Here is a 143,563-nt window from a genome sequence, read left to right as displayed (position 1 = left end):
CAACTAATATATATATAGAAAAAATTAGCTGGGCATGGTGGCGCATGCCTGTAGTCCCAGCTACTCGGGAGGCTGAGGCAGGAGGATCACTTGAGCCCAGGAGATTGAGGTTGCTGTGAATGAGGCTGACGCCACGGCACTGACTCTAGCTTGGGCAACAAAGCGAGACTCTGTCTCAAAAAAAATAAACAAATAAAAAAATAAAACAGAAGGTCCTTTTTCTTCTCGTCTGAGGGCTTTGAATGAATCTAAGGCAGGTGTGCTCAAACTGCGGCCACACATGGGCCACCTAGCACATGTATCCGGGCACCCGGGTGTGTTTGCAGCCGCTGCCTGTCCTGCTTAGCAGCCGACGCGCCCCGGGCCCGCAGTGCGCACTCTCCAAGGATCCAAGGGACAGTGAGCTGGCCCCCTGTTTAACAAGTCTGAGGACCCCTGGTCTAAGGTCTGATCGAACCGAAGCATCACTAATTGTGTAGGGACATCATTTATATCACAGAATTGGAAATGACATACGTGTCCAAGCACAGCGTCATGGTTAAATAAACTATGACATGATCAATTGATGGTCTCTTCCTCAGCCTCTGACAAGGGTTCCTAGGACATAATTTGAATTTAAGGGCGAGACATAAAATCCCATATGCATTGTGACAGCCATCATGCACAATACATCAAATAACTCGTAAAAATAGGAGGCACTGCAGAATATTAATAGTGTTTATGCATTAGGGGTGTGGATTTTTTTTTTCTTCTCTGAATTTTTCAGTGTTTTCTCTGGTGACCTGCAATATTTTACTCTCACAGTAAAAATCAACAGGAATAAATTGTTGAATTGTCGGCCGGGTGTGGTGGCTCTCGCCTGTCATCCTAGCACTCTGGGAGGCCGAGGTGGGAGGATCGTTTGAGGTCAGGAGTTTCAAACCAGCCTGAGCAAGAGTGAGACCCCATCTCTACTAAAAAAAAAAATAGAAAGAAATTAGCTGGACAACTAAAAATATATATATATATATAGAAAAAATTAGCCGGGCGTGGTGGTGCGTGCTTGTAGTCCCAGCTACTTGGGAGGCTGAAGCGGGAGGATCACTTGAGCCCAGGAGTTGGAGGTTGCTGTGAGCGAGGCTGACGCCACGGCACTCACTCTAGCCCGGGCAACAGAGTGAGACTCTGTCTCAAAATAAATAACTAAAAATAAGCAGAGATAAATCCTAAAGATTAGATCAGATTATGAGGGCAAAAGGGTAAGGAGGGGCCGGACGTGGTGGCTGACGCCTGTCATCCCAGCACTCTGTGAGGCCGAGGCAGGAGGATCGCTCGAGGTCAGGAGTTCGAAAACCAGCCTGAGCAAGAGCGAGACCCCGTCTCCACTAAAAATGGAAATAAATTAATTGGCCAACTAAAAACATATAGAAGAAAATGAGCCGGGCATGGTGGCATGTGACTGTAGTCCAGGTAGTCGGGAGGCTGAGGCAGGAGGATCGCTGGAGGTCAGGAGTTTGAAACCAGGGGTCTGAGCAAGAGCGAGACCCCTGTCTCTACTAAATACAATAGAAAGAAATTAATTGGAAAACTAAAAATATATATAGAAAAAAATGAGCAGGGCATGGTGGCGCATGCCTGTAGTCCCAAATACTCGGGAGGCCGAGGCGGGAGGATCGCTCAAGGTCAGGAGTTCCAGACCAGCCTGAGCAAGAGCGAGACCCCGTCTCTACTATAAATAGAAAGAAATTAATTGACCAAAATAAAAGAAATATAGCAAAACTTAGCCGGGCATGGTGGCGCATGCCTGTAGTCCCAGCTACTCGGGAGGCTGAGGCAGGAGGATCGCTTGAGGCCAGGAGTCGGAGGTTGCTGTGAGCAAGGCTGACACCATGGCACTCACTCTAGCCTGGGCGACAAAGCGAGACTCTTGTGTCAAAAAAAAAAAATGAACAAAAATAATTATTAAAACCATAAATTAAATTAAATTAATAAAAATGAACACGGATGAACCCTAAAGAGCAGGTGACGAGGGCAGAAGGGAAAGGAGGCTTCTTGGAGGTTTAATTGCACCTGCTGTGGCCTCAGCCTCGTCAGCCTCCATCCCCGGCCTCCCCACCCCCCCAGGGACGTCCCCTTGTCCCCTTGTCCCCTTGTCCCCGCGTCCCCGCCCCGCGCGCACTCACTTCCGCTGGAAGCGCACCACGGGGTCGGCGAGCAGGTCGGCGACGTCCAGCTTCCGGCCCTTCTCGATGACGTCACGGTGCTTGCGCACGCACAGCCAGCCCACGTGCGCGAAGAAGAAGCCGCGGCGCGCGTCGTGCGGGTCGGCGTCCGTCTCCGAGTACTTGTGGTGCACGCGGTGGTCGCGGCACCACTCGAAGATGTCGTTCTGCGGGGCGGGACGGTGAGCGCCCGGGTTCGAGCCCGGCCGCGGCTCGCCACGGTCTTAGTTTATCTGTCTGTCTGTGGATCTGTCTATCTATCTATCTATCATCTGTCTATCTATCTATCTATCATCTATCTGTCATCTGTCTATCTATCAATCTATCTATCAATCTATCATCTATCATCTGTCTATCATCTGTCTGTCTCTATCTATCATCTGTCTATCTATCATCTGTCTATCATCTGTCTATCATCTATCATCTGTCTGTCTCTATCTATCATCTGTCTATCATCTGTCTGTCTCTATCATCTGTCTATCCATCTATCATCTGTCTGTCTCTATCATCTGTCTATCCATCTATCATCTGTCTGTCTCTATCATCTGTCTATCATCTGTCTGTCTCTATCATCTGTCTATCCGTCTATCATCTGTCTGTCTCTATCTATCATCTATCTATCATCTGTCTATCCATCTATCATCTGTCTGTCTCTATCATCTGTCTATCATCTATCATCTGTCTGTCTCTATCATCTGTCTATCATCTGTCTGTCTCTATCATCTGTCTATCCGTCTATCATCTGTCTGTCTCTATCATCTGTCTGTCTCTATCTATCATCTGTCTATCTATCATCTGTCTATCATCTATCATCTGTCTGTCTCTATCTATCATCTGTCTATCATCTGTCTGTCTCTATCATCTGTCTATCCATCTATCATCTGTCTGTCTCTATCATCTGTCTATCATCTGTCTGTCTCTTTTTTTTTTTTTTTTTTTTTTTTTTTTTTTTTTTTTTTTTTTTTTTTTTTTTGAGACAGAGTCTCACTTTGTTGCCCGGGCTAGAGTGAGTGCCGTGGCGTCAGCCTAGCTCACAGCAACCTCAATCTCCTGGGCTCGAGTGATCCTTCTGCCTCAGCCTCCCGAGTAGCTGGGACTACAGGCATGCGCCACCATGCCCGGCTAATTTTTTATATATATATCAGTTGGCCAATTAATTCCTTTCTATTTATAGTAGAGACGGGGTCTCGCTCAGGCTGGTTTTGAACTCCTGACCTTGAGCAATCCGCCCGCCTCGGCCTCCCAAGAGCTAGGATTACAGGCGTGAGCCACAGCGCCCGGCCCATCTGTCTGTCTCTATCATCTGTCTATCCGTCTATCATCTGTCTGTCTCTATCTATCATCTATCTATCATCTGTCTATCCATCTATCATCTGTCTCTATCATCTGTCTATCATCTATCATCTGTCTGTCTCTATCATCTGTCTATCATCTGTCTGTCTCTATCATCTGTCTATCATCTATCATCTGTCTGTCTCTATCATCTGTCTATCCGTCTATCATCTGTCTGTCTCTATCATCTGTCTGTCTCTATCTATCATCTGTCTATCTATCATCTGTCTATCATCTATCATCTGTCTGTCTCTATCTATCTATCATCTATCTATCATCTGTCTATCCATCTATCATCTGTCTGTCTCTATCTATCATCTATCTATCATCTGTCTATCTATCTATATCTGTCTATCTATCATCTATCTATCATCTGTCTATCTATCTATATCTGTCTATCTATATCTGTCTATCTATCATCTGTCTATCAATCTATCATCTATCAATGTATCATCTATCAATCTATCTATCATCTATCTATCAATCTATCAATCTATCATCTATCAATCTATGTATCATCTATCTATTTTTATTTATTTATTTATTTTCTGAGGCAGAGTCTCACTCTGTCGCCGAGGCTAGAGTGAGTGCCGTGGCGTCAGCTTCGCTCACAGCAACCTCAATCTCCTGGGCTCAAGCGATCCTCCTGCCTCAGCCTCCCGAGTAGCTGGGGCTACAGGCATGCGCCACCATGCCTGGCTAATTTTTTCTATATATATTAGTTGGCCAATTAATTTCTTTCTATTTATAGTAGAGATGGAGGTCTCACTCTTGCTCAGGCTGGTTTCAAACTCCTGACCTTGAGCAATCCTCCCGCCTCGGCCTCCCAGAGTGCTGGGATTACAGGCGTGAGCCACCGCGCCTGGCCTCTATATATTTTTTGTTGGCCAGTTAGTTTCTTTCTATTTTGAGTAGAGACGGGGTCTCGCTCTTTCTCAGGCTGGTCTCAAACTCCTGACCTCGAGCGATCCTCCCGCCTCGGCCTCCCAGAGTGCTGGGATGCGACAGGCGTGAGCCACCCCGCTCGGTCTAAATGGACTCTTTAAGTCAATATAAGCCATACAATTTTTACGTCAACCCTTAAGTGGAGTTTTCCAGAGAGCTAGACACATTATTCTCAGGAAATTAAAGCACAATACGATTAGCAACCAAAAGGCATGACGATGAAGACAAGTTGGAACAGAGGTTATTTATTTTCATTCCTTGTACCTGAATACCTTCCTGGCAGAAGCCAAATTTGATGCAATCGAGGCATGAAGTAAGGCTTGGGCTACCTCCCAAATGATCATGCACACAATGAAGCCAAAAATACTTTTAAGATATATATATATATATTTTTTAATCCTTTGTCATTGTTCTTTTTTAACTGTGAAGCTGAGTGCAGTGGAAAAGGGGACTCAAAGCAGAAGTTGGGAGTCAGAAGAAGAAGGAGGTTTGCAAACTCGCTCAAGGGTCTTTTTTCCTACTTATCTGCATTTGGCTTCTACCCTGGAGCGATGGGAAGTGAGGGGTGGCTGGGTAGGGGAAACCTACCTGTTGACAGTCATTTGAGTTTGAGGAAAAGGTGTGTGTACCTACGGTGTGCTTCGATCCCATCCAGGCGTGGCTTAGCGACAAGCACAAGGGAAAGCTGAGAATGAGTGAGGGGGGAGAGACGTTTGAAGCCCCCCATGATACCCTGGTCATCTCTCTTCCCCGCCGTGTTTCCATAGCCCGGATTGTTCTCGTCTAAAACTGCATGTGCCTGGGACTGCAAACTGGTGCAACCTCTGTGGAAAGCAACGTGGAGATACCTCAAAGCGATGCAAGTGGATCTACCGTTGGATCCAGCAATCCCACGACTGGGGGTCTTCCCCAAAAGATCAAATGGCACTCTATGAAAAAAACACCTGCACTTGAATGTTTATAGCAGCACAGTTCGCAATTGCAAAGCAGTGGAAACAACCCAAGTGCCCATCCATGCACGAGTGGATTAATAAAACGTGGTCTGTGTACACCACGGAGCACTACTCAGCTCTGAGAAACACGGTGACCCAGCACCTCTTGTGTGTTCCTGGCTGGAGCTGGAGCCCATCCTACTAAGGGAAGCGTCCCGAGAATGGAAACACAAGCACCACGTGCGCTCACCAGCAAACTGGTGTTGACGGATCAGCACCTAAGTGGACACACAGGAGTGACATCTGTCGGGTGTCGGGCAGGTGGGAGGGGAGGAGGGGACCGGTGTAGACAGACACGACGAGTGAGACGTGCACCGTCTGGGGGATGGGCACGCTTGAGGCTCTGACTCGAGGGGGGAGGGGGGCAAGGGCAATATACGTGACCTTGACATTTGTACCCCCATAAGATGCTGAAATAAAAAGAAAAAGCCAGAGAACAAAAAAATAAAAATAAAAAAAAAACTACATGTCCCACCCATCATCCTTGCTTCATAGGAAAAAAAAGAAAAGTGGAGACAGAGACAATGAACGCTCTGGAGCGTGGGTTTTCTGTGTGCACAGAGGGAGTCTTGTGTGCATGTTTCGATGTGCACGTGATGTTGGCCTCACCAGCAACTCCCGAAGCCCAAGCACTCACACATGGTAACAATTCCATTAACAAATTCCTGGCCGGGCTCACGCCTGTCATCCTAGCACTCTGGGAGGCCGAGGCGGGAGGATCGCTCCAGGTAAGGAGTTCGAGGCCAGCCTGAGCAAGAGTGAGACCCCGTCTCTACTATAAATAGAAAGAAACTCCTGGGCTCAAGCGATCCTCCTGCCTCAGCCTCCCGAGTAGCTGGGACTACAGGCATGAGCCACCATGCCCGGCTAATTTTTTCTATATATATTTTCATTGGCCAATTAATTTCTTTCTGTTTTTTTTTCTTTTTTTTAGTAGAGACGGGGTCTCGCTCTTGCTCAGGCTGGCCTCAAACTCCTAACCTTGAGTGATCTTCCCATGTCGGCCTCCCAGCCCAGCCTTGACCTCTTAAAGTGCCAGGATGACAGATGTGAGCCACTGCGCCCAGCCTAATGTTAAAAGTTTTTAGGAATTCAATGCTGTCGCCCGGTGAGAATGGGAAACTGGTATAAACTCTGTGAAGGGTAAATGGGCAACACATACCAAAAGCCTTAAAACTGTCCGTATGTTTTAATCTAGCAATTCATTTCCTGGAATTTATCTTAAGGAAATGATCACAGTTGTGTGCAAAGATTTAACCACAAGGATCCTTAGTGCAAATTTGGAAAAACCCTAAATTTCCATATGACAGGATATGATTAAATATGTTGTTATATATTAAGTGATTAAATGCCATTTGTGTGTGTGCATACATACATACAAAGTTTAGACATCCATACACAGAAAGCATATGTATCCATACACAGAAAGTTTCTGGAAAGAAATAGCAAGAAAAAACGTCTTAGAGTTATCTCAGGAGAATGAAACTAGGAGGTTGGGATAAGAAGAAATACTTTGTACCTTTTACCTTAGACTGTGAAATTATTAAAAAAAGAGATCTAGCCTGGGCAATGTAGCAAAACCCCATCTCTACAAAAAATACAAAAATAAGCCAGGCGTGGTGGCGCATGCCTGTAGTCCCAGCTACTCGGGAGGAGGCTGAGGCAGGAGGATGGCTTGAGCCCAGCAGTTTGATATTACTGTGAGCTGTGATCATGCCACTGCAATCCAGACTGGGTGACAGAAAAAAGAAAAAAAAGAGTTGTAATTAACAAAAATGGGTATTGTCGTATTGACATGACAAGATGAGGGGAAAGGAGTTAAGAAAAAAGTAGTTTTCAAAATGATATGTACCAGCCAGGCACGGTGGCTCACGCCTGTCATCCCAGCACTCTGGGAGGCCGAGGCGGGAGGATCGCTCGAGGTCAGGAGTTCGAGACCAGCCTGAGCAAGAGCGCGACCCCCGTCTCTACTATAAATAGAAAGAAATTAATTGGCCAACTAAAAATATATAAAAAAAAAAATTAGCGGGGAATGGTGGTGCATGCCTGTAGTCCCAGCTACTCGGGAGGCTGAGGCAGGAGGATCGCTTGAGGCCAGGAATTGGAGGTTGCTGTGAGCGAGGCTGACGCCACGGCACTCACTCTAGCCTGGGCAACAAAATGAGACTCTGTCTCAAAAAAAAAAAAAAATGATATGTACTGTATCAACTCATTTTTAATAAAAATGTGTGTTTAAGCATAGGAAAAATAAAAAAATATATAGGAGCCAACCTGTTTATAGTGGTTCTTTCTCAAACAGTGAGCCTATGGGTGACTTTTAATTTTTTCTTTTAGTTTGTATTTTTAAAATTTTATTTTATTTATTTTTAATTTTTTTAAATTTAATTTCTTCCTTTTTTTTTATGGACTTACAAAGCCTAGTTTCAGACAGTTTAAAATTTTATAATAGCAGGTTTTTTTCTTTCGTAATACAGTGGAAACAAGTTATTTGGTGAAAAACCCTGTGTGTTCCTGAATCAAAACAACCAAGCTTCTTCTATCAGCCCTAAATTAGGAAGAAAAAAAAACTCTATGAAGCAGTAAGATTCATGCACCAATACAGGCAGTTAATGTATTTTAAATCACCTTTCTTCTCCCTGTGTTCTCATTAGCACTAATCAACCAATCACGCTTTAACTGGTGGGGCAAAGCCCTCGTTTGAACCCACCCTGCATCTTGCACTTTTATTTATTTATTTTTTTTGAGACAGAGTCTCACTCTGTTGCCCAGGCTAGAGTGAGTGCCGTGGCATCAGCCTCGCTCACAGCAACCTCCAACTCCTGGGCTCAAGCGATCCTCCTGCCTCAGCCTCCCGAGTCGCTGGGACTACAGGCATGCGCCACCATGCCCGGCTCATTTTTTTTTTCTATATATTTTTAGTTGTCCAGCTAATTTCTTTCTATTTTTTTAGTAGAGACGGGGTCTCGCTCTTGCTCGGGCTGGTCTCGAACTCCTGACCTCGAGCGATCCTCCCGCCTCGGCCTCCCAGAGTGCTGGGATGACAGGCATGCGCCACCGTGCCCGGCTCATTTGTTTTCTATATATTTTTAGTTGTCCAGCCAATTTCTTTCTATTTTTAATAGAGATGGTGTGTGTGTGGGGGGGGTCTCCCTCTTGCTCAGGCTGGTCTCGAACTCCTGACCTCGAGCCATCCTCCTGCCTCGGCCTCCCAGAGTGCTGGGATGACAGGCGTGAGCCACCTCTCCCGGCCCATCTTGCACTTTTATGACTTCCCTCTCCAGCATGGATAATGTCCCTAAACGAGGTCCCTCCTGAGACTGAAAAAGTTGAAATTGATGATGGGGTGACGTTTCTCCATAATCGAGGCCTCTGAGTGTTCTCTGGGATTATCGCAAAGGGAACTGATCTCCAAGGCTGCACCGAAGCCGGTTATTAAGCAACCCGCTCCTTCAAAACCCCTTTACCCCAACTTCCTTTTATGCTCAGGATAAATTCTTGAATCTAGTCATCTAAGTGGCAACAGGGCAAACTGTCCTTTAGGGCCCAGGTCATTGCCACCCGTTTGCAAGAGGAAACCTACGTGCAAACAAACAGCAGCTGGCTTCTCCCATCCCACAGACCCGAAACTGGAATCCCCGATCGTTTTTCCCCTCCTCTGGCCACAAACACGTGTCTGCTCCCGACCAGACACCAACACTGGCGGCCCTGTCCTCACATTCAATTTTGTGGCCGCTGAAAGTCCCAAAAGAGCTCGCTGCCACCAGCGGGTCTTGAACCCTGGCCTAAGGGGATTCCACTTGCCTTCACAACACAGCTTTGTTTCCAGACAGGAGAGAAAAAAAAAAAAAAAACTGGGACCGGTGTGTCAAAGGGTCAGCTTCAACAGGCAGGTTTTGGAGTGGAAAGTGGGTGTGTGTGCGCGTGGTGCGCGCTTGGCAGCCCTTTTGGGATAGGAGTCATTCCATGGAGGAGGTCAAACAAGGAAAGATGCTGGTGGCTCCAGTCCTTAGCAACTGCAGGGCTCGTTAGGAATAGACTTTATGTCTGTCCCTGTGGCCTGGACTTCATCTCCTCCGGTTCGGACCCCAGCACTGCCCCATTCAAAGAGTGAAGGACAGCACGTGCTTTCCCCATTGTTGACACTGTGTCCCCACTGATTTCCCTGCCAGGCAACGCTGGCAATCCCCAAGCGACAGCCCAGAAAGTCCCCGAGTGGGGTCTGGCCGCAGTCTGCACCAGTTTCCTGGCAAACCGTAGCTTTGGAAGGACAAGTTGCCACTGGCTGCTTTGCCCTCCCCTGGCACTCGGCCCACGCGGGTCTTAGAAGCCGGGACAAATGTCGCCAGGCCAGGTTTCACAGTTTCCAACGTGTTCCCTGACAAAACGAAGACTGTCCCCAGGCGTGGAGGCTCACGCCTGTCATCCCAGCACTCTGGGAGGCCGAGGAGGGAGGATCGCTCGAGGTCAGGAGGTCGAGACCAGCCTGGGCAAGCTCAAGAGCGAGGACCCTGTTTCTACTAAAAATAGAAAGAAATTAATTGGCCAACTAAAAAAATAGAGAAAAAATTGAGCCGGGCATGGTGGCGCATGCCTGTTGTCCCAGCTACTCGGGAGGCTGAGGCAGGAGGATGGCTTGAGGCCAGGAGTTGGAGGCTGCTGTGAGCGAGGCTGACACCACGGCACTCACTCTAGCCCGGGTGACAGAGTGAGACTCTGCCTCAATAAAACTAAAAACTTGGGACAGATTAGGAGCTCGTATTGCCTGAGTGCTGAGCCTGAGACAAAGGTGGAGAGGAGTCTGTCCGTCCTCGCCTTCCCACCCCGCCCCCGGCTCTGCGTCCCCAAGGCAGGGGGGACCCGCGTGCCCACCTGGAAAGCCATGGAGTTGGCGACAGCCAGGAAGATGCGCAGCGGCAGCTTGGCCTTGTAGGAGCGGTGGCTCCACAGGCGGTGGGCGCCGGCGGTCACGCCCAGGGCGGTCAGGAGGAAGCAGAAGTAGGCTGCAAGACACAAGCGGCAGCGGCAGCCCCTGTCACCGGCTGTCACACACTGTCCCCGCGCCTCCTTCTCTCCTCAATCGCGGCCCACGCGGAAGGACGTCGGGGGAAGGATCTGCCACGCGGAGAATCCATCACTTAAAGTGGACGAGGGGCCCGGGCATGGTGGCTCACGCCTGTCATCCCGGCACTCTGGGAGGCCGAGGCGGGAGGATCGCTCGAGGTCAGGAGTTCCAGACCAGCCTGAGCAAGAGCGAGACCCCGTCTCTACTAAAAGTAGAAAGAAATTAATTGGCCAACTGAAAACATATATGGAAAAAATGAGCCGGGTGTGGTGGCGCATGCCTGGAGTCCCAGATACTCGGGAGGAGGCTGAGGCAGGAGGATCGTTTGAGCCCAGGAGTTGGAGGTTGCTGTGAGCGAGGCTGACGCCACGGCACTCACTCTAGCCCGGGCATCAGAGTGAGACTTTGAGTCAAACAAACATACAAAAAAGAATCGAAAGCAAGGACTCAAACAGATACTTGCATCCCCACGTTTATAGCATTATTACTCACAACAGCCATGAGGCCAAAACAACCCAGAAGTCCGTCACTGGGTGAGGCCCAAACTTCCTGACACAGACAGAAGGGAGTGGAGACTCACCGAAGGCCTGCTATGGGCTAGTGTCTTCACCAATGTACCTAATTCTCTTGTGTGTTTTTTTTTGTTGTTGTTGTTGTTGTTTTAATTAAAAAATAGAGATGGGGTCTTGCTATGTTGTCCAGGCTGGAGTGCAGTTGCTAGTCACAGGCACGATGCCAGTGCCGATTACCACAGGCGTTTTGGCCTGCTGCGTTCCGACCTGGGCCGGTTCACCCCTCCTTAGTCAACCTGGTGGTCCCCCACTCCCAGGAGGTCGCCGTATGGACACCAAACTTAGTGTAGACACTTAATCACACAGCACACTAGAGCCCAGAACTCCTGGCCTCAAGCGATCCTCCTGCCTCAGCCTCCTCCCGAGTAGCTGGGACTACAGGCATGCGCCGCCATGCCCGGCTAATTTTTTCCATATATTTTTAGTTGTCCAGCTAATTTCTTTCTATTTTTTAGTAGAGACGGGGTCTCGCTCTTGCTCAGGCTGGTCTCCAACTCCTGACCTCCAGCGATCCTCCTGCCTCGGCCTCCCAGAGTGCTAGGACTCCAGACACGCACCGCCTTGCCCGGCTAATTCTCTGGTTTCACTCCTACGAAGTGGATATCACGATGCCCATTTTACGGATGCGCACAACTGAGGCCCAGAGATATGGAATAGAGAAACGCCTTCGCATCTGCAAGTGACAGAGCCGGGGCCCCTCGGACACGAGACCGGCCCAGCCCCAAGCCCTTCCAGACTCCGGTAACAGTTGTTCTCCACCCTGGCTGGGCGTTGTTTGAGATCCCCCCTGGGACCCTAAACTGGGCCCGCTGGCGGGGAAGGGATGAGAGATGGGGGCTGGGGAGCCGGGGTGTCTCTCTGCCCCCCCCACAGCCAGGGCTGGGGACCCCCCTGCTCTGTGAGGCACAGCCTCCTGGGGAGGCCACCACGGGGTTGTCCCTTGTCAATCTGCAGAGACAGAAATCCAGAGAACAATGCTCGCTCGCTCTCTGCAACCCCCCGCCAGACAGGGACTCCCAGCACAGCCCCCCGGCACCCAGCGATCCGGTCTCTGAATCTCGGGATCGAGAGACACAAGGTCACCCGCCACCGCTCCCCGCCCCCTGCGGGTCACTTTGATGCTGCCAGCTGTCCCCAGGCCCCTGGCAGCCAGCACACGGGAGCCTGTGATACCCGGGCGGGGGCGTGCAGCACTGGGGAGCTGTCTTCCACCCGGGAGGACTTGGGGACGGGGAGGAGGAGGAGGAGGAGGAGGGCCACAGAGGGGAGGACGGTCACACCCCCTGGGGAGGAGCAGAGAGAGAGAGAGCAGGGGTGACAAAACAGCGCCCTTTGATGTCTGCCTTTCCTGCCAGCTGCTGCAGCGTTTGCAAAGCCATTCGACTTGCAAAGGCCAGTAAATGGCCATGTCCCCTGTCCCGTGCTTTGCAGGTGCTGCAGACAGACAGACAGACAGACAGACAGACAGAGAAAGACCAGAGACCCGCAGGTGCACGGAGAGACAGAGAGACGAGATGCTCGTGCACGTTGGCGCATGCTCAGACAGGCCCCGGGATCGAACGCCCCTGCCCGTCTACTCAGCAGCGTGACAATTCCTGTGACAATTCCTCCAACGCTGGTTCATTCCGTCCACAAAGTGGCGGAAGGAGCCCCTGTCCCCTGCCCTGGGTGGGGTGTCGTGCAGATTAAAAGAGGCAATGCGCACAGAATGCAAGCCATGCTATCGCCCCGCGTGTGGCCGCCACGCCACTGCCACCGGGAAATGTCCCCGTCCCTCATGACCACCCCGGGAATGCACCTGCACCTTCATCACTCTACGCCAGGGCTCCTCAAACTTTTTTATTTTTAATTTTTTTGAGACAGAGTCTCGCCTTGTCACCCGGGCTAGAGTGAGTGCCGTGGCGTCAGCCTTGCTCACAGCAACCTCCAACTGCTGGCCTCAAACGATCCTCCTGCCTCAGCCTCCTCCCGAGTAGCTGGGACTCCAGGCATGCGCCACCATGCCCGGCTCATTTTTTCTATATATTTTTAGTTGGGCGATTAATTTCTTTCTATATTTTTAGTAGAGACAGGGTGTCACTCTTGCTCAGGCTGGTCTCTAACTCCTGACCTCCAGCGATCCTCCTGCCTTGGCCTCCCAGAGTGCTACGATGACAGGCATGAGCCTCCACGCCCGGCCTCCTCAAACTTTTTAAACAGTGGGGGGCCAGCTCACTGTCCCTCAGACCGTTGGAGAGTGCGCACTGCGGGCCCGGGACGAGTCGGCTGCTAAGCAGGACAGGCAGCGGCGACAAAAACACCCAGAGGGCCGGACACATGTGCTAGGCGGCCCGCATGTGGCTGTAGTTTGAGGACGCCTGCTCTAAACTCTTACTTCTGGGCAGGGGAGGAGTGATTTTGCCACCCCTTCTCCATCCCCCTCCATTTGGCAATGTCTCAAGACAGTATTAGATGTGACAACCCCAAACTGGAAGGGCCCTACTGGCATCTGGCGGGCAGCGGCCAAGTCCCCTGCTAAGTGTCTGCACTGTTGGGGACATATGATTGAGAGATGGATGAGATGTGGCCCAGGAGACCATTATTCCATTGTATAAGCCAACATCACGATGCTCAAGACAGAAACGGGAGTTTGCAGGGTTTTGCCCTGAAGGAATGTGTGGCCTCAATGGTTCACTTATTAGAGGCCGCTGTCCTGAGACAGATCTCTAATCTCCGGTGGGGGTGTTTTCCAGCAAGGTTCCCCGTGTCTCAAAATCTGTGAGCTTCCCTGCGTCTTGAAAAGACAAGGCAGGCCGGGCGCGGAGGCTCACGCCTGTCATCCCGGCACTCTGGGAGGCCGAGGCGGGAGGATCGCTCAAGCTCAGGAGTTCGAAACCAGCCTGAGCAAGAGTGAGACCCCCCGTCTCTACTAAAAAAAAATAGAAAGAAATGAATTGGCCAACTAAAAATATATAGAGAAAAAAATGAGCCGGGCGTGGTGGCGCATGCCTGTAGTCCCAGCTACTGGGGAGGAGGCTGAGGCAGGAGGATCGCTGGAGCCCAGGAGTTGGAGGTTGCTGTGAGCGAGGCTGACGCCAAGGCACTCACTCTAGCCTGGGCAACAGAAAGAGACTCTGTCTCAAAAAAAAAACAACAAAAAAAGAACCTCTATTAGACCTTCCACCTTCCCTTTGAAGGTTTGAGTGTGCAAAATTCGAGGCCCGAAGGCAACCTCCTCCCAGCTACTTACTGTTCTATTTCAACAGTTCTCTCCAAATCAGAACATTTTCACAGGGTCCTGGGGACTGTGGCCTGAGACACAAAGGGTTTCTTTTCACTCCTAAAAAACCTTCCAAATTCTATGGTCCTTGCAAAAAACAGCAGCCAGGGGAGGGGGAAAAAAAAACAAAACCCAGCAGCCCGTCTACCATCTTTCTCCTTCCCCCGAGACACTAGGCTGCCCGTGAGTGGCAGAAAGGTATGTTGTCTTATCCCAAGGCATGACTCTTTTTTTTTTTTGAGACAGAGTCTCACTCTGTTGCCCGGGCTAAAGTGCCTTGGCGTCAGCCTCGCTCACAGCAACCCCAAAGTCCTGGGCTCAAGCGATCCTCCTGCCTCAGCCTCCTCCCGAGTAGCTGGGACTACAGGCATGCGCCACCATGCCCGGCTCATTTTTTTCTATATATATTAGTTGGCCAATTAATTTCTTTCTATTTTTAGTAGAGACGGGGGTCTCGCTCTTGCTCAGGCTGGTCTCGAACTCCTGACCTCGAGCGGTCCTCCCGCCTCGGCCTCCCAGAGTGCTGGGATGACAGGCGTGAGCCACCGCGCCCGGCCCCCTTCCCTCTTAAACCTGCCCCATCCGGTTGGTGTCTTTCTCCCCCTCCTCCCTGCCCCAAGTCCGGCCCCCTCTCATGCAGGTGCTTAGGGTAGGAGGGAAGGAACACAGCAGGCAGAGAGCCCGGCCAGGAAGTGACTCGGCGCAGCTGAGCAGCCTTAATCAGAAAACCCCAAATCTGGAATGTTCTGAGCACCAACACGATGCTCAAAGGAAATGCCCTTTGCAGCATCTTGGATTTCGGATTTTGGGATTCGGGTTGTTCAAGCAGTAAGTAAACTGCAAATATTCCAAAATCTGGAAGAAAAAAAAAAAAAAACCCAGACCTGAAACACTTGTGGTCCCAAGCATTTTGGATGAGGGATACTCAGCCCGTCTAGGGTGCTGGAAAGATATATTTGATCTTGAAGGATAGATAGGGAAACAGTGAAGAATTTGCTGTTCGTAGAGGCCTGTAATCCTGGCACTCTGGGAGGCCGAGGCCGGAGGATCGTGGATTTTGCTACCCCCAGGGAGTCCTGGAACCAATTCCCTATGGATAGCCAGGGAAGACTGTGTCAGATATGTAGCACATAATAATATCTCAATAAACACTACCGCAAACACCCTTCGTACCCGGCCGATCATTGCAAGGCTGAGTCTGGGGTTAATTGCCAGGAAGCAGAGGCTTCTAGAAAAAGGATGCCCCAAGTTTCCACCGAGATTCATTTTCGTCTTCAGCTGGCCCTTAGCCCGCTCAGACGCTCTGGGATGAGTTTGAGAAGAGGCTACACTCGCGTTCTGAATCAGGGTAACTCCCATCTTGCACGACTGTGGAAGTGAGAGTTAGGGCCTCATTGACTGGCATGTGAGTAATTGGCCGCACTCTGGGCACGCTGGATTTCCTTCTCGTTCATTATTCAGTTTTGATTTTCTCTTGGGAAGCAAGGGGTGTGTGCGCGTGAGAGACAGACAGAGAGAAATAGAGAGAAATGCACATGCATCGTGCAGGGCTACGGCGCATGCTCATTGCAGGTCGTGCATGCTCATTAATGTCTCTGCCTCATGCATTAGAAACTGTGACATCAAAAATGTTGGTCCCTCTAACGAAAGATGAAAATTAAAAAATAGCACCCAAACGGGTCAATCTTGGGGAAATGGTAGAAACAAAAAAGAATAATTTCTGCCCTTGTGTTCTGAGTTATCTGGGTAGTTATGGGTGAGTGTCTTCTTCTTTTTTTTTTTTTTCCCTACTAAGCAATTTCTCTAATGGAATAAAGACAGGCAGGGATCCAAGCCCGGGAAATCCAGATGGGAGGCAGGAGTTTGCAGGAATCTTAGCAGCAAGGAAGCACGAAGCCCAGGAGAACCAGATTTCAGAGGCTGAGCAGCCCAGAGCCTTGGAAAAAGGGGGGGAAAGGTCCAAGCAGAGAAGCCCCCTAGGCACCGCTGTTGCTTTTATGTCTGAGCCAGAAGGGCTGGAAATTAAAGCAAAAAGTCAGACCGGGTGCGGTGGCTCACGCCTGTCATCCTAGCACTCTGGGAGGCCGAGGCAGGAGGATCGCTCGAGGTCCGGAGTTCAAAACCAGCTCTGAGCAAGAGCGAGACCCTCATCTCTACTAAACTAATAGAAAGAAATTAGCTGGACAACTAAAAATATATATAGAAAAAATTAGCCGGGCGTGGTGGCGCATGCCTGTAGTCCCAGCTACTCGGGAGGCTGAGGCAGGAGGCCAGGAATTGGAGGTTGCTGTGAGCGAGGTTGACGCCACAGCACTCTAATGTTTATTGACTTTTTTTTTTCCTACTAATGTTTATTGAGATATTATTATGTGCAGGTCCAGGCAAGAGAGTTAGAGTCTGTCTCAAAAAAATAAATAAAGTGAAAATATCAGGGACAGCCTCCTCGGAAATGCTGCTTTCTCTCTGCCTCCATTTCTTCTCCTCGAGGAAACCTTGCATTCTCTCCCCGTCCTTTCTGACCGAGAAAGGTCCCGGCCTTGGTGCTTGATGGGCACACAGGGGACTGTGACCACACGCCCCCCTACCAGGCAACTGCAGGCCAAGGACAGAAATTAAAAAAAAAAAAATAATAATAATAACTGGCAGTGAAAGCTACTCACGGCTCCCTCCCTCCCCCACAATTACAAAAAAAAAAAACCATTCTTTTCAAGGTTGTTTTTGCCATGATCATGTTTCTGCCTTCCATAGCCAAAAAAAAAAAGATAAAATTGAACAATACAAAGTTCCTTGAGATATCCAAAAACCCTTTTCAGTTCTCTAGCTGGTGAGAAGTTCTCTAGCCTTGAGGCAGCCCGACCTAGTTCTCGGGCTCCGGTTTCCAGAAGTTTCTTCGCCCATTTTTATTCCTGCCAAGTCTCTTTAAGTTGCTGGGAATAACCAAAGACAGATTTTTTTTTTTTTCCCCTTTTCTTTGCAGTGCATTCCAAGGGCCTGGTTTTCTGACCTTCACTTGGTTCTGATGTGCAAAATTCAACCTAATTTTATTTATTTTATTTTATTTTATTTTATTTATTTATTTTTGAGTCAGAGTCTCACTCTGTTGCCCTGGCTGTGAGCGAGGCTGAGGCCACAACACCCTAGCCCGGGCGACAGAGCGAGACTCTGTCTCAAAAAAATAAAATAAAATCTCAACTTTTCCCCACTGATAATGTCACCTTTGCAAAACCTAAGGCTAGTAACAACGTTACTGTATTTTATACTAACTTTTCTATTTGTTTTCATATTTGAAAACATTTCACATATTTGTTACTCTTGATAGCAATATTCCATTGCACTTTGCACCATAGTTTTATTTTCTAATTTTTATGGATTTTTTTTTTTCTGATTTTTCTTTGTTCGAGTGATTTCTCCAGGATATATAGTCTCAAAGATACGATTACCAGGCCAAAGGATATGATGTTTTATGGCTGATTACGCCGCCCCGCTGCCTGCTAGAAATATTGTACTAACTTATGTCAGTATGAGAATACAATTTTCATAAAAGCCTTGTCAGGGCCGGGCGAGGTGGCTCACGCCTGCAATCCTAGCACTCTGGGAGGCCGAGGCGGGAGGATCGCTCGAGGTCAGGAGTTCAAGACCAGCCTGAGCAAGAGCGAGACCCCTGTCTCTACTGAAAACAGAAAGAAATTAATTGGCCAACTAAAAATATATATAGAAAAAATGAGCCGGGCATGGTGGCGCATGCCTGTAGTCCCAGCTACTCGGGAGGCTGAGGCAGGAGGATCGCTTGAGCCCAGGAGTTGGAGGTTGCTGTGAGCGAGGCTGACGCCACGGCACTCACTCTAGCCTGGGCAACAAAGTGAGACTCTGTCTCAAAAAATTTAAAAAAAGCCTTGCCAGGGTTTGATTTTATAATTATAATTTCCTTTACCAGTTTAAATAGCATTGCATGGTTTTATGCCTTAAGTTATTTCTTTTCTTTTCCGTTTTTTTTTTTTTTTGAGACAGAGTCTCACTCTGTTGCCCAGGCTAGAGTGAGTGCCGTGGCGTCAGCCTCGCTCACAGCAACCTCAGACTCCTGGGCTCAAGCGATCCTCCTGCCTCAGCCTCCTTCCGAGTAGCTGGGACTACAGGCACGCGCCACCACGCCCGGCTAATTTTTTCTATATATATTCGTTGGCCAATTAATTTCTTTATATTTATAGCAGAGCAAATTAATTTCTTCTAATTTTCTCTCTCTCTCTCTCTCTCTCTCTCTCTCTCTCTCTCTCTCTATATATATATATATATATATATATATATATATATATATATATTAGTTGGCCAATTAATTTCTCTCTATTTATAGTAGAGACGGGGTCTCGCTCTTGCTCAGGCTGGTCTCGAACTCCTGACCTCGAGCGATCCTCCCGCCTCGGCCTCCCAGAGTGCCAGGATGACAGGCGTGAGCCACCGCGCCCGGCCTCACTCCAACTTTTTCAACCATGAATGCAGCGGAAATAGCATTGCTGTCGTGGATTCGATTGCATTCCCCGGACAATCTGGGTGTTCGCTGTTTCATGCATCCTATTTGTCATAAACAATTTGCCCCCTAAGTCACTTTGACTCAAGAAACTTTCGCTCAGCGGCTGAGGGTCCCGCTTTAGGGGGAAGATCGTCAATCCCACCCAGGTTCCCCCCAGCTCACTAATGAACTGCATTCCCGATTTGTCAAATACACCCAGCAATTATTCAATGTTGTATCATGTGCTACCGGAAAAAAAAAAATCTGGGGTGCTATTTTTATGCTTTTGCCTTCCTGGCCTCCTCTGATTTATACTGTGTCTTGGATTTTACAACTACAGCATCAGACTCTGAAAAAGGGAGGAGACCAAGGTCATTATCACTAGCAGATTGGGTGCAATGGGGTGGGAGGTTTGGGAGACGTGAGGGTCATGGACGAGGCTAGACAAATTTCAACAAAACCGAAATATCTGTTGAACTAATATATTTGCAAAATCAACAAATTCAATCAACTCCAACTAGAAGGAATCCATAAACACCATCACAGAGACACATTATAATCAAATTATCAGGACTCGAAGAAAGGCCTGGCGTGGTGGCTCACGCCTGTCATCCTAGCACTCTGGGAGGCCGAGGCGGGAGGATCGCTCGAGGTCAGGAGTTCGAGACCAGTGAAACCTAAATATTTGAAACGAGTTACAGAATGGACCTAAGTTTGATGTAATTAGCTCAAAAGAACAGTCACTCTCTGGAACTATACAGACCGCTTGCAGGATCGCCAAAAATGGTAAAACAAGGCCGGGCGCGGTGGCTCACGCCTGTCATCCCAGCACTCTGGGAGGCTGAGGCGGGAGGATCGCTGGAGGTCAGGAGTTCGAAACCAGCCTGAGCAAGAGGGAGACCCCCGTCTCTACTAAAAAATTGAAAGAAATTAGCTAGACAACTAAAATATATATATATATATATATGTATATAAAATTAGCCGGGCGTGGTGGCACATGCCTGTAGTCCCAGCTACTTGGGAGGCTGAGGCAGGAGGATCGCTTGAGCCCAGGAGTTGGAGGTTGCTATGAGCGAGGCTGACGCCACGGCACTTACTCTAGCCCGGGCAACAGAGTGAGACTCTGTCTCAAAAAAATAAAATAAAATAAAATAAAATAAAATAAAATAAAATAAAATAAAATAAAATAAAATAAATTCATCCACAGGTGTGTTCTTTTTAACTATCATAATCTTATTTAAAAAAATAATCTCAGGCCGGGCGCTGTGGCTCACGCCTGTAATCCTAGCTCTTGGGAGGCCGAGGCGGGCGGATTGCTCAAGGTCAGGAGTTCAAAACCAGCCTGAGCAAGAGCGAGACCCCGTCTCTACTATAAATAGAAAGAAATTAATTGGCCAACTGATATATATATAAAAAATTAGCCGGGCATGGTGGCACATGCCTGTAGTCCCAGCTATTCGGGAGGAGGCTGAGGCAGGAGGATCGCTTGAGCCCAGGAGTCTGAGGTTGCTGTGGGCGAGGCTGACACCACGGCACTCACTCTAGCCTGGGCAACAAGCGAGACTCTGTCTCAAAAAAAAAATAATAATAATAATAATAATCTCAGCCTTACTCGTTGCCAATCGATTGACTATTAGGTTACTCGGAGGCAAAACGCCCCAAGCTGTACTTTTGCCAGCCGATTCCACTAAGCTCCGGTCCTTTGCTGATGGTGCCACCTGCACAGGTGAGGTGTCTTAGGTCCCACCTGGGGACGGGGGGAGGGGGTGTGCGGGGGGGGGGGATGGGAAAGGCGGAGGTGCCAGCCTGCAGGTGGGGAGGCCCCATTTCCGCCGGGAACCCCCTCTCTGGGAAGGTTCCTCCTGAGCAAATGGAAGCCAGCGAGCGGACCCCTCCAGGTTTGGACCCCCGACCAGGTGCCCAGCCTGCGGTGGCGTCGCAGGTGTGCGCGCAGCGCCCCCTACTGGCGGCCCCCCGCCACTGCGCCGCTCCAACCTGTGTCTTCCCACCTGTCCACTCCAAGAAGGTGGCAGGATTCCCATGGGCAGAGGCTGGGAAGAGGACAGACCGGCGACAGGACAATTTAGCAGGTACTCAGAGGGCGCAGGTGGGCATGGTTAAAAAGGCCCGTCTAGCTGGGCCACGTTGATAACGAAAAGCCTCAAGAAAGACTGATTTTTTTAAAAAAAAATTTTTTTTAGCATGAAATATTCTTTTAAAGAGAGGCATGCATCTGTTTCCCGCCAAGTGAAAAATAAATGCCTCTGCAGATTTCGTGTGCTTAAAATACAAGGCAGATTGGTTACAGTGTGTATCTTTGCCTGTTTTGAAATAAAGAAAGGAAAACTAAAAATAAATAAATACATAAATAAATAATACAAGGCAGGGCCGGGCACGGCGGTGGCTCACGCCTGTCATCCCAGCACTCTGGGAGGCCGAGGAGGGAGGATCGCTCGAGGTCAGGAGTTCGAGACCAGCCTGAGCAAGAGCGAGACCCCCGTCTCTACTAAAAAAATAGAAAGAAATTGGCTGGACAACTAAACGTATATATAGAAAAAATTAGCCGGGTGTAGTGGTGCATGCCTGTTGTCCCAGCTACTCGGGAGGCTGAGGCAGGAGGATCGCTGGAGCCCAGGAGTTGGAGGTTGCTGTGAGCGAGGCTGACGCCACGGCACTCACTCTAGCCCGGGCAATAGAGTGAGACTCTGTCTCAAAAAAAGAAAAATTTTAAAAAAATAAATAAATAAAAATAAAAAATAAAAACAATAGAAAGAAATTAATTGGCCAACCAACATATAGAAAAAAAAAAAAAGAGCCGGGCATGGTGGCGCATGCCTGTAGTCCCAGCTACTCGGGAGGAGGCTGAGGCAGGAGGATCGCTTGAGCCCAGGAGTCTGAGGCTGCTGTGAGCGAGGCTGACGCCACGGCACTCACTCTAGCCCGGGCAACAGAGCGAGACTCTGTCTCAAAAATAAATAAATAAAATAAATAAAATAAAATCTTAAGACTATACTTTCAGGGATCATTTCTATAGCCCGTTACCAGAGAAATTTCTCTGAATGTGTCAATTAAAAAAATAATAAAAAATAAAATAAAATCTTAAGGCTCACCACCCCTGCCTCCCCCCCCCAGCTGATTAAATGGACCCTCTTGTGGCCAAAGGAATATCCTAAAACAAAATTGCCTGCCAGGAGGAAGGAGGTCACACAGGCCTCATCATGCCCCCCCTCCCTTCTTGGGGACATCCTTTGTGACCCATTGACAGGCCTAAGGGGAAGACAAACCTGCAGGCCCTCAATTTACACAACAAATCTAAGTCTGGTTCCTTATCTCTGACAACAGCTCTTCATGTTAAAATGTTCCAAGCCTTTCGACAAAGCTTCATGTCTTTAACCCATTACAAGCCAAAGAATCTTAAACCCACCTGTAACCTGTAAGCCCCCGTCGAAATGTCCCACCTTTTTGGGCCAAACCAATGTGTTCCTCCCACGCATTGACTGATGGCTTTACCTGTGGCCCCCGTCTCTCCCTGAAATGTATAAAAACCAAACTGTGACCCAGCCACAGCCAGTCCACGTGCCCAGGCTGGTCTCGAACTCCTGACCTCGGGCGAGCCTCCCGCCTCGGCCTCCCAGCGTGCTAGCATGACAGGCGTGAGCCACCAGCTACACTTTCGAAAAGACAAAAAGAACAGCGGTTCTCATCCCGGTGTGTGCCCCCAGCTACCCATATTTCTGTCCGCTTCCATCATCATCCTCCCACTCACACAGAACGAGGGCGGTTGGCAGCTCTGCCTGTCACAGAAATCACGTTTACCCTGGGACAAATCGTCCCCAGCCGGTCAGCATTTAGCAAACAGCAGCCACCAAGGCCATGACGTTGGGGACAGGTGTCCCCGGGCACGTAAGGCCTTGGCCAGCTCTACCCCCACGGCCGTGGGAGGAGGTTGGCACAGGGCACGAGGCCAGCCTCGCCTGTCTGGAATGCCCGGCTCCACCCCGGCCGCCGGCCTGGGCTTTCTTTTTTCTTTTTCTTTCTTTTCTTTTCTTTTCTTTTCTTTTCTTTTCTTTTCTTTTCTTTTCTTTTCTTTCTTTCTTTCCTTTTTTTTTTTTATAAATTTTTATATTTTCTTTTCTTCTTCTTCTTTTTTTAATGCTTATGCTCCTTATTTTTATTTCTTTATTTTTTTGAGGCAGAGTCTCACTCTGTCTCCCGGGCTAGAGTGAGTGCCGTGGCGTCAGCCTTGCTCACAGCAACCTCCAACTCCTGGCCTCAAGCCATCCTCCTGCCTCAGCCTCCCCCCGAGTAGCTGGGACTACAGGCATGCGCCACCATGCCCGGCTCATTTTTTCTCTATATATATATTAGTTGGCCAATTAATTTCTTCCTAATTTTATAGTAGAGACGGGGTCTTGCTCTTGCTCAGGCTGGTCTCGAACTCCTGACCTTGAGCGATCCTCCCGCCTGGGCCTCCCAGAGAGCTGGGATGACAGGCGTGAGCCACCGCGCCCGGCCTGTGACTCCATTTCTTTTTTAATTTTATTTCTGATTACATTTTAATATTTTTTCTTTCTTTTTTTTACTAAAACCCACGCTGAGATGTGTGCCTGTGACTCCATTTCTTAAGGACCCCTTTCTTGGGGGTGGATGCACGTTTTCCAGGCTCAAACCCTAAAGCAGAGGGACGATTTCCTAACTCACGGGGGTGCTTGGAAGTCCACAGGCAAACCCCGCTGGGGGCCACGGCCCCGGCTCTGACCGGCTTGCTGGGTGAGCGTGGCAGCCACAACAAGGGGGGCCGGGCGGGAATGGAATGTGCCAGGCGCCAGGTCAAGCCAGCAGGACAGGCCCATCTCAGCCGTCGCCCACAACCCGGCGTTCTGGAACTGGCGACTGGACCGGGACGTGCTGACAGTCACGGGACAGAGATCAAGGCACGGACTGGTTTCCACTGTCATTGCATTAGAAAATTACAAATGAGCCGGGCGTGGTGGCGCGTGACTGCAGTCCCAGCTACGTGGGAGGCCGGGGCAGGAGGATCGCTTGAGGCCAGAGGTTGGAGGCTGCTGTGAGCGAGGCTGACGCCACGGCACTCACTCTAGCCCGGGCGACAGAGTGAGACTCTGTCTCAAAAAAATAAAATAAAATAAAATAAAAATTAAAGAAGCAATGCTTGATTGCAGGAGCTCAAGCAAGGACCGGAGAGAATTATCTAGAAGGACAGCCCGGACGGCGAGGCTGAGGAGTGCTTTCCAGTCGATTAAGCGCAAAGGTGCTTTCGTCGGTTCGAGATGCTGTAATGTCTCTTCCGTGGGAAGAAGGCTCATTCTCGGAGGCACACTGTGTTTTCTTTATTTTTATTTTTTGGCTTTCATCTGAGACCATCATGACATGCTTTGTTGGGTATTTTTTTTGGAGAGACTGAGTCTCGCTCTGTCGCCCAGGCTAGAGTGAGTGCCGTGGCGTCAGCCTCGCTCACAGCAACCTCCAACTCCTGGCCTCAAGCGATCCTCCTGCCTCAGCCTCCTCCCGAGTAGCTGGGACTACAGGCATGTGCCACCACGCCCGGCTCATTTTTTCTATATATATTTTTAGTTGTCCAGTTAATTTCTTTCTATTTTTAGTAGAGACAGGGGGTCTCGATCTTGCTCAGGCTGGTCTCGAACTCCTGACCTTGAACGATCCTCCCGCCTTGACCTCCCAAGTAGCTGGGACTACAGGCATGTGCCACCATGCCTGGCTAATTTTTTCTGTATATTTTTAGTTGTCTGTCTAATTTCTTTCTTTCTTTCTTTCTTTCTTTCTTTCTTTCTTTCTTTCTTTCTTTCTTTCTTTCTTTCTTTCTTTCTTTCTTTCTTTCTCTCTCTCTCCCTCCCTCTTTCCTTCCTTCCTTCCTTCCTTCCTTCCTTCCTTCCTTCCTTCCTTCCTTCCTTCCTTCCTTCCTTCCTTCCTTCCTTCCTTCTTTCTTTCTTTCTTTCTTTCTTTCTTCCTTTTTTAGTAGAGACGGGGTCTCGCTCTTGCTCAGGCTGGTCTCGGACTCCTGACCTCAAGCGATCCTCCCGCCTCGGCCTCCCAGAGTGCCGAGATGACAGGCGTGAGCCACCGCGCCCGGCCTAATGATGACATTTTCTGGTCCACTAAATTTAAGCTTGAACTTGAACTTTTCTCTCTTCAGACCAATCAGTTCTCATCTTACTTTTTAAAAGCATAACCGCTATACCAAGTGATCATTCCGTTCGTGTCACAACCCTTTCCTCCCCACGTTTTCCCCCAGTCTACAGCAGTCTGGACAAATAGAAGGTGACAGAGAAGGTAGAGGCTAGAGTCTAAAATGTTTCCAAGACATTTGAGGAAGACAGGGCGGAGTAAATGGGGGAGAGCTAAGAGTCGGGCAGAATCAATCTTATAATTAATGGCTGGGCGCGGTGGCTCACGCCTGTCATCCTAGCACTCTGGGAGGCCGAGGCAGGAGGATCGCTCAAGGTCAGGAGTTCAAAACCAGCCTGAGCAAGAGTGAGACCCCCGTCTCTAGTATATAAATAGAGAGAAATTAGCCAAACAACTAAAAAATTATATATAGAAAAAATTAGCCGGGCGTGGTGGTGCATGCCTGTGGTCCCAGCTACTCAGAAAGGAGGCTGAGGCAGGAGGATCGCTTGAGGCCAGGAGATTGAGGTTGCTGTGAGCGAGGCTGAGGCCACTCACTCTGGCCCGGGCAACAGAGGGAGACTCTGTCTGTAAAAAAATAAATAAATGAATAAAAATAAAAATATGTTATTGGATCTGCAGACGGAAAACCCACAAGGGAGGCTCCTAAACAATTCTGAGGCCCAAGAAAACGGTTCAAGGGAATGCACGGAGGTTGGGGAAGAAGAAAACAAAGTGGGAAGGAACAAAGAGAGTTCAGTTTGCTCCGTTGATCACGAGGCTGCAGGAAAGGGCTGGGCGAGGAGGCCGCCGGTCATATACCCTGCAAACAAAATTCCTCAGTGGTAGAGGCCGGAGGGAGGAGGCCGCTCCTGTTATTATCAGCACCGCCGTCAGCGAGTATGATGTGACTCAGTGGAATGTGCCTGTCACTGAGGGACATTGTTTTCTAGAAGCTTCCAGCCTGCTGTGAGGCAGGAAGAGCCAACTTCGGAGAAATCGCCAACGCAAGATGCTTTCATGGTTTTTAGACAAAGAACGAGACATCGGCTAAGAAACGACAATACAGCGCCCTGCAGCCGGGCACTCCCACCCGAGTAAAATTGGAAAATAAGATGGAATATCTTTTTTTTTTTTTTTGAGACAGAGTCTCTTCTCTGTCGCCCGGGCTAGAGTGAGTGCCGTGGCCTCAGCCTCGCTCACAGCAACCTCAAACTCCTGGGCTCAAGCGATCCTCCTGCCTCAGCCTCCTCCCGAGTAGCTGGGACTACAGGCATGCGCCACCACGCCCGGCTAATTTTTTCTATATATATTTGTAGTTGGCCAATTAATTTCTTTATAATTTTATAGTAGAGACAGGGTCTCGCTCTTGCTCAGGCTGGTCTCGAACTCCCGACCTCGAGCGATCCTCCCGCCTCGGCCTCCCAGAGTGCCGGGATGACAGGCGTGAGCCACCGTGTGCCCGGCCCCGATGTTGCCTTCTCTCTCCCGAGGTTACCCCAGTGTGTCCTGTGCTGGATCGTCCCCCTCCAAATGACAGCGACATTCTGTCCACACCAAGGGAGAGAACACACTTCGTAGCAAGTGACAGTGTCAGCTGAGCCGTTGCCATGGTGACAGTGGTGACTTCGGGGAAACCCATCTGCAAATCCAGCTAGAGATCCTGCAGCTCGGGGGCTCCTGAAGCCTCCGGTCCCACAGAACCTTCCAGTAGCCTCCTTCCTATGTCCCCTCTTGCAAATCTCAAACCTGAGCCTCTAGGGCAGGGGTGGTCCCCAAACTTTTTAAACAGGGGGCCCAGTTCATTGTCCCTCAGACTGCTGGAGGGCCGGACTATAGTTTAAAAGAAAAAAAAAAAATCTATGAACAAATTCCTATGCACACTGCACAGATCTAATTTTGAAATAAAAAAAAAAAACCAAACGGGCAAAGACACCCGTGTGTGGCCCACGGGCCGTAGTTGGAGGCTGCAATGACAAAGTAGCTCAGCCCCGTGACATTTAGCAAAGTGAAGCCACCATAGCACGGTGACATCGGCTAGACCCAGGGCTGCCCTGGCAGGCCCAGGCAGCTGGTGGTGGGTGGACAGGGCTGGGGGCTGCAGGGATTGTCAAAGTTGTCACTTGGTCCTCCTGGATCTCAGGAGAAGCAACACCGTTTATTGGGAGTTTTCCTTTCATTCATTCAAAAGGAAAAAAATATATATATATAGTGATACTTCGATGAACATAAAGAATATATCTGGCCGGGCGTGGTGGCTCACGCCTGTCATCCTGGCACCCTGGGAGGCCGAGGCGGGAGGATCGCTCGAGGTCAGGAGTTCGAGACCAGCCTGAGCAAGAGCGAGACCCCGTCTCTACTAAAAAATATAAAGAAATTCATTGGGCAACTAAAAATATATATAGAGAGGCCGGGCGCGGTGGCTCACACCTGTCATCCCGGCACCCTGGGAGGCCGAGGCGGGAGGATTGCTCGAGGTCAGGAGTTCGAGACCAGCCTGAGCAAGAGCGAGACCCCGTCTCTACTAAAAATATAGAAAGAAATCAGCCAACTAAAAATATATAGAAAAATCAGCCGGGCATGGTGGGGCATGGACAGGCTTGAAGCTCTGACTCGAGGGGGGAGGGGGGCACGGGCAATATACGTGACCTTAACATGTGCACCTCCATAATATGCTAAAATAAAAAAAATAATGTTAATACCATTTATAATCCCTAGAATGCAGGGGTGAAAGTACTTTGCTTTCCTTTGCTTGCTTGTATCTTCTAGCCCAGGGGTCCTCAAACTTTTTAAACAGGAGGGGCAGGTCACTGTCCCCAAGACCGTTGGGGAGTCCGCACTGCGGGCCCGGGACGAGCCGGCTGCTAAGCAGGACAGGCAGCGGCGGCAAACACACCCGGCACGGGCCGGATACCTGTGCCAGGCGGGTGGCATGTGGCCCTCGGGACGCAGTTTGGGGCCACCTGCTCTAGGCTGTCTACGATGAACCAGCCCTGCTTGATTCCCATGATGCAGAATGAAATTCCTCCCAAACAGAGAGCGCAGGTGCGGGCCCGAGCGCCCGCTTGGGTGCAGAGAGCCAGAGGACACTTCTGCCTGGCAGCAAAGTGACCTCCTCGTCCCCCCTCCACGCTCTGCTTCTCCCCGGACATCAGAGGGACTCGTGGCCTGAGGACAAGTGTCCCGTGGACCCGAGGGCCTCTTGTCTGCTGTTTCCCTCCCACTCGTCTGCTTGTCCCCTCCGCCCCCGCGCCCGGGCGACAGCTGCCGGCCCCCAGACTGGCGGAGTCTGCAGAGCTTTCTAGATACCCACAGGGCTGGGGAAGTCCTGTCTTTTTTTTTTTTTTTTTTTTGAGGCAGAGTCTCCCTCTGTCACCCGGGCCTAGAGTGAGTGCCGTGGCGTCAGCCTCGCTCACAGCAACCTCCAACTCCTGGGCTCAAGCGATCCTCCTGCCTCAGCCTCCCGAGTAGCTGGGACTACAGGCATGTGCCACCATGCCCGGCTAATTTTTTCTATATATTTTTAGCTGTCCAATTTTAACTTCTTTCTATTTTTAGTAGAGACGGGGGTCTCGCTCTTGCTCAGGCTGGTCTCGAACTCCTGACCTCGAGCGAGCCTCCTGCCTCAGCCTCCCAGAGTGCTAGGGTGACAGGTATGTGCCACCACGCCCGGCTCATTTTTTCTATATATGTTTAGTTGGGCAATTCATTTCTTTCTGTTTTTTTAGTAGAGACGAGGTCTCGCTCTTGCTCAGGCTGGTCTCGAACTTCTGACCTCGAGCGATCCTCCCGCCTCGGCCTCCCAGAGTGCTGGGGTGACAGGCGTGAGCCTCCACGCCCGGCCGGTGGAGAAGTCCTGAAGCTCCTTCCCTGGAACCATCCCTGCCCTGCCTGGCTGTCCTCTGAGCGGTCCAGAGTCCCCAGGCCAAGCAGTGTAGACGATCCCTCCGTCCCCCAATGCCATGTCACTCGGCGTGGCCAGGGTAGGCAGGTGCAAGAGACGCAACGCAGAGCCGTGGCTTCTGCCTCTTGCCCGCGGACCCAGAGGCCGGCCTCACCTGGTCACTCCTTATTTCGTCCAGCCCTGGCCGGTTTGGACTGTACATAGGGCGGGCACCACGGAAGCCCAGGGCTCTGCTCCCTGGCCCTGGGGACTGCCCAGGAAGTCACCTGCATGAGGTGAGGAGGGTCTGTGTGTGCCCGGGTGAGACACGGGAAAGCAGGGGGGCAGAAGAGTCTGGGAGGCCGGGAGTGGAGGCTCATGCCTGTCATCCGGGCACTCTGGAAGGCCGAGGCGGGAGGATCGTTCAAGGTTGGGAGTTCGAGACCAGCCTGAGCAAGAGCGAGACCCCCGTCTCTACTAAAAATAGAAAGAAATTAATTGGCCAACTAAAAATATATAGAAAAAAATTAGCCGGGCATGGTGGCGCATGCCTGTAGTCCCAGCTACTCGGGAGGAGGCTGAGGCAGGAGGATTGCTTGAGCCTCAAAGTTGGAGGCTGCTATGAGCGAGGCTGACGCCACGGCACTCACTGTAGCCCGGGCAACAGAGGGAGACTCTGTCTCAAAAAAATAATAATAATAAAAAAAAATAAAAAGAAAAGAAAAAAGAAAAACTCTCTGCCCCTCCCTGTCCTTATTTGCCTAAAAAGTAGAACTTAAACTCATAAAGGCAAACGCGTCCTCCTTCCCTTTCTACCAGGAAGGGCCAAGGATGATTCTGGAAGGCAAGGTGAGACCCCGATCAGCCCGGAGAGACCAGAGCCATCTAAACAACGAGGCTTACCCACCCACTGGCCTTTGTGGACTGCCCTTTGCACAGCTTGTCTTTTCTAGAGACTCAAGTTCCTTTTTTTCTTTGTCTTGTGGCTTCTCTAAAAAAAAAAAAAAATTGCACTGTTCCTTACTGAAAATGTTACATAAACTGCAAAGTTTCAATATATTGAAAATGTTCCATAAACTGCAAAGTTTCAATATATTGAAAATGTTCCATAAACTGCAAAGTTTCAATATATTGAAAATGTTACATAAACTGCAAAGTTTCAATATATTGAAAATGTTACATAAACTGCAAAGTTTCAATATATTGAAAATGTTACATAAACTGCAAAGTTTCAATATATTGAAAATGTTACATAAACTACAAAGTTTCAATATATTGAAAATGTTACATAAACTGCAAAGTTTCAATATATTGAAAATGTTCCATAAACTGCAAAGTTTCAATGTATTGAAAATGTTCTATAAACTGCAAAGCTCACTTCTTCGAGAATCACTCATTCCCCCGGGCCGTGTCCCTGAGGGCCTATAGGGACAGTGACCTGGCCTCCCTGTTTAAAAACTTTGAGGACCCCTGCTCTATAGGTTAATAAACTTTGATTTGCTTTCCTCTTGTTAATCAGGGGTCTGTCCCAGCTAAAAAAATAATAATAAAAATAAAAATGACAAAGGGTAGAGAGAAAATGATTTCTTTTTTCTTCCCCTACAATGTCAAGAGCCCGAAATAATGTGAGTTGAGCTCAAAAAATGTTAATGAGTCACCCACTCTTCAAGCTGAGCAGAGACGAACACAATGGATTTGGGGGTGGGAGGTGGAAGGGGCAGAGAAAGTGGCATTGTTCGCGCTCGCTAATAAATATCTCCTTTTGCTTACGGAGGGACCCCAGGGCAGATGAAATGAAATTTGGGGGGACAGGCTGCATACCCCAAGTGAGTCATCGGCTTTGTTGCCACCACCTGCAAAAGCTTCTCCCCAACTTATTTCTCAGAGGAGTGGATTGACAAACTACTCCACGAAACAATGGTTGAATGGGACACAGGCGACCCCATCCTATAGGTGAGACCTAAGGAGACGTCACCTGTGAAGAAGGTCAGCCATGAGGCCACCAGGGACGATTTTTTTCTCTCCGATAAAGTGAGACTTCAGAAAGGGCAGCCTCTCTCTTCTTCCTCCCTAGGACATTGTTAGAACTCCACGTGCTGGCCGGAACCCTGGCAGCCTCTTTGTGACCATGAGGAAAACTAAAACTAACAAGTCCACTAGAGCAGAATTAGAAACGTGCTCTTTGATGACATTGTTGGGCCATCCCAGAAAAGTGTCCTGCCTTAACAATTCTTATCAGTCAAATAAGAAATCTTCCTTATCCTTTAAGCCACTGGAAGCTGAATTTTGTGATATTTGCGGCCAAAAGCGTTCTCACGGGTACAATTGGCTTCACAATTGTGTAGAAGGCAGCTCACCCGCCCACAGGCCACCTCAGTGTGACCAGGCCGTCTGTCAAATAGGCAAACTGAATTCCCAAGGGCCATGCCCAGCGTCTCCTTGTTATTTTGCCCCGGGGCTGTAGTCGTGAAAATAAAATTAATTTTCTAGCCCATGAATTAAACATTGCTGCTGCTGCCGGCTGAGAGATTTGAGCAACAGGCTTTTGTTGGCAAGAGAGGCAGGATCCCTTGTCGCTCTAAAATAAGCGACAAGGAGTCAGAAGGGCAGGAGGGGGTTCGAAGGGGAAAAACTGAGTTAATCATGTTAACCTCAACCTATATTTACACTCGGTCCTGCCAGAAAAGGGCCCCAAAGCACTCGCTATTCTCCCCGGTCTAGCTGCAAATCCAGCTGCTGGTGGGGCTTTCAGTGCTTTACCCAGTTGTTAAAAATGTAAGAGATGCAGCCGTGCGCTGGGGATTACAGGGAAGAAAGGAAGATTCATTCACTTTTTTATTTTTTATTTTTTTTTAGTAGTTTAATGATTAAAGATTTTTAAAAAAAATGACTCAGCAGGACAAGGAGGGGGGAAGAAAACAGAGGAAGACAGAAGGAAGACAGAGTGCAAGGGAAGGGCGAGGGAAGAGCAAGGAGGCACGAAAGCCATTTATTTCCATGTCTCTTTGGGAACTTGCAGGAACAGGCCCCCACTTTCCAAGGCCAAAGCTAATTTTTCCACGCAAGCCAGGCGAGGAAGCCAAATTCCAGGCCAGCTAGGTGGAATTTATCCTGTGCTGTAAGAAGGGATTTTTCTTTCCCCCACCCCACGCCCCTCTGCTATTATAAACAGCCAGTATTAGGCCCACTAATAATAACAGCGGCTAATAATTACTTAACATCATCAACCGGGGGGGTCAGGCACTGTGCGCTACGTGATTTTACACCTATTATCTAATTTAATTCTCACAACTTTCATGAGCAAGTAACAGTTCTGCATCCATTTTATTTATTATTATTTTACTTTATTATTTATTTCTATTTATTATTTATTTTATTATTATTTATTTTATTATTATTTATCTTATTTTATTATTATTTATTTTATTATTATTTATTTTATTTTATTATTATTTATTTTTGAGACACAGTCTGGCTCTGTCGCCCGGGCTAGAGTGAGTGCCGTGGCGTCAGCCTCGCTCATAGCAACCTCCAACTCCTGGGCTCAAGCGATCCTCCTGCCTCAGCCTCCTCCCGAGTAGCTGGGACTACAGGCATGCACCACCGTGCCCGGCTCATTTTTTTTAAAAATATATTTTTAGTTGTCCAATTAATTTCTTTCTATTTATAGTAGAGACAAGGGGGGGATCTTGCTCTTGCTCAGGCTGGTCTCGAACTCTTGACCTCGAGTGATCCTCCCGCCTCGGCCTCCCAGGTTGCTAGGATGACAGGCAGGAGCCACCGCGCCCGGCCTACACATCCATTTTAAAGGTGAGACAACTGAGGCTCAAAGATGTTCGTTTGTCCTAAGGCCACTGAGCTGGCAAGTAGAAGGGTGGGAACTCACATTCAGCCTCTCCACCGAGCCTCGCTCACACTAGAAACCTGGAGGCAAGAATGAAGTCCATGGCCAAGTGTTCTAGGGACTCTTCAGCAACGGGGGGGCCTTGGTGGAAAAGAATCGCAACCTTAGTCCGGGCACGGTGCCTCACGCCTGTCACCCTAGCACTCTGGGAGGCTGAGGCGGGAGGATCGCTCGAGGTCAGGAGTTCGAGACCAGCCTGAGCAAGAGCGAGACCCCCGTCTCTACTGTAAATAGAAAGAAATTAATTGGCCCAACTAAAAATATATATAAAAAAAAATGAGCAGGGCATGGTGGCGCACGCCTATAATCCTAGCACTCTAGGAGGCCGAGGCGGGAGGATCACTCTAGGTCAGGAGTTCGAGACCAGCCTGAGCAAGAGCGAGACCCCGTCTCTATTAAAAACAGAAAGAAATTAATTGGCCAACTAAAAATATATAGAGTAAGGTACTGAATATCAAGAGACCTGTAAACTATTAAAAAATAGAAAAAAATTTTTTAAAAAATAGAAAGAAATTAATTGACCAACTAAAAATATATAGAAAGAATTAGCTGGGCATGGTGGCACGTGCCTGTAGTCCCAGCTATTCGGGAGGCTGAGGCAGGAGGATCACTTGAGCCCAGGAGATTGAGGTTGCTGTGAGCTAGGCTGACGCCACGGCACTCACTCTAGCCCGGGTGACAGAGTGAGACTCGGTCTCAAAAATAATAATAATAATAATAATAATAATAATAAAGTGGACCATCAGCCCATTGGGGCATGAACTTGGCTCTCATGCGAGGCAGAGCCGGTGGGGGCGGGGTGCAAAAGGGCCCCCACAGGCGAGAAGTGTGTGAGTGGAGGCTCCAGGACTTTGACCGAGAATCCCCCTTAGTTCTGGGTCCCCCTGGTCATTCCAGGGCTTCCATGGAGGCCAGCCAGCAGTGCCACTTAGCTGGCCCTCGTTCCTTCCCTCAAAGCCATCTGTCTTATAGGGTCCATTGTCTACAATGTTTCTTTTGTCTTTTTGAGACAGAGTCTCGCTCTGTCGCCCAGGCTAGAGTGAGTGCCGTGTCGTCAGCCTCGCTCACAGCAACCTCAATCTCCTGGGCTCAAGCGATCCTCCTGCCTTAGCCTCCTCCCGAGTAGCTGGGACTACAGGCACGAGCCACCACGCCCGGCTCATTTTTTTCTATATATATATTAGTTGGCCAATTAATTTCTTTCTATTTATAGTAGAGACGGGGTCTCACTCTTGCTCAGGCTGGTCTCGAACTCCTGACCTTGAGCAATCCTCCCTCCTCGGCCTCCCAGAGAGCTAGGATGACAGGAATGAGCCTGGAATGTTTCTAAGTCACAATTCTAGAACTTAAAACGACAACAGCTGCAATTTTCTTTCTTTCTTTCTTTTTTTTTTTCTTTTTTAAGAGAGGCAATGGAGGTGGACAGAGAGTAGCGAAGGCAGAGAGGCCTTTACCTTGGGGTGGGAGGTACAAGAATGAGGGTTGGTGGCATCAGCCCCAAAGAGGACACCAGACTCCCAGAGTGTGTTGATGGTTGAGGTCTCCCCGGAAGCTGGAGGGCTTTGGGGCCTCGGCGGGTGTCCCCTGGCCAAGGTCCCTCAGAGCCAAGATTCCATCTTCCCCACAGAGAACATTCTGGAAAGGGCAGAGGTGACTTGGCAGAGCTGGGGCGGGAGTGGGGCCTGCGGGCTTGCAGGCATGTAAGATAATATTTTAAGTGCTCGCTTTTCCCTGATCGCGCTCTGCACGCTGCGGCTATTAAAGATCAACCCCAACTCCCTAGAGGCCGGTGTGCTCCGGAGGCCAAGCGCCCAGCCGGGCTCTGGCAGCTTCGGGGTGGGGGGACCAGCTCCGGGCAGGCTGCGGGTGGCAGTCCAGTGAGCAGAGGCTGCACCCCGCACAGTCTAATCATCCGCAGATAAGGGGAGAAGGAGGACAGATGGGAAATTAAGCCAACACATAAAGGCCGTGGTGAGAAGCACGCAGAATGCAGGAGGAGAGGCCGGGTGAGGCCGGACATTACCCAGAACTTTGGGGTGTGGGGGGGCGGACTTTATTTTATTTTTATTTATTTTTTTGAGACAGAGTCTCGCTCTGTTGCCCAGGCTAGAGTGAGTGCCGTGGCGTCAGCCTCGCTCACGGCAACCTCAATCTCCTGAGCTTCAAGCGATCCTCCTGCCTCAGCCTCCCTCCCGAGTAGCTGGTACGACAGGCACGCGCCACCACGCCCGGCTAATTTTTTTCTATATATTTTTACTAGGCCCATTAATTTCTTTCTACTTTTTTTTAGTTGAGAGGCTGGCCTCGAACTCCTGACCTTGAGCGATCCTCCTGCCTCGGCCTCCCAGAGTGCTGGGATGACAGGTGTGAGCCACCGGGCCTGGCCTTATACAGAAGTCCTTTTTTATATTTTTATTTTTTATTTTTATGCAGAGGTCATTATCATGATATATATATATATATATATATATATATATATATATATATATATATATATATATATATATATATTTTTTTTTTTTTTTCTTTCCTCTTCCCCTCTGGAAATAAAAGTAGGCTGTGTTTCTGTCATCCCACTTCCCTTCCTTGGAGATCTGGGAAACAGGAGCCCAGAAGGGTTCCAGGGATATTCACCTCCCAGCCCACCTGCAAACCAGCAAGCCCACACCAGCCCGCATGTGCGCACCTGTGCCTTTGTCCCGGCTACTGTACCCAAAAGACAGGAGCCAAAGCCAGTTCTTGGGGACCAGGGCGGGCTTTAAGGGGGCTCAGGGACCAGTGACTGGGGCTGCGTCCCCGCGGGCCAGGACAGGCTGGAGGCGGGCAGCAGCCACAGGTGCACGGGAGGGACCGCGCTTGGGGACGCAGCTGCGTGCTGGGCGCCAAGCGCTGTCCCCACCGGCCGGCTTTGCTCCCCGGGACACTTTGGGGGCCAGAGGCCTGCAAGCGGGCAGGGAGGGTCGCGGAGGACACGGGGACAGGGGCCTCGGAGACCAGGCAGGGGGACAGGTTTCCTCCATGTCGTGCGCAAAAGCCAAGACCCCGCGCATCCCGCGCCGGGGCTCTCCTGCCTCCAGTCCCTTTTCTTGTCCTTGACCCGGGCCCCCTGATGTGTGGCTCGCGGATGTCGCCTGGGGCGCGCACGGGCGACACCTGCGTCCTGCGCGTCGCCCTTCCCGGGTGGCCGATGTCGCCGGCGCCCAGCCCGGGCCTGTCCCCTCGCGCGCCCCTGCGCACGTTGGTGGCACCTGCGGGACTCGGGTCCCCGCTCGCCACCGGGGGCCGCGGACGCGCCTACGCAGGCCGACCCAGGGGAGGGGTGGAGGCAGGGAGGCCGAAGTTGCAAATACCCAGGTGGAAACCCCTGCCAGTCCTGCGGGGCGCAGAGGAGGCCGGCGCGGGGACGGGCGCGGGGACGGGCGCGGGGACGGGGCGCGGGGACGGGCGCGGGGACTTACCCCAGAGCAGCGTGAGCGGCTGGGCCTCGGGGATGAGCGCCAGCGAGTACACGGCCGCCAGGTGCAGCAGGCTCATGAGCACCACGTTCCTCCACACGATGCGCCCGCCCGGCCTCCGCGGGCCTCCACCGCCCGCGCCCGAGGGGACCGGGCCCGCGTCGCCGGCCGCCGGGCCTGGCATGGCTGGAGCGGGGCGCGCTGGGGCCCGCGGGTCCCCGGTGGGGGCGGGGGCCTCTGCCTTTTCTTGGGGGGGGCGCGGATGCTTGCACCCCTTCTCTCTGCACCCCCTCTCTCTGCACCCCCCTCTCTCTGCACCCTCAATTGCTGAACCCTCTCTTGCTGCACCTTCTATTGCTGTACCCTCTATTGCTGCACCCCGTCTCGCTGCACCCCCTCTCTGCACCCTCAATTGCTGAACCCCTTCTTGCTGCTCCTTCTATTGCTGCACCCCCTCTCTCTGCACCCCGTCTCGCCGCACCCCCTCTCTCTGCACCCTCTATTGCTGAACCCGGTCTCGCTGCACCCCCTCTCTGCACCCCGTCTCCCTGAACCCCGTCTCGCTGCACCCCGTCTCGCTGCACCCACTCTCTCTGCACCCTCTATTGCTGCACCCCCTCTCGCTGCACCCCCTCGCTGCACCCCGTCTCCCTGAACCCCGTCTCGCTGCACCCCCTCTCTGCACCCTCTATTGCTGCACCCCCTCTCGCTCCCCCTCCCTTGCCCAGCGCTCCGCGCGGCCTAAGGCTGCGGTCCCCGCGCCCGCACCCGAGGCTGGGCTGTCGCGGCCGACGACTCCGCCGGGGACGAGGGGGCGGGCGCAGGGGCGCGGCGGGCGGGCGGGCGCAGGGGCGCGGGCAGCGGGGCGGAAAGACCTGCAGAGCCACAGCCAATCAGCGCCGCCCGTGGGGCTCTTAAAGAGAAAGGCATCCCTCCGCCTCCTCCAGGCTGCCTCGCAGTCCCCTGCCGGGTCCGCCCAGGGTAGGGGTGCGGGGATAAGGGGGACACCCCCCCCCCAGCCTGCAGAGCGCCGGTCCCCAAAGATGCCTGTCTCAGATGATCCCTTCTGAGACGCTTTTATTTTTATTTATTTTTTCTTTTTTTAAAAAAAAATTTCTCCACCCACCAGGCCGCCTGGGTTGGGGGATTTTCAGCACCTGCCCGGAGTCCCCACGCGAGGGAAGGCCAGCCCCAGGGTGACAGTCCCTGTGTCTGCCGGAGAGGAGGCGCTTTGGGCCGCAGGAGGGAGGGCTGGATGGAGGAGAGCCGCTCAACTCTTAATCAAGGCCGCTGTGCAGGAGCCAGGCATACAGCAGGTGCTCAATCAGTGCTTGTTAGCTGAGGCACAGGTGGTTTGTAGCCAGCAGTGCTCTGCCCCCCGCAGCTCTGTTTAGGAGAAATTCTCTTTTTTTTTTTTTTGAGACAGACTCTCACTGTCGCCCAGGCTAGAGTAAGTGCGGTGGCGTCAGCCTCGCTCACAGCAACCTCCAACTCCTGGGCTCAAGCGATCCTCCTGCCTCAGCCTCCTCCCGAGTAGCTGGGACCACAGGCATGCGCCACCATGCCCGGCTCATTATTTTTGTATGTGTTTTTGTTGGCCAATTAATTTCTTTCTGTTTATAGTAGAGACGGGGTCTCACTCTTGCACAGGCTGGTCTCGAACTCCTGACCTTGAGCGATCCTCCGGCCTCAGCCTCCCAGAGAACTAGGATTACAGGCGTGACCCACCACGCCTGGCCCAGCCCAGCTTTCTAGGCACGGATTTCCTTACCTGAGAAGCAGAACTACTCTCCAGCTTGCAAATTCCTCCCAGCTTGCAAATTCTCTATGAATGTGAGTTTGAAGGAATGCCATCATGTGGACCAAAAAAAGAGAAACTAATTTGGGGGATTAACCATTGTTAGGAAGCCTTTCTTGAATTCCAGGAGAGGGAATAAAAAAAAAAATCACAAAGAATTGATTGCACGAGAAAGCCATAGGTGAGCATCTCATTGTTAGCAGACCCGAGCCAGTCCAATGGGCCAGATAAAACAATGTTGAATTTAGAGCTGAAGCAAAGTACCGTATTTCCCCGAAAATAAGCCCTCCCCATCAAATAAACCCCAGCAGCATGTCTGAGCACCTGGGCAATAGAAGCCCTACCCAGAAAATCAGCCCTGGTGATGGGCGTGGCTATGAAAACCAGCCCTGGTGATGGGCGTGGCTATGAAAACCAGCCCTGATGATGGGCGTGGCTATGAAAACCAGCCCTGAATTTGGGCGTGGCTATGGAAATCAGTCCTGATGATGGGCGTGGCTATGAAAATCTGCCCTAGTGATGGGCGTGGCTATGAAAATCAGCCCTAGTGAGGGGCGTGGCTGCGCAGCGCATCTGCACAACCCATGCGTGTCGTCGCAGAGCGGGAAAGAACACGAGCAGCCCTTCTCATCCGCCCCGTGAGAGCTCTAGTGCTCGACAGGAGAGATCGGGGCTGGTGGCTCTAAAGGAAACAGAGTCGCAAGACATTCAGGATGGGATTCGGGGTCTGGAGAGTGAGGATGATGTTCCAGAAGAAGATGACTTCACTCTATTTGAATCAATGTAGATGGTTGTACCGTACTGAAAAAAAAAATAACACATCCCCTGAAAATAAGCCCTGGGGTGTCTTCTTGAGGGAAAATAAATAGAAGACCCTGCCTTGTTTTCGGGGAAACACGGTGGGTGGCTTGCGGAGCCAGGGCCCCGCTGAGCCCATGTTGCGGAGTTGACAGAGTGGAAGGAAGTTTGCCAAGGATGGGGATGAATGTCAGGAGAGGACAGACTGCGAAACTGAAGGGTGTGAATCTCATCAGCCTGCTCAACCTTGCTCTCTAATGAACCCCTTTCTTCTCGTGCTTCTAGTCCCACGCCCGCCAGACCTGCAGGCTCCCTGTGGCCCTGGAGTTGAGACTGTCCTTTCTCTCTGGGTAATGGTGAAGACTCCCTCCACCCTCACTCCAAGCCTCCAGTCATTTGTTTGGCATTTATTGTCCGCCTGCTATGTGCCGGGACTAGTGTGCATTGGGGCTAGGAGAATAAATAAGGTATGGTCCCTGCCTTAGAGAAACTTCCCGGCCGGGCGCGGTGGCTCACACCTGTCACCCTAGCACTCTGGGAGGCCGAGGCGGGAGGGTCGCTCGAGGTCAGGAGTTGGAGACCAGTCTCTCAACTAAAAAAGTAGAAAGAAATTAATTGGCCAACTAAAAAATATATATATAGAAAAAAATGAGCCGGGCATGGTGGCGCATGCCTGTAGTCCCAGCTACTCGGGAGGAGGCTGAGGCAGGAGGATCGCTTGAGCCCAGGAGTTGGAGGTTGCTGTGAGCGAGGCTGAAGCCACGGCACTCACTCTAGCCCAGGTGACAGAGTTACAGTCTGTCTCGGGAAAAAAAAAAAAAAAAGGAAGGTTGAAGAAAGAAGCTCCCCGAGGTCCAGCCCCAGAGGGAAACCTCTACGAGATGCAGATACACTCTCGCTAATCATGCCTGTTCCCTATTTCGTGTATTTTGCCACTAGGATCAATGTCTCTTCGCTCTATCGTGGTAAAGACCCGATGGTATTTCCTTGGCTTCTGAACCTCAGCTGTGGAGGAGTGCATTTCTCATTGCATGACAGAGGAAAATGGGACAGTAACCCTTATCTGGTCAAATAATTACCCACAATGTCATAAGAGCCATAATCCTGGTACATGCAAGAGAAGGGAATTGTTAATTCACCCTAGAGGCAGGAAGGATGGAGAGTGGTATCTGGGTAAGAATTATTTCAAAAATACGTATTGTGGTCCGGGCGTGGAGGCTCACACCTGTCATCCTAGCACTCTGGGAGGCCGAGGCGGGAGGATCGCTCAGGGCCAGGAGTTCGAGACCAGCCTGAACAAGAGCGAGACCCTGTCTCTACTATAAATAGAAAGAAATTAATTGGCCAACTAATAGATATAGAAAAAATTAGCCGGGCGTGGTGGCGCATGCCTGTAGTCCCAGCTACTCGGGAGGAGGCTGAGGCAGGAGGATCGCTTGGGCCCAGGAGTTGGAGGTTGCTGTGAGCGAGGCTGACGCCACGGCACTCACTCTAGTCTGGGCAACAAAGTGAGACTCTGTCTCAAAAAAAAAAAAAAAAAAAGAAGAAGAAAAAGAAAAACACATATTGTGATAAAATACATGTTGCCTAAAATTTACCATCTTAACCAGTTTTAAGTGCACAGCTAAGTATATTCACATTATTGTGCAACCTGTCTCCACAAACTTTCTCATCTTGCAAAACTGAAACTTTGTACCCACTAGACTCTGCGTTTCAACCTCCCTCTGGCCTCTGGGAATCACCTTGCTACTTTGTTTCAAGGAGTTTGACTGCTCTGAATATCTCATTTAAGTGAAATCATACAAGATTTGTCTTTTTTTGTGACTGGCTTATCACGTAGCAGAATGCTTTCAAGGCTCATCCAGGTTATAGCCTGTGTTAGAATTTCCTTCCTTTTAAAGGCTAAATAATTGACGTACATGGATTTTATTTATCTATCAATCCATTGATGGACACTTGGGTTGCTGCCACCTTTTGGCCACTGTGAATAATGCTGCTATGAACATGCGTGTACAAATATCTCTTTGAGGCCGGGCGCGGAGGCTCACGCCTGTAATCCTAGCACTCTGGGAGGCCGAGGCGAGAGGATTGCTCGAGGTCAGGAGTTCAAAACCAGCCTGAGCAAGAGCAAGACCCCATCTCTACTAAAAATAGAAAAAAATTAATTGGCCAACTACAAATATATAGAAAAAATGAGCCGGGCGTGGTGGCGCATGCCTGTAGTCCCAGCTACTCAGGAGGCTGAGGCAGGAGGATCGCTTGAGCCCAGGAGTTGGAGGTTGCTGTGAGCTAGGCTGACGCCACGGCACTCTAGCCTGAGCGACAGTGAGACTCTGTCTCAAAAAAAAAAAAACCCAACCAACCAACCAAATAATAATAACAAAAACCCAAATATCTCCTTGAGATCCTCTTGCAATTACTTTGGATATATATGCCCAGGAATGGCATTGCTGGGTCTTATGGTCCTTCTACGTTTAATCGTTTGAGGAACTACCGTACTACTCTCTATAGTGGCTGCACCGTTGTATATTTCCAGCAATACGTGGAAGGGTTCCAATGTCTCCCCATCGTCCCCAGTGCTTATTTCCTGTTTTTTTTTTTTTCTTTTTTCAGATAACAGCTATGCTGATGAGCACGGAGTGTTTTGATTGCATTTCCTTAATAATTAGCGGTCTAGAGCAGCCGTCCCCAACCTTTTTGGAACCAGGATCCAGTTTCATGGAAGACAGGTTTTGCACAGGGGGTGATGCCAGCGATGAGGAGCAGCTGGAAATGCAAATGGCGCCACTTGCTTGTCGCTCGCCCCCTGCTGCGTGCCCCGCCCCCTTCCTAGCTTTCATGGAAGACAATTTCTCCATTGACCATGGGGTGCAGGGGCAGGTGGCTGAGCTCTGCCACCCAGTCCCTAACGGGTGACAGACGGATACCAGTCTGCTGCCTGTGGGGTTGGGGACTGCAGGTAGAGAGCACTTTTTCACGAGCCTTTTGGTCACGTATGTACCCTCTTTGGAGAAATGTCTGTTCAAGTCCTTTGCCTATATGTAAATCAAGATTTTGTTGTTATTGAGTTGTAGTTCTTTTTTATTTTATTTTTTCCCAACATATTATGGGGTACAAATGTTAAGGTCACGTATATTGCCTGTGCCCCCCTTCTCCCTCGAGTCAGAGCTTCAAGCGTGCCCATCCCCCAGACGGTGCACGTCTCACTCATCGTGTCTGTCTACACCCGTCCCCTCCTCCCCTCCCACCTGCCCGACACCCGACAGATGTCACTCCTGTGTGTCCACTTAGGTGCTGATCCGTCAACACCAGTTTGCTGGTGAGCGCACGTGGTGCTTGTGTTTCCATTCTTGGGACGCTTCCCTTAGTAGGATGGGCTCCAGCTCCAGCCAGGAACACACAAGAGGCACTGGGTCACCGTGTTTCTCAGAGCTGAGTAGTGCTCCGTGGTGTACACAGACCACGTTTTATTAATCCACTCGTGCATGGATGGGCACTTGGGTTGTTTCCACAGCTTTGCAATTGTGAACTGTGCTGCTATAAACATTCGAGTGCAGGTGTCTTTTTTTGTAGAGTGTCATTTGATCTTCTGGGTAGATGCCTAGTCGTGGGATTGCTGGATCAAATGGTAGACCCACTTGTATCGCTTTAAGGTGTCTCCACATTGTTTTCCACAGAGGCTGAACTAGTTTGCAGTCCCAGAGTTGTAGTTCTTTATACATTCTGGATATTAACCTATCAGACATACAATTTGCAAATGTTTTCTTCCATTTTGTAGGCTGCGTTTTCACTCCGTTGATTGTGTTCTTTGATGCATAGAAGTTTTAAATTTTGATGTCATCCAGTTTACCTAGTTTGTTGTCCATTCTTTTGGTGTCATATCCAAGAAATCGTCGCCAAATCCAAGGTCATGAAGGTTTTCCTCTGTTTTAAGAGTTTTACAGATTCTGCTCTTACAGGTAGGGCTTTGATACATTTCGAGTCAAGTTTTGCATATTGTTTAAGGTAGACACCCAACTGCAATCTTTAGCATGTGGATACCCAGTTTTCCTACCACTATTTCCTGAAGAGATTATCCTTTCCCCACTGAATGGTTTCAGCAACCTTGTTGAAGATTGACCATTTATAGGAAGGGTTTTTTTTTTTTTTTCTGGACTATTTCATTCCATTGGTCTATATGTTTGTCTTTATGCCAGTACCGCACTGTTTTGATTACTGTAGCTTTGCAATACGTTTTGAAATCAGGAGATTTGAGAGCTCCACCTTTGCTTTCCTTTGTCCAGATTGTTTTGTCTACTCAGGGTCCATTGAGATTTCATATGAATTTTAGGGTGGATTTTCCCAGTTCTGCCGAAAATGCTGTTGGAATTTTGATAGGGATCGCAATAGGTCTGTAAACCACGTCAAGGAGTTTACTTCTGTCTTAATGATGTTAAGTCTTCTAATCTGTGAACGTGGGATGTCTTCCATTTATTTGTGTCTCCTTCAATTTCTTTTAGAGCAACACTCTGTAGCTTTCAGCATACAAGCCTTTTGCCTCTTTGGTTAAGTTTACTGGGTTAAGGATATTGAAGGATTGTTTTCTAATAAAAATATAATGAGGGGCCACAAATTCAAACGCATGTGTAATTTAAAATTGTCTAGTAGCTACATTAAAAAGGGTGCCTCCAGTCGTGGCATGTTAGCATTTATTAATAACGACACCACATCCACCTCTGACCAACATCTGGCTAGAAACAGGCTCCACAAACCGAACCAAACTCCTCCCCATCTTGTTTCTCTCCCTGCTCCCAAATCCCAGCTCTCTGAAATAAAGTCACAATCCCTGCCATCGCGACAGAGACGGGATTGACAAGAGTTTTCACCCACAAACTCTTCCAGGTCTCCAGCTCCCCTCCCCGCCCACCCCATTTTCTTTTAGGATCGTTATTTGGGTTTCCGAAGGCAGATGCATGTGGAGAAGTTCTTATTTCTCAGCATTAGCTGCTGTTACTGTTTCTGTTTCAATGACCTCCTTCTCTTCCCGCTGGGCCAATTACCGCAGGCTGCTCTTAAAAGGCAAAGGCCCCCGATGTTCTCTGGCAGGGAAGGGGAATTTGTAAATAGAGTTCAGGAATGTCAAAAAGGATGACCCAGATTTGCAGCACTAGAAGAAAAACTAGTTCATCCTTTGTCCTATGCAATCACTGAAAGGTAGATTCTCAACTCTGGAACAGGTGTGCAGAAAGCTTAATTTCAAGGAAATATATACCACTAATTGAGGAAGACTCACTACTTAAGGACCTCAAGCGCAAGCAAATATATTCACCCCAAATCCTCACATTACAATCTCTCTGAAATGCCTGCTCAATTCGTTTCCAACAAAGGAAAGTGCTGCATTGATTTTTCTCCAGATTGACAATCAAATTAACTCTGCAAGAGGAAAAAAGGTCGCCAAATATAAACAGGCCTGAGCTGTTTGTCATCTTTCTTCAGAGATCTGGTGCTCGCCAAAATTGGATTTTGATCCCTTCTGAAGATTTTTTTTTTTTTTGAGACAGAGTCTCACTGTGCTGCCCAGGCTGGAGTGCCGTGGCATCAGCCTCGCTCACAGCAACCTCCAACTCCTGGGCTCAAGCCATCCTCCTGCCTCAGCCTCCCGAGTAGCTGAGACTACAGGCATGCACCACCATGCCCAGCTAATTTTTTCTATATATTTTTAGTTGGCCAATTAATTTCTTTCTATTTATAGTAGAGACAGGGTCTCGCTCTTGCTCAGGCTGGTCTCGAACTCCTGACCTTGAGCGATCCTCCCTCCTAGGCCTCCCAGAGTGCTACGATTACAGGTGTGAGCCACCGTGCCCGGCCTGGAGTTGCTCTTAGATGAACTCAAATATGCTCAGGAGATAAGGGGCTATCAAAAAAGTGTTTACCAGCCATCCGCTCCCTTGTATATTTCACACAGCTGTTCGAGAATCAGGGTACATCTGGTTACCGGGGACCCCAGTCCATCTTCCTGTCCTTATGAGAGTTTTCTGAATCCAAGGGAATATAGACTTTTATTGGACTCTCAAAAGTCAGGTGGAGGCAGGGCGCGGTGGCTCACGCCTGTCATCCTAGCACTCTGGGAGCCCGAGGCGGGAGGATCTTTGGAGATCAGGAGTTAGAGACCAGCCTGAGCAAGAGCAAGACCCTGTCTCTACTAAAAATAGAAAGAAACTAATTGGCCAACTAAAAATATATAGAAAAAATTAACCGGGCATGCCTGTAGTCCCAGCTACTGGGGAGGCTGAGGCAGGAGGATCGCTTGAGCCCAGGAGTTGGAGGTTGCTGTGAATGAGGCTGACGCCACGGCACTCACTCTAGCCTGGGTGACAGAGTGAGACTCTGTCTCAAAAATAAGTCAGGTGTAGAGCAGTTTCATTCTCAACTTTCTCTTGCCCCACACACTATTTAAGTCAACAACTACCTCCACAAGCTATATAACCCATTACACATGATTTGAAGTACATCAGTCCCACTCAACCCAAAGAATGGTATGAAGAAGAGGCAGAGGACCTGGTGTGATATTAAAAAAAGCAGCACCCCCAGAGATTCTAGTACATCTGGCCAACACCTGGCCATACCCATCAGCTTCCCACATAGGTCTTCCCTTGTTTTAAAATTAAGTAGGTTACCTAGCACTCTGGGAGGCCGAGGCAGGAGGATTGCTCGAGGTCAGGAGTTCAAAACCAGCCTGAGGGGGACCCCGTCTCTACTAAATAGGAAAGAAATTAATTGGCCAACTAAAAAATATACATATACAAAAAATGAGCCGGGCATGGTGGCGCATGCCTGTAGTCCCAGCTACTCGGGAGGAGGCTGAGGCAGGAGGATCGCTTGAGGCCAGGAGTTGGAGGTTGCTGTGAGCGAGGCTGACGCCACGGCACTCACTCTAGCCTGGGCAACACAGTGAGACTCTGTCTCAAAATAAATAAATTAAATAAAATAAAATAAAGTAGGTTAAAAAATAAATAAATAAAAGCATTAGATGCAAAATCGAACAGACCCAGGATTCGGGAAGAAATGACTGGTCACTATATATGAAGTAATGACAAGGCATGAAACACATCTCTAACACTCCGAAAGCGAACAACCACCAGCTGCACGATCCGTGAGATCTTTACGCAAGGACGGCCTTACGCAGAAACTCCGGGAATCTGCAAGCTGCACTGTAATGGCATCTTAAGTTGAAAACGTTAAAAACGGTATTTGCAAAATCGAGTGGAAATTTTTTCCCCTATTTTAAAAAAATTTCTTAAAAGCTTTCTTGTTTTTGCTTCAGAAAAACAAAGTGGCTATCATCTATTATCTTCATGCTTCAGAGACAGAAACAATTTTGAGTTCAGCTCATCTTACCTCCACTCATTTATATGAAATTTCTCCAGGGTTATAAGCCACATAGAAAAACAGTTTCCACTGTGTACAAAAAAAAAAAAAAAAATCACAACGTCGTACCGAAAACAAGATAAGAGCTGCTCACAGATAGCAGTGACAAACGGCTTTTGACACTCATACCCTTAAAATATTTTGGGGGATTGGCCAGGGCTCCACTGCTACCTAATATTATTGCGGCTCTTCTTTTGGGAACTTGTTTTTTTGTAAAATGATGCCAATTATGTCATTGTTGCGTCAGCCAGAAAACAAATCCTAACTCTAAGGGCAATGAATAAAAAAGTGACTAGAAGCCAGTCCACTGTTCTTGAGCTGACGCGACAGTGCAGGGTCGGGTCCAGAGGTCAAGGTGTCACTTCCATGAGCAGTGGGACTGACTCACACTCCCTAGTTCACAGGAGACCAAGGAGCAGGATGACAATGTATCCGTTTATAAATCTACACACTCCATTCTTTCTTTTTTTGAGACAGAGTCTCGCTTTGTTGCCCAGGCTAGAGTGAGTGCCGTAGCGTCAGCCTCGCTCACAGCAACCTCAGACTCCTGGGCTCAAGCGATCCTCCTGCCTCAGCCTCATCCCGAGTAGCTGGGACTACAGGCACGCGCCACCACGCCCGGCTCAGTTTTTCTATATATTTTTAGTTGGCCAATTAATTTCTTTCTATTTTTAGTAGAGACGGGGTCGTGCCCTTGCTCAGGCTGGTCTCGAACTCCTGATCTCGAGCGATCCTCCCGCCTCGGCCTCCCAGAGTGCTGGGATGACAGGCGTGAGCCACCGCGCCCGGCCTTAAACCCTTTTAAGTAATATTGCATAAGCCATGAAAATTATTAGTGTCTAATTCTCCTCCAGTTTCCATTTTGTTTACCACACTGTTCTTAAGACAGAGTATAATAAAATTACTTGACAGAAAAACTGGCTGAACAATGGCCTTGATTCAGACAGCTGACTGAAATTAATGTTTTCCTTTCTGAACTTTAAACCTCAAAGTTGTAGGCAATCTTTTTTTTTTTAATGGGTGAACAATTTCTAACTACAAAATGGAGACAACTCAATCTTAAAACTCAAATAGAATACTGAACACATTTATTAATAGGAAAAGGCTCAAATGCCTTCTACCGGATGAAAATGCTCAGTTTTTGGGCCGGGTGCGGAGGCTCACGCCTGTCATCCCAGCACTCCGGGAGGCCGAGGCGGGAGGACCGCTCTAGGTCGGGAGTTCGAGACCAGCCTGAGCAAGAGCGAGAGACCCCCGTCTCTACTAAAAATAGAAAGAAATCATTCTATTATCTACTAAATAGAAGGAAATTATTCGCCAAATAAAAAAAAAGAGAATGCTCAGTTTTTGCCTATATACGTTTAAAGCAAGTAGTCCCATTTTCCATTAATGTCTGCGAAAACCTACCACGTAGCCGCTTCGAGATGTAGCTATTTGTTCAAGAGCAGAGCGAAGCCAGAGGCATAAAAAGTAGGGATTAAACTAAATTGCAGACAGCTTTTTTTTTTTTTTTTTTAAAAAAGACTGCAAACACATAAAACAGGCTTACACACTTTAATCTGATGGACGTGGAGGGAGGAGGGGGGAGACGAGAAAGAAGCTTGGTTTCAGCTCTGTGTTATGCATGACCAGAGCTCCCTTTCTGAAAAGCAGCAGGCCGAGGGGGGCTTGCAAGCCGAGTCTGGGTCGGGGCGCTGCGAGTGCGTGCAGCCCAGGGAAGGCCTGGCTACCTGCGGGGCGCGGGGACGGGAGGGGGCGCCGGTTCCGAGCGGTGCTAAGGTGAGCAGTGTACCTGCAGGGAGGGCGTGGCCGTGCAAACGCGCCAACGAGGACCGGTCCGCGTATCATCGTTTTTTTGTTGTTTTTTTTAAAAACACGTTTTCCTTGCAGAGACGGCGACGCGGAACGGGAGGGCGGCCGGGCCCTAGACGCCCAGCTTGTTGGCCTGCGTGAGGACGACCTTGAGCACGGGCATGAAGGCGGAGGTCTCGCTGAAGTTGCTGGTGCTCACCACGTGCGTGTGCACGCTCAGGCCTCCCGCGTAGTCGCGCGCCTCCACGCTGCGCGCGATGCTGTGCAGGCCGCTCGTGATCGCCGGCGAGAGCTGGGGACAGGCGGGCCGGGGAGAGTTAGCGTTAGTGAAGGGACAATCTCGTGCCTGTCATCCCGGCACTCCGGGAGGCCGAGGCTGGAGGATCGCTCGAGGTCGGGAGTTCGAGATCAGCCTGAGCAAGAGCGAGACCCCTGTCTCTACTATAAAAATAGAAAGAAATTAATTGGCCAACTAAAGATATATATAGAAAAAAATGAGCCAGGCGTGGTGGCGCGTGCCTGTAGTCCCAGCTACTCAGAAAGGAGGCTGAGGCAGGAGGATCGCTTGAGCCCAGGAGTTAGAGGTTGCTGTGAGCGAGGCTGATGCCACGGCACTCACTCTAGTCTGGGCAACAGAGTGAGACTCTGTCTCAAAAAAAAAAAAATTAAGGGAGAATTTCCCAAGAGACCCTCCATCAACACAGATACTTAAATGGGACGTGAATAAAAAAAATTATAAAATTATACAAGCCGTTTAGCATTTCTAGAAACAGTCGCTTGGACTGAGTGACAGTTATCAAGTAGAACGATGAAAAAATGATTTACATAAGGAAGTTATTGGTGAATTATACACGTATAATAAACTAGGTAGGCTGGGCACGGTGGCTCGCACCTGTCATCCTAGCACTCTGGGAGGCCAAGGCGGGAGGATTGCTCAAGGTCAGGAGTTCAAGACCGGCCTGAGCAAGAGCGAGACCCCGTCTCTACTATAAATAGAAAGAAATTAATTGGCCAACTAATATATATAGAAAAAAATGAGCCGGGCATGGTGGCGCATGCCTGTAGTCCCAGCTACTCGGGAGGAGGCTGAGGCAGGAGGATTGCTTGAGCCCAGGAGTCTGAGGTTGCTGTGAGCTAGGCTGACGCCACGGCACTCACTCTAGCCTGGGCAACAAAGTGAGACTCTGTCTCAAAAAAATAGAAAAATCAATAAACTAGGTATTTTCTCACAGCAAAGCAGCCAGATTTCCTCCCCCAAACTGAAATGCTAACGTCTGTCTCCATTTAAGAACTTTGATTCTTTAATTATTTTAGATGGAGCCTCAGATCTTTCAAAAATTTTCCTATGCACAAGATTAAAGTTTCTTAATCATATCTCAAAGTAAGGACCCAATCTACTTTAAACCTTATCTACAACAGAGACCCTGAACTTTTGTTCCACTACCATTAGTAGGGCAGCAGGCATGACCAAGTGTTCAACTTACTAATTACTGACTGCTTTGCCTTATCTCTTAAAACCATAAAACCTGTAGTTTCCCATGTGATTATCTGCCATATATGTCCCACACTAAAGAGAGAAGACTTGACTTTATTTATTTTTTATTTTTTTTGAGACAGAGTCTCACTCTGTTGCCCAGGCTAGAGTGAGTGCCGTGGCGTCAGCCTCGCTCACAGCAACCTCCAACTCCTGGGCTCAAGCGATCCTCCTGCCTCAGCCTCCCGAGTAGCTGGGACTACAGGCATGTGCCACCATGCCCGGCTAATTTTTTCTATGTATTTTTAGTTGGCAAATTAATTTCTATTTTTAGTAGAGACAGGGTCTCGGTCTTGCTCAGGCTGGTCTCGAACTCCTGACCCTGAGTGATCCTCCTGCCTCGGTGTGAGCCACCGTGCCGGGCCAAGACTTTACTTTAGATCTATCCATGGACCACACTACCTGCACTATTGTATCAACTTTCTTTAGTTTGGTTCTCATGAAATGAGAAATGATTATTTTTATCCAAAGAAACTGGGTGTGCGGAATGGGGTTGAGGAATGCTGAAATGCAAAAATATAAAAAGAGAGTCCCAGTTCTTTTTTCCCTCACCTATCCTAGTGCTTTCATTAATAAAACAAGACAATTTTGAAAGGAATGGAGAGGGGACAGGGGAAGAGACAGAGTGAATGACTCCTTGCTGCTAGCTACCTTCATAGTCACAGCACTTTCACCTGCGACACTGTCTTGTGGCTACATCTGGCTTTGTTTTTATGTAACAGGTGTTCTAGAATAAAAGGATCAGGATTCTTAGATCATGAGGAAGATTACAGATTTCATCTCTGGCAAAGAGTATCTACCTACTCTCTGATTTCCTGATACGTGGGCCATATAAAATGAACAGCAGAAGGTCAGTTACCTTAGGGCCGATACAGGCAAGCTTGTACTTCTATTCTTTGTTATGAGAAGCATTACAATTTCTTTTCTCTCTCTCTTTTTTAAAACAGGGTCTTGCTCTATTGTCCAGGCTGGAGTGCAATGGTGCGATCATTGCTTACTGTAATCTTGAACTCCTAGGTTCAAGCGATCCTCCTGTCTCAGCCTCTCCAGTAGCTGGGACTACAGGCATGCACCACCACACCTGGCTAATTTTTTAAAAAGTTTTTTGTAGAGATGAGGTATTCGCAGGCTGGTCTCAAACTCCAGGCCTCAAGTAATCCTCTCACCTTGGCCTCCCAAAGGGCTGGGACTATAGGCGTGAGCTACCATACCTGGCCTCTCTCTCTCTCTCCCTTCCTCCTTTCTGTCTCTCTCTCAGATTCACACACACACACACACACACACACACACACACACACACACACACACACACACTCTGTCTGACTCCGTCAACCCAATGAATGAAGTTTATGATTTGGACGGTTAGAGCAAAGCCCATTCAGTGACTGTCATGACAATTTTGCCCCCAGCTGTACTAAATGAGAGTGTTGATGAGACACTTATTTTACTAGCAACTAAGAATAAATGATCATCATAAATCCTCTATTTCCCCCCAAACTTACTGTCTGTTCCCTAAGTTTATCGTACAGAAACTCCAAACGCTTGCTGGCATCATCTAGCTTCCTCTTGGTTTGCTGCAAGAGAGGAAAAACAGATGTCACAGCGGAACATTCACTTTTATCCAGAGAACTCGCTCTGTCTCATTACACAGAACATCGCGCCAGGCGTCCCCGAACTACAGCCCGCGGGCCACACCCGGGTGTTTCTGCCCGTTTGTTTTTTTACTTCAGAATAAGATAGGTGCAGTGTGCATAGGAATTTGGTCACAGTTTCTTTTTGAACTATAGTCTGGCCCTCCAACGGACTGAGGGACAGTGGACTGGGCCCCTGTTTAAAAAGTTTGAGGACCCTTGCATTACACTCAAGATGTTGAACAGGTTCATTGTATAAAGAAATGGAGGCAACTATGACTAAGAATCGTGAGCAGATTATTAGAACAGGGGCCGGCAACCTACTAGGGGTGGTGTGGGACGGGGAGAGGATGCGTTGTCCCTCCAGTGGACAAAACAGAGGACTGGTTAGATTTCACGTGAACTGCAAACTCACCTGACAAGGTGTGCAACTGTGCTATGTTCACAAGCATTGGGAGGCAGGAATGGGTCAGTGAACCACAGAAAAGAGGGTCTAAGTACAGCTATTGTTGATTATGGGAGCTCAACGGCAAACATACAGAACTGTGGAATCTTGTATTAATTTTTCAAAAATAATACCTCTATACATTCAGCTTCAGGTAGAAAGAAAAAAAATAAAAAAAAACAAAAAAAAAAAACAAAAATAATACCTCTATACAGGTAGTCCCGGGGTTACAAACGAGATACATGCTAAGAACATGTTTAGGTCAGATTTGTATGCAAGTCAGATCTCTGATGAACAGCCCATATACGGTACTCCTGCTGCTAATAATAATAACGATACTCCAGTGGTGCGTATGTAGTAATAACATAGTGTAATACTGTAATAATTAATAGTAACACCCCTGTACTGTAATAATAAGTTGCAAAAACTGTTGTGCTTTCTTTTAATTTAAACAAACAGAACACAGAAACAAACTCATACAAAAAGTTTAGACAGGAGAAATTTCATAAAGGAATATTAAAGGCTAACATTCACCTAATGTTGCATCAGCAATAGGCTAACAGGAATGTTACGCTCACTGTAATCTTCTAAACAAATCAACGGTAACTCTTTCCATTTCAATAATTAATCTATGACGCTGCTTAGTAATAATGGATGCTTTCCTTGGGACACCGCCTTTCACATGTTCCGTTATCCCCACTGTATCCTTTACAATTGTTCCAACAGGCAAGTGACTGCAGCCTAATGCTTTTCCAATGAACGAAGGTGGCTGGCCTTTCCCGAACGCTTTATCGTTTCTACTTTTGTTTCCCTTGCAATCATCTGTTCTCTCTGCCGCAGGCTCACCTGGACTTGCACTGTACTTTCACTTTGGAATCATGGTCGTGGGGGCAAACACAGACTCACAAAATCAAATCAAAAAGTTAAGAAGGAAGTGATAACTGCGTAAGTGACGATATAAGCAGCGAGACCAGCTGCTGGTGTACAGAGGCTGGCCAACAAACTGCTTGCGCCATATGAAAGTTTGCACATGTGTGTGGAAGACTAGCTCCTGAATTATTAATTTAATCATTTAAATTATAAATGATCCTCATAGCGAGCCTTGGGAACCCATCTGTAAGTACAGAATGCTGTAAGTTGGGTTGTCTGTAACGTGGAGAGTGACTGTGCTTAGTTGTGTTTGGTACCTTTAATCTTGCCTGTTTCTAAGCCTTTAAAGCACCAAGAAAAAGAGAGAACATTATCTTCTGGCAATTTAAGGTTACTGAGAGTAGTAAAATAGGTTCTTAAATTAAAAAGTGTTTTTCCAAGAGAACTACAAATCACTGAGGGAAACTGCAGATGATGGAAACAAATGGAAAAACGTATCATGCCCACAGACCGGCAGAATCAACACTGTTAAAATGTCCATATTACCCAGAGTGATTTACAAATTCAATGCAATCGCCATCGAAATACCAAAATCATTTTTCACAGATCTAGAAATAATAGTTCTACACTTCACTTGGACCAAGAAAAGAGCCTGGATAGCCAAAGCAACCTTACACAAAAGGGAACTAATCAGGAGGTATCACTTTACCAGACTTTAAGCTATCCTACGAGGCTATAGCAACCAGAACAGCACGGTACTGGCACAAAAACAGAGACATAGACCAGTGGAACAGAACAGAGAACCCAGATATAAAACTATCCATTAAATTAAAACGTACTGACTCGTACGTGAAGAATCGGAGGCATGCCATGTTCTTATGAGCACTGCTCCAGTTCTGAGTGAAGTGGCCTGTCTCTCTTGAGGGTGAGCACGCGGCTGGCTGGTCACCAGTTTCACTCGCTCTCCTGCTTCTGGTCTGCTCTCTCTGTCACTCCCAGAATGCGGGCCATCTATGCTCATTGTTTTCCTGATGCTTCCAGTATAGGGAACTGCTTTCTACAAGACTAGCAGAAGGCTGCACATGCTAATACTCAATGTCTGATCAAACAACGAATTCCAGAAGCTGTTTTTTCAAAGCAGCACCGAGCAGCCAATGGTTAAATAAACATTCAATGTTTGTGGACAAAATGTGGAATTTCATTTAAAACAAGACTGGCTTTGTGGAATGTTTGTTTTTGCCAATACACAGATGTCCTCTAGCCAAACCAATTATTATAATATCAGTTGCTTTAAATACGAATATGACTCCAGTATCTAAAACACTTAACTATCTTTAAGATCTTTGCAAAATACAGAAGATGATCTGTCTACTTTGAAAAACTTAAATGTGAGCCCAGAAAGAAATCCTAAATCTGAGTTTCTTGTATACCACTGTATGTTCTATTTATGTGCCAAACACAAACAGGTTTGTTGATGAGAGGCAGTATAGCTTGGCAGTTGACAGCACAAATTTTAGAGCCAAACTGTTTGGGTTTGAATGGGGGCTCTGAGCTTAGGTGCTACTGAACTGCTCTTTGCCTTAATTTCATCATCTGTAAAATAAAAACGACAAATCTACCTCCCACGGGGTTACTGTGAGGTCTAACTACATTTACACATAAAAAGCAATTAAATGCATTTCTATATGTAATGTAGACTATGTAAGTGCTAGCTTTATGACTTTTACGTAAGCTCTTTAGAAATATACCTTGCACGACTTTTAAGTTGTGAATATAGAAGAGTTTCATAAAGGATTGCTTTAATTAAGCAAAATATGAAAAAAAAAATACGTACAGGGTCTGTGGCTGAAGAAAGGCAGCGCTGAATAAGGTCCTCGAATGTGGTCTTCAGAATGAGGTGCTCGTCTGGAATGGGTTTCTTGGTGATTTTTTCCGTTGGTAAAGACTGCACATGCTGGAAGAAATCATATCATAAAATAATCAGAAACATCCAGAAGGCACCTCAACACACAAAGCCCTGAATCTACGTGCTAAGGAGAAACCAACAACATTGTAGATAGGCCTGTTCAAAAATCACATGAAAATTTAATGTGTGACATCATCTGGGATAAGTAAAAACGAAAACCAGATATCTAGGAAAAGGTATAAACAGCCCTACAGCTTGGATCGTCACAGGCAGGACTGGAAATTTAGGGAACGTATGCTGGTCATTATTGGCTTCTAACTGCTGTAACTGACGGGGAGTAAACGTGAGCCGGCAGGAAATGAAAACAAGGCAGTGGAAAACACAGCTGGCTAGTTAGCGCGGCGGCCCGCTCTGCTTGTTGGCTCATTTTTATATATCCTGGCATTCTTTTATTCTTTGTTTTACTCTTAGAGGTTGTTAACTGGGCTGTGATCAAAACTGCAAGATTAAGCCAAAGACTAAGCTAGAAGAAACCCATGCTGTGGCTGAGCATATAGATGGAAGAACAATGAAGGAATATTCAAATTTTTAAGTTTTACTATTAATAGTTCATCATTAGTTCAATCATTCATTTGAAGGATATTGGGCATTATGCACCGGGCGCTGGCTAATGGGAAAAGCAAAGTTAAAAAACATCAGAAATGTGTGTAAAATAGCAACTGTGGGCAGTTAACACTTAGTGGAACCAAAAGACACTATGACCGGGATTCGGCGGAAAGGAGGGGAGTGCTCTCTTCAGGAAGTCACGTCGAAAGGACAAGCAGGAGTTACCCAGATACGTGAGGAGGACAGAGCCTTCCAGACAGAAGGAATGACACGTACAGACGAAGGACCATGGCATCGGGGGACTAAAAGGAGGCCAGTGTAGCTGGAGCACAGAGAGAGCAAGAACAGGAACAGGAGCTGAGGCCTCTAAGACATCGTTAAATATTCTGGCCTTTATCCTGAGAGCAACAGACAGCTGTAATGTTTTAAGCGAAGAGGAGACAAAATCAAATTAGAGATGGATCAAAGCAGATACTGGCAGGCCAATTGGGAGGCTCCTACGCTGGTGATGGTCTGAGATAAAAGGTAGCGTGGACCAGAGTAGAAATGCAGACAAAGGATTCGAGAAGCATTTTAAAGTGATATCCACAAGATTTGGGGGGGACAGATTTGAAATAGAAATTAAAGGGAAAAGAGTATATAAAGATGATTCCCAGGTGTTTGGCTGGATTCAACAGGAAGGATTATGGCGGCGTTCACTGGAAAAGGAAACATGGAAAGAAGAGTATGAATTAAGTTTGGGACGGGTTGAGGCCGCCAGGCCTCCAAGACGCCCGAGTAGGCGGGTGGCTGGATCTACGGCCTGGCTCAACACTACGCGTCTCTCCCTCTTCATGGTAACTGAGGTTTGGTCTAGGTAACTACAGCCCAAGAACCCAGGTTTAAATAAAGGTGTTTTGCTAAGTAGCCTGCCAAAATAACACAGAGTCATAATAATCATTATTAAAAAAAAAACAAAAAACCTTTATAATTTACATTTTTATTTTTAAAGAAAGAACCGAGACTTCTCACCTTCATCAAAATATTTGTTTTTATAATGTAACTTTTAGTACTTAAATTTCTTTAGGCATAACTATCTCTTAACAGTATACTCTTATAATACGGATACAAATCTTTACAAATTTGAGTTCAGTGAGTCAAAGAAAAAGCAGACAGTAAAACTAGTTTTTTACTGTCTTCTCATGTTGAACTTTGATCTGAACTTTACTTTTCAGGAACAGAGCAAAATATTTATCGTTGTATGGCTAAGCCAGTTGTTATATGGAAATGTGTTAGATTTTTCAACATCTAGGACTTTGCCAACTAGATGTTTATGTGTGAAAAGCAAGTAAAAATATATATATCTCCATCCAAAAATGAGGCTTTATTATTCACTTTTATACGTACACAGGAAAATACATTTTTATTTTACATTTTAAAGGGAAAAACCTTTGGAAGCGGCCTTTGCTTAGCAACCCATGATGCAGTGATCATTCAACAGATCTTAAACTGTGGCTACACGTGACTAGGTCAAGTGACATACCACAATGGCCAAGTGACAGCAAACAAACACCATCAAATATGTAAAGCCTCTTCTAGAGAGTTTATAGTATGTGGCTACGTAATTGAAAAATAATATATTATATATGATCAATTTTAAAAAAAAAGGGTTACCATTTTTTGTTAAGTCATCTAAATTAAAACCACATTTAGGCTGGGCGCAGTGGCTCATGCCTGTCATACTAGCACTCTGGGAGGCTGAGGCAGGAGGATTGCTCAAGGTCAGGAGTTCAAGAGCAGCCTGAGCAAGAGCGAGACCCCGTCTCTGCTATAAATAGAAATAAATTAATTGGCCAACTATATAGAAAAACTGAGCCGGGCACGGTGGCGCATGCCTGTAGTCCCAGCTACTCGGGAGGAGGCTGAGGCAGGAGGATCGCTTGAGCCCAGGAGTTGGAGTTTGCTGTGAGCGAGGCTGACACCACGGCACTCTAGCCAGGGCAACAGAGTGAGATTCTGACTCAAAAAAAAAACAAAACCAAAAAACCACATTTAGATGTTCATTAATAACAATGTCGGCCAGGCGCGGTGGCTCACGCCCATCACCCTAACACTCTGGGAGGCCGAGGCGGGAGGATCGCTCAAGGTCAGGAATTCGAAACCAGACTCAGCAAGAGCGAGACCCCGTCTCTACTATAAATAGAAAAAAATTAATTGGCCAACTAAAAACACAGAAAAAATTAGCCGGGCGTGGTGGCGCGTGCCTGTAGTCCCAGCTACCTGGGAGGCTGAGGCAGGAGGATCGCTTGAGTCCAGGAGCTGGAGGTTGCTGTGAGTGAGGTTGATGCCACGGCACTCTAGCCTGGGCAACAGAATGAGATTCTGTCTCCAAAAACAAAACAAAACAAAACAAAACACAACACAACACAACACCATATCTAGATGTTCATTAACTAACAGCGTAATCGTGAAAGTTAAGACATGAAAGCAGACGTACTGAAAAAGAGCCCTCCCTCTCCCCGCTCCATTGGAGCAGACTCACTGGTACCTGGACGGTGTTTCCGATGGGGGCCCCCGGGGCGCCCTCGATGTTGGGCTTGGAGAAAGCGGGCGGCGGCACGCCTGCCTGGCCGAGGGGCTGCTGGATGCCGCCGGGGAAGGGCTGGCCGCCGGGCAGGTGGGGCTGCGGGAAGGCAGGCTGGCTGGGCGGCGGGACCGGCGCGGCCGGCTGCTGCTGGAGCACCTGGGACGGGGCGTCGCCCACGGGGTGCATGATCGGCGACGTGATGGGGACGGGAGGCGTGTAGTTTTCAGGCATCTGTTAAGAGATGGAAATAAAAGACACCGGGAGGAGGAACAAAAGAGACAGCAACTGTCCCTCAGCTTGAAACGGGGAGCCAGGCTGTTCCAGGGTTAAACAGATTTTTTAATGGTAGCAGAGCACTTATTTCAAATGACATGTCACGCAGAATTCTAAGGGCAAGACGTAAAAGTAGAGGTCATCTGGCTGAGAGGAGTAGGGACCTCAGACCTGGACCTCTCAGGTCTGCCCTTGTCCTCCAATATTTGCCCCCAGTAAAGGGAAGCCAACACCACAGTATTTTTTTTTGGGGGGGGGGACAGAGTCTCACTCTGTTGCCGTGGCATCAGCCTCGCTCACAGCAACCTCACACTCCTGGGCGCAAGCGATCCTCCTGCCTCAGCCTCCCGAGCAGCTGGGACTACAGGCATGCGCCACCATGCCCGGCTAATTTTTTCTATATATTTTTAGTTGGTCAATTAATTTCTATTTATAGTAGAGATGGGGGTCTCGCTCTTGCTCCGGCTGGTTTCGAACTCCTGACCTTGAGCGATCCTCCCGCCTCGCCCTCCCAGAGTGCTGGGATGACAGGCGTGAGCCACCGCGCCTGGCCAAGACCACAGGCATCTTTGAAAGAAGACGGCCAGTCTGGAGAACTCTGTCCAGCAACACTGGGACCAGATGTGTCAGGTGTGTGTGTTTGACGTGATCAGGACATAACACCTTTTCCTACATCACTGAGTAGACATCACTTGGCAATTCTATCACGCCAGAAGTAGCAGATTAAGTTTCTGACTACTACTCGCCCAAAATTTATTTTGGGTTTCTCTGCTCATTTAATGTCTCCCCAGTTTTATGTCACGGCCTCTCATTACTGTATTTGGGGGAAGAGAGGTCGCAAGGAATAAAAAACAAACACACTAGGAAATGGCTTGGGCAGAGAGAAGACTCTTTCTTTGTGTTCTAACAGCTCTCAATAGTTACTGACATCTAAATAATGTTCAATTACAAGGCTATTTCTTCGCTTATATTATATGTAAATGAAAAAAGCCCAAAAGCTATTTCTTCACTTATATGCAACAGAATCGCCAAATTCATGATTACTATTGGAACTGAAAGACCAGGCGTTCTCAAACTACGGCCCGCGGACCACAAGCGGTCCGCCGGGTGTGTTTGCAGCCGCTGCCTGTCCTGCTTAGCAGCCGGCGCGTCCCGGGCCCACAGTGCGCACTCTCCAACGGTCTGAGGGACAGTGGACTGGCCCCCTGTTTAAAAAGTTTGAGGACCCCTGTGAAAGACCAAAGCAGCTCCTAAAAAAAAAAATCATCAATTCTGAAGCCTGAGATTTCATTTCTACTTTTTTTTTTTTTTTGCAAAGAGGCCTGTTGGGAATTTCTATTTTGCCTTCTAAAAGGGCTTTAATTTATAATACCATCATCAGAGCAAGGCTTTGATGATAGCGTTTTCTACTTTCTTCCCTCCCCTCCAGGGATTATTAGACGCATGTTGATATAGGCTTTAAATCCGCCAGTCGGAAAGCTCTGCTTCGGAAGGATCAGCGAAGCGGGTATGCCCCGAGAGGCCGTACGATTAGCGTGGCATCGGTAGGCCCACTGGGGGGACATCTTTTTCTAGTACCTTTTTCTTCTTGGGTACTCTGTTCAGAGCTGGAGGGTCATTCCAACCATTCTGAGGACCTGGAACAGACAGCAGAGGACATTTTCCTTTCAGAATCCCGAAAGGGAGAGAACGCAATTGAATCCATCAGCCGATACTTTGCAATTCTGCCTTAACCCTGAAACGGCTGTCACAAAGATTTCACCAGCCAAGCTGTGGGGATCACTATGGAGCCCCGAATCTCACTTCCACAACTCTCATCGTCACAGAGCTTTGGCCCAGTGGAGAAGAGACCTTGACATTATTTCCACTTAAAGCACAGGAACTACGCTATTAAGGATGGCTAACTCTTTGTCTATATTGGTATATAACCTCCAAAGATCAGATCACTATTCTCTCCTTAACAAAGAAAAATAAATCACCTATTATTCTCTCCTTAACAAATAAAAAATAAATCGCCTGAGCTTATAAGAAAAAAAAAAGGGCTTCTCATATATTCAACATACAAAAAAAGGATAAAAGTAGCAACCTCCTGTTTGTCAAGAGAGCAATTCAACATAAGCAAATCATTCACAAATGCTAAACGTAATAGAAACACTGTTAAAAAATAACAGAGCTCGACTACGTAACACCAGTAATTTTTATAACCTTCGCCTTGGAATTACTTATAAAGTTAAAAAAAGCATTCAAATATCTGCTACGATGTTTTTTAATGCTGTGAAAAAATTCCAGGCTAGCAGCAAATATAAAATTAAAATACTATAAAATGTGGTCAATTTTTTCTCAAAAAACCCAAAAAAATTCTCAAAGTGGAAAACAGACATCAGTAGCAGAACTCATTAAGTAGTTGAATCATTATCTTTAGAAAAAAGGAATACAACATGCTGGAAATATGATAGGACAATTTTTAAATCACAATATATTTATTTTACATTTCACTAAGTTTGAGGGCCTTTTTTTTTTTTTTTTTTTTTTTTTGAGACAGAGTCTCACTCTGTCGCCCTGTGCAGTGGTGTCATCATAGCTCACAGCAACCTCAAACTCCTAGGCTCAGGCAATCCTCCTGCCTCAGCCTCCTGAGTGGCTGGGACCACAGGCACATGCTACCAGCCCTGGATAATATTTCTTATTTTTTGCGGAGACTGGGTCTTGCTGTTACCCAGGCTGGTCTCAAATTCCTGGGCTAAAGTGATCCTCCTGCCTTGGCCTCCCAAAGTGCTAGGATTATAGATGTGAGCCAGTACAGCCGGCTGAATTTTGATCTTTTTTAGGGAACTAGATACTGGCTAAAGAAACTTTTATGTTATGTGTCTATGTATGTAAATACAAAAAATTACTCCCCTTCCAATAAATTCTTTCAATATTTTAACTTTACATGATGTTAAGTCACGACAAAATTATTAATACTTAGCAAACCAAAGAACTTGTGACTGACGCATAAAATCACAGAAACTTAAAAAAATACAGATCTCCTAATCACTATGTACTCATTTGCTTTGATTTTTAAAACAGAGTTTATTTCCTATGAGTTTACTAGGAAACAGAATGCCAAATATTGTTCAAAACACAAGAGTTAATCATAAAATAATAAACTATGTGCTATCTGATTAACAGATTCTTAAACTTCTGGTCATATACAGATTAATCATTCAAACCTCTCTCCTCACCTTCTAGTCTTACTCAGATCTAAGACAATCGTGGCATAGTTGTTTTCTTTATGTCTATATAAAATACATAGTTTTTACGACTTAAAGCTATTTGTGTAATCATATACATTCAATCAGTTCTGAAATTTGACTCAATTAAGCAGCTAAATAAAAAATGATATTGATCAGATTCAGGATGTCATCATCTTTGAAGTTTGCATGCATTATTAATGTCCATTCATTAATTGTATTCGATGATTCAAAGATTCCCAAAGGTGTATTTTACAACTAATTCACCTTCCAACATAGGTGCCTGGTCTTGGATAGACTGATTTTCTGCAGATAAAATGTAAAAGTTACTTAAACAGTATTGTTGAAGACATTCTAAATTCTACTTCTCATTTTATAATTGTTTCTTCTCCATCAACCCCCAGAAAGAGCAAACTAGTTTTATATGGGAACAAAACTTACTTTTTAACCAAGTCACATGAAATGTCTTCTATCTAATTAAGAAATTAATCAGTTTTAAGGTAAAGTGAATTTATTTCAGTTGTATCAGATCCACTAACATTTTATTTCATTTATTTATTTTTTGAGAAAGAGTCTCACTTTGTTGCCCAGGCTAGAGTGAGTGCCGTGGTGTCAGCCTAGCTCACAGCAACCTCCAACTCCTGGGCTCAAGCGATCCTCCTGCCTCAGCCTCCCGAGTAGCTGGGACTACAGGCATGCACCACCATGCCCGGCTAATTTTTTCTATATATTTTTAGTTGGTCAATTAATTTCTTTTTATTTTAGTAGAGACGGGGTCTCACTCTTGCTCAGACTGGTTTTGAACTCCTGACCTTGAGTGATCCTCCCTCCTCGGCCTCCTAGAGTGCTAGGATTGCAGGCGTGAGCCACCGTGGCTGGCCAGATCCACTAACTCTTAAACATCACTTTTTTCTCTTACTGTACTAGCTAACTCTTTTAAGAGAAAATTTTATCCCTTCCTAATTAAAATAACAATATCTCCCTAATTGTTTGCATGGATTGTTTTTCTAATATTTGACCAATGAAGCTCAGAAATATCACTGAGAGGTACTTAACACGTTGTACCTAGTGTGGCCACTTCGGTATTATTCGAAGCTGTGAATCCAACTCAGCTGGGGATCTTGTTAAAATGCAGGTTCTAATCCATTAGGTATAAGGAGAGGACCCGAATTTCTGTCTTTCCAGAACCGTCTCCCAGATGACACCAACGCTGCCAGTACAACACCCTCTTTAAATACAGCGTTTCCCTGAAAATAAGACCTACCCATCAAACAAGCCCTAGCAGAATGTCTAAGAATGTGCGCAATAGAAGCTCTACCCCGAAAATCAGCCCTAGTGATGGGCGTGGCTATGAAAATCAGCCCTAGTGAGGGGTGTGGCTGTGAAAATCAGCCCTAGTGAGGGGTGTGGCTATGAAAATCAGCCCTAGTGAGGGGTGTGGCTATGAAAATCAGCCCTAGTGAGGGGTGTGGCTATGAAAATCAGCCCCGGTGATGGGCATGGCTATGGAAATCAGCCTTGGTGATGGGCGTGGCTATGGAAATCAGCCCTAGTGATGGGCGTGGCTGCATAGCGCATCTGCACAACCCGTGCATCGTGGTGGAGCGGGAAAGAACACGAGCAGCCCTTCTCATCCGCCCCGTGAGAGCTCTAGTGCTCGACAGGAGAGATCGGGGCCGGTGGCTCTAAAGGAAACAGAGTCGCGAGACGTTCAGGATGGGATTCGGGGTCTGGAGAGTGAGGATGATGTTCCAGAATGAGGATGATGTTCTTCACTCTATTTGAATCAACGTAGATGGTTGTGCCGCACTTAAAAAAAACAATAACACATCCCCTGAAAACCAGCCCTGGGGTATCTTCTTGAGGAAAAATAAATATAAGAGCCTGTCTTATTTTCGGGGAAACACGGTATTAGTGCTGAAGGCACAGAGAGTTCTGGCTAGAAGATAATCCAAGATGGAGAAAATAAAGCATTCTGGTCAACCAGACAGGCCTTCTCCTTCCCTATAAGACTGGGACATCACACTTTAAAAAAAAAAAAAAGTGTCACAAAACTAAAAATTAATATTCAGAAAGACATGCATCCTTGAAGTCATTGTCCATCTACACAAGATAAAACAGAATTATCCAAAGAGAGTACAGAAGGCCATCACACTCCTTTTCTGTATCTGAATGGTACTCTAACAGGAGTAAGGAATATTTATGAAAAAATTTTTAAAAAAAAACTCAGAATAACTGGCTCGTGAAAATGTGCAAGATTATTGCCCCTTAAGACTCTTCTATGTGAAGAAGCACGAGATTACATACGTTCATTGCATTTTCTGTTGTTTAACAACAATAATGTCAATAATGTTCACCCAGGGATAGCTCCAGGCTAGCTGGCAGGTGTGCGATGCTAGGGCCTTCGTGTTTGGAAGTGCTCTCTCCCTGACAAACGAGCACACATCAAACCAGGGACCCCTCCTGCCTCTAAAAAAAGCGACAGGCAGTGTCGCTTTTATCCAAGACAGCAGAACAGGGCGAGCACCCTGCTGTCCTGCACTGCCATGTGGAAATGACACCGTGCTCTCCTAACTTGGGCTGTTTCCACTTTCTACTTAGCATTAGGCCAGGGCCCGCTTTCCCTGCCTCTGAGTGCTGTGTTGCCCACAGCCTATCCTGCAGGGCTACCTCCAGATTAATCGCCCTCAAGTAGCCCTTTGACTATATACCGCTCGGCAGTTCAAAGGAACTTCACTAGAAACTTTTTGGTCACTGTGTGCAGTATTTCACATAAATTTCTTGCCCTGGCACGTACGTCTCTCCAAAATTGGGCCCAAACACAAATTGTATGTTCTAATTTATCACAGAGTTATCTGCTGTTCGCTAGAAATACACTGTCCTTTGCTATCTCCCTACTTCTTCTGTCTGGGAGAATTCTGATTGTAGACTAAACATGTACTCATTACGAATTTAACGAAATGTTTTACTGATTGCAACATTAGTTTCTCCGAGCCCCGAGCCCATAATTTTGTGGTTCGATAAAACAGAGGGCTTGAAAACCTGTAGTGTCTGTCAGAAATTATCCACTGGACGACTATAATTTTTAAATCCTGAACGAAATCATGATCTAAAACACATTAGAACAAAGATCAACTTTTTCGGTCACGATTATGCATATAACCCAAGTAAAATTTTCAGGAAATCCAAAAGTAAAATATGGTAAAGTTGCAACTAGTGATTAAAATATAGAGCACTGTTAACATGCAACAGGGAACAAAGCAGCTAGGCATGGTACATGCTGAATACTGAAAAATGTCTGCTTGCTTCTTCTTTCTGTTAGTCATTCCGTTTCTCAGCCAGGTTAGAACAGTCTGTTATTCGGCATACAAAGGAAGAATAGTCTCATGGCACTTTGCTTAAGGAGGAAAAAAATACCCATGCAAATAATTTAACTTAGATTATGAAGTAACGAATGCCTAGCAGAGTGTTGCCAGGTGAATTCTTCAATTCCAATGCTGAGAGCTGTCTACTCCTTACACTGGGACTAGACTACCTGGTACAGCAGAATGCACCTGGGCTTTGAAGACTGAGACCTGGGTTTGCATCTCAACTTGGAGAATACCACTGAGCAATCCTGAGAACATTACAGAACTCCTAAGAAACTCAGTTTCCTCATCTGCAATTTTTAAAGGAATAATTACTACTATTTCTCAGGGTTGTAAGACTTCAGTAAGAAAATATTTGATAAGTTGAACTTGTCCAACGTTAGCAATAAACGTTAATTCCCTCCCCTACTTTTTAAGTGGGGACATACTTGAACCCACGCTACCTGTTTCACTCAGGAACTCTGATTATTATCCAACTATTCGGAATGGGTACTGTCTTTCATTCAGCCAAGTTTTAAAAAGGTAATTTCTGGAACTCTACAAACGAATTAGCACTCCTCTCCAAAATGTCAAGCTATTCAAGCATCTGCAGTGTAATACTGAAATTTTATTTGTGTAGTTAAGGGTGGTGCATATAATGTACGTGCGTGCGCGTGTGATTTAGGACGCACTAAACACAGGGCTGTGTTTATCTCTTAGGGTGCAAACCTGCACAGCATGTTAGTGTGCTGAATACTGCAGGCAACTGTGACACAATGGCAGGCATGTGTGTATTTAAGCATACCTGAGCACGGAAGAAGTGCACTCACCATGAATGGACCTTATAAGACCGGAAGTTGCTCTGGGTGAGTAGTGAGTGAATGAGAAGGCCTCGGACATTACCGCACACGACTGTAGATTTTTATAAACACCGTACACTTAGCCTACACTATATTTCACTGCATCTATTTGAAAATTTTTTCTTTCTTTAATAATAACCTTATTGTACTGTAACTTTTTTCACTTTATAAATTCTTTAATATTTTAACTTTTTGACTCTTTTGTAATAACAGCTTAAAACATACCCTGTATAGCTGTACAAAAATATTTTCCTTTTCTATTAATTTCTTTTTTTACTTTTTCAACTTTTTTTGTTAAAAACTAAGACACAAACACACACATCAGCCTAGGCCTACACAGGGTCAGGATCATCAATATCACCGTCTTCCACCTGCACAGCTTGTCCCACGGGAAGGACTTCAGGGACAGTAACACACAGGCGCTGTCATCTCCTATGGTAACAAGGCTGCCTTCTGGAATACCTCCTAAAGGACCTGCCTGAGGCTGATCAACAATTAACCTTTCTTTCCAGCGTCGGGCAGGTGGGAGGGGAGGAGGGGACGGGTGTATACAAACACGATGAGTGAGACGTGCACCGTCTGGGGGATGGGCACGCTTGAAGCTCTGACTCGAGGGGGGAGGGGGCAAGGGCAATATACGTGACCTTAACACTTGTACCCCCATAATATGCTGAAATAAAAAAATAATTAACCTTTTTTTTGTTTAAATAAAGTAGGAGTATACTCTAAAATGATTTTTAAAAGTCTAGTACAGTAAATATAAAACCAGTAATAGCTATTTATTATCAAGTGTTATGTACTATACCTAACTGTATGTGCTATACTTTTATTTATTTATTTATTTTTTATTTTTTTGAGACAGAGTCTCACTCTGTCACCGAGCTAGAGTGCCGTGGCGTCAGCCTTGCTCATAGCAACCTCAAACTCCTGGGCTCAAGCGATCCTCCTGCCTCAGCCTCTTGGGTAGCTGGGACTACAGGCATGCGCCACCATGCCCGGCTAATTTTTTCTATATATTTTTAGTTGGCCAATTAATTTCTTTCTATTTTTCATAGAGACGGGGTCTCGCTCTTGCTCAGGCTGATCTCGAACTCCAGACCTCGAGCGATCCTCCTGCCTCGGCCTCCCAGAGTGCTGGGATTACAGGCATGAGCCACTGTGCCCAGCCATATATTATAATCTTATGAGACCATTGTCACATATGCAGTCCATCACTGACTGAAACTTGGTTATGCAGCACAGGATTGTATATCAGAGTAGAGGGGAAGGAAATGTGTGTGTAATTCTGGGATCGACTATCCATGTGACTTTAAAAGTAGTAACATTTAAAAAATATTTTATATCCATATTTATGAAGTCATATTATTAGAAAAGAATACTTCCGTGATAGACCCTTTGTTTTGAGACAGGGTCTTGCTTTGTCGCCCTGGGTAGAGTGCAGTTGCATCATCATAGCTCACAGCAGCCTCCAACTCCTGGGCTCAAGTGATTCTCTTGTCTCACCCTCCTGAGTAGCTGGGACTACAGCTGTGAACAATGCCGGCTAATATTTCTATTGTTAGTAGAGACTAATATTTCTATTTTTAGTAGAGATAGGGTCTCACTCCTGCTCAGACTGGTCTTGAACTCTTGAGCTCAAGCAACCCTCCTGCCTCAGCCTCCAAGAGTGTTAGGATTATAGACATGAGCCACTGCGCCCGGCCTGACAGATCCTATTTTATTAAGTACTTTTATTAATTTAAGTTATTGCTTACACATAAAAAGAAGGAAATATATACTGGATTCCCCCAGAACAACTTCAGTATTAGCAGAACAAGTCTCTTATCTTTTTTGCCCCTCTAGTTTAAAACCATCAGTTATAAACTAGAAAGAGAACTGCTTTTAAATGCTAAAATGCAGAGTTCTAAAGAGATTTTCTATAATTCCACCTAGCTTTTTTAAACGGCAGTGATTGTCTTCCTAACGTCTTTTAATGTGTTAATGCATTCAATTCTCTGAATGAGTAGGGACTAGTGTCTTATTCTCTGAGAAAACTGACGCTTAAGAAGTTACGTAACTTACTCAAGATCACGTAGCTAGAAAGTAGTGAAGCTGAGATACAAACCTAGGCAGTCTGATTCCAAAGCCTGCATTCTTGACCTCTATGTATAAACAGTTGAACCCCAGGTGATTGATTCTTTTTTTTTACAACACAGACTTTTGAGGCCACTTTTACTATCCACGAGTGAAAATGAAACAACATAACCTACTCATAAAAATTAACGTAATACGTAATGCTCATACTGTAACATAAATGAGCGATAAAAAGAATTTATAAAATGTGTATTTCACTACCATAAAAAATGATGGGTGAGGTGATGATCTGTTAATTAGCTTTATTTAATCATTCCACATCGTATACATATATCAAAACATCACACTGCACCCCATAAATGTATACAATTATGATGCCAATCAAAAATATTAATAAAAATATATTATTTCACTATAAAGATATTTATAAAATTATGATAGTAATTAGAAATGTTCAGGCACAAATACACTAGTAGACCAAAAAAAAAAAGTCTAAAAATTTACTGAATGCCTGAGAACAGCACTGGCCTAATGGAGAATCGCTGTATTACTGTACACTCTTTCTATTGTCTTACAGGTTCTCTTTGTCAGACTTGTATTTTCTCACCCTCTTTCTTTGCCAAACATATCCAGATCACCCTGGACCCTTACAAATGAACATAATCATAGAATCTGTTCAGCTTCCTTAAGACTCTATACTGCCTAATTTGCATGAACAAATTTAGGCTATGAATAATTTTAAAAACTGAAAACTTAGTAAGAACACAGAGCATGCCTTTGCTCAAATAAAGAAACCAACGCCCACTCAATCCGATTCCAACCACGGGTTATCCTGCCAATTAATTTCTTACCGCTTAGTTTAAGTTCAATGGGCCGATTATACGCTATTACCCCTTTGAGGGTCGGAGGCTCTCCTCATTGAGCAGGTCAAGTTCACCATGGGGAAATCACACTTTTATAAACAGCCCTGGAATTTGTTATCAAAGCCCAACCGACGCCTCACGTCATGCAGTTGACAACCACAGGTAAGAGCCCTCTGTCCACCCGGCTGTGCGAGAAAGGATAAAGGAGGGAGGCAAACGGAAGCCCTTCCGGGCGCAGACCTGTTCTCTGGGACGCAGGCAGCTCGCCGGCAGCAGGCAGTGTACCTGGGGTTCCAGGCGGCGGGGCATAAGCTGAGGACGCCGGCGGAGCTCCGGGCCCGCCGTGCTGGAAGGACCCTCCGGAGGGAGGGGGAGGAGGGAAGGCGGGAGCAGGGCTGGAGGCAGGCGCGGAGGCCTGGTACAGCGGAGACGGCCCAGGGTAGGAGGCAGCAGGAGGCAGGTAAGGGGTGTTAGGGTAAGCGTTTGAAGCAGGAGGAGCAACGGGCTGCTGAGGCCGGTACGCGGCTGGCCCCCCTGCTCCGAAGGAGTACTGCTGGGCTGCTTGACAAGCTGCATCGAGGGGAAGAAACAGAAATTGTCGTGAGTTACACGGTTATCCAGATAGCAGCAGAAAACAAAAAAAAGTTATCTCATTCTACGGAAGTGACTTTAATAATTCTTCTTCTCACAGTTAAGTTACAGCCCCAAATTAACACTCATTCTATGTTACGTTTTTCAGGCTCAGATGCCCTAAATCTACTTAAAATCATTAATTAGATCCCTTACTCGAGGGGGGCAGGGGGGGGCATGGGCAATATATGTAACCTTAACACTTGGACCCCCATCATACGCTAAAAGAAAAAAATAAAAATTAAAAAAAATAAACTCACTATCATAAATCAATAAAAATAAATAAATAAATTAATTAATTAAATAAAATCATTAGGTGCAACATGTGAAAAACACCACCCCCAAACTACTGCTGGTTATGAAAGTCTTTGAATCATCAGACCCAAGAACTGCAAGAACAACCCTTTTCTGAGACTTTTCCTGTTCCTGTGAAAAGACTACAGTGGCCACCAGGGGCTGAAAGTCACCCCCCTACTTAACAGAAAGAGTCCCATGGAGTTTGGTGGCAGCTCAAGACAGCCAGCGCCCCCATAGGAACTGGAGGGCAAGCACAACTTCTACGAACCCAGTATCCTCCCCAGGTGTCCGGTGAAATCCCCAGCTACTCCAATTCTGAGCCTCAGCACAGTTCCAGATTAAGAGTCAACTCTACGATCCCCGATCTAATAATGATCACTCCACAGTATCTCACATATTACATGGAGTTGGTTAGTAATCGATCGGGCGTGTTTTTAATGCAAAGATCTAAACGGGGATTAGGGGGATTTTAATGCTGTCACAGTCACCATGGCCAGGGCTAGGTGGGAAGCCCCAGAGTGAAGCTAGTAGAAATGTATCTGCTTCAGAACAGTACTCTGAGGACGGCATTCGCAGCTTCAGCTCTGGAATGACAGGTCGTATCAAATTTGCACGTGTCCGCTTTAGCACAGCTGTAAGTGGACTAAGAACACCCACTTTGGCATAGAACACACTCAATGAAGATTAGTTTTTAACTAGGTAATGACCTTTTGTTTTAGCGGTAATCGTTCAGTCTTACAATTTTCCCCTTTGAGATTTTTGTTTTATTTTTTGCTTTTAATGTAAATTTTGAAATAGTGGTGATTTTTTTTAGTTTCTAAGTGCAACTATTTTCTTTTTTTTTTTTTTGAGACAGAGTCTCACTTTCGCTGCTCGGGCTAGAGTGAGTGCCGTGGCGTCAGCCTCGCTCACAGCAACCTCCAACTCCTGGGCTCAAGCGATCCTCCTGCCTCAGCCTCCCGAGTAGCTGGGACTATAGGCATGAGCCACCATGCCCGGGTCATTTATATATATATATATATATATATAATTAGTTGGCCAATTAATTTCTATTTTTAGTAGAGACGGGGTCTCGCTCTTGGTCAGGCTGGTTTTGAACTCGTGACCTTGAGCGATCCTCCCGCCTCGGCCTCCCAGAGTGCTAGGATTACAGGCGTGAGCCACCGTGCCTGGCCTGAGCGCAACTATTTTCTAAAACGTTTGTCAAAACCCGCAGAATGCGCAACATGGAGCGTGCACACTGGTGTAGGCTCTGGGTGGCGAAGGGGTGGCCCTGTAGCTTCGGCGACTGTGACAAATACACGGCCCTGCAGTCAAGGATGTCAACCATGGGTGAGGTCGTACGCATGTGGGCACTCTCCCTACTTTCTGCTTAATCCCGCCTTGAACCCAAGACTGCCCTAAAAAAAAAAAAAACCCCTCTCTACTAAATAAATAAATAAATGAATAAAAATAGGAAAACAACAACAAATGCCCCTTGAAACCATTTTCCCAAAAATGGTTTGTGTCACCTTGCCCTAAAGGAAGAGAGTATGTACAAAACCATTTCTAAAATTCTATTTTTTTTTTTTTTTAAATACCGAAACCATGGGACGTTGGGCTCTGTTTAACGGGTCTCGGTGACGGATCCGGGAACAGTAACCAACTGTTCCGGACACAGTGACGCAGGATCTGCTTCCTGGCGTGTTGATTCGGGGCGTCTCTGAGGCGGACCTTGTTTCTGTACGGCAGGGACTCAGAGGCCCCACCCAGGACGGCTCTCACTTTGTCCAAATCGCTGGGACCGTGACTTTGGGGCCTCAGAGTGAAGGGCTACTGTGTTGGATAGGTAAGAAACGCTGCTGGGGAAGGACCCGGGGGGAGGGGGCGCGTTGCTTACGCTGAGGCTGTGGGAAAGGAGGCCCCTGGGCGTGCATGTGACCCGGAGAGGTGGGGCGCTGGGCGGCAGCGCTGGGGTTCATGTTCCCGTGCATTATGAAACCCGGAGGTGGAGGATTTTCTCCCTAGGAAAAAACGAGAAGACGGCAAAAGGGAGGATTACATTTGGAACCCAGAATCTTACCAGATGGACTTACAATCTTTAAATGGAATTCTATGTTTACTGAAAAGACACTTTCTTGCATGAGAAACATTGATCTCGCATGTTCTCTCTTCCTCAGGACACCGTGCTTGCTTTGTCCCCCCCCCCCTTTGCACTGAGCCTGTTCGACTTGTAAGGATGCCACGTGTTCTGAGCAACGCGTTCGGAATGATTTACAGATCAGACAGATCTGAACCAATGACTGCATGAGTGGCAAAAGATGCCAACAGCCTCACAAAATAGAGTCAGTGATATTCGTAATAAGTCACCAGGATTTTCCATCGCTACTAATTTCCATCCACTACTCCACACTCTAGAAATAAAAATATAAATGCCATCAAGGGTATTTTTGTTTCTTTTCCATTTCTGCAATGCTAACAAAAAAAAAAGAAAGAAAGAAAGAAAGAAGGAAAAAAAAAATCTCCAGTGAAATCAGATTTAAACCACTGTCAGAACTTTGGCTGAAGTTTTCCTAGCTCCAGTCAATTCAGAACTGCAAAAGGAAAGGAGGGATAAGGAGATAAATTGATTCTGTTAAAGACTGTTTCTTGCATCCTAAAAGGATTAAAATGCAGCGAGCAGGTGGGAGGTAGCAATGGGGGTAGAGAATACACAACACTCTCTCCCTCTCTCTCTCTCTCTCTCTATACATGTGTGTAGGTGAGCAGAGTGTTGCTCAAAGAGGAATAAATGAAGGATATACCTTTGGGTCAGAGGGACAGGCTGCAGGTGGATGGCTGGGAAGGGCAGTAGGAGTTTTGTTACTCCAGGTAGTGACAGTAGGGGCAATTCTAACCTGAATTGAACAAAGAAATACCAATCACAGAAAATAAAAAATGAAAACATTCAAAAAACAAAAAAACAAAAACAAAAACAAATAATCCAAAGATATTAACAGCCAGATGCAAAACAAAAAGTAAGAGCAGCAACACAACATTAGTCAGGCAATTGTTTTCAACAGAGCTGGGATTCCAAAACACAGTCATAACAAAATAGGGGGAGGGAGGCGGGAGAAAAATCGATAGGAAAAGCTAAATCGAAGCACTAGAACGATGCCATTCAAGCATCAAGGAAAAGTGAGGTCTTATAAGTAGGGAAGGAAAGAAAATATTCCAGGGGAAAAAAGTAATGAAGTAAAATGATTTTTGATGCATTCATAGCATTCATGCTGCTACTAATCTGCAAACATACTGCTATAAGCTCCCTTTCCTGGATTTCATTAGAGCCACAAAAATCAGACTAGTCCCGTATGAGGCTTAAAAAAAAAAAAATCACACAATCAGAGATTATTAAAGCTGAGTTAAATTAAAGATCATGCAGCCTAATCCCCACCCTTTAACAGTGAGAAAACCAAGGCCAGAGAAGCGAAGGGGCTTGCTGAGGGTCACTGGTTGGTGAGTTCAGGCCTCCTGATTTCCAGGGCAATGTTTTCCATATTATACCACGCTGCTTACCCTGGAGGCTAATGGTTTTCAATTTTTTTTTTAAGCCATCGAAATCTTTCCAGTAAATCTTTGTAGAAACTCCAACATAACATACAGTTGACGATTGAACAGCGTGGGTTTGAACGGCACAGGCCCACATGAATAGTTTTCAACACGAGTCACACAGAGTGTGCCTGCCTCTCACGAGGTCTCCCCTCTCCCCTCTCCCAACTCTGCTACCCTGGAGACAGCAAGACCAGCCTCTCCCTTTCCTCCCCAGACTGCTCGACAGGAAGGAGGATGCGACTTTTACGATGATCCACTTGGACTTAATGAAGCATAAAATACATTTTCTCTTCCTCACGATTTTCTCAATAACATTTTCTTTTCTCCAGCTCACTTTATTGTAAGAACATAGCATATAATACATGTAGCATGCAAAATATGTGTTAACTGCCTGTTCGTGTTATCAGTAAGGCTTCCTACCAACAGTAAGCTACCAGGAGTTAAGTTTTGGGGAAGTCCAAAGTTATATGAAGATTTTCAACGGTGTAGGGGATGGGCACCTCTAACCCCCAATGTGGTTCAAGGGTCAACGGGAAAAGCAAAGCTGTGCTGGTAGGGGTGGCAGTGGAACTCCTAAATCTGTCCATCCTTCTACCCCTGCCCATCAACGCTGCTTTAAAACCACAAGCCAATGTCTTTGTTTATTCAGCGTATCGTAAGCTTTAATCAGGAAAACCACTGCTTTATTTATGATTCAATTTGTTTTTCTGTCCTTGAAATAAGTCTTTCTTAAAATACACCAGAGGTGTTTTTGCCTTTTCCCAGAAAGACAGATGAATCCAAGGAAATAAAGAGTAAATATTCTCTTCTCCCAATGTAGAGCTTACCTTGCTTCAGTACCCTGGCGAGACAGCCTAGACTAACACGAGATGCCTGGGAGTCCTAATGCCGACCCCGGCACGTACCCAGCCGTGCAGTGCTGAGAAATCCAAGCCCTGTGTCTCAAAGCTGTGGTGAGTCGCTTGACAGCTCTGCCGCCTAGCTGCCCTAGCCATCATCTGATCGTCTCACTTGTCATAGACTTTCTAGGTCGAGTATAATCCCCACGAGGGTAGAAAATTTAATCTATTTTACCCCCAACAGTTAGAACAATGCCAGGCACTCACTAAGCAGGGTCTCAATAAATATTTGTCAAATGAATGAAAAAAAAATTAAAAGAGTATTCTAGATAGTTACCAGTTTTATTCAAATACAATCTATCCTGATGAAGTACCAAAAGTACAACAGACAAAAGAGTATTGATAGTGTTTTTTAGTTTTCATGATTTTATAGCTACTTTTGCTATAATGAAATGTAAAAAGATACTTTCAATTCTATCAGCAATTTGTTCTATTTAAAAATTGGCAGAGTACCTGCTAACTTTGCTATCAATCAAGACCATTTATTACTTATGAAAAAAATACTCTTCATTTGAAGACATGAAGGTTCTCTGCCAGTCTGGAAATGTAAAAGTTTCCATAAGAAATAGTAAAAGATAATAAGAGGTCACATTTTATGATAAAAACATTTGGTGATTTAAATTAATTAATTTAATTAAATTAAAATTAATTCTTCTCACATTCAACATTACCTACAACTTCATAAACCTCTGGTCATGCAATTTTCTCTAATATCCAAGTTGTTCAAAAAAATGTCTGTATTTTGGATATTCTTTATTGTGCAGATACAGAAGACAGAGTAAACAGGCCAGGCGAGGTGGCTCATGCCTGTAATCCTAGCACTCTGGGAGGCTGAGGCGGGCAGATTGTTTGAGCTCAGGAGTTCGAGACCAGCCTGAGCAGGAGCAAGACCCTGTCTCTACTAAAAAAACAATAGAAAGGAATTAGCTGGACAACTAAAAACTAAAAATATATAGAAAAAAATTAGCCAGGCATGGTGGCCCAAGCCTGTAGTCCCAGCTACTCAGGAGGCTGAGGCAGGAGGATCGCTTGAGCCCAGGAGTTGGAGGTTGAGCTATGTTGATGCCAGGGCACTTTAGCCCGGGGAACAGAAGTGAGACTCTCTTAAAAAAAAAAAAAAAAAAAAAAAAAAGACAGAGTAAACTTATACTAATAATTCAGGAAAGAATACTCAAAAAAGACTATATTCTAAAAATATTTTTTAAATTAACCAAATCACCAACAACATTGTTCCTGCTACCTTACTTACAGCTCGTTAGATGAATCATATAGAAGTTTCGAGAACAGATGCACGTGTGTAAGGGAAGTTTAAGTGACAGAGAAATAAGAAGAAATCTCCCTAGAAAGCTTAAAACTAATTTATATCTAAAATATACTCTGTTGGACCAGATTCAAGAAAAGGATGATTTTAAAAAGTAGATCATAAATATCACTTCAAGAATCTAAAAAGTATAACTATTAAAACATTATGTTTTTCATTGTGCAATGAATTCCTAGGGTGTAAAAAAAATAAAGAAAAAACAAAACAAACAAACAAAAACCCAATAAGTTGTCTAGTTTTATCATGTCAGAGCAGGTCTCTAAACTAAAACCATCAATTCGAAACAGAAATATATGAATGCTCCTACTTCATGCGGACCGTCTCACTCACATGGGGATAATACTGTTGAGTCTGGACTCTTGGCATCTGTGGGTGGCCAGCAATCGGTCCCAGCCTGCCCTTAGGCAGCTGCTGCTTCTCGCAGGGAACTTTTGGTGACGCGTGTCCTGGCACGGGCTCTCCTTGCGCCCTACAAAGTCTGTCACGGAGCTGCACAATATTTGGCTGTAAGAAGCAATGGAGAAAAGCAAAGCAAACTGTTAGAGTTCACCCAGCTGTATGACAATATGTGGATTTTCTTAAAGTAATCAGATCACTCAAGAGACCGCTTTTTGTTCTTGATGCTATATATAATAGTAATCTACTGCGATAGATGGCAATATAATACAATAATATATATTGCATAATATATATCATACAACAGTAGCTGTAGTCCCAGCTACTTGGGACTCTGAGGTTGCCGTGAGCGAGGCTGACGCCACGGCACTCACTCTAGCCCGGGCAACAAAGCGAGACTCTGTCTCAAAAAAAAATGTTAAAAAAAAAAAAGAGAGAAATGGCTACCCCTCATCACCTGGTTGGTGTTGTCGGGCAGAAACGCCAGGGCGGCGGCGATGCTGCCCTGGGCCGCCAGCAGGCTGGCGTACTGGCTCAACTTCTCGGCCAGCAGCGCCCCGACGGCGTCCCCGTCCGCGGCCTGGGTGAGCTGCACCGCCTTCCGCAGGATGACGACTTTCTCGATCAGATCCTGAGTGGGGAAAGGGAAGGGAGAGAGTGAGGGGGAGACAGACAGAGACGCCAAGACCGTGCGTACCAGGGGAAGCAGGACGAGATAAAGAGGGACTAAGGTTTCCAGAACCAAACTGAAAGCACAGTACCTGCTGCCATGCCTCTTAGAACAGCATGGCCACCACGGCGGTAGCTAACAAACTAGGAAGGGAGGAGGGGGTCTCCTGCCTAGCGTGTCACCATCAAGCCTAAAGACACGCAGCTGGCGTGCAGCATCCGCGGAGAGCGTGCTTAAGACTTTAGGTCCATCTGAACAGCTCATTCTCAAAAATATGCTTTTTCTCCTCTACCTACTATTGGTAGTTCCGAATCGTCAGATGTTTTGTTTTCTTTTCTTTTCCATAGGGTCCAAAGGTACCTAAGCCTATGATTTGGCTGGGAAATTAGGGGACAGAAATTAGGTCCTAGGCCAGGCGCGGTGGCTCACGCCTGTCATCCTAGCACGCTAGGAAGCCGAGGCGGGCGGATTGCTCAAGGTCAGGAGTTCCAAACCAGCCTGAGCAAGAGCGAGACCCCGTCTCTACTAAAAATAGAAAGAAATGAACTGGACAACTAAAAATATATAGAAAAAAATGAGCCGGGCAGGTGGGAAATGCCTGTAGTCCCAGCTACTCGGGAGGCTGAGGGAGGAGGATCGCCTGAGCCCAGGAGTCTGAGGTCGCTGTGAGCGAGGCTGACGCCACGGCACTCTAGCCCGGGCGACAGAGTGAGACTCTGTCTAAAAAAAAAAAAAAATTATAGAAATTAGGTCCTGGCAGTTTTTCTTTTTTTCTATGTGAACTTTTAATATAAATTCAAGGGTGTAAAGTAAGAGACATTCCTGACTTTGGACTCTTATATAAGAGTCCAAATGTCTCAGGGAACAAATTTCAGCAGTTCAACTTCATAACTGCTATATATAAACCTGTTCATTTTTTTTTTCTTGGAAAATACTAGCATTTGGACTTTAACAAACCAAATAAATTTCTTATTGATGGCAACAAAAAAAAAAAAAAAAGAAGGGGGGTCTCTAAATCACGGACAGGTTCCTACCTTCCGGGCATAGGTTCCTACCTTCTCTTCAACACCCTGAAACTACCAGGCACTGGTCTAGTGAGCTGCAACAGGCAAAGGTCCAAAGGGAAAGTGACGAGCAGCTGTCTGGCGGCTGAAACTGTGTCCGGGCAGGAGGGGAGGAACGACGACCGACAATACCGTCCCATCCATCCCGTAAAAATAGCGCTGCGGTCAGGAGACCACAAGGCACGTGAGCCCCACACAGGCTTACTATCGCCACTCGAGAGTTTCTCCCGCTGCTCTTCCATGCCGACTCGCTCAACGATGGGCAGGAAAGCATAAAAAATCATCCTACCTATATGCCTTTAGTAAGTACACGAATCCCGAAGTGTGAAACAAGTGTATTTTCTCTCAGAAGGACTTAGAAGGAAAACCCTGATTTCTTACGTGATTTTTCAACAGAGGGACCTTCCTAGCAATGACCCTACTGAGAAAAACCTCTTTCCAGAGAGACAAGGGAAATACTATGCCGAAATCATATAGCTCGATCGTAAGAAGGGTAAAAGACAACACTAAAGAGCAAGCCCCCTTTGCTGCAGAGATCCCGACCTGCAGGGACAAGGGGTGGCTTCGGTCCTGGGCTTTCGCCCAGCACGCAACCAGCCTCTCCACGTTCCCGGCACAGATGTAGCAGAGGCAGGCCTGGGACTGCAGGAGGCTGTCTCCCTCTCTCTCAAGCCTGCTTCCCAGCAGATCTGCACACAAGAGGAAAACAGAATCAGATCACACCCAAGGCACTGCGTGCATGCGCGCCTCGGCAACACTTTCAGAGGTATAGCTTGCACTTCATAACCAATGAGCAGCAGGGAGAAACACAGTCCCTTTAAAGGCTCGGTAAGTGTTTGTTAAATGAATGCAAGTGGGTGACACATTGTACATAATGAAGGACTTCACAAGACTCTATATGCAGCTATTGAACTGATTTCTGTTAATTAGGAAAAAAGCAATAAATGAAACAGTATTTGAACAGAAAAACCCTAAAGACACATTTGGATGGCTCACGCCTGTCAGCCTAGCACTCTGGGAGGCCGAGGCGGGCGGACTGCTTGAGGTCAGGAGTTCGAGACCAGCCTGAGCAAGAGCGAGACCCCCGTCTCTACTATAAGTAGAAAAAAATTAATTGGCCAACTAATATAGATAAAAAAAATGAGCCGGGCATGGTGGCGCATGCCTGTAGTCCCAGCTACTAGGGAGGCTGAGGCAGAAGGATCGTTTGAGCCCAGGAGTTTGAGGTTGCTGTGAGCGAGGCTGACGCCATGGCACTCACGCTAGCCTGGGCAACAAAGCGAGACTCTGCCTCAAAAAAAAAAAAAAAAAGATACACTTGGAATAGATTTATCAATCATAGCTAAGTCTACTATAAATTATTTATGAAAATACAGTTAATCCCTCATAATTTTGGTATTCTCATAATACTTTCAAGGTAGCAAATAGTTGTTTTCTCTTGTATCAGCAGCCCTAAGTTTCTTTTCTTGCAAATAGTTATTTATTCCTTAGCTGCCACTTTAGCCATGGCCCGTAATAAATTTCTATTCAAATGTTATAATTATTAATTTTATCATAGCTAAGTGAGAGTTATCTATTAAGTGAGAGTTTCTCATGTGCCATTTTACAGATGAATAAGCTGAGTCTTAGAAAGTAATAGTTCCTAGGTCATGCCAAGACAGATTCCAACTCTGGTCTGTCTGAAACCAAAATCACTAAACAGTATTTTTATTAAAAATGAGGAGGTATGGAGAAGAAATGTTTTTTTTTTTTTTTTGAGATAAGGTCTCACTCTGTCACGTGGGCTAGAGCACAGTGTCATGATAGCTCACAGCAACCTCCAACTCCTGGGCTCAAGCAATTCTCTTGCCTCTGCCTCCCAAGTAGCTGGGACTTACAGGTACATACCAGCATGCCTGGCTAATTTTTCTATTTTTTTGTAGAGATGGGGTCTCGCTCTTGCTCAGGCTGGTCTCGAACTCCTTACCTTAAGCAATCCTCCCACCTTGGCCTCCCAAAGTGCTAGGATTAGAGGCGTGAGCGATTGTGCCGGGCTGAAGAAATGCATTTAAATAATTCTGAGAAAAACATCCAAATAAGAACTTCTTTTTCTTATGTTTATAAAACATTCTAATAAAATTTGCCATTAATTTTATTTATAACACGCCATGCCATATATGTCATCTAGTTAAACATAAAGCTCATTTCTTACCACAAAGGGCTGAAAATTCATCCGGTTTAGCGTAAGTCAATACTGCAGCTAAAGCCTCTCTCCAATTTTTAAGATCACAAGACTCAACGATCTCTTTCCAGTTCTTCATCACCACTGCAGTGATAAGCTTGGGAAAGGAAAACAAAGGGAGAATTAAGTCTTCAGTGTATTAATAAAAATTAATTCTGGAGAACCAAACGTATCTTTGAAAACTACTATTCACAGCATTTCATGCCATATAAAGCCACAGCAAAATGAAGTATATTTTTGAACCAAATGACATCATAAAACGGTATTATTTTTTCTCAAAAAAAAAAAAATCACCAACATATTTCATAAAGTGCTGAGAAGATAAAACTTCTGAAATCTTATATGTCTCTATAGGGCAACATTTCTACAGAGCAACATGGGGTGCTATCAGAACATTTAACAGAGGACATAGGCCGGGCACACAATGTAATCCTAGCACTCTGGGAGGCTGAGGTGGGTGGATCGTTTGAGTTCGAAACCAGCCTGAGCAAGAGCGAGACCCCATCTCTACTAAAAATAGAAAGAAATAAATTGGCCAACTAATATATATAGAAAAAATTAGCCAGCCATGATGGCGCATGCCTGTAGTCCCAGCTACTCGGGAGGCTGAGGCAGAAGGATGGCTTGAGCCCAGGAGTTGGAGGTTTCTGTGAGCTAGGCTGATGGACGGCACTCTAGCCCAGGCAACAGAGTGAGACTCTGTCTCAAAAAAAAAACACCCAAAAAACAAAAACAAAAACAAAAACAGAAGACATGATCTGTTCTAAGTGACAATACCTATAAATGAAACCACACACACACATATATATACATATATGATCCTGATTCTGTTAATTAAAAAATTCTACAAATATATAGAAAGAGATAAAGATATGCATCAATCTATTGGCAGAATTAGAGAGTGCTAAAATTTTTACCTTTAAAATTTTCTGTTAAACTTTTCTAATATGAAAATATTTTTAATTTTTAAAATTATATATGGAAACAACTAAAACTAGAATAATCATGCCAAATTGACAACAACTATTTCTAGGTCAAGGAATTATGTATGGCTTTTCAAATTCTTTACTATTTTCTGCATTACAATTATCTATAATAAGAATGTATGGCTTTTATATTGAGAAAGATAAATGTTGTTGTTTATTTATTTTTAAAATAACATACCCTGGTAATTTTGCTTTGGGATTTTGCGAAGTATTTTTTCTGGGTCTGAGCCAAGAGTTCTTGTCCACCTGCTATGGCCAATATAATGGCATCAGCCATGCGGTTATCATGTAAACAAAGGTCAACAGCACTCTCAAAATTACCCGTCAGCAAAGCCTGAGTAATTAAGCCATCAATATCTGCAACAAGGAATAATACATCCAACTTATATAGAGTTTTTTGTTACCAGAAACAACAAAATACTACACATATCAATTTGTATACACACACAGAGAACGTAATACTAATTTCTGATTACTGGTAGATTAATTTCTAACACAAGCTGTTGGTGTTTATGGAAGAGATCTATAGAAATATATGGAGATGCATGTAATATAGCACATTTTCCAGACTGCTTAAACTGAATTATTAAAAATCAGTTGGGTATCTGAACACACCACCCTTCCCGAGGCACTAATAATATACACTGTACTAAATGAAAACTGAATTATTTCTTAACCCTCTACACCTCTGACAAAACATTTCTACATTAAAATCACAGATTGTTTTCAAATGGTGAAAAAAAAAAAAAACAATTAGAAATCAAAACCAACAAAAAAAACAGAGCTCTTAAAAAAAAAAATCAAAACCAACAAGTACTTACCCCCACTGATGGAAATATTAAATGTTCCTCTAGCTGGTGGCAGAAATTCAGATTCTTGTTTTTCTTCTTTAATGCGCTAAAGAGATGGAAAAAGTAGCAGTTTAGCAACAATGAAACTGTGGAATAATTTACCAACAAGATTTATTTATGATTATTCACTTACTAATTAGCTGCATGCCAAGTTATTCTAGAAAAGTTCTCAGATCTAAGTTTACACTAAGATCCAGGACTTGCGTAAGTATCCCTAATAACTCCTCACGTGCAATCATACATAAAATCCAAAGCCATCAGGAATACTGTCAAACTAAAGTGTACATACTCATTATTGGCAACTCAGAAGTTTTTTATCAAAGCTGAAGAATCTTTGTTTTCTTATATACCTTAACTATGAGTGGCTTGAAACATGCATAATACAGATTTTAAAATTATACTGTATTTACATTTTAAAACAATCTTATTTCTACACATCCTGTCTACTAGATTTGATTTGTGAAATGTTTTCTTCTAACTGAATCATGGAAAAAAATCAGGTAAAAAATTATTTGTTGTCCACAGAATAAAAGCCATATAAATAGACTATTTATTATGAATATACTCCAATTATACATTTTGTGTTCTCTCAAAGTAGTCATACCTGGAACAAGAACAGATCAGTCTGCTAAAAGTATATATAGTTTTGTTATAAATTTCTGAGACTACCTGAAAGACTGATTAAAAATAAATTCAATATTTTCTTTCTTTAGAAGAAATATAATGGAGGCACTTTGCCAGCAAATAACTTTAAATGCTTTCTCTTCCATGCATAAAAACTCCAAAGAAGACAAAAATATATCAAAGAGATTAGAGAGAAATTTTTGGAGAAAAACGTAACTCTCTTATATGAGATATAATATCTTTCTTATGTGCTTGTGTTACCTACACTTCTGAATGTAAATGCCGAATATTCGAGGTCAAAATTACCCATTTTGGAACTGGGTAATTTTAGGGCAGAGTACAGCATTGCATCATTTGTAAATAAAGCTTAATTAATTAATGTTGACTAATAGAGGAGAATATCTATAACTCTAATTCCCTTTCTCCATCTAAAGATAAGCATTTTAGAACACAAATTCAAAAATATTGAGAATTTAAGTTATTCACATTAAGGAATAAATCAGAGATACTGATCTGATTATATCATTAACAAAGTTGCAAAATACTCTTTGTTTTTAATTATATTTCAAATTTTTTTCTAAAAACAATTAATAAATATGGACTTTTGAAATAGACATAAGGCCAAAAAATGCACAATTCATTATGTATTGAGTATCTTCCATATGCAAGCTATTAATGTTTGATAAACAAATAGTATCATCAAGATAAAGGAGATTTTAACTCCTTAAACATAATTTTTTCAAGTGATCAAAGTACAGATCAATGACTACTATTTTGCTAAATACATATTATTCTTACCTATTATTTATAAGTGTACTCCCAAATGGTCTTCTATTTGATAATACATAGTTAATCTAGTTGTACATAAAAGTATATTTCTTTATGTATCCTACAATTCTGTCCAAATATTCCCAAAATTAATTCTAATTTTTAGCAAGATTTTATCCACATCCTTTATTCCCATATTAATTAAACTCTAGGAGATCTACTTCTAAGGAAAATGATTTTTATAATCATCTTGTAATAGTCTAAATTTATTGACTAAATAGTCTAAAATTATTGTAATAGTCTATATTTATTGATTTTTATAATTTATAAATTATAAAGATTACAGATTATAGAAAAAGATGGTACGATTTAAAAGATTTAAGAATAAAAAAATTATAAGATTATACTTAAAACATTATAGAAAATACTCCATAGTCAGGATATTCCCATATCATAAAGAACAATGAAAAAGTCAAAGATGAGATGAGAAATAAGAATTTCTTGATTAATTTTCCAAGATTAAATAAAATTAGAAAGCAAGAAAAGTATGGATTTATTAATCGGTAAAAAAAAAAAAAACAGAAAATTAAAAGGAAAAAAATTAATGATACAACTCTGTGTTCAAGGACTCTTTTTAATTAGTTACAAAAATTATGAACCACAACCAAGGACACATTTACAGTAAATCATGACACGGTTTAGTTTTAGTGAAATAATCTGTACTTGGACTTCAAGTTCAGGACTAATTCAGAAGCCTGTGTTACTGACAGTGGGGCCCAATATAGTAATGTGCTAAGAAAAAACTTATACGTGCAATGCAGTGTGGATTCCTGAATAAAATCTCTTTTCACTGTGACATCTTGATGGCCATCTGACCCAGTTACGTGACATCGACTATTAATGTTAAACCAGGTAATCCGGAAGTGAGGCTGGAGTTGGGAGATGGTACTTTTGTCAGTATGGGTAGCTTCCTGCCCTAAACATCTCTGAGAAAACAATTCGTTCCAACTTTATTTTGCAACAGTAGTTGAGAAAATTTTCCTTTATCTCAATGTGAGACACACAAATATCACAAATTTGTCCAACATAACATGAAAAAAAGTAAGTACCTCTCCCAAGAGCTGCTCTTCAGCAGCATGGCTGTCCTCCCCATCACTCTGGGCTACTTGGTCAGAATCTTTAAGAGCCTTTGGTACACAAAACAATCACAGAGGAAGTGGAAGAATGTGGCATTAAGAGGTCATTAGTGAACAAGGAAGACAAAAGACCCAACCATCAACATTCAGAGCTAGTTTAATCATAAGAAGCAACACTGAGTAAATTTACTGTGAAACACCATTAGAGGAAAAGCAAAGAGTAATAATCGCTAACACCTCTCCTTTCTTCCCTGCCAAATGTCCTGCAGCAAAAAAGATCTTGGCCTTAAGTATCTGAGTAGTCATGGATTCTGGTTTTTTCCTCTTTTACAAAATTCAAATACGTAGGCCAAAGGAAAGAACTGCCCAGCTAGCTAAAGCTATGCTATCTGAAGATGAGAATTATTAAATTATGAAAATACCTACGATCGGCATTTATTTTTACACCATGAAGCATAAAACAAATTTCGTAAGTTACATTTCCTTCTCTGTTATGACCTAACTAAAATTTTAGGAGACGGCTGTTAGGAAAAGCCTTCCTTACCACGTCAGGTCCATCCGCTTTGTTCAAGGCCAAAGCAATCTGAAACAAAAATAACAACTCCACATACTAAATGGAATTCCATTGCAGGGCATACAGTAGCAAACATTCACCTCTTACTCCTTTCTTATTGGCAAAAATCCACAACAGTTCACATCAAGGATAGCATGTTTAGGAAAAACATAAAGCCAGTGCAATGCTGGCTTCGACAGTGCCAGTTTCGTTCACACGGATTTCTACTGCTATGATATCATCCCACTCTGCTGTTCAACCACAAAACTAACCTCAACACAAACACGTTCTCTTCTACTTTGCTTGAGATAAAATAACAAATTTTTAAAGACATTTCTTCGGGTACTCACTATGGAAAGAACTGTTTTTAGAAGTATTCTGACAACCAGATCCTATTTTCTCATTTTTTTTTTTTTTTTTTTTTGCTACCAGGCATGCAGTAAAACTTTCACATTAATCTCTTGCAAACCTAAAAGAGTTACAGCATTAACAAGTGTAGACTGACAGTAAAGTTAAATATGAAAACTCTAAAGGAGTTAGAAAGACACATGGCCACTAAGCAGCGAGGCTGTGACATGGTCTGTCTCAATTAAAGCAGCACTGATCTCCAACCTGTGCCTAGATATCCAACCTGTACCATGTGCGCAACCACCCTGTAATGCTCTAGAAACTTCAGTCATTTCCAAAGAATGATGAGAGGCTAAAAAAAAAAATCACACGATTAAGGGAACTCAAAACGGCCTTCAAGGTTTCCAAAGTCAAAGCATTTTTACTGCTATTGACGTTGACATCAACATTGTAGGATGATAAACAAACCCCTGCTTAGGAAGAACAACACTGCAAACTGCAATATGATTTCCTCTTTTTATTTTATCTATTTGTTTCTTTGGTTTGTTTTTTTTAGTTTTTTTGTAGAGACAGAAGTCTCACTATCTTGCCCAAGCTGATCTGGAATACCTGGCCTCAAGGGATCCTCCCGCCTCGGCCTCCTAAAAGTGTTGGGATTACAGGCGTGAACCACTGTGTCCAGCATCCTCTTTTTAAAGGAGAATTTTTTTTTTTAAGTTAAACTTTTAGGCAGGTCACTTGGACTTTATGTTTATTCAGGTTCAGTACAATAAATTGCTCCTGTTCCCGAAATATCTACTACTTACTTCTTGTTACCTGGACCAACTCAATACGCAGTTTAGGAATTCTGTGCTACAGGCATAAACACAGGTAGGGTGGAAAATTGTGATAGCCTGAAAATAATGCCCTTCTTTTCGTGACTTAAGTTGCAGTAAACTTGGGGTGACCTCTAATAGCATCCCTCTCTCTTTTCCCCAGGGCCACTGGTGACAAATCAGTGTGATTTCCAGTGTTTCAGGCCCATAGTGTCTAATCTTTCAAGGCCCAATTATTCCCGATAATCAAGCTTCAATTAAGCCAGGTGAGGTGGCTCACACCTGTAATCCCAGCACTCTGGAAGGCTGAGGTGGGAGGATTGCTTGAGCTCAGGAATTTGAGACCAGCATGAGCAAAATCGAGGCCCTGTCTCTAGTAAACAAATAGAAAAAAAAAAAAAAAATCAGTCGAGCTACAAAAATAGAAACAAAAAATTAGCCGGGTGTGGCTGTGCACAACTATAGTCCCAGCTGCTTGGGAGGCTGAGGCAGGAGGATTGCTTGAGCCCAGGAGTTTGAGGTTGCTGTGAGTGAGGCTGATGCCACGACATTCCAGCCTGGGCAACAGAGTGAGACTCTGTCTCAAAAAAAAAACAAATAAAACAAAACAAAAAAATCTTGAATTAAATGTGGTTCTGGCAGCTTCTAAATCCAGGTATAATGTGGAGTATTGCATTTAAAACCATGTATTCAAAATACCGGCAATCAAACACAAATTCTTATTAAATGTTTTTTGGTTGATTTGAGATAACCTGTGTAGAACTTTACAAAAAAAAGGACAATACATAAATATTTTATTTGTATTAATGTAATATAAACACAACCATTTAATTTTCCTGAAAGTTTACCTTCTTTCCTAGGTCTTCTTTTCTGTATCCTAAAAGTTCAAGGTATTTTCCACGAGAATCATCCTCAAAGTTTACCTTTTAAGAAAGACATATTCTTGAAACAAAGATCTACATTTAAAGGCCTGATTTTTATAAGAAACGATCAGATTCTAAGAACCATTAAAACTACTTAAAGTCTACTATGTCATTCTGAAGCGCCACTTTTAGAAAGAATCCAAAAATCAGTTATTTAAAAAAATAAGATTTTTTAATGGTAAGTATGTAAGTAATTAATTATCCTGGTTGAATAAGTTTATTTTTGAATTATAATTTTTGTAAATACAAACTCACTCTTGTCCAAACTTTAAATGAATGCAAAACTCATCTTATGTGGAACATATTATGTCATAATCTGTCAAAATTAATACTTAATTACAAAACGTAAAAATAAATTCTACAATTTTAGAATCTAAACTTAAAATTTTTAAGATCGTTTTTCCTTGGAAAATTCAGTAACTGCAATAAGAAATAGATATTCCAGTGGAGGCAAAATGACGAACCAAGAAATTCTATTTGTTATTCTATTGTTAAAAAACACAACTCAGTAAAAAGAATGTTTTTCCCTGTAACTCCTCTTAAAGACAGGATGATAAATACTACCTCCAACCTCTCTCTCCTATGCCTCTTCCCTCTTTTCCTATTTTCTGTAACTGGATCTACTACAGATAGTAAATATTCTATGTTTTTATTATAGTAAGCTCTATGTTCTCATTGTAAAATAGGTATGCTGAATGTTAAGTCTCTCTCCCCCAAATATATCTATTATCTTATATTGTTTCTGGTTTACTTACTGAAAAAGTATTTCAGATTAGGCTTTTCCAAGAAGAAAAGGAAGAACTCTTGACATAAGAAGTTAGGTTGTGTGCTCTTTTACAAAGTTTCTTAATTTCACCATAAAGCCCAGAAATCGCACTTTCCCATTTGCTTCTTTCATGGGAAGACAAGTAAGAATATAACGGGAACATTTAAATTTGCAGATGATTAAATGAAATGATTTTAAAATGTCAACTTTACCTTCAAAAAGGACCAGACGTTTTTCTCAAACTCGACCTGAGAGGCATCGATTTTCTTCTGGCAGTAAGCGGCGTAGCCTTGTGACCGCACGGCCTGCTGCAGCTGGTCTGACCGGCTGAGGAACTCCCTTTCCGTGACCACTTGGCTGACGAACACCTGGTGCTTTGGCGGCTGCTCGGCGCCCTGCTGAGACTGCCCTCTGACGTTCTCGAACGTGACCAGTTTGCCTCCGAACTGTGGAAGGGCAAACGAACGCAATCCGTTTCGACCACAGGATACGGCCCGAAAAAGCGCTTACAGTAAACCCACTAAAGCAAAGAACTGTGGCCCAAACGTGTATCCATCAACTCGGAGGACGTGGGCTGATATTCTAATTTCCTCCACTTTTCATCCTTCCTCTCCACGATCCACCTTCTAGAAGAAAGGTGCTGTTTACTGTGCCGCACAGTTTCTCAGACACTTGCTTTTACTGCTTTCTACACACTCAACACCACTACTTTTCCAAGGCCCTGGCCAACATCAGCTTTCATCCCAGATATTCTCAGCAGAGTTTGTGTCTCTTCTGATTCAACTACTGGCTCTGCATCCTTGTCTTACCTTCTGTTCTAGGCCCTAAGTTTCAAGGCAGGCTCTGCGTCTGCTTTACTCTTAAGCAACGAAACGGTTAATATCTGACTAATACACGCATATATAATAAATATATGGAAAGAAGGAAACATAGGACCAAATTTGGTTTTCACACTTAGCAATGTCTATACAAGGATTAAGGTGGCCGGGCCTGTCATCCCAGTACTCTGGGAGGCCCCGGCGGGCAGACTGCTCGAGGTCAGGAGTTCGAAACCAGCCTGAGCAAGAGCGAGACCCCGTCTCTATTATAAAATAGAAATAAATTAATTGGCCAACTAATACATATATATAAAAAATTAGCCGGGCATCTTGGTGCATGCCTGTAGTCCCAGCTACTCGGAAGCCTGAGGCAGGAGGATCGCTTGAGCCCAGGAGTTGGAGGTTGCTGTGAGCGAGACTGACGCCACGGCACTCACTCTAGCCCGGGCAACACAGTGAGACTCTGTCTCAAAAAAAAAAATAAAAAGGATTAAGGGCTTTACTCGAAACTATCCTATTAAATGTCAAGGTGTTCTAGGTGTTTCCTATGTCAAGCATTGTAGGAAATACCAAGACTTTAAGAAAACACAAATCACTATCTTTAAGGAACTTAACATGAAAAAAACTAAACGGGGACGCAGTACCTGTTGGCAGTACTAAAACTGATATTTTGATTCCTCATCTACACTTGGTTCCAAACTCATTGAGCAAAAATTGAGTGTTACTTATTCTTGAATACTAGTGAGAAGAGGTGGGGAAATGGGGGAGGAAGACGTTCACTTTTCAGTCCAATGATACACACACACCTTGATTTGGCAGGCACCACTCTAGGCGTTGGGAACCCACCTGTGATCAGAGTCTCTGTTCTCAGTAATTCACATTTGGGTGGAGAGGTGCTTTTCTGTACAGTTTGAGTATTTTTAAACCTCCATACGTGTGTAATTTTATAATAAAAAAATGTTTTAATTATTTAGAGAAGAACTAGTTAGCGGAATGATTAAGCTTCAGAAAAACTGGTAAGGAAAATGGAGAGTTCTAAGCAAAGGGAAAGATTCAAGGACAGGAGTGCAGCTAGTAGAGGAGACCAGACAGGACGGATGGGATTAATTCAATCCAAAGAATGGATTTATGAATGACATCACACATAATCAAATGTCTATTCTAGGAAAATAAATCTGGAGTTTAAGTAGTATGGATTGGAAAGGAAAAAGAGAAGCAACAGACATACAATCAAGCTATTTATTGGAAGAGTTTGGTTAAAAAGATAAAGAATTAGGCAGAGGAGTAGCAATGTAAAAGGAAAAATTAAATCCAAGAGGTTTATAAAGAGATCAATACTGGCACTTAAGGCATGAATACGAGAGGCCAAAGAAAGAATGCTGAGCCTGGTTACTAGAAGAATGACACTAGCAGAGGAGATAAAGCATTCGGTTTGGGGAAATGAGAATATACAGAATTATATGATGTGACTAACTGTTATGATGATGACAAATGCAATGGGAGTGAACCAAATGATTAGTATCTAAATTTTAGGGATGATTACCTAGAGACTCGCTTTCTATCATTATGTATGGCAGGGATTTGATTAGACGGGCAGTAGAACAGCTAAAAGTTTTATAATTGTGTCACATTAGACAAGTTACTTAATTTCTTTATGCCTCTCTTTCTTCACATGCAAAATACTAGTAGCTATTTTATAAGGTGGTCGTGAGTATTAAATGAGTTACTATATGTAAAATGCTTAGTTCCAGTTCCGGGTACAGAGGAAATAGCAAACATTTTAGCTATTAATATTATTATTAATGATGGGTTTTTTTGGTTTTTTTGTATCTGTAGGTTTTAGGGGAAAAGTGACTTACTATTGGACAAATGGCTTGTCCTATTACAAGATTTTCAAAAACAGCAGTGAAATAAGAATATTTAGGAAAAGATTCCTTTTTTCCCTTGGTCTACAGGGATGGCCGGAGTCTTCTAAGCTGCAACTTGAGAATCACTGCTCAACTGGAAAAGACAGTCCTTGGGCAATTCATATATATATATCCTCTCTCACCCTGATTCAAACGTTTCTTCCTTCTAATAGCCTGAATCTATGTGATCAAGCTTCAAACTCTATCAGTCTGTAGTAAATAGGAGACAGAGGAACATTCTGGAAATACAACTACGAGGAAAAATATGTCAAACAACATCATGAAGATATAATCAGACAAATCTAGAATGTGAGAAATTCTACATAACGAATAACCCAGTTTATTCAATATATACATAGCAGCCAAGCATGGGGGCTCACACCTGTAATCCCAGTGACTCGGGACGCTAAGGAGAGAGGATTGCTTGAGACCAGGAGTTCAAGACCAGCCTGAGCCACGTAGTGAGAGCTGTCTCACACTGTCAACAACAGTATGATCCAGCAATCTCACTTACTGGCTATATAGCCCAAAGATTTGAAAACAGGATTTTGAAGAGATATTTACACACCCATGCTCACTGTGGTATTTATTTATAATAGCCAAAAGGTGGAAGCAACCTAAAATATCCATCAACAGATGAATGGATAAAGAAAATGTGGTACATAATACAAGGGAGTATTATACAGCCTTTAAAAAGAAGGAAATTATGTCATATGCTAAAACGTGGAGGAACCTTGAGGATATTAAGTGAAATAAGTCAGTCACAAAATGAAAAATACTGCATGATTCTATTAACATGGGTTACTTAAACTAGTCAAACTCCTAGAAACTGAAGCAGAATGTGCTTACCAAGGGTTGAGAGGAGGAGGAAATAAGGAGTTGTTATTCAATGGATAGAGAGTTTCAGTTTTGCAAGACAGAAAGTTCTAGAGATCTGTTGTAAAATAATGTGTTAACACTAGTGTAGTATATATTAAAATGTTTGTGATGATTGATTTTATGTTATGTGTTTTTTACAATTAAAAAAGCTGGCAATCTTTTTTTTTTTTTTTTTGAGACAGAGTCTCACTCTGTTGCCCGGGCTAGAGTGCCATAGCGTCAGCCTCGCTCACAGCAACCTCCAACTCCTGGGCTCAAGCGATCCTCCCGCCTCAGCCTCCCTAGTAGCTGGGACTACAGGCATGCGCCACCATGCCCGGCTCATTTTTTTCTATGTATTTTTAGTTGGCCAATTAATTTGTTTTTATTTTTAGTAGAGACGGGTCTCATTTTTGCTCAGGCTGGTTTCGAACTCCTGACCTTGAGCCATCCACCCACCTCGGCCTCCCAGAGTGCTAGGATGACAGGCATGAATCACCTGGCCCGGCCAAAAGCTGGCAATTGGAAGAAAAACTAGAAGGAAGAAGAGAAGGAGAAAAGGATACTTCTCCATCATAAAAAAAGGAGAGAAAGAGAAGGAAGACAAGTTTTTTTTTTTGTCAAAGAGAAGAATTGTGGGTTTTTAAATTTTTTTTTAGAGACAGGGTCTTTGTCACCCAGGCTAAAGAGCAGGTAGTGGTGCCATCGTAGCTCACAGCAACCTCAAACTCCTGGGCTCAAGCGATCCTCACACCTCAATTTCCCAAGCAGCTAGGACTGCAGTCTTGCCACCCTTCTTGGCTAATTTTTTAAATTTTTCGTAGAGATGGGGGTCTCACTATGTTGCCCAGGGTGGCCTCAAACTCCTAGCCTCGAGCGGGGATCCTCCCACCTTGGCCTCCCGGAAGCACCGGTATTCTAGGCGTGAGCCACCGTAACTGGCCTGAACCGAGCATCTAAAAATGGTTCAAGTGATGGACTGCTGTGCATATTTTTACCACAGTTTTACTGACGACATAAGGAAAAGGAGAGAGCAGGCCCCGCCGTTCCTGATAAGCCATTCTGAGCGATGAAAGACACACGGACACGCCTCAAACCCAAACTCCCTCAGCCCCGGCGACGGCGCCACGCTTCCCTGCTGTGCGGGCGGGCCGCGAGGACAGAATCCACCTACTGAGAAAGCAGCGCCGACCGGCCTCCGGACCCACTTAGGCGGCTTCTTCAGGGGCAGCACGGCGCTGTGCTGGGCCGTCTGCTGGGGGATCTGCAAGGGAGGGAGGGGCTGCCCCGTGCCAAAGGGATCCAGATTGCCAAACGATGACGAAAGCTTAAAAAAAAAAAAAAAAAATTAAAATAAGGTGACAATCTGTGACTTAACGCAGACAGGTGACAATCTGTGACTTAACGCAGACGACGTCTCATTGTTTCAGGTCACATGCGAGAAACTGTTGTCTCCCAGTCATGCGGTTAACCAGCGAGGCTGATCGGCGGAGTCGTTTGCAAAATAATTATGCAGTGGGATTTTTTTTTCCCAGGTGTTATAATAATAAAAAAAAAAACCTTATCGTTTTCTACTACCTTGTCCACTTGCTTCTGCCGTAGGCCGTCTGTGCTCCCTCCCATGATGGAATACACACTGATGCGGCCGTCGAAGGAGGCAGCCGACAGGACGGCAGGGTTTCGGGGACACCACTGGATGTCGAAGCACCACTGCGTGTTGGTGGGAAGTTCATACAACACCTGCGTCGACAGAAAAACAGACAGCACAACTCAGAAAGCGTACGGCCACTTCACAGCCAAAACACCTGCACTGATGTGGCCAACAAGCACATCTAAATTAAACAGTTGCTTTTCTTTTTTATTTTGAGACAGAGTCTCATGCTGTTGCCCAGGCTAGAGTGAGTGCCGTGGCATCAGCCCCGCTCACAGCAACCTCCAACTCCTGGGCTCAAGCAATCCTCCTGCCTCAGCCTCCTCCCGAGTAGCTGGGACTACAGGCATGTGCCACCATGCCCGGCTAATTTTTTCTATATATTTTAGTTGGCCAATTAATTTCTTTCTATTTATGGTAGAGATGGGGTCTTGCTGTTGCTCAAACTGGTTTCGAACTCCTGACCTTGAGCGAGCCTCCTCCCTCAGCCTCCCAGAGTGCTAGGATGACAGGCGTTGAGCCACCGCGCCCAGCCTTAATTAAACCTTTTCTTTCGGAAAGTGTCTTTGGCCAGGAAAAATGATACCAAGATTTTTAAAAGTATAATATAAGAATGATCCATTATAATTATTTATTATGACAAACAGGAATGTAACCTAAAATGTCAACCAGGTTTGAAAAAGTGTATCTTAAAAACTGAGGTTTTCTTGTTTTTATTGAAATGGTAGTAATGCACGCATTTGAAAGACCAGAACACTCTACTATAAAGTCAGCTCGTTAAACTCTGAAAGATCAACAGTGCCCTGTCTAACTGTTTTTGTTTGGCAAGACCCAAACAACCATATTTAGGTTATTGGAAGATCAAATTTTTAAATCAATCTTGAGAAGGAAGAATTCACTAAGAAATCTCAAAGGACATGGAAAAAAACTATAGATAATTACTGATACAAAACATTTACACTGTTGCTAACTCAAAGATAAGTTTGATGGTAACTACTATTCATAGAAGCATACATTTTAGGCCTTAAAAAGTAATTCACATGAACTTAACTTTGGCTTTATATGACATTTAACTGTTTTACGTTATAAGAAAACATAATTAAGTGAAACGATATTTAGCCTGCTTATGTTTTTGATATTGATGATACTTAAATCACTATTCTTAATTTGCATTTTAACAAAAAGATCTAACATTTTTAGTTGTAGCAGGTCCTAAACGTCTCTTCCTTCAAAGTCAAAGCACACATAACTAATTACATACAAAAATTCATTTTATCAAATTATATAACTGAGAAAATGATGACAGAACAGTTAAGTTCTAAGAATTTTGAACTTACTTGGGAAGGTGCAGTGTAAAATGCAAGATTTTTATTATTTGGTCTACAAATCATACGAGATAAAATTTATTGTTATTTTAATGTTTTCTCTTGTCTCCTCTAACTTTAATGTTTTTATATTCTTACAGACGTTGCTACATCCAAAAACTTCAAGCCAGAAATCAAATAACTAAAGTGTTTTTCATTTTAACAATATAATTAAAACTTACTGAAGGCACTATTATTTCTATTAGCATTCCATCAGAGTAACCACAGAAGCACTTACAGCATAGGAATATAGAAAAAGTAAAAGTATAAAAGCTATAATTTATATTCCTGCTTTATCATTCAGGAGACTGAAAAATTCTATCTACTTGGCTGGGCGTGGAGGCTCACGCCTGTAATCCTATCACTCTGGGAGGCCGAGGCGGGCGGATTGCTCAAGGTCAGGAGTTCAAAACCAGCCTGAGCAAGAGTGAGAACCCGTCTCTACTAAAAAATACTAAGAAATTAGACAACTAAAAATATATAGAAAAAATTAGCCGGGCATGGTGGCGCATGCCTGTAGTCCCAGCTACTCGGGAGGCTGAGGCAGGAGGATTGCTTGAGCCCAGGAGTCTGAGGTTGCTGTGAGCTAGGCTGACACCATGGCACTCTAGCCTGGGCAACAGAGTGAGACTCTCTCTGTCTCAAAAAAAAGAAAAAAAAATTCTACTTGTTTCCAAAAGTGAAAGAGAATCTTCAGGAATGATAAACCAGGCGGTAGACCCAAACCTTGAACAATCCTATTGATGATATCAAATTGATGATATCAATTTCCATGAACCACATATGAAATAAATAAAATTAAGTATTTCTGAGTCTAGGTAATAAATACATTTTATTGGAAATGGGGAGGGAGTGATTATTAGTTTTAGTAATACTACTTCAGTGATTGAAAAATTTCCCGCTTCCTGGTTACAATAGCTGAGCTTAGATATGTTCCTGATAAAAATCTCTGACACACACCTCTGCCATATGCTTTTCACAGAATAACGCACTAAGGGATCCATATGGAAAATTTCTTATGCAGCCAGAAATAATATGCTACAAAGACTACAATGTTGGGAAACATTTCCACCCCATACCTCTCCTGTGTTCGGGTTGGCGCAGAGAATCTTCGCGTCTTTTCCGCAGCTCAGTAACAGTTCGGGATCTGCCATGCTCCAAGCAATTGCCAAAATCCCCCTATAGAAAACACAAAGGGACAGGGAAGTTTTTAATCTTGAGAAAACCAAATCTCAAAATTATTTCCAGCTAGGCTTTGGAAACACACTGTTCACAGAGGTGTAATTTAATACAATCTTTCTAGAAGGCAATTTAGTAATGTGCATGCTCTCTGATCATTACAAAGACACAGATGTTCAATGTACTGTACATGTATGACAGCAAAAAGATAAAACCCAATGTCCACGCTACAGACCATTCAATAATAAATTATAGACGATCTTTTGATGAGAAAGTGTGTAGGCAAAAACTATGTGGTAGAAATCTACTTTGTACTGTTATACAGTATTCACGATTAATGAAAATTAATGAAATGGATAAATTATCCTATTTATATAAAAATTACATAGAAATTTTATATATATATATATGAATGAGATATGTAAACAAATGCTTTAGGCAGGGAGTGGTGGCTCACGCCTGTAATCCTAGCACTCTGGGAGGCCGAGGCAGGAGAATTGCTTGAGGTCAGGAGTTCCAAACCAGTCTGAGCAGGAGCGAGACCCTGTCCTACTATAGAAAGAAATTAATTGACCAACTAGAAATATATATAGAAAAAATTAGCCGGGCATGGTGGCGCATGCCTGTAGTCCCAACTACTCGGGAGGCTGAGGCAGGAGGATCGCTTGAGCCCAGGAGTTGGAGGTTACTGTGAGCAAGGCTGACGCCACGGCACTCACTCTAGCCCGGGCCACAGAGTGAGACTCTGTCTCAAAAATCAATCAATCAATCAATAAATAAATGCTTTACCTACGGACAGGCAGGAAATCTAACTGCAGTAAGTCCTCACTTAATGTCATCGACAGGTTCTTGGAAACTGTGACTTTAAGCAAAAACAATGAGTAACAAAACCAACTCAACCATAGGCTAGCTAACTGCTATAAAAGAACACCTAAGTTCCCACAGCATACTTCTGATGACAAAAACATCACCAAACTTCTGTTTTTTTTCTTTTTGAGACAGAGTCTTGCTTTGTTGCCCAGGCTAGAGTGAATGCCGTGGCGTCAGCCTCGCTCACAGCAACCTCAAACTCCTGGGCTCAAGCGATCCTCCTGCCTCAGCCTCCCGAGTAGCTGGGACTACAGGCATGCACCACCATGCCGGGCTAATTTTTCCTATATATATTAGTTGTCCAATTAATTTCTTTCTATTTATAGCAGAGACGGGGTCTCGCTCTTGCTCAAGCTGGTCTCGAACTCCTGACCTGGAGCAATCCACCCGCCTCAGCCTCCCAGAGTGCCAGGATGACAGGCGTGAGCCGCCGCGACCGGCCCACGACATAAGTCTGGTGACAGAAACATCACCAAACTTGTAAACGATGACCCCAAACACTTCCAGTACACGCATCCGGGCGCTGGGAGCAGCGGCGCGGTACCTGGCGTGGTTTTCCAGGACGCGCAGCGGAGAGGAGGCGAAGCGAAGGTCCCACATCTGGATCACGGGCAGGCGGTCGTCCTCGGAGGCCAGCACCATCTGGGTAGCGACGTCAGGGTGCCACGCCAGCCCGGAGCAGTGCATCTGCGGACAGGAAGGCCCACATTTTACCAGCCCAATCACTCTACGGAAAGCCAAATGAAGCCTGAGCACTATGCCCTTTACTGAAACAAAGAGTAAAAATCATTGAGTCAGGCTTAGTTTATTTAAAAAACAAAAAAAAAAAAACAAAATGAAAAACTACTACATTTTATCGAACAATCTTGAACAATAATCTTTCTGAAATTTTTTTTGTTGGCCGGGCGCGATGGCTCACGGCTGTCGTCATCCCAGCACTCTGGGAGGCCGAGGCAGGAGGATCGCTCGAGGTCAGGAGTTCAACACCAGCCTGAGCAAGAGCCTGTCTCTACTGAAAATAGAAATAAATTAGCTGGACAACTAGAAAAATACAGAAAAAAATTAGCCGGGCATGGTGGCGCATGCCTGTAGTCCCAGCTACTCGGGAGGAGGCTGAGGCAGGAGGATCGCTTGAGCCCAGGAGGTTTGAGGTTGCTGTGAGCGAGGCTGACGCCACGGCACTCTAGCCCGGGCAACAAAGTAAAACTGTCTTAAAAAAAAAAAAGAATTTTTTTATGAAAATTCACTTTCATAAAAATGAAAATAGATGAAAGATTTCAATAACAAAAACTCCCACTCCTTTCCTCTATTTTATTACAAAAAGTGAAGGCAAAATGTCTTAAGAAACAACTACCATTTAAAATTTTCATACGGGATAAATTAACATTATTATTGAAAATTACCTGGAAGTTCAGATCTAGGAGATGAGTAAAATGTTTACTATATGGTTTATTCCACTGCAATTTGTTTTAAAACTTCTGATTCATTTGAAAAACAATACTCTGAAGATATATTCTTAGTTGTTTTTTGTTGGTATGGTTTTAAAATTACATATGTATTCTGTGACTTTAGGCAAACTTGTTTTAGAAAATGTCAAACTATCCAATGTAATTAAAAACAAACAAAACAAAGAAGGCTCTCGTGTCAAAATTATTTCATAGCAGCCGGGCGAGGGCGGCTCTGGGAGGCCAAGGCAGGCAGATTGCTTGAGGTCAGGAGTTCGAAACCAGCCTGACAAGAGTGAGACCCCGTCTCTACTACAAATAGAAAGAAATTAATTGGCCAACTAATATATACAGAAAAAATCAGCCGGGCATGGTGGTGCATGCCTGTAGTCCCAGCTACTCGGGAGGCCGAGGCAAGAGGATGGCTTGAGCCCAGGAGTTTGAGGTTGCTGTGAGCGAGGCTGACGCCATGGCACTCACTCTAGCCTGGGCAACAAAGCAAGACTTGGTCTCAAAAAAATAAAAAAAAAAAATTATTTCATAGCACCTAATGGCAAAAAACTTTAAGAAATCAGTAAGGCTGAGAATTTAATGTGTTCTATAGCAGTATCTACTGGGCAAGTGGGAAAAAGATATTAGCTCACTTCAGCAGCACCTAACCAAAAGAAGATATGACCAGGAGTTTGGAAGTGACAAGTTCTTAGCCATAAAATTCCCAGCAGGAAAAACTTGTATATTCTAGGAAAAGCTAAAGATGAATGAAAAAGTTGGGGCAATATTTTAAAACAGCTAGCAAAGCAAAACAACCAGTCTATCATTGAATAAGCCCTTTGATTAATTGATCTCTCTTCATCATTAATAATATCCAGTAGAGTGTATTAGGAATTTTATTATTTTCCCTAATAAAAACAGTCTATCCAACATGACTGATTAATGAAAGACAGGATTTGAGTTTACAGAAATTTGATTTGTTGCCAACTCTGACAAACAATATAGGAATACCTATAGCAGAAATATAACATGCTCGTCACAAACCACATACTTACTCTGTTACTATGATCACTGACTTTGATAATTGGTTCGTTTTTCCTAAGGTCCCATACAGTGGCCCGGCCACTGGGACTGGCGGACGCTAAAATATGTTGAACTTGTCTGTTCCACGCGATGCAGCTGATGTCTTCTGGGGGCTAGAAGGAAGAAACTATTAGAAACCGTTTCTCTATTATAACCAAATTATAACCTGATCCTCCATATTAAAGAACAGATTACTTAACGATCTGATCCATTTATTTCATAAGTTTCCTTTATATTCCTGCATTCTTAACATATACAACAATATAGTTTAAAGTGCAGGTAATAGGCCATTTCGATTATTCTATCTCGTTTAATGTTGCCTCATTCAAGAAGCATTTATTAAGCTCCTGCTGTAAATCAAGTGCTGCTTCTTTATTTTGCAGCTGCGACAAGATAGATCATGAACCACAGAGTAGATGTTAGGGACTATGACAGACAAGAAGGCACAGAAAAAGTTATGGCCCGGACCATTAGAAAAACACCTTTATAAATTGTGGAGCATGTGCTGTCATTATGCTACCTCCCAGACGTTAGGGCCAGCGACAAGGCTTACTCAAACTGGGTGGCCAACATAACATACAGAAACTCAAGGAACGACAGGGGAAGAAGGCTCTCTATCAAATTTACAGGAAATACATAGGAAAAGGGGTTGATTTTTTTTGGTTTTAAGAACATTGGATGCTGTTAAAATTCAGAGTAGCTATCACACACTGAGAGAAAAAAATGTACTACAAGAAAATTATTAAGGATTTTTGTCCATTTTGTTTATTACTCTATGCCTAGTAAAATGAACGGTATCTAGCAGATGGTAGGTTCTGAATAAATATTTACGATTAAGGGATTCACCGATACTTTGAAGAAACATATATACTAATACTTTACTACACTGAAGAAAAATCAATGACATATAAACATGATTTAAAATATATGTTTTGAGTGAAAAAAAATTAAAACTGAAATAAGTAAGTTTAGAAGAACTGCTTTTGATTCTTTGATTACATTCATCAAAATCAATATAATACCTGTGTTTTGGCTCCTGGCGTCATTGGAGTTGCAAAATTGTTTAAATCCCAAATGTAGATTTCAGATTCATTAGCACCAGAGGCTACCAGATTAGTCTGTAATAAAAAATAATACCTCAATAGTACTTGTGAATAATTAACAGAACTCATAATAACTCAGTTCAGAGCTGGAAAGATGTTAGTTTTATTTAGCACATACAATTTTTCTATTTAATTAAAAAAGCAAAACACACATGCATGAATTCCTAAATTGTGCATAATAATCTTCACCAAATGTAAATAGTTTTTAAGAAAAGCATATTATAAAATTCCATGTAACAAGAAGAAAATATGTCCACTGACAAAAAAAAACAAAACTAATTTTAGCTGGGAGTAGTGGCTCACACCTGTTATCCCAGCACTTTGGGAGGCTGAGGCAGAAGGATCACTTGAGCCCAGGAGTTCAAGACCAGCCTGATTGCTTATATCCAGGATTTGGATTTTAAGAAAAAAGAAACAAAACAAAACAAATAAACAAACAAAAGATAAAATAAAAAAAAATAAAAAACCAGCCTGGGCAAACACAGTGAGACGTCATCTCTATAAAAAAATTTAAAAAAAAATTACATGGATAAATTCTTAAACAATCAATCATGCCACCATGTGGGGATTACTGTTTGTAGCTTTGCATTCCTGGAAGGAGATTTAACTGAGAGACAATAAAAGTTTACCAATTATTGCTGGATCCTAAAACTATGGCATTTTTCTCAGGATATCTTAAAACCAGCTTCCAGAGCTAGACCAATATAGGAATAGTAAAATCTCTTGTCTTAAATTTTCACATATTTCCAGTTCACTTACACTCAATCTTGTTCCAGATATCAATATTTCTAGGTTATCTCTGTTGCATAACTTTAGGGTCAAAAAATCCTAAAACTGTGATATAAAATAGGTATAAAGTAGGAAAATAGTAGGCTTCATATATTGACCTTTATCCTTTACTATTCACTCTTATAAATTCTTCTCTAATCAACTGACATATAACTAAGAAAACAGAGGAATTCTATGGTGGTAGCTACCTATAATAAAAAACATTTTTACCAAAAATCAATAGCTATTTAATACAATTAAAAGAATTAGCTATCTGATCAAAGAGCAGACACTACAAACTACAGAAATGAAGAAGTCTTCTATATTTCTATATCCTAAGTATCTATTTATAATATAAGAAATAGAACTATAAATCTTTCTTAATATTCATTTTTTTGGTTGTTAGAATCTAGTATTCTACTAACTCTGGATCTTTATTAATCTATGCATTTATATAACTTTCAGTACTGTTTATGAAGGCAATAATAGAAATAATCTTAATTGCCTATTTATTAAATCTGCATTATATTTATGTAATTTCAAATTATTTCAGTCGTAATCATTATCACATATACAAAATTTTTCGATTAATAAAACAGTGGCTTGATCCAGACACCGCCGCACTAATGCTGACCGAGCACAAACTTTTAAAAGGCAAGGTTTCCTACCTATGGGGCTCTTAATGTTTAACAAAAAGTCTAATCAGATGGCATGACACTTCCAGACTTCTAGAATTAAGCCTATTAACCTGATTCCCTCCACTGAGTTGGTATTATTCACCCTGATGTCAACTCTGAGCCCACCATTCTTCAAACAGACATACTTATTATTCATCAACCTGCAAAGGAACACGTTTTCAGCTTTTAGTTCTGAGACGGAAGCATACTGGAGTCATATACTTATTTTAAATGAGCGGCACGTATTTTAAGAATTATGAGTAAATGTCAAAGTCTAACCTGGAAAATGTTCACATCCAAGGCTCTCACAGGGCCGGTATGCTTGTCGTTCTGGGCAATCACAACTTCCTTGTCTCCGGCTATAATTTTAGAAGGATCATAAAGAATAATGTTCCCATTTTCACCACCTGCAATCAGAACTCCAGAGACGTCTCCTTTGGAATCCATCTTATAAGGCCCCCAAATTAACTTGTGGTACCTTTAGGAAAAAAACGAGTAAAATAACTCATTCTTGAAGTCAAATAAATGTAGGCAAAAAAACCTGAAATTACACATTTTATGTTTTCATAAAAACTCCGAAAACATTGCTTTCCCTCCACTCCTGGTAACTTTGCATAACTTTGGTGAAATGGCATTTTATTATTCATACTCGTATCTGTATATCTGATTTTATAATCCCTATAGAGTAAAAACTCGTGTAGAGTTAAGGCAATGTAACAAAGTATACTTCAGTGGCATAGCAAAAGATGTGGGTTTGAGAGTAATTTTACTACTTAGAAACTGTGAGATTCTGGGTAAGTTAATCTTCCTAAACTGCCTTCGGTTCATCCGTAAAACAGAGCTAATACACCCACTTCCCTTGAAAAATAAACTATTTGACCACAGAAGTGGTCACCGACAAGTGGTTCTGTTAAATAGTAAAGGTGTTAAAGGAGTCACCTGGAATTTTCTAAGAAGAATAATGTATTCTGACAGTAGAAAAGTGACATCAAAATTCTGTCTATTGTGACGAGTACCCCCACTGGTGGAGAAGAAAGGTTTATAGTCTACAATCCGGATGGAAATGAAATATGAAGGTGACATATGTATATGGTATATCATGAGACAGAAAATGGTGAGTAGAAAAACTCCTCCAGACAAAAGGTGTCTGGTTCCCATCGCAACGTGATGGCTCTAAAAAAATACGACAGCTCCCCTGAAACTGCATAACTGGAGCTGTAGTCTCTTAGCTAAGGCACAATCTCTTCAAAACCCCCCAGGACACTGCAGCAACGAAGCTTATTTTGTTGTTTAAACGGAAGCCTCCTTTCTCTGCATACAGTAAGTCAGAAGTCCTTGACAGGCTGATCCAAATGCCTACTGTATCAGAGACCATGTCAACAAAGTTCCCTGTGCAGTGTATTTCTAAATATTGATAAGTGCAAAGAAGAAAATAAAAAATAACCTACCATTCAGAGCTGATCCTATTAGTATCCTAATAAAACTACTCCTTTTTCTAGTCATACCTACCTTTTTTTTTTAATAAACAGTTGCAATAAGAGAGATAGAAAAAAGAACTCGACTATACCATGAGAAAAAAAAAAAAAACAGTAGAAACACTATATACTAAAGCCTCCCCTTCATAACTTACACATAACAGTCAGCAATAAAAAAAGCAATCGACCATATAAACACTTCTTTACTTCCATAAAAATTCACTCATATGCTTTTTTCCACAAAATATTTCATGTCGCTGATGGGATTCCTTGTAGTTTCTAAAACTGGCAGAATTATATGCAAATTAAGCATCGACCATAACATATATAATTAATCATGTGAATTTAAGGGCCGACCCTCCTACCTGTGAGAAGCAGAGAAAGTGGCACACGACCTCATATCCAAGGATGGGTCAGAAAGGTCTAATTCGAATATCTCCAGGGAAGCACTGGTGCTAAATGTTGCATCCAACTGCTGAGCGGATGTCCCTATGCAAAACACATTTATGGTAACCACACGTGCAACAATAAAAAGGCTCAGAGAAAACCGTACACAACAGAAATTAAACGTGTGTTTTTCAATTATCCTGCTCATGGCATGCTGCGCTCGTGGCTGAAATCTCAGCACATATGCCACTGAGCAGATGCCTGAGCCACTATGGCAATGAGATTCTGGCAAAGGGCTGGGAGATGATGTTTGCAAGAATGGATACTGCAGGTATTTTTAAGCCTGTAGGTATTTTAAAAATGCTCTGTAAAAAACGGTCCCTTGACTTATTATATCTGCTTCTAATCACACGTGCTACAACTCTAACTCTTTTTATATTAAAATGCTAATAATATCAACATTGCTCTTCATTCATGCCCACTGATATTAACTGGTTTTTACATGTGATTACTACAGGAAGGATAACAATGAAACACAATCCCTGTGAAGTAGGGAAGATAACTCTGTATGTAACACACCACGACCAACGCTCCGATGTGCGTACGAGGTGCTACGTGAACGCAGAGGAAGGTCGCTGAACTCATTTTACAGAGAGGAGGTGTCCTCCCAGGGACAACATGCTTTCCAGAGAAGATACAGCTTGAACTGTATTTTATTTATTTTTTTTTTATTTTTATTTATTTATTTTTTTGAGACAGAGTCTCGCTTTGTTGTCCAGGCTAGAGTGAGTGCCGTGGCATCAGCCTAGCTCACAGCAACCTCAAACTCCTGGGCTCGAGCGATCCTTCTGCCTCAGCCTCCCCAGTAGCTGGGACTACAGGCATGCGCCACCATGCCCGGCTAATTTTTTTTTTTTTATATATATATCAGTTGGCCAATTAATTTCTTTCTATTTATAGTAGAGACGGGGTCTCGCTCTTGCTCAGGCTGGTTTTGAACTCCTGACCTTGAGCAATCCGCCCGCCTCGGCCTCCCAAGAGCTAGGATTACAGGCGTGAGCCACCGAGCCCGGCCTTGAACTGGATTTTAAAAGACAAGTATGAACAAGCCAGACGTAGAAGAGAAGAGGTTAAGTTACTCGTTGGGTTGCTCATCCTATCTCCCGTCTTCTGGACTTACCTGTAGCTAGGTAAATGGGGTGATTCCGGGCAGGGCTCCACGCCTGCATGGCTGTGCGATCTATTTCCTTTAACTTCATCCTGCTAAAGACAACAGTTTATATATAGCAATATACTGAATATGTTTACATAGAACACAGAAACTTATCTCACCCAAAAACATACTGGACAAACCAGTACATTAGTAATGGCCGAAGTGCCAATAAATCAAACTGGCTCAGGGTGTCACTTACTGGAAATGCTCAATATAAGGAAGAAGACAAACTTGTTGAGTTACTTTGAGAAAATATCAAGCTATTCTAGTTGCGTGCAGATTAGAGTCCCTCAGTTGGAAAAATCAGTCTAGAAAAATACCCCACAAAACCAATACACGGTAATAGCTGAGGAATTAACTTCGCTAGACATGTGCGTCTCAAACAAGGATTTTTCAAGGCTAAGGGTAGCAACATAAAAAAACAAGGTACATATTCCTAGAGTAGGATTACTCAATGTTTAAGAGCAGTTTTAAAAGTTAATCTTACATTCATTTTCACTGTAGTTAGCTAAAAGAAAAAATAAAATAAATAAATAAAAAAGTTAATCTTACGAGGTGGGAAGGAGAACAACAACAAAAAGTTAATCTTAAATTAAAACACCTGCCATAGAGACAAACATAGTAAGCCCACAGGTTTTAAAGATAAAGCAGAAATTCTTAGAAAACTTGTCTCTTCAAGCTACAATTCCACATACCACTTTGTTTATATGTTCTCTCCATCATTAAAGTTACTTTGATAGAAAAATTCATGAAATACTGTGCTGTATATATTTTTTGAAATCTTTGTTGTTTTTAACATAAATATATTCACATGGCCTAGTACTCCCTTGTAAGATGTACAATAATTTGGCCGGGCACAGTGGCTCACACCTGTAATTCTAGCACTTTGGGAGGCTGAGGCGGGAGGATCACTCAAGGTCAGGAGTTCGAGACCAGCCCGAGCAAGAGTGAGACCGTGTCTCTACTACAAATAGAAAGAAATTAGGCCGGGCACAGTGGCTCACGCCTGTCATCCCGGCACTCTGGGAGCCCAAGGCGGGAGGATCGCTCGAGGTCAGGAGTTCGAGACCAGCCTGAGCAAGTGCGAGACCCTGTCTCTACTGAAAAAAAAAAAAAAAAAAAAAAAAGAAAGAAATTAATTGGCCAACTAAAAATATATAGAAAAAAAATGAGCCGGGCATGGTGGCACATGCCTATAGTCCCAGCTACCCGGGAGGCTGAGGATTGCTTGAGCCCATGAGATTGAGGTTGCTGTGAGCGAGGCTGACGCCACGGCACTCTAGCCTGGGCAACAAAGTGAGACTCTGTCTCAAAAAAAAAAAAAAAAAAAAAAAAAAAATGTACCATAATTTAATTACCTAGTCTGATACTAATGAACAGCAGGGCTGTTTTTTTTGTTATTTTTACAAACAATGCTGAAATACATGGCCACATGCCCATGTTATTTCATCCATGGGCAGAGACTGCTATAAACTTCCAGGAGCAAAACTGCCAGGTTAAAGGATAAGTGCAGTTTTCGCTGTGATGGAGTGTGACCAAGTGGCCCTGGACAGCCACTGTATCTTTTCACATTCCCAAGAGTTAATATGTAACTACCTGCCGTCCCAGTCTAACCAGAGTGCACTGCCTGCCTTGGATCTTTACCAGCGACACATGTGAGCAACCTTAGCTCCGTACACTTTCACTACAATGGACGCAGAGCATCTTTTTATATGATTATTGCTTAACCGTGTTTCCTTTTCCATCACCTTTTCTGTCTATTCCTATCACTTGCCCATTTTTCTATTAGATTGATGGACTTTATCTTTTGACTTTTCTTATGATATGTATACATATTTTTTACCTATCACAGGATTTTGATTTTTTTATTATTTTTTTTTTATTTACAGTAGTGTCCTAGACCTTCACATTCATGATTTTTTTTTTTTTTTTTGAGACAGAGTCTCGCTTTGTTGCCCAGGCTGGAGTGAGTGCCGTGGCATCAGCCTCGCTCACAGCAACCTCAATCTCCTGGGCTCAAGCGATCCTCCTGCCTCAGCCTCCTCCCGAGTACCTGGGACTACAGGCATGCGCCACCACGCCCGGCTAATTTTTTTCTACATATTTTTAGTCGGCCAATTCATTTCTTTCTATTTTTAGTAGAGCCAGGGATCTCGCTCTTGCTCAGGCTGGTTTCGAACTCCTGACCTTGAGCGATCCTCCCGCCTCGGCCTCCCATTTTTCTATTAGATTGACAGACTTTATCTTTTGACTTTTCTTATGATATGTATATATTTTTTACCTTTCATAGGATTTTGATTTTTTTAAACATAGGTCTTGATTTTTTTAGAGTTTTAGGTTCATAGGAAAGCTGTGCAAAAACTAGAGTTGCTAGGTCCCTTCCCCCAAACCCTCCATAGCCTCTCCCACGGCCACTATCTGCCACCAGAGTGGCACATTTTGTTTCAATCCACGAACCAACACCAACATGTTATCACTCAAAGTCCGCGGTTTACATCGGAGTTCAATACTCTTGGCGTTGTACATTCCGTGGGTTTTGACAAATATATGACGGCATGCATCCATTATTATAGGGTCACACAGAGCAGTTTCCCTGTCCTGAAATCCCCTGGACCCCACCTATTAATTCCTCCCTCCCTCCATCTCTCCCTCCATATGGAGCTTATACAGTGAGTTTAATATGAATTCTTCCTAGGACCTAAAAAGATGGGGTGCTGTTTTCAGGGTCCAGAGTTCAAATCCTCTCTATTGATTTAATTGTTTAGGTCTTCTATTATCCTCATTTTTTGTTTACTCGATCTGTCTTGTACCGGGCAGTAAATTAAAAGTACCCTACTGCTAATGCATTTGTGCCTGTTCCTCCTGGTATCTCCTGAAACCTCCGTTTTATGAAAGTTATTTTGTTATTTAATACATAGTTACTTGGTGCATAGTCGCAATGTTAAATATTCACCATCAAATACACATTTAAGCTTTATAAAGTATCCTTCTTTTTCTCAAATAATGACTTTTGGCCTGAATTTCACCTTTTTTAAATTTTTATATTTATATATAATTATAAATTTTAAATGCTTTTATTTAATTTTAATTTATTTTAAAATTCTTTTTAGTAATTTATCAGCTCTGGTGTAGTGGGATGAATTCCACCTTTTATTTGCTTTTACATGCATACTTTTTGCCCTTTTCAACTTTTGAACCACTCTGTTTCAATTAGCTATCTTGAATACAGCAAAAAAACAGATTTTGCTTCAATTTGCAAATCTTTCCAAGAAGTTAGCTAAGATCATTTAAAATGTACTGATATGAGCCTGAACAAGAGCAAGACCCCACCTCTACAAAACCCAGAAAAATCAGCTGGGCATTGTGGCCTGCACCAATAGTCCTAGCGACCCAGGAGGCTGAGGCAGGAGGATCGCTTGCACCCAGGAGTTTGAGGTTGCTGTGAGCTATGATCACACCACTGCACTCTAGCCCAGGCAACAGAGCAAGACCCTATCTCAACATAAAAAAAAAGAAAAAAAAAGAAAAAGTATTGATATGGCAGACAGGGTTGGTTTTCATTTCACCATATTTTGCTGTGTTTGGCGTAATAATTTTATAAAAAGTCTTTTCCTATTGTCTATTTTCTCTTTTGTGTAGTTACCATTTTCCCAGTAATCAGGATGATTTGCATCTTTATTGTAATATGTGTTTCTGGTTCTATCTTTATAACTATAATTTTTAAAAATTTAACTTAGTACCATTAATTCTCTATTTTTTTATACAGTAACTACTAACTCCCTTCTACCAGCACTAATCAAATTAGCTTGGATAATCTCACTGCCCCTCTTGTACTACACAATTATAGTCAATAGTATTATCTGTCTCAGTGTGTACCTTTGTACTGCTATATATGCTTATACTTCTACTAACTGACGTGTCAGCTTTAAATGATGTCCTTTGACTCCCAGCTATTACAGAGGTGCCAATCCACAAACTTATTCTACCTCCAATTTTCCTTCCACTTCTCTGTTAGTTTTATGATCAATTCCTACATTTTTGGGACATTTAACACCTACATTTTATTCTTTCTTACTTACTCCCACTTTTGTCTCAGTCTCATGTCCATAGTTAAATATACTCAACACTTTCCAACAGTATTCTTGCCAGTTTTCCTCACTCATCCCCAGAGTTCGTCCTCTTAACAGTTTCCTTAAGAGGGCCTTGGACTAACAATAGTCTTACAAGTTCAAATTGTTTATACTTGAAGATTTTACAGATGATACAATTAAGACACAGAAAGTTATATAATTTGTACATGCTAGCAAGGAGGGCCAAGGCTTGAACTTAGAAATTTAGCTCCAGAGTGCCAAGCTCTTGTTACTTCCAACAAGTTCAGGTATTCAACTTTTATGTCATAGAAGAAATATTAACATTTAGAAGAAACAATGAATGGCAGAGCAACCAACATGCACGATGAGATTAAGAGGAGAAGAGATGCACTTTACAAACTGTCTAGGTTCGGAAAAGGCAGGATTAGGAGGTTGTTACCACGTGATTAAAAACATGGCGTCTGGAGTTAATCTTGATTTGACTACTGGCTCTGCTACTTATAAATGATACCTTGGACACATTCTTCAACCGGAGCCTCAGTCTCTACATTTGTAAAATGGGGATAAAAATGACTACCTCATGGGATACTGTGAGGTTTAAATGATGTATTTTATGGAGAGCCAAACGAAGTTGTCTAGCACATAGCTTAATGTATGTTTTGCTCTGTTAGCTATTTTTAAAAATCACTGTTATCATGAGATTAAGCAAGAAAACTTCACATCTAGTTGCCTAAAATTATTCTAGGGGAAAAAAAAATCCCAATTTTCTAAAAAGTAAAAAAGGAACCTATTTTCTTTATATGAGTGCCCTCTGCTTGCTCTCAGCCAACTGTCTGACCAAATGTTTATAATAGATCCATGTACCAGCTCCTTCATGAACACTGACATGATGATCCGAGCTAAACAAATCTAAATAAATAATCTCTCAACTGCTTATAACTCAGTACCACACTTTAAGCACTTCATAATATGTTATTCTACTTTAACTAAACACTATATAACATTCTATTAACATATACTGTTTATATATTTTCTAATTTCCCTTTTTTACCAACTGTTTTATGTGTTACCTTGTCTTACTAAGTAGACCAATAATATCTTTTTTCAATCAGGTATTACAACTTTTATCCCTTTTTGGACTCAAGATTGCTCAGCATGGTATAAGTATGTAGCAAGTTTTGTCTGATTGATTTTAAAGGCTTCTATTTTAGGGGACTATAAAGAGACTAATTTAGGAGACTAATGAGCCAGAAAGACCAGTTTCAGATAAAAATTTAAATTTTTAAATTTTTAAGTCTTAAAGGATCTTTTCCTATTTAAAAAGGAGAAAGTACTGTTAGGAGAAAAAAGGTGATAAAATGCCTTCAGAATAACTTCTAAAAATGAAAAACAAAATAGTTATATTTTTTAAAAAACTAAATTATAGTATCTCTAAGAGCAAAGGTAAAAGGACTACCTAATTCATGAATGCTTAATGTGCCACATTCACTGAAAGAGAAAAAGACAAATGTCTAAGAACATAACTAAGATAGCCAAATGGGAATTCAAAGCATTTATAAAAATTTCTTAGCCCTAGTATTCAATGTTCTACTAGAAGCAGTTCTACTTATTAACCTGAATATAAGGCTTCAACGCCAACTGTTTAAAAAAAAAAAAAAAATCACTACACTACAATAATGGCTACCACTATGGTATAATATACTGTCTGAATCCAATTAAACGAGAGTTTATCTACCTATTGCAATCATTCTCAAAATTACCAAGAAAGCTATGGAAATACAGCTTCAACTGAATATATATTAATATATATTTCTTTTGCTTAGAAATGATGGTTCATTTAGTTGTAAATAGTTTTCTTGAAAACATGAGCAAGAGGGTTTAGATTAAACCATATATACTTCCCAAGAAAGACTCGCTTTAAAAGCTTTGTACAATTTTTTAAAATATTGCATGTAGTTAGAATTCATACTACGCATTACTTGTTTCATTCAAGATTATTTTACACAGAATATAATCATTATGAAAACATACAAAGAAAACTTTTAGACAGAGGCTTGTTCATATATATCATCTACAAGACAGTATCTATGTGTGACTTGGGTCCCCCCCTCAGTTAAATAAGGATAATAACAGTTATCTATACCATAGGGTTATTGTGACAATTAAATGAGGTATTAGAATGGCTAGAACACAGTAAATAAGTAGCTCATCAATGAACATAGTAGCTCATCAATGACGGCTACTACAAAAATCACAATTTAAAACGGCTATCCCAATGAATCTTCAACAATACATCTATTAAAAGAAAATTTATACTCCAGACTAGAACTCTTAATTTTTCACCCAGATCTCTCCCCACAACGATTGCATCCAATGAAGTGGAAATTTCTTTCTTTCTGCTCATTTTCAAAATGTAAATTTTGTGAAGCAGTGCTGAGACACCGACACTACTAGTCTTTGAAAAATACCAGTTGTAGAATGCCAAAGAGCTGCCCCATGCCTCAGAATGTTAAGTAGAAAGAGGTAATAGAATCAGAACCTCTGCCTCTCAAACTAGGTATACAAATCCCTAGCTGGCACCACTTTGAGTAGAAGTCCATCCTGCGTGGGCAAAAATATCTCACTATGGGTAGGGGCGATTGTTCTGGAGGATTTGTTCCCCATTATCGACATTCTAGGTTCATCTTACCCAACCAAAACCAAACTGAGGATGAAAGCAAACGTGGACCAGTCACTGAACTAAATGCTGGCATACTAACCTGCAGTACAACAAAACTTTCTGAGCTGAAATTAACCTACCCAAATAGGACATTTCTAAAAAAAAAAAAATGTAATCAATGCGTCCAGCAACGTAAATCAATTTAGTGACACCCCCTTACAGAGAGTGTTTAACTTGGGATTTGTAAACCTCACGAAATTATGTACACAGAGAAAATCCTGCGTGCGTTTATCTCTGGGAAGATGGCCCAACGCTTTTCTTAGATTCTCAAAACAGAGGGAAATCCCCAGAAGGGCTATGAGAATCACTGCTCTTTACAGTTTACAGATTTCTTTCTTTTCTTGTATGTTATTAATTTCAAACAAAACAACAACAACAACAAAAAAAAAAACCCCAACAACCTGCTACATAAACTTGAGCAGTATAATTCTATATCCACCCCAGGTTTCGCATTTCCCAAATAAACAGTGGATGGTGTAAAAATAAAAAAATCACAGCTACAAAAAAAAAAAAAAGACAAAAAAAAAAAAAAAACAAGAAACCACTGAGAATTATCCCAAAAGTTCTTAAGAGTCTACCAACCTTTCCCAGAGTTCCAATTAAGGAGCCATGAGAAATAACAAGGAGCGGCAGAAGAACCACTGGAAGGTAAGATGCGGCCAATTCTGGAATAACCCCCGAGATGTGCCACAGAAAACTCAGGACACCGTGACCAGGGCGACAGCCTCTAACCACCCAGTTAATTACAGCTGTAACTGCCGACACAGGCAACCAAAGTCCACTTTTCTACAGTTAGAAAGGACAGTTTGGGGAGGAAAGGACCTGTCACAGACAAGTCACACCATTGCCACTTCAAAAAGAAAAAAAAAACAACAAAAAAAAAAACCACCTATGCCTATGGGAGGCATTTAAAAAAAAGCCAAACTAAAAAAAAAAAAAAAAAAAATATATATATATATATATATAAATAAAAAAATTTAAAAAAAAAGCCAAACTAATAGATTCTGGTTACTACAGCACTTTATTGGAAAAAGTAAAACATAGTATTAAAAATGAAATGAACATTTTAAGTAAAAAAATATATATATAAAAAAAAATTTTTTTAAAAAGGAAAAAAAAAATAAATAAAATTTAAAAAGCCAATCTAAAGGGACCAAAAAAAAAAAGGAGACCTGTGTAAAAAAATGAGTTCTCTGAGCTCCAACAAGAAGTTCATCACGCCCACAAAAATGCCCAGGCAAAATTTCGATTTGTTTCACAAAACACCCCTGCGGCTCCACCACTCGCTGGCAACAAACAAACAAACAAAACAAGACACAACAACCCTTGAGGAGACTCGTTCCGAGGTTCAGGGTGCGACGTGGCGACCACTGTCCCCAAACCCACCCACGGCCCCGGTGACAATGACAGCGGTGAGCCCCGCCAGCCTGAACCTGCGACCCTCTGGAGCTAGAGTTCAAGTTCAAGTACACACACAAAACCCTAACGGAATCAAAGTCACCCAGAGCAGTGATTCTGCCAGGACCGTCGTCTCCCTCCGTCGCCCCCCTGGGGACAGCGGCGCCCCGGTGTGCGCGGCCGGCCGGCCGCCGGGGTCGGGAGGGACGCTGACCTCGAGGGCGGCCGCGGCCCGGTCGTGAGCGTCGCTCGGGGCGCGGCGGCTGGCGCGGCGGAAGGCGCGGTCCCCGCCGGAGTCGGCGGGCGAGAGAACGGGGACGCGCCGCCCCCGGAGACCGGGCCTCAGGCCGGCGGGCGACCGCGGACGTGGCGGGGAGGCTCGCGCTCTCTCTGCCCTCCTCAAGGACCGGAGGCCGGCGGGGAAAGAGAGAGAGAGAGAGAGAGACAAGGGGCTCAGGGGGGCCACACACAGACGCCGCCGCCGCTCCTCCCCGCCCAGGGCCAGCTCTCCACGCTCCGCTCCAACGTGGCAGCCGCAGCCCCGCCCGCCGGCCGGCCGGCACTTCCGGGAGCGACGCCCGGCCCCGCCCACCCGGCGCACGGCCCGCCGCGGGACTTCCGGGTCCGGCTGCCGGGGAGGCGGAGCGGGGGGGAAAAAAAAAAAAAAAAAAAAAAAGAGGGTTCGCTCCGGACCACGCCTGCGCGCGCTCGCGTGCTCTCGCGAGAGGTGCGGCTTGTGTGTAGTGGGAACCACTCGGGACGCGGAAGCTGTGGCCTGGACACGTCCTGGCGCTGCCCGGCGTCCCCGGCTGCCGGAAGGATGACCGCGCGACCGCGCTGGACGCCACGTAGCGCTGGTCCCGCGAGGCTCCCCCAGCGACGTGGCCGGCGCTGGGCAAACCACGTGGGAAGTCTCGGGCAGCGGGGGCCTTGTGGCAGCTGAGGCCGAGGCGGGAGGATCGCTCGAGGTCAGGAGTTCGAGACCAGCCTGAGCAAGAGCGAGACCCCCGTCTCTACTATAAATAGAAAGACATTAATCGACCAACTAAAAAATATATAGAAAAAATTAGCAGGGCACGGTGGCGCATGCCTGCAGTCCCAGCTACTCGGGAGGCCGAGGCAGGAGGATCGCTTGAGCCCAGGAGTTGGAGGTTGCTGTGAGCGAGGCTGATGCCCCGGCACTCACTCTAGCCTGGGCAACAGAGTGAGACTCTGTCTCAAAAAAAAAGTTGCTTTCTTGGTTCTGCATGATTGCATTTTGAGAACAACATGATGCGGTCACATGCAGAGGCTGTTGTGGACGCACACACAAGTTGTGTTATTCCAGAGAGGCATGGATGGATGGGGTGTCCGCTCCAGCCAGCATCCTGTCACTTTCGGAGACAGGTATCAGGGCCATTCCCCGCAAATGTCTGCAGATGTGCCCTCACTAAGCTCGTCTGCCTATGTACCTATGGATAGAACTTGGACAGCAGCAGTGTCGACATTCCCAGCCAGCTGGGTCGTCTGTAACTGTAGGCCCCAAACCCTGGGCCACTGCCCTGCCTCCCTCCTTCCCTCCCACCCCACCCCCATGGAAAAATTGCCTTTTTATTTGAGACAGAGTCTTCCTTTGTTGCCCAGGCTAGAGTGAGAGCCGTGGCGTCAGCCTCGCTCACAGCAACCTCCAACTCCTGGCCTCAAGCGATCCTCCTGCCTCAGCCTCCCGAGTAGCTGGGACTACAGGCATGCGCCACTATGCCCGGCTGATTTTTTCTATATATTTTTTTTAGTTGGTCGATTAATTTCTATTTATAGTAGAGACGGGGTCTTGCTGTTGCTCAGGCTGGTTTCGAACTCCTGACCTCGAGCAATCTGCCCGCCTCGGCCTCCCAGAGTGCTGGGATGACAGGCGTGAGCCACCTCGCCTGGCTGAAAAATTGTCTTTCATGAAACTTGGCAACCAGGGCCCCCACAGCAGGCGGTGGCGGGAACAGCAGCAGCTTCACGGGTATTTAGGGTTGCTCCCCATCACCACCTGAGCTCTGCTTCCTCCCCTGCCTGCCAGTCCTTGGAAAAACAGTCTGGTGAGACCAGTCAGTCCCTGGTGCCAGAAAAGTTGGGGACAGCCATTCTGTAAGATTGCATCCAAACCTTGCAAAGTTTTTTTTGCACAGAACAGTCTCAAACTACTTGTAGAAAGGACTGCCTGTAATCCTTGAACTTTGGATACAAATTTCACAGTAACTCTTATCTGAGATGGCAGCTTCACCAGATAGCTTAATCAATTCCTGCCGACCTTAGAAACCACGAGACCAAGCCTTTACTGGCAGTAAAATGTTCTTTTTCAGTCTTTTTTTTTTTTTTTTTTGAGACAGAGTCTCGCTTTGTTGCCCAGGCTAGAGTGAGTGCCGTGGCATCAGCCTAGCTCACAGCAACCTCTAACTCCTGGGCTCAAGCCATCCTCCTGCCTCAGCCTCCTCCCGGGTAGCTGGGACTACAGGCATGCACCACCACGCCCGGCTAATTTTTTATATACATATCAGTTGGCCAATTAATTTCTTTCTATTTATAGTAGAGACGGGGTCTCGCTCTTGCTCAGGCTGGTTTTGAACTCCCGACCTTGAGCAATCTGCCCGCCTCGGCCTCCCAGAGAGCTAGGATGACAGGCGTGAGTCAGTCTCCTTTTAATGACCGATTCCTTTTGATGCAGCAATGAACGTCATCCCTTTGGCCTGAATACTAGTCAATTTGACCGGGGTGTGTTATGATAGTCTTTAACCCAGAGTAGAAGTAAATGCTCCATTTCAACCCTAACTAGCTTTCTGTTCCTACAATTTAAAAGATGTGGCTCTTGCCTGTAATTCCAGCACGTTGGGAGGTCAAGGTGGGAGAATTACTTGAGCCCGGGTAAGATCGTGCCTCTAAAAAAAATGAAAGACGTTGAAGCAAAAAAAAATGAAAGACGTTGAAGCAAAAAAAAATGAAAGATGTTGAAGCAATTTTTTTCTTATATTCATCAGAATTTTTCAATATGGTTTGTACTGCAGCTCCACGTACGCCTGGGTCTCAACCTATCTTTGCTTTGCTGTCACCACTTTCAAATCTGCTAATCACGTCCAACTGCACTTCCAGCCATCCCTTCAACCACTTCAGTACCAGCGTAGATGACGGCCACAGATGAAGGCGCACAGCAGAGCGTCAACTTTAGCTGACAGTGGAGCTCTTACCTTTACAGCTTTTATTGCTGCAGTTGCAGCGTGTACGTTCAGCTAGTAAGTTACTACGACAGTTGTGAACATTTAAAAATAACGTAATAAAAACATACACGTATGTCACCTATTCTGATTTACAAGTAAAGCTCTGACTGTAAAGTAAAACAAGCTTTCAGTGCTTTAAAGCTTTCCTCATCTCACAAGAGCAAAACGGATTCGCTGTCAATGCGCAGCACAGACTATCCTGAGGACTGTGAGTGCCGGCTGTGGGCGCGGTTTCGTGGCCAGTGAGCGCTGTACTGAAGTGGTTACATTTCTTTGCTGCCCTGCCCATCTTTGTTGACCAATTCCCTCTTTTGATTATCCATTTTTATAAACTGTCACATAAGTTTAATCTCTGGGAGACAAGGAGGCAACACAATACACTCTGTGCTTTGCTGTCTGTGGGTCAAATGAACAACAAATGGATGATTGTTGGCCAATGACCAACCAAATTTTGAAAGAAGTGAATGACGCTACTGGTCACTGATCATGATGCATATCTTTTATTGACATAATGATCTGTGGACTAAATTGCTAGAAGCGAAGTTTATGCAACTATTCTCAATTAGTACTGTGGTAACCAATATTCATGCATATTAGTACCACGTAAAGCAAGAACTACCTGTATCTTAAAAAACAATAAACTCATTATTAGTTTGCAAAATAGTCAACTTTTAATTCAATTTAGTTAACTACCAACCAAACGTAGTCCTGGATCAATACAAAATGAAGCTTTTCTCCAAGAATGTTAGTTTCAAAACAATGAATTGCTCACTAGAGTTAGACGAATCTTTGGAGACAAGTTAATGCAGAATTTTTCAAATTAGTATTTGCAGACAAAGACATTCTTTTGAGAATTCATATCCCTTTCCTTCATTTAAATAATCCTGAGGGCTTTGAAAAGTTCTAGACAAAATAACCACAAGGTGCATGTAAACTATTCCATAGGAACGAGCATGTGTACATTTCAGTAAAACAGCATCCACTCCATGACTTTAGTTTTATTTTTGAATGCATTTATTTCATAAACCTTTTCATTAAGGCCTATAAACAAAGCTCGTATCAACTTTTATGCTTGTATAAATTTAAGAAATAGAAGAGCAACAAGAGTCAATAGTGAGTCAATATAAGTAGTCACAAAAATTTTTCCCCTTTAGATGGGGGGCGTATACATAAGGGAACTTCAAAAAGTTCATAGAAAGATGGAATTAAAAGATAAAAATAGAAAATGCAAACATTATTTCTCAACATAAGCTCCATCAAGTTCAAGACTCTTTATAGCAGCCATTTAGTCCATCCCTAAAGAACTGAGTGAGGGCGCAGGGAATTTAACCTTGTCCGTGCAGTCTTTTCTACATCATTAACTGAAGAAAAATGAGTGGCCTTTAAAGACTTTTTCAAGATTAGGAAACAAAAAGAAGTCACAGGAGGAGTCAAGTCAGGATTGTAAGATGGATGCCTACTGATTTCCCACTGAGACTCTTGCAAAATTGCCCACTTGATGAGAGGAATACACAGGGGCGTTATCCTGGTGAGGGACTCTATGATGAAGCTTCCTGGATGTTTCTCTGCTAACACTTTGGCTAACACGCTCATAATGAGCAGATGGTATCATTTTTTTAGCCCTCCAGAAGTCAACAAGCTAAATGCCTTGAGCACCCCCCAAAAGTGCTGCCATGACCTTTGCTCTCGATCTGTTTTGCTTTGACTGGACCATCTCCACCTCCTGATAGCCACTGCCTTGATCCTGCTTTGTCTTGGGAACTCTACTGACACAGCCACAGTCCATCACCTGTTACAATCCTTCAGGGGCTTCAGGATCTTGACTCAACTTACTGAAAACTTCCATTGAAAGCTCTGCTCTTCTCTGGAGCCGATCTGAGCGCAACAGTTTTGGCACCCATCAACTGAAAAGTTGGCTCCACTTTGATTTTTCAGTCAGGATTGGATTAACTGATCCAATTGCAATGTCTATGGTACTGGTTATTGTTTTTGTTATTAACTGTTGGTCCTCTTCAATCGGCATGAACGAGATGCATTTTTTTTTCCTCGAAAATATGTCTGCCATAGCGGGTTTCATTTTCAACATCATCTCATCCCTTCTTGTTTGTTTTTTTTTTTTTTTTTTTTTTTTGAGACAGAGTCTCACTTTGTTGCCCAGGCTAGAGTGAGTGCCGTGGCGGTCAGCCTGGCTCACAGCAACCTCAATCTCCGGGGCTCAGCGATCCTCCTGCCTCAGCCTCCCGAGTAGCTGGGACTACAGGCATGCGCCACCATGCCCGGCTAATTTTTTGTATATATATTTTTAGTTGGTCAATTAATTTATTTCTATTTTTGGTAGAGACGGGGTCTCGCTCAGGCTGGTTTCGAACTCCTGACCTTGAGCAATCCGCCCGCCTCGGCCTCCCAAAGTGCTAGGATTACAGGCGTGAGCCACCACGCCCGGCCTGTCTCATCCCTTCTTAAAACAAGTTATCCATTTGGAAGCTGGTGATTTCTTTGGGGAACCGCACCCATAAACTTCTCATAAAGCATCAGTGATATCACCATTCTTCCACCCAAGCTTCACGATAAATTTGATGTTTGTTCTTGCTTCAATTTTAGCAGAATTCATGTTGCTCTGATAGGGGCTCCTTTCAAACTGATGTCTTATCCTTCTTGCTGCTTCAAACTAGATCCTGTTCAGACATGTCATAACAAGTTAATATGAGTTTATTTTCAGTGCAAAAAATTTTGAAATCCATACATAATTTTTTCATAATACACAATTTCTGTGAACTTTTTAAAGAATCATCTCATATTTCTCAAATACGAGAAACACCCACAATCACATGCCTAATGAATGACAGAACCAGTATTAAATTTAAGACATGCAGCTTCCTGCCACCTACTTTTATTTTATTCTTGTTTTTTTGAGACAGAGTCTTGCTCTGTCACCCCAGCTAGAGTACAGTGGCAACATCATAGCTCACTGCCACCTCAATCAAACTCCTGGGCTCAAGAGATCCCTTCCTGCCTCAGCCTCCCGAGTAGCTGGAAATACAGGCATGCGCCACTGCACCTGGCTCATTTTTGTGTTTTTAGTAGATACGCGGTCTTGCTCTTGCTCAGGCTGTTCTGAAACTCCTGAGCTCAAGTGATCCTCCCACCTTGGCCTCCCAGAGTGCTAGGATTACAGGCATGAGCTACCACCCGGCATCCTATCACCTTCTTATCTATTGTTTCTGAACAAAGCTTAAGTGATGATAAGATAGTCACCAACTGGCATATCTAAGAGTCATTTTAGAATATCTAATAGTTTAGTAAATTTAAACTCTTGGACATTATCTCTAAGAATTTCAGGAGCTGAAAGCAAAAATGATTATCAAAGTTAAAAGTCCCTAGCTCGGGGCGGTGGCTCACACCTGTAATCCTCAAAGGCCAAGGTGGGAGGATCGCTTGAGTTCTAGAGTTTGAGAACAGCCTGAGCAAGAGCAAGACCCCATATCTACAAAAAATAGAAAACTTAGCTGAGTGTGGTAGCATGCTCCTGTAGTCCCTGCTACCTGGGAGGCTAAGATAGGAGGATTGCTTGAGCCCAGAAGTTTGAGTTTGCTGTGAGTTATGATGAGGCCACTGCACTCTAGCCAGAGTGACAGAGAGAGACTCTGTCTCAAAAAAAAAAAAAAAAAAGAGGGGGAAATGGGCACTTATTGAAACCTTAAAATCTGTACCCCCATAATATGCCGAAATAAAAAAAAAAAAAGAAAGAAAAACAGAAGAAAAAAGAAGCTAAAAGTCCTCCCATCCACCTCTCCCTCCAATTGCCTTTCCTTAATCAAATCTATTAATTGGAAAATATTATCTTTAAAATCATATTTATGTTATCTTTAAAAGCTGAAGGAAAAAGAAAAATGTAATTCATGGTACAATACATTATGCTCAAATGTCAATTTTTTGCTCAGATATTACCTTTTTTGTGTTTTTATCAAAACTAATAAATTTATAAACTCCTTACCTTGTTACAGAAATCTTTAAATTCTTGATCAAATAAATCTGACAAACGATGTTCTCTGAGAAAATCTCGTCATTTTATTCCTAAAAAGAAAAATATTCAGACAGGCAAATCAACGTATGGAAACTACATCGTATATATAAAAGCCTCATGATTTTCTATTATGTCCTCATCCACATACATTAATCACAACAAATCATGATGTGAACAGCAGTGGAAAAAGTTTAATCATTGGACATTTATACTTTCTTCTTATTTTGAACTTAAGCTCTAGTCATAAGATTTTCATTGCTTAGCCCTTTAAAAATATGGAAAACAAATTCATATTTTTATAAATTTCAAGTCTCTAAATGTAGAACAGGTAAGACTTCCAATTTTGCTACCGTTGGGGGGAAAACTCAGGACAAAGAGTTATCTCAAAGTATTATATCTCGGCCTGGCAAAGTGGCTCATGCCTGTCATCCCAGCACTCTGGGAGGCCGAGGTGGGAGGATTGCTCAAGGTAAGGAGTTCGAAACCAGCCTGAGCAAGAGTGAGAACCCATCTCTACTATAAATAGAAAGAAATTAACTGGCCAACTAAAAATATATAGAAAATATTAGCCGGGCATGGTGGCGCATGGCTGTAGTCCCAGCTACTCGGGAGGCTGAGGCAGGAGGATCGCTTGAGCCCAGAAAATGGAGGTTGCTGTGAGCTAGGCTGATGCCACAGCACTCTAGCCCAGGCAACACAGTGAGACTGTCTCAAAAAAAAAAAAAAAATTATTATATCTCATTATACCTACTTTGTAAACATTCACTCATGCTAAGTTGGAGGTGCCTTCTCAGCGTCAAGCCTGATACAGAAGGTACCTTAATGTATTCCAAAACTGGTTATGCTTTTCTTCACATACTGTCATTAGACAAGTTTCCAAAGATCAGAAGCAGCACTAAGAGGCCAGGCCCAGTGGCTCATGCCTGCAATCCTAGCAGCCAACCTCCAAATGCAGTCCCTAATGATCCTCAATCTCCCAATATTGGCACCCTAATACAGTCCCTGTGAACAATAAAATAGGGGAGAAGTGATGCCATGTCCTTTCCAGGCCAAGTGTGACAAGACAGGATTCCGCGCTGTCCTTTCTGTCTTGGACCATGCGCTCTGGGGTAAGCCAGTTGCTGTGTTCTGAAGACACGCAGGCAGCCTAGAGAGAGATTCAGATGGCAAAGAAGAACTAACATCTTCAGACAACAGCCAGCAGGGAACTAAGGATTATCAAGTGAGAGTTTGTAAGCCGATGCCCTGCTCCTCCAAGCCAAGTCTTCAGATGACTGCAACCTCATGAGAGACCACCCTGAGCCACAACCACCTGGGCCTGGCGTCCAGATTCCTGACCCATAGATAGTAAGTGTTTGCTTTAAACTACTAAGGTCAACTAATACAGAGGGTCACAATCCATATCTAAAAAGTAAAATGTACAACGTATGCATTAACTGAAAAGATTTGGACTGTCTTATTTGGTCACCAAAAATTTCAAAACCCCAAGGCTTTCTAAAGCAAAAGACAGAGAACTCAAAGGATGAAAAACTCAACAGGAATATGAGTCAATTATCGCAGAACAAATGAAAGGTTCTAGTAGAACTAGCCAAGAATCTGACAAAAGGGTAGGTGTTCAATGAGCAAGAGAACAGCCCTAGAATGCAAAAAGTCTCTGCTTTCATAGGGTTAGTGTGAGAAATAAATATTGTTTAAAAAAAGCAACTCTCAAAAATAAATAAAAACATCCTAACCAGTTACTGACTTAAAAAAAAGAAAAAAAAAAAAAAAAAGAAAAAAAAAAAAAAAAATAAATAAATAAATAAAAACAAAAACCAAAGAACTCTTTCTATATATACTATATTAAAAAAACTTAGTACAATGCCTGGCCCATAGTAACCATTAGCTGTTATTCCTACTAATGTGGCCAATTAATGAGATCATATGCCATAAAGTAGGTAATTGGATTTCATCAAAGCCTTTACAAACCCACTGGACGATCTTCTAATTCCAACTCACTGCTATAGTTCTAGGAATACATTCAAAACAGAAAGATATACTTACTACCTTCCCTGCATGTTTTGAGTAATTATCTTCCAAGATCCATGAATCTTTTCCCAATATCTCTGACAGTATAATTCCTGAAAAAAGATAGTTTCTTTTAAATTACTTTTAGTGACGGTCAATGCCTTTTGCAAATAACACTCGGCTTACATATCCTCATTAAGTATTCAATAATCACAACGGTTCATTATGTGAACAGCAGTGAAAATTTTTAATCACTGGATATGAAGTTTCTAGAAGCAGCAAAGATATAATAAAATGATCAAACTGAGAACCTCACTGTCATCAGTAAAATAAAGTAAAAAAGGCAAAAACAAAAAGCATATGTTATAAGCAAATGTAAAGATATACAAATACATGGGAGACTGAGGCAGGAGAATTGCTCTAGCCCAGGAGTCTGAGGTTGCTGTGAGCGAGGCTGATGCCACGGCACTCACTCTAGTCTGGGCAACAAAATCAGACTCTGTCTCAAAAAAAAAAAAAAAAAGATATACCAATATAACTGAAAAAAAAGGTTCTATCTATAAAGGATTGCTTATTTCCCCATCCAGAATTACATTACCAGTATCTACAGCAATGACCCTTTGTGTGCTTCTGTAAAGGAAGCTATTGTTTCATTTAACTGGTGTATACCAGTTCAGCCTGTCTGTTCCCATCAAAGCAGTTTACAGCAATTCATTTGCAATTCATCATTAGAAGAATGTTGTCATGTTAATGTGAGAATCACTTTGTTTCCTGTTTCGAAGAGCCCCAATAGTTGGAATCCAATTAAGCAGGAAAGAAAACACCCATCACTTCACATGCTTAACTGACAGCATTACTTTCAACTCTAAACTAAAAAATGGCAAATAAGTGCCTGCGCCTGCAAACTTTTAAGTTCTTTAAGAAAAAAGAAAACACCACGATGCGGCAACACTGGAAGCCTCATCCACTGGCGGTGGGATGTAAAATGGTGCAGCCACTTTGGAAAACAGTCAGGCAGTTCCTCAAGAAGTTAACACATTGCCAAAAAAGGTTTTTCCCCAGGGGCCATGGTGTTTTACTCAAACAAAGCAATGCTTTCTAATCTGTTACATTTTCGGTGCATGAGTTAAATGCAACATAACTCGCATTTTTAGAATTAAATGGTCAATGTTAACTGTAACAGTAAGAACATCAACAAGTAAAATTTTCAAGGAACTGCAGGGTTTTACTTCACAAGGCTCTGGGCTCAAAACCAGCTGAGTTAAATACAACTCACATGGCAGTTAACGTGTTAAACATAGTTATCATATGACCCAGTAATTCTACTATTAGGTGTATTATTAACAGAAATGAAAACAAATGTCCACACAAATACTTGTATACTAAGGTTCATAACAGCCAAAAAAAAAATTGGAAACAATCCAATGTCCACCAACTGATGAAGGGATAAATCAAATTTGGTATATCCATACAATGGAACATGATACAGCAATAAAGTGCTGACACATGCTGCAACATGGATGAATCCTGAAAACATTCTAAGTGAAAGAAGCCTGTGACAAAAGACTACATATTTATGATTCTACCTATATGACATGTACAAAACAGGGAAGTTCACACAGAAAGTAAATTAGCGATTCCTTGGGAATCACTTATTTGGTGGTGGGGGAGGGAGGAGCTGCTAATAAGATTGGGGTTTCTTTCTGGAGTGACAAAAATGTTTTAAAATTGATTGTGGTGGCTGGGCACGGTGGCTCACGCCTTTCATCCTAGCACTCTGGGAGTCCTAACCAGGAGGATCGCACAAGTTCAGGAGTTCAAAACCAGTCTGAGCAAGTCAGACCCTGTCTCTACTATAAATAGAAAGAAATTAATTGGCCAACTAAAAAAATATATATATAAAATTAGCCGGGCATGGTGGCCCATGCCTGTAGTCCGAGCTACTCGGGAAGCTGAGGCAGGAGGATCGCTTGAGCCCAGGAGTGTGAGGTTGCTGTGAGCGAGGCTGATGCCAGGGCTCTCTAGCCTGGGCAACAGAGTGAGACTCTGACTCAAAAAAAAAAAAAAAAAAAGATTGTGGTGATGGCCGTACAACTCTGCATATACTAAAAATCACTGAACTGTACACAGCTTAGATGTATGATTTAAGCATTATATCTGAGGCCAGGTGTGTGGTGGCTGATACCTACAATCCCAACAGTTTGAGAGGCTGAGGTGGGTGATCACTTGAGGCCAGGAGTTCCAGACCTGCCTGGGCAACATAGCAAGACCCCCGTTTCTACAAAAATTTCAAAAACAAGCCGGGCACAGTGGCACAAGCCTGCAGTCCCAGCTACTCAAGAAGCTGAGAAAGGAGATTTGCTTGAGCCCAAGAGTTTGAAGTTGCAGTGAGCTATGATCAGGCCACTGCACTACAGCCCGGGCAACACAGCAAGACCCTGTGTCAAAAAATAGTAATAATAATATCCGAATAAGACTGCTACAAAAATATAAAGCAAACAATTTTTTCCTTAAAGATAATATAGAAAACAATAGCATTATGTCTACCTAGCCTCATTCAGGTCTTAAGTGGTTGAGTACCAGGAAAACGCACGAACAGTTCAACCAACTGACAGTATTTAAATCCACTTCCTACTCCTTTGCACACAGCTTATAGCCAAGCAAGCATGTGCCCCCCCTACAATCCCCTAGCCACAACTTTTTCCAAAGTTCACGGACAATCCTTATGCTATGTGACTTTGAAGAAAACATAAAGAAAAGCCGTTAACTGCATACAGACAACATACAAGCATACCACGATGGAAAACAGGTGTGAGCAATACCTTCATAGGAATCGTTTTGACTGGAACCTGCGAAAGTTAAAACACAGAGAGAGGAATAAGCAGCAATCAGGTTACATCTCGAGTTTTAGCTCTAAAAATAACAAGTAAAAAAAAAAAGAAAGAAAGAAAAGAAAAAAAAAGAAGCAATCAGGTTAGGCCTAGAAATTTGGAATCATTTTCTACGAGCTAGACAAAAGATTAAAACACTTCTCTGGTTTTTTTTTTTTTTCCAGTTTAAGCCTGGAGTCGGACACCTCCCTGTTTCTATTAAAAAAAAAGACTTCCAACGTTAGGCAAGGAGGAAAAACAAATAACTAAAAGACACTGACTATGCTGAGGGTCTCTATTTTCCAAAAGTAAAATAAAAACTATGCCCTGCATTGGCTCCTTTTCTTTCTCCCAAGAAAACTGTCGTCTCCTGCCTTAATCAGCTTAACTAAAACATTATCCCAAGCGCTTCCCACTCTCGCCCCGTTCCCAACCGACACACGCCCCTGCCCCTTCTCTCCAGCCCCCAATGCTGCTTTTTTACGAGTCCCCAACGGACCGCAAGTTTCCCACGGGCCTCACCTGATTCCCTTCCTTAATTCCCCCACTGCGGCCAAGCTGGGCTTCAGAAAAGGGTTCGCTGAGTCGAAAGGCGGCGTTTCCCACCCCGCTGTCTCCATCCTCCCAGCCGGCCAGGCCAGGCGCCCCTGGCCACCTCTGCACCAGAAAGCTGCAAGACAAAAACGCATCCCGGGAAAAATCATCTCTTTCTGGCTCTACTTTTGACTTCCACGTCCCCAGGGCGGCGCGTTGACCCCCTCTCCCATATCCTCTCCATCTGGTCCGTCTCAGAGACCCCACCTGGAGCCCTACCCGGCGTGTTCCCGGATTCATCCCGACTCTGGCCCTGCCTCTCTGCTCCGAACTCTCACCCACGGCCCCGCCAGAAGCAGGATGGCGCCGGATGAAACCAGAACCGGGGAAAGAAAGAGGTAAAAGCAGGCCACGGCAGAGCCCACCAGCCATACTGCAATGGAGAGGGCGGAGCGACGCAGTGCGCATGTCACCGCTCTGGCCGTTCCGATTGGCTGCCGTGACGAAACGTGGGCTGTGATTGGCTGGGGCGCCCAGCGCGGCGCCCGCGCAGAAGTCCCGCGCCGCTAAGGCCCGCCTCCCCTGACGAATAAAGGTCGCCACCGCCCCCTCGCGTCAGCAGGCGGAGCCAAGCCGCTCGCGGTTCTTGCCGTCGCGGAAAGCCCGAAGGCGGAGCCCCACGGGAGAGGAAGATGACCCGAAGTTGCTCGGCAGTGGGCTGCAGCACGCGGGACACGGCGGTGAGCCGGGAGCGCGGCGTCTCCTTCCACCAGTGCGTGTGAGAGCAGCGCGGCGCCGGGCGCGCTGCAGGCCGGGCGGGGCGTCGCGCCGTGACGTCACGGGACGCGACGCGCGTGGGGGCGTGGGAGCGGAAGTGGGAGATTTCGAGTTGAGGTTTGTCTCTTGCTCACTGTTTACCTCCCAATTGCTGGTTCTTTCTCGCTGCCTGCCGCGTGCCTGATGGCATTTTCTTTTTTCTTCGAGACTTCTCGCTTCGTTGCCCGGGCTGGAGTGCTTTGGCCTCGTCAGAGCTCACAACAGCCTCCAACTCCTGGGCTCCAGCGATCCTCCTGCCTCAGCCTCCTTCCGAGTAGCTGGGACTACAGGCATGCACCACCACGCCCGGCTAATTTTTTCTATATATATTTTCAGTTGGTCAGTTCTTCCTATTTATAGTAGAGATGGGGTCTCACTCTTGCTCAGGCTGGTTTCAAACGCCTGGCCTCAAGCGATCCTCCAGACTCAGCCTCCTTCCGAGTAGCTGGGACTACAGGCATGCGCCACCATGCCTGGCTAATATTTTTTTCTATATATTTGTATTTGGCCAATTAATTTCTATTTATAGCATAGACGGGTCTCGCTTTTGCACAGGCTGGTCTCAAATTCCTGAGCTCAAACGATCCTCCCGCCTCGGCCTCCCAACGTGCTGGGATTGCAGGTGTGAGCAGCCATTCCTGGCCCAAATACATTTTTAATCAACAACCCTTTTCTGAGTATGTACCTAATGAGACACTGCATTGAGTAAGTTAAGCAAGCTCTCAAAAAGGTGAAACCCTGACATGTGCCAGGATTTATATTTACAAGATAGACTCTGTTTTGTTTTGGTTTTTTTTTGAGACAGAGTCTCACCTTGTTGTCCGGGCTAGAGTGAGTGACATGGCGTCAGCCTCGCTCACAGCAACCTCCAACTCCTGGGCTCAAGCGATCCTCCTGCCTCAGCCTCCTCCCTAGTAGCTGGGACTACAGACATGCGCCACCACGCCCGGCTAATTTTTCTCTTTGTTGTAGAGATGTGGGTCTGGCTAAATTGCTCAGGCTGGCCTTGAACTCCTGGCCTCAAGCAATCCTCCCAAGTCCGGCCTCCCGGAGTGGTAGTGCCTAAAGGCTTTTTGTTAAAGAGAGTTACTGGAAAGGAGTCCTGCTTCCTTATGGTGGTCTTGTTATTTAAATGGCAGGGAGTGGAAGGGAGGGCCGTTTAGGGGAAACTATTGAAGGCTTGAACTTCCATTAGAGTGGGTGGCCTCTTCGGGGGTGTGAATAAGGATCTGGTTTTGTCTGTACTACCTGACATTGCAAGGTGGTGAGTGCCATTAGCCAAGCTCAACAAGGCGGGTCCAATTTTGACTGGATTTGATCCTGGCCAGGAGGTTGCATTTGGCTCGCCAGTGGGGTAGAATTTCAAAAGAGTCTTATCTGAACTCACATCTATGGGCCATGCTAGTATTGGTCATTAAAAATCAATGCTCAAGTCTTCCAGGAAGCAGGCTGGGTGTGGTCGCTCAGCCTATAATCCCAGCACTTTGGGAGTCTGAGGGCAGGGATCACTTGAGGCCAGGAGTTCCAGACCAGCCTGGGCAATTCACAGTGAGATATGTCTGTACAAAAACTAAAAAGATGAGCCAGAGTGGTGGCACATGCCTGTAGTCCCAGCTACTTGGGAGGCTGAGGCAGGAGGATCACTTGAGCCCAGGAGTTTGAAACTGCAGTGAGCTCTAGATCATGCCATTGCACTTCAGCCTGAGTGACAGAGTGAGACCCTGTCTCAAAAAAAAAAAAAAAAAAAAAAAAGACATGCTGGGAAACAGAAAAGTGAACAAAATAGTTCCTCACGGACAAAAATAGGTGGACCTCAAGAAGAGGTAGCCTATTAGTCTATTAATGAGGCCAAGAGTGCTGGCTCACGCCTGTGATCCTAGCACTGTGGGAGGGCAAGGGGGGGAAGGATCGCTCAAGGTCAGGAGATCGAAACCAGCCTGAGCAAGAGTGAGACACCCCCCCCCCCCCCCCCCCCCCCCCGTCTCTACTAGAAATAGAAAGAAATTAATTGGCCAACTAAAAATATATAGAAAAAATTAGCTGGGCATGGTGGCGCATGCCTGTAGTCCCAGCTACTCGGGAGGAGGCTGAGGCAGGAGGATCGCTTGAGCCCAGGAGTTGGAGGTTGCTGTGAGCGAGGCTGACGCCACGGCACTCACTCTAGCCTGGGCAACAAAGCAAAATTCTGTCTCAATAAAACAAACAAAAACCTATTAATGAGATGTATTGAGTTAAACGATGAAAAAACACTTTTATGGGAAGATCAAAAAGAGTTTTATGGGTGGAAAAGGGGGTAAGAGGAGAGTAGCACTTTAGGAATAGCATGGAAAAATGTAAAGAGATGGAATGTACGGATATACTGTATAGGGGTGGAAAAGTACTTTGAAGATACATTATTTTAACAATTTAGATACCTGGTTAATGATATGTAGGCCTTTTGCAGTCATTCACTGATAGATTTTTTAAAAATAGGGTTGACTCCTCCACCTGAACGGTTATAATGTGTCCTTTCCTGTTTTCTGTGCAGCTTTTTCCCTGTTAGGTCCCATTCTCTTTATTTAGTTCCCATTCTCTTGATTTCAACAGCTCTTCTACTGTTTACTTGCCTAAAGCCAGTGAGCATGCTTCCATTACTCCCGTTTTTAAACAGGGACACACACAACTCTTGAGCCTATGTGCCCCTCTACTCCACTCTACTAATCTCCTTTGCTTTATACTAGGGCTCCTCAGGCACTCTGGGAGGCCGAGGCTGGCAGATCACTGAAGGTCAGCAGTTCCAAACCAGCCTGAGCAAGAGCCAGACCCAGTCTCCGCTATCAATAGAAAGAAATTAATTGGCCAACTAACATATATATAGAAAAAATAAATTAGCCGGGCATGGTGGCGCATGCCTGTAGTCCCAGCTACTCGGGAGGAGGCTGAGGCAGGAGGATCGCTTGAGCCCAGGACTTTGAGGTTGCTGTGAGCGAGGCTGACGCCACGGCACTCACTCTAGCCTGGGCAATAAAGCGAGACTCTGTCTCAAAAATAAATAAATAAATAAAAATAGGGCTCCTCGAAACAGTAGCATATACCTGCTTCCTTAAGTCCCGTTGGCTCCTCAGCCTGCTGTGACCAGACAGCTCCCAGCTCTGCTCCAGTGACCAGCCCTGACCGAGGGCCACCAGCAGTCTTGCCACATTTAGCAAGCACTTCTTGGTCCTTCTGCTGGGTGACCCGCTTTTAACTTTCAATGGTGGTACTACGACTGCTTGAAATTCCTGCCCACCCGGATCCTCTTCTGTGGTTCTTCCTGCCTGTGTTCTTCCCCTTTCATTCCATTTTCCGGATTTCCTGGACGCAGTGTTTCTGAAATGCAAATTTTGTCCTACTGCTTTTTTGAAAGAGAGTTTTAAGCCGTTGGGGCTCTTCAGTGTCTCAAGGACAGAATGCTGGCGCCTTGTGAAGCCTTTTCCTCACCTGTCCTTCCCGCCTGAATTACATTCCGTCTGTATTTTATTATTATTATGCATGTGGGGTGCTGGATGAACACATGCCCTTGTATGGGAAGGAGTCATCTTGTCATCCTGACAGCTAGGAAGCTATAAGGAGACAATACAGACAGGAAAAGGAGTGAGAAGACTATTGAGTTAGTCCTAGCAACAAGGTAATATGGATCAGGAGTGTCAGCAAAAAGGTAGTATGGGAAGGAGAAAATTAGTCACCTTGCCATTGCCTAAACTGTCTTCACTTCTTTTGTTTTTTTTTTTTTGAGACAGAGTCTCGCTTTGTTGCCCCGGCTAGAGTGCCCTGGCGTCAGCCTCGCTCACAGCAACCTCCAACTTCTGGGCTCAAGCGATCCTCCTGCCTCAGCCTCCTCCCGAGTAGCTGGGACTACAGGCATGCGCCACCACGCCCGGCTAATTATTTTTCTATCTTCTTTTTTTTTTTTTTTTTGAGACAGAATCTCGCTTTGTTGCCCAGGTTAGAGCGAGTGCCGTAGAGTCAGCATAGCTAACAGCAACCTCCAACTCCTGGGTTCAAGCGATCCTCCTGCCTCAGCCTCCCGAGTAGCTGGGACTACAGGCATGCGCCACCATGCCCGGCTAAGTTTTTCTATATATATTAGCTGGCCAATTGATTTCTTTCTATTTATAGTAGAGACGGGGTCTCGATCTTGCTCAGGCTGGTTTCGAACTCCTGAACTTGAGCAATCCGCCCGCCTCGGCCTCCCAGAGTGCTAGGATTACAGGCGTGAGCCACCGCGCCCGGTCTCAACATCTGTTTTTTAATTTCTAGACCACCAGGGAATTAGCAGTCAGTAAGAGCCAAGCAGTTTATTTTCTCTCTCTCTCTCTCTCTCTCTCTCTCTCTCGGTCTTTGCATCTGCTTTGTTTGAGTGGTCACTGTCTGCATGGAAAACTCCTACTGAGGCTTCAGCTCTAGCTCTGTAATCATCTCCCCTGAAGCCTGCCCCACTTTCAGCTAGTGCCCTCACCAAGGCTAGGTAATTTAAAGAAATTAATTGGCCAAGTAAAAATATAGAAAAAATTAACTGGGCGTGGTGGCCCACGGCTGTAGTCCCAGCTACTCGGGAGGCTGAGGCAGGAGGATCGCTTGAGCCCAGGACTTTGAGGTTGCTGTGAGGGAGGCTGACGCCAAGGCACTCACTCTAGCCCGGGCAACAAAGTGAGACTCTGTCTCAAGAAAAAAAACGTAAATGACTAAATGTGAAGTGGGACTGGCAACTTAGAAGTTAAAGTGACCCTTTCGTTCGTCTTCTTTTTGTTTTTGTCAGTAAAGGGATTGAGACTTAATTTTATTCACAACCAAGGACATATAATTTGAAGGTGTTTTTTTTTTTTTGCCTGCATTGTTAAAATGAATTCTATTTTTAAACTTTACATTATGCAGTGTTTCAGGCGTACTCACAGGCAGAAAATAATACATTAACAAACCCTCTATGCCAATTGCTAGTATTAAGCAAGTGTTAACTCTTAGCTTAGTTTCAGATTTATTTATTTTTTTCCAAATTACGGTACAGGCATAATTAAAGTCTCATTCCTCAATGTTTTCTCTCCCTTCTCAGAGGTAGGCACTGTCGAAGGGGTTTTTTTAGCCACCTTTCTGGAAAATATTTAATGTACAAGGAGCTAAAGGTAGATTCCCACAAGTAGTAGAAAAAAGGCATGATCAACAGGAGAAAAAAATGGATTCTATTACGGTGTAAACTAATTTATTGTTGTGTATATGATCCCAAATTGGTTTGGGATTTTCTTGTGCTAGACATGGCTGTAAAGTAGGGAGACGTGAATTTCAGTTTCGACTGCTAATGTCCTGGTGGCTATCCTTGGCTCTGGCCTTGGCTTCATCTTCTGTAAGCCACGAAAACCTGCCTTACAGAGTTTTGGTAAGACTAAAATCTGAGTCTCTAAATGACACATGTAACACAATGTGAACACTTTAAAAGTAGTAATTATTATGATGATTATCAGTTTAATTTTATACAGAACTCAAAGTAGTCATGCTAGTTAGACTGTATCATATGCCAGCGATCTTCATGGCATTTTACACATAGGCGATACTTGTTGAATATCATACTTTGGGGCAAACCTGTGGCATTGTTTGGGGCTGGCTTGAAGTGACTAGTCAAGGGCTCCAGGTGTCCCAGGCCACCCATGAGCTAAGACGATCATAGCTGTACTCACCAGACGTACCAGTTGGGATGCTTTGTGTCAGAGGATCAGGGAAGAAATAGAACTTGATAGACTAGTAAACTTTGATGGTTCCTTGCACAGAGACTACCGTGTTTCCTCGAAAATAAGAACCACCCATAAAACAAGCCCCAGCAGGATGTCTAAGCACGTGCACAGTAGAAGCCCTACCCCAAAAATCAGCCCCAGTGATGGGCGTGGCTATGAAAATAAGTCGTGGTGGTGGGCGTGGTTATGAAAATCAGCCCTAGTGACGGGTGTGGCTATGAAAATCAGCCCTGGTGATGGGTGTGGCTATGAAAATAAGCCCTAGTGGTGGGCGTGGCTATGGAAATAAGTCGTGGTGGTGGGCGTGGCTATGAAAATCAGCCCTAGTGACGGGCGTGGCTGCTCAGCGCATCTGCACAACCGATGCGTGTCGTCGCGGAGCGGGAAAGAACACGAGCAGCCCTTCTCATCCGCCCCGTGAGAGCTCTAGTGCTCGACAGGAGAGATCGGGGCCGGTGGCTTTAAAGGAAACAGAGTCGCAAGACATTCAGGATGGGATTCGGGGTCTGGAGAGTGAGGATGATGTTCCAGAAGAAGACGACTTCACTCTGTTTGAATCAATGCAGATGGTTGTACCGCACTTAAAAAAAAATAACACATCCCCTGAAAATCAGCCCTAGGGTGTCTTCTTGAGGAAAAATCAACATGAGACCCTGTCTTATTTTCGGGGAAACACGGTGTGCCCAATCTGTGGAAAAGCTGCTTTGCAAGCATGTGCCATTCATTCCAAAAAGAGGCAGAGTTGCCTCACCTCCAGTGCAGACACCATTCCTTGCTGGCTCTCTCTTGATCGAGTAGCATCATCCTCCTGGTGCGAGAAAATGAAAACACAGGAATTGGAATCAGTTGTCCCTAGGAAAGAACAAACTTGGGATCGTACTTTCCAGCTCACAAAGTGCTTCCGAATGCGTTCACTCCAGCCTTGTGTGGAGCCTCAGAGATTGGGATGTGTCTAATACCCTTAGCCAGTAAAAGGTCACTGAGGTTTCAGTACAGGTTTTCCAATCGAATGTTCTTTCTCCAGGTGATTAAGAGAGTGTCTCAGAATTATGGTTGCCCAAACTGCTATATGATTTCTCTCCCAGTTAGCTGAGGGAAAATAAAATTTTCACCAGTCTCAGTTGCTAACTACTGTGGGCTTTCAAGCCTAAATTGGAATGTACAGAAAACACACAAGGTTCCCTATAAATCTGTCTCCAAGATAAGTCAAAGAGGAGGGCACAGAAAGAATGGTTCTGTGATTTTCATCACATTAATTTCACCAGTTTCTAAACATAATAATTCGGCTGGGATTGAAAAATAAGAGAATCGCAAGGTGATTTTTATAATCAAGGCTAGGAAAAAGTAGTGCCTTCAAAGAAAAAAAAAAAACCGTACTGATATGGAGTACAGTGAATGTACTTGTTTTCTGCTGCTGCGTAACAAATGACTTCAAAATGCAAAGGAAACACCATCTCGCGAGATCCTGAGGGTCAGGAATTCAGGAGTGGATTGGCTGGGTATTATGGGGTATCATAAGACTGCAGTGGTCTAAAGGCCAAAGGATCTGCTTTCAAACGGGGTAACTTGCATGGCCTTTGACCTCTCTGCAGGACTGCTTAGAACGGAGCAGATAGCTTCCCGGAGAGCAAAGCACTCAGTGCAGAGAAGAGGAAGCCCCGGTCCCTTCCATGATCTAGCCTGCGGTCACCCACTGTCACCTCTACTTTTCCATTTCTTAGCAAATCTCTAACACCAGCCCATACTCAACATGGGTGGGTGGGGGGAATTAGGCTCCATTTCTCGAAAGGAGAAACACTGAAGAATTTATGGGCCTAGTTTAAAATTGCCACAGGAAGGGAAAAGAAACATATGTTCTTTTTTTTCTTTCTTTCTTTTTTTTTTGAGACAGAGTCTCACTCTGTTGCCCAGGCTAGAGTGAGTGCCGTGGCGTCAGCCTCGCTCACAGCAACCTCCAACTCCTGGGCTCAAGCGATCCTCCTGCCTCAGCCTCCTCCCGAGTAGCTGGGACTACAGGCATGCGCCACCACGCCCGGCTAATTTTTTGTGTATATATTTTTAGTTGGTCAATTAGTTTCTTTCTATTTTTAGTTGAGACGGGGTCTCGCTCAGGCTGGTAACCTCAACTCCTAACCTTGAGCCATCTACCCACCTTGGCCTCCCAGAGTGCTAGGATGACAGGCACGCATATATATTCTATAACCCTTCAAATTTGAGCAGATTCTGGTAAGCTTAGGGAGGGAAGACAAAATGCAGTAGGATGTAAATGAGACTTGCTGTGTACAAACTGAGATAGACAGAATCACCTTAGACAGTGAACTTTTGGATTCCAAAAAAAAAAAAAAATCCAAGAACTTTGAAAAATGAAATCAGATAAGTAAATTAAACTTTTAATTGGCTGTGCTTTCTATAAGGCAGTTGAATAACGAGTTCATACAATGCTACTGTAGTGTCACTATGATATTTTCGTGTTAATGGGCCTTTAATATGATTGCTACAGATTTCCAACTGATACCGTGCAGCGCTCAAGATGGATCAGGGCCGTGAACCGTGTGGACCCCGAGAGCAGAAAGATTTGGATTCCGGGACCAAGTGCTTTCCTGTGTTCCAGACATTTTCAAGAAAGTGACTTTGAGTCGTATGGCATAAGAAGAAAGCTGAAAAGAGAAGCCGTACCTTCTGTTTCTCTGTACACGGTACTTACACGTGGGCATGAAGGGAAGGGGATTTTACAGGGCCTTTCAAAATGAAAGCAGTTCACAGTATAGCTAAAATCTACAGACAGAAAAGCGAGAGTCTTAAAATAAATCCAATAATAGATTTTAAATACTTCAAAAATTATTTAAAAAAAAAAATTAGAATCTTCAGCCGGGCGCAGTGGCTCACGCCTGTCATCCTAGCTCTCTGGGAGGCCAAAGCGGGAGTTCGAGACCAGCCTGAGCAAGAGCGAGACCCCGTCTCTACTATAAGTAGAAAGAAGTTAATTGGACAACTAAAAATATATAGAAAAAATGAGCCGGGCATGGTGGCGCATGCCTGTAGTCCCAGCTACTCGGGAGGCTGAGGCAGGAGGATCGCTTGAGCCCAGGGGTTGGAGGTTGCTGTGAGCGAGGCTGACGCCACGGCACTCACTCTAGCCCAGGCGACAGAGTAAGACTCTGTCTCAAAAAAAAACAACCCAAAAGTCACTTCCATTGATGCCTTTCTCAAATTATTACCACGTTTCTCTAGTACTTTAATCATTTCAGAAACTGTCAGCATCATATTCATACTTCTGTATGCATCCCCCAAACCGCCCCCTGTTTACACTGTCCCATACACCAGCGGTCCCCAGCCTTTTAGGTAGCAGGGACCGGTTTCATGGAAGACAGTTTTTCCCTGGGGGTGGGGGCGGTGGGAATGGTTTTGGGATGACCCAGGCACAGTATATCATTGCATTTATTGTGCAGCCAGCACTAGGCTCACCATCTCAGCTCCAGCTCAGATTGTCGGGCATCAGTCTCCTAAGCAGCACAACCTAGATCCGTCACACGCGCAGTTTACGGTGGGGTTGGAGCTGGCCAGACTGCCTCTCCCCCACTTCCTGCGGCGTGGCCGGGTTCCTAACAGGGCACGACTGGTACGCGGGTTAGGGACTGCAGCTGTATGCTATATATATATATATATATATTTTTTTTTTTTTTGAGACAGAGTCTCGCTTTGTTGCCCAGGCTAGAGTGAGTGCCGTGGAGTCAGCCTCGCTCACAGCAACCTCAGACTCCTGGGCTCCAGTGATCCTCCTGCCTCAGCCTCCCGAGTAGCTGGGACTACAGGCATGCGCCACCAGGCCCGGCTAATTTTTTTATATATATTAGTTGGCCAATTAACCTCTTTCTATTTATAGTAAAGACGGGGTCTTAATCTTGCTCAGGCTGGTTTTGAACTCCTGACATCAAGCAATGCTCCCACCTCAGCCTCCCACAGTGCTAGGATTACAGGCGTGAGCCACCGTGCCCGGCCTTGCTATATATATATATATTTTTTTTAATTCATAGATTATGACCTTTTCTTTCCTAACCATAGCAACGAAGGGGGATGCTTTGTATTCAGTAATATTTGTACAGGTAATCTAAGGTGATGAATTCTAAGATACACTTCATTTTGTATTTCTGCATTAGGTTCCTCCAGGCGTACACCTTAAAGGTAAAGCAAGACAAAAAATCCTAAGAGAACCCCTTCTAGATAATTCTGAAGAGGTGGCGACTGAGGACCACAACTACAGTTTAAGGACACCTTTGACGACAGGTGCGGAGAAACTGGCTGAGGTACAGGAGATGTTACAAGTGTCCAAAAAGAGACTTTCCTCTGTAAAAAACTACAGGATGATCAAGAAGAGGAAGGGCTTGCGATTAATCGATGCACTCGTAGAAGAGAACCTGCTCTCTGAAGAGACAGAGTGTCTGCTACGAGCTCAGTTCTCAGGTATTTCTCCTAGGAACCTGAAATATTTGCAAAAATAGCAATTTTTCTGAAATACCTTTAAATAGATACTTTGCTGTTGCCTGTGAAAACATCCTTCCATCTGGAGAGTGAACATTCTCCGTAGCGTGAGCAAGAAGAATGAAAAGTGATCGCTAAAATTCTTTTCCATTTTACGGTTTCCCAATTATAAAAGTAACACGGTTGTTATAGGAAAAGCAAAGAAATATTGATAAAAATAACGCATAATCCCACTAATCAGAGACGAGATCGTATGGTTTATACAATTTTGTATTTGTCCTCTTTTTGTACTACCTGTCTTACCCATGCTACTGGTAAACAATTTTAACTGCTGCGTAATTTATTACCAGAGTCTTTTTGCAGTGGAGTTGAACTACATAATTTGCAAAATTGCTTTGAACTTGGAAATTGTATGCCTCTCCACATTTTTTGAAAAAATACACCATAGAGTAGATATATAAATCTATGGAAAGACTACCTAGTCCTCTTTGTGAACTGGGGTATTTCAAGAGGAGCGAAATAAGAATTGCCAACTTACTCTTTGATGAAGGCAGCAGAGATCTGGGCTTACATTCTGGGAAAAGAGAAGCATGTCCTGTTTCCAGAAACAAGTAGGTATGTCTGAAGGAGAAGAATATTTTGCAATTTTTTTTTTTTTTTTTTGAGATAGTCTTTCTCTGTTGCCAGGGCTAGAGTGCCGTGGCGTCAGCCTCGCTCACAGCAACCTCAATCACCTGGGCTCAAGCGATCCTCCTGCCTCAGCCTCCCGAGTAGCTGGGACTACAGGCATGCACCACCACGTCCGGCTTTTTTCTATATGTTTTCTATATGTTTTTAGTTGATTTTTCTATATGTTTTTGTTGATTTTTTCTATATGTTTTTAGTTGACCAATTAATTTCTTTCTATTTTTAGTAGAGATGGGGTCTCGCTCTTGCTCAGGCTGGTCTCGAACTCCTGACCTCGAGCGATCCTCCCGCCTCGGTCTCCCAGAGTGCTAGGATGACAGGCGTGAGCCACTGTGCCTGGCCATATTTTGTGATTCTTTAAGAGGGGAATAGAGGTAATAGATAGGAGCACCCGTCAGGAATAGTGGATTTTTCTTTTTTTTCTCTATCAATGGCAGGCAATGGTCTACCAATTTGAATAGGACCCTATCTCTAGAAATGTTTCTCATATCTAATTTTCACTCTCAGGTAAATAGTAACCAGGGAACAAAATAAAACAAACAAGTGTCCTCATAATCCAGAGACTTGATTTTACACAGTTATTTCATTTTCTTCCCTGTTCCTCTAAAAATCTCTAGTCAGGCTGCCAGCAGATAGGAAAACCAGATTCAGGTTGAAACTGTTTTCTTGCCTCTCCCCGGTGAAATGATTTAAGGCGAACACCAAAAATTGGTGTAGGAGCTGTAAGTGGATATTAACTTCCGAACAAACTCAGTTAAAATGTGACTGTCTTTGTATTTGAATTTTGATGCCCCGTGAACTTTGTATCCAAACCCGTGAACTTTGTATCCAAACGCTACGATCTGCACTTGAAAGTGTTACTATTAACATTTTATCACAAAGAATAAATACATTTATTTTCACAGATTTTAAGTGGGAGTTGTATAATTGGAGCAAAACGGAGGAGTACTCCACAGAAATGAAACAGTTTGCATGCACGCTCTACTTGTGCGGTAGCAAAGTGTATGACCATGTACGAAAGATCCTTCAGCTTCCTCATTCTTCCATCCTCAGAACGTAAGTGAATTGTGTTTTAGATGCTAAATAAATATATTCTTTTACTGCACTTTATACATTCAGGCTGTTAGTACTCATACTCTCATTTGTTAGTCCACTTTCAATTTTTTAAAAACTTGTTCTGTGAGACCACCCTGTCTCTACTAAAAATAGAAAGAAATGAATTGGCCAACTAAAAATATATATAGAAAAAATGAGCCGGGCATGGTGGCGCATGCCTGTAGTCCCAGCTCCTCGGGAGGCTGAGGCAGGAGGATCGCTGGAGCCCAGGAGTTTGAGGTTGCTGTGAGTGAGGCTGACGCCATGGCTCTCTAGCCCGGGCAACAGAGTGAGTCTCTTGTCTCAGATAAAATAAAATTAAATAAATAAGTAAAACAAACTGCATAGTTTGTTTGTGGACTTTTTTTAAGAATAAATGAGAAATTCAAAATGCTGCTTTGTGTTCCTTGTTGGCAGTGTTGCAAAAAAAAAAAAAAAAAAAAAAAAAAACACTGCTTCATGTTTCTAAGTTTCCATGTTGTCTCACTACTTTATTATGAGTATATGAATACGTGCTTGAAAACGTAGCGTCCGGCTACTTCGTGTTGAGTTTTTCCACAGCAATGTGAGACCACGTAAGTCCCCCCGAGGACGTCTCCCCTTTGATCTTTGTCATCTTCTGGTTTCTTCCTTTGAGTGTCGCGTCTTGCGCTTTCTGTGTGTTCTAGGTGGTTATCCAGGTGCCAGCCGGGTCCGGGTTTCGACAGCCGTGTGTTTTCTTCTCTTCAGCGAAAGGTCGAGGGCGGAGACCGGCTGTACCAGTTCTGTGTCCTGGCGATCAAAAGCGTCCCCCTCCGGCAGCGGCTGCAGTGGGACCCCAGCGGTGACCGCTGGCAAGGGTCCGTGGACTTCGGTCTCGGGAAACTCGACGCCGACGAGACGCCCCTGGCCTCGGAAGCCGTCCTGCTGCTGGCCGTGGGCGTTGCTGGTCACTGGAGAGCCCCCCTCGGGTATTTTCTCGTGGACCGGGCGTCGGGGTGTCTGCAAGCCCAGCTGCTCCGCCTGACCATCGGCAAACTGAGCGACGTTGGGATCACGGTGCTGGCCGTCACTTCCGACGCCACAGCCCAGGGCGTCCAGATGGCAAAGGCGCTGGGGATCCAGGTGGCTGGGGACGACGTGAGGTGCACCTTTCAGCACCCTTCCTCATCCAGCCAGCAGGTCGCCTACTTCTTCGACTCCTGCCACCTGCTGAGGCTGATCCGAAACGCGCTCGAGAATCTTCAGAGCATCCGTTTTGTTTACGGCACCGCAGGCTGGCAGCACCTGCTGGAGCTGGCGGCGCTGGAGGAGCAGGAATTATCCAGCTTGGAAAGGGTGCCGAGGAAACTGGCGGGTTTGAAATGTCACGTGCTGAGAACGAATCGTGCCGCCCAGCTCTTCAGCGAGAACGCAGCCAGAGCGTTGGAATACCTGCGGTCCTTAGGCCTGCCTCCTTTTCAAAACTGCCTGGGTACCGTCCACTTCTTGCGCTTAATTAGTAATCTCTTTGACATTTTTAATAGTAGGAACCGTCACGGAAAGGGGCTTAAAGCGCCGCTGTCGCCTCAAACTTACAGTAGGATAAACCAGGTGTTCATGGAAGCCAAGGCTATCTTTGTGACGTTGCGTGACACCAGCAATAATAAAATCCTCAAAGGCAAGCAAAAACTGGGGTTCCTGGGATTCTTGCTCAACGCCGAGAGCTTGAAATGGCTCTACCAAAATTACGTTTCCCAGAAGGTCCTGCCTCTTCCGTACCTTCTGACTTACAAATTCAGTCAGGATCACGTGGAACTGTTTGTAAAGATGCTGAGGCAGGTGGCCGTGACCAGTTCCACCCCCACCTGCACGGGCTTCCAAAGAGCTTACCAGAACTTGGAGACCAGGTACAGGTTTCACGACGGAGCTTACCTAAGCGAAGTCAGTATCTTGGACATTTCGGTCGCGCGGAGGGAAGACTTGGCCCTCGGGACGGTTCGGCGGCAGTATGGCATGAGCGCCGAGAAGACCCTCTTCCACAAAGGGGACATCTGCCAAGACTGGTCCGGTTGTTCGCTCAGCGAGGCCCTGCTGGACCTCCCGGATCACGGGTGGAATGTCGCCTGTCACGCCGGTTGTGTCGCAAACCAGCTGTCCACTCTCTTAACCTGCGAGGACTGCGTCACCGCCCTGTACGCGTCCGACCTCGAAACCCCCAAAATCGGGTCCCTGTTATGTGTGGAAAAGAAGGACGGCCTGCATTGCCCCTCAGAAAGCCTCTGCCGCGTGGTGGGCGTTTGTGAGCGAGTCGTGCGGACCCATTCGAGAACGGCAGCTCTCGAACTAGCTCCTAAGCAGCGGGAGCATCTGCAGCAGAAAATACTGCGTGAGCTTTCTGGCAACGCTTGTCTTTTTGTGGATTTAGACGTGCACCTGTTTGATGCAGAAGCGGGCGCTGTCAACCACTTTGTCAAGTTGCTAAAAGATATAATAAAATGTTTCTTAAATATGAGAGCTAAAGATGCAGTTCAGTACGCTTCGAAACATGATTCAGAAGGAATTGAGATGGAAGGTTTATCCAGGAAACACCGGTCGTCCTTGCAGGATCACAGATGTTCGAGTTTTGCTAATACTAATAAATTCAGGCATTTTGCTATGTGGTGATGGATATCCATTCAAACGAGAGACCTAAACATATTAACACTTTTTTTTTTATTAAGACTACTTAGTCCACATTTTTTTTTAAAGTTCAGTTTGCCATATTTTATAAACTGAGGATGCTGTACAGTGGACAAAGTTTGTAATTCTGACTCTTAATTAGAATTTCTAATTGTGCACATCCTAAAATCTGCTCATACTTTGGTACATCTTGCAGCATTTATTCGTTTCCTAAAATGTAGAAGGCAGTAAGTCAGTGGGAACTGATGCTCCAAGAGGTGTTATCTTTGGACTTACTACTCTAAGACTGAGCAGTGTGACCCAGACATACTTTTAACCTTGTTCAGTCTACTTTAAAAACAAGAATAACGACTAGGAGTCATGCAAACATTGACCACTTTTATGAACTAGAGTACAGTTCCTAAGAGAGCTTTGGTTTACAATTCTCAAAAATGTTCACGGGATACCTGGAAAAGCTTGAATGTGATTTTTTTCCTTCAATATGAAAATTAAGTTGCGGCTTGAAAATCAGGCTAAAGCAAAATATATCAAATCCTGCAAAAATCTCCTTGTCCCAGGTAAAATAGAAGTAGCTATACTTTGTCAGGCAGAAGGGAAAGGACATGAGCCATGAGATGACTCTCTGCTGCGGTGCAGTCTAAGAAGGACACAGGTGATGTGATTTTTCACGATTCATCTTCAAAATATCACTTTAGAATAATACAAGGTATAATATAATACTTACCCGACTCCTGTCGGAAGAGCCCGGTGCTCATCGGAAAATCGGGAGAAGGCTTTCATTCATCCTCTTTCCAAAGTCTACTCGTGTTTGCAAGGAAGCTAAAATAATGAAACACATATTCAGTGTTGAGTGACTAACGGAATATCATTCCACATAATGAATTGGAAAAAGATGGTCAGTTGAGACAATGGATATGAAAAAAATTTGTCAATTATATAATGGATTTTTCTAGAAGTTTAGGAGAAGCTTAAATATTCTGAAGGTGGAAGCGTGTTAAGTACAGATTTCTCCACCCACTCATATACCCATATTTGAAAAGATAAATAAAAAAAATAGGTATGGCCGGGTGCGGTGGCTCACGCCTGTCACCCTAGCACTCTGGGAGGCTGAGGCGGGCGGATTGCTCGAGGTCAGGAGTTCGAAACCAGCCTGAGCAAGAGCGAGACCCCGTCTCTACTATAAATAGAAATTAATTGGCCAACTAATATATATAGAAAAAAATTAGCCGGGCGTGGTGGCGCATGCCTGTAGTCCCAGCTACTTGGGAAGAGGCTGAGGCAGGAGGATCGCTTGAGCCCAGGAGTTGGAGGTTGCTGTGAGCGAGGCTGACGCCACGGCACTCACTCTAGCCTGGGCAACAGAGTGAGACTCTGTCTCAAAAAAAAAAAAAATAGGTATGTACATATACTTCCATAGATGGAAGGATTTTAACGGATGAAGACACAACACGTTATTCACCTGCGTTTGTAAAACATCTGCCCTTTTTTGTCATTGAATACACGTTCACAAAGTATAGTTAATCCTAATATGCAAATTTCAAATTATAAGAGATTAATGATTCGGTAAAAGGATATTCATTGAGATTCCCCTTAGAAAGCATATTTTGATATATTTGTTTATTCCATCTCCAGCAAAGGTTTCTGTTTTGAAACGTAACCAGTGCCGCACTACAAGTGTTTCAAAAGCTATGGTTGAGAAGTCTGCGCATTGTGGTTTTTGTTTTTTGCAGATAGGATTGAGTTTAAACACACCAGAATAAATCTGATTTAAAGGAAGCCTGTTTGTAAACCACCATTTGTAACTTATCCCTTATGTAAACCCAAGTTTTCTACCTGGTATTTAGGTGAAGCCAAGTTCCCTTCTGCGCCTTCAGCTGTTCCTGGGCATTGCATTTGACTTACGTACTAACAGCGTCTGTGTTTGAAGAAATTAGAATTTCGCATTATTTCTCTAAATGCTGGATAAATTGGGCAAACACTAAAGATAAGAATATTTCCTTCACTTCCTTTAGCCCAGTTAATTGCTCCTTCACTTGTGAAAGGGTTTAAAGTCTTAGATCAGATTTATTTGATATGCTTTACAGCGAAATAAATTATTCATTCATACTTGATTCATGTATAGGGTAATTTGGTTATAATTTCTACTCTGCATCTTTGTGTCATTTTATTTTCTTCACAAAAAAAAATGTTCCCTTTAAAAATGTATCCTTCCTACTTTCCAATAAACAGTGCTGTGACAACGGGATATCCACATGCAAAATAACGAACTCAACATGAGTCAAAACTTAAATGTAAGAGGTAATGCCAGCTGGGCGTGGTAGTTCACTCCTGTAATCCTAGCACTTTGGGAGGCCGAGGCAGGAGGACTGCATGAGGCTAGAAGTTTGAGGCCAACCTGAGCAACGTAGGGAGACTCCCCACCCGTCTCTACAAACAATATTACTAAAAATTTACCGAGGTATGGTGGCGCGTGCCTGTAGTCCCAGGTGCTTGAGGCTGAGGCAGGAGGATCGCTTCAGCCCAGGAGTTGGAGGTTGCTGTGAGCGAGGCTGACGCCACGGCACTGTAGCCTGGGCAGCAGAGCAGGAAGGTGGCACTATAATAAAACTCTTAGAAAATAGAATTAATCTTTGAGACTTGGGTTGTATTAGATGGTGGTTTCTTAAATAAGACACCAAAAGCAGAAACAGCAAAACCAAATAAATTGGACTTCATCTAAATTTCAGACTTGTGCTTTGAAGGGATACCGTCAAGAAAGTGAAAGACAGTCTATTGACTGCAAATCATAAGTGCCAAGAACTCGTAAATCAATAAAGGACAAACCGACCGTATGCTTTAAATGGGTAAAGAATCCGAATAGACTTTTTCTCCAAAGGAAACATATACAAATGGCCATAAAACCCATGAACATATGTTCCCATCAGACATCCAGGAAATGCAAGTCACAATGAGATGTCACTTCACACCCACTAGGATAGCCATATAGCAAGGTAGATGAAGTAGTAGCAAGAATTTGGAGAAGTTGCGGAACTCTTGTACACTCGTGGTGAGACTCTTAAATTGTGCAGGTAACGCAGGTGCTTTGCAAAATAGCCTGGCACCTTCTTCAGAAGGTTAAACAGTTACCTACGAGCCAGCAGTGCTACTCCTGGGCGTGTCTAGAGAAATGAAAACGTGTCCACACAAGCAGTTGGACAGCTACTGACTGCATAGCAGCATATAGCCAAAAAGTGGGGGAAAACCTAAATGTCGACCGGTAAATGGTTAAATAAAAATGTGCTGTATCTATGCGATGCGTCATATAGTAAGTGCATTTTT

General features: G+C 44.3%; 4 protein-coding genes across 19 annotated transcripts in view; 1 reads left to right on the top strand and 3 right to left on the bottom strand.

The window, feature by feature from the left end:
• Positions 1–36,419, bottom strand: part of SCD5 (stearoyl-CoA desaturase 5) — a 49,030-nt gene extending 12,611 nt beyond the window's left edge. The window contains exons 1-3 of the mRNA XM_075998585.1: positions 36,260–36,419; positions 10,340–10,470; positions 2,163–2,368 (exon numbers count right to left, since the gene is read on the bottom strand). Of these exons, the coding sequence (XP_075854700.1) occupies positions 2,163–2,368; positions 10,340–10,470; positions 36,260–36,335 (413 nt within the window). The 5' untranslated portion in view covers positions 36,336–36,419. The remainder of the gene's footprint in view (positions 1–2,162; positions 2,369–10,339; positions 10,471–36,259) is intronic.
• Positions 36,420–47,799: 11,380 nt separating this feature from the next.
• Positions 47,800–112,693, bottom strand: SEC31A (SEC31 homolog A, COPII component). 16 transcript variants are annotated; one of them, XM_075998624.1, is made up of 28 exons: positions 112,328–112,692; positions 103,873–103,955; positions 102,671–102,794; positions 101,110–101,308; positions 99,305–99,400; positions 98,255–98,395; positions 96,308–96,450; positions 94,794–94,893; positions 92,278–92,439; positions 91,874–92,026; positions 87,329–87,562; positions 86,276–86,350; positions 84,256–84,294; positions 83,685–83,762; positions 81,154–81,229; positions 80,511–80,689; positions 79,317–79,443; positions 77,669–77,814; positions 75,849–76,022; positions 75,326–75,499; positions 71,085–71,208; positions 68,519–68,848; positions 61,403–61,441; positions 59,481–59,539; positions 57,591–57,860; positions 54,386–54,505; positions 51,108–51,179; positions 47,800–48,363 (listed from the first exon to the last, which is right to left on the bottom strand). In XM_075998624.1, exons 2-28 carry the CDS (start codon positions 103,949–103,951, stop codon positions 48,184–48,186), a joined length of 3,693 nt encoding a protein of 1,230 aa, XP_075854739.1. In that variant the 5' UTR covers positions 103,952–103,955; positions 112,328–112,692; the 3' UTR covers positions 47,800–48,183. The 16 variants fall into 16 exon arrangements, with proteins under 16 accessions (XP_075854739.1, XP_075854743.1, XP_075854740.1 ...); XM_075998628.1 differs by having other exon boundaries at positions 68,564–68,848; XM_075998625.1 differs by having other exon boundaries at positions 103,873–103,952.
• Positions 112,694–116,931: 4,238 nt separating this feature from the next.
• LOC142865529 (uncharacterized) lies at positions 116,932–125,396 on the bottom strand. Its single transcript, XM_075998668.1, has 5 exons — positions 124,776–125,396; positions 124,206–124,232; positions 121,423–121,496; positions 119,347–119,426; positions 116,932–118,027 (listed from the first exon to the last, which is right to left on the bottom strand). The coding sequence occupies exons 1-4, from the start codon at positions 125,253–125,255 to the stop codon at positions 119,375–119,377; spliced, it is 633 nt and encodes a 210-aa protein (XP_075854783.1). The 5' UTR covers positions 125,256–125,396; the 3' UTR covers positions 116,932–118,027; positions 119,347–119,374.
• Positions 125,397–125,414: 18 nt separating this feature from the next.
• THAP9 (THAP domain containing 9) lies at positions 125,415–142,364 on the top strand. Its single transcript, XM_012766738.3, has 5 exons — positions 125,415–125,559; positions 133,845–134,040; positions 135,502–135,805; positions 137,416–137,566; positions 138,274–142,364. Exons 1-5 carry the CDS (start codon positions 125,480–125,482, stop codon positions 140,228–140,230), a joined length of 2,688 nt encoding a protein of 895 aa, XP_012622192.3. The 5' UTR covers positions 125,415–125,479; the 3' UTR covers positions 140,231–142,364.
• Positions 142,365–143,563: the final 1,199 nt, after the last annotated feature.

This window comes from Microcebus murinus, chromosome 29 (genome assembly GCF_040939455.1).
Source record: "Microcebus murinus isolate Inina chromosome 29, M.murinus_Inina_mat1.0, whole genome shotgun sequence".
NCBI classification, from domain to species: Eukaryota; Metazoa; Chordata; class Mammalia; order Primates; family Cheirogaleidae; genus Microcebus; species Microcebus murinus.
Note: the sequence above shows the minus strand (reverse complement) of the source record. Positions and strands in the feature narration are given on the sequence as shown.

Coding starts and splice junctions, on each gene's coding strand:
- LOC142865529 (XM_075998668.1), bottom strand. CDS start 125,255: ATGCGCACTGCGTCGCTCCGCCCTCTCCATTGCAGTATGGCTGGTGGG. Junction 121,497..124,205: donor TCAAAACGATTCCTATGAAG/GTATTGCTCACA, acceptor ATCTTTTTTCAG/GAATTATACTGTCAGAGATA. Junction 119,427..121,422: donor ACTCAAAACATGCAGGGAAG/GTAGTAAGTATA, acceptor TTTTCTTTTTAG/GAATAAAATGACGAGATTTT.
- SEC31A (XM_075998624.1), bottom strand. CDS start 103,951: ATGAAGTTAAAGGAAATAGATCGCACAGCCATGCAGGCGTGGAGCCCT. Junction 98,396..99,304: donor CGCCAGGAGCCAAAACACAG/GTATTATATTGA, acceptor TCTTCCTTCTAG/CCCCCAGAAGACATCAGCTG. Junction 79,444..80,510: donor CCCAAAGCAAAATTACCAGG/GTATGTTATTTT, acceptor TCCTTTCCCAAG/CTTATCACTGCAGTGGTGAT.
- THAP9 (XM_012766738.3), top strand. CDS start 125,480: ATGACCCGAAGTTGCTCGGCAGTGGGCTGCAGCACGCGGGACACGGCG. Junction 125,560..133,844: donor CGCGGCGTCTCCTTCCACCA/GTGCGTGTGAGA, acceptor TGATTGCTACAG/ATTTCCAACTGATACCGTGC. Junction 135,806..137,415: donor GCTACGAGCTCAGTTCTCAG/GTATTTCTCCTA, acceptor TTATTTTCACAG/ATTTTAAGTGGGAGTTGTAT.